General features: G+C 39.0%; 3 protein-coding genes, 1 non-coding gene and 1 pseudogene across 4 annotated transcripts; all 5 read right to left on the bottom strand.

The window, feature by feature from the left end:
* Positions 1 to 4051: 4051 nt before the first annotated feature.
* Positions 4052 to 4141, bottom strand: LOC148369076 (U2 spliceosomal RNA; annotated as a pseudogene).
* A 21570-nt stretch (positions 4142 to 25711) lies between these two features.
* On the bottom strand, positions 25712 to 40177 carry LOC148369075 (glutamate receptor U1-like). The gene is made up of 10 exons (XM_088329884.1): positions 40089 to 40177; positions 39912 to 39988; positions 36619 to 36650; positions 34974 to 35159; positions 32489 to 32712; positions 30428 to 30525; positions 28694 to 28911; positions 28398 to 28617; positions 28081 to 28331; positions 25712 to 26121 (listed from the first exon to the last, which is right to left on the bottom strand). Exons 2-10 carry the CDS (start codon positions 39973 to 39975, stop codon positions 26020 to 26022), a joined length of 1395 nt encoding a protein of 464 aa, XP_088186010.1. The 5' UTR covers positions 39976 to 39988; positions 40089 to 40177; the 3' UTR covers positions 25712 to 26019.
* Positions 40178 to 46627: 6450 nt separating this feature from the next.
* Positions 46628 to 93074, bottom strand: plch2a (phospholipase C, eta 2a). The gene is made up of 23 exons (XM_088330994.1): positions 92430 to 93074; positions 87169 to 87315; positions 83002 to 83245; positions 82733 to 82862; positions 76922 to 77092; positions 70550 to 70643; positions 68604 to 68807; positions 68397 to 68517; positions 64692 to 64863; positions 62364 to 62471; positions 61553 to 61705; positions 61383 to 61481; positions 61002 to 61099; positions 58323 to 58411; positions 57979 to 58161; positions 57664 to 57771; positions 57274 to 57398; positions 57090 to 57174; positions 56536 to 56682; positions 56366 to 56445; positions 54286 to 54363; positions 51598 to 51970; positions 46628 to 49072 (listed from the first exon to the last, which is right to left on the bottom strand). The coding sequence occupies exons 1-23, from the start codon at positions 92656 to 92658 to the stop codon at positions 47535 to 47537; spliced, it is 4776 nt and encodes a 1591-aa protein (XP_088187120.1). The 5' UTR covers positions 92659 to 93074; the 3' UTR covers positions 46628 to 47534.
* On the bottom strand, positions 50160 to 51591 carry LOC148369074 (uncharacterized). Its single transcript, XM_088330993.1, has 2 exons — positions 50452 to 51591; positions 50160 to 50175 (listed from the first exon to the last, which is right to left on the bottom strand). Exon 1 carries the CDS (start codon positions 51512 to 51514, stop codon positions 50684 to 50686), a length of 831 nt encoding a protein of 276 aa, XP_088187119.1. The 5' UTR covers positions 51515 to 51591; the 3' UTR covers positions 50160 to 50175; positions 50452 to 50683.
* On the bottom strand, positions 59263 to 59317 carry LOC148369073 (U7 small nuclear RNA). Its single transcript, XR_015850169.1, has one exon. It is a non-coding gene; the product is annotated as a U7 small nuclear RNA (small nuclear RNA).
* Positions 93075 to 144179: the final 51105 nt, after the last annotated feature.

Here is a 144179-nt window from a genome sequence, read left to right as displayed (position 1 = left end):
GGAAAATGATCATCCCCAAATATTTTTTCAATTGAAAGAATAAGAAAACTGTCCAAATAACAATGTAAACTTGTTCATTCATTGCAGATTTGACCACAGCCATCTCCCTAGTGCCTTTGCCCGACATGCATAATTTGTATTCTTTTGTTGGGCAGTCCTCTTTTAGTTGTTTGTCTTGACGCCTACATGTCTTCCTTGGCCTATCATTACGCTTGACATTAACAACCTTTCCATGCTGTTTGTACTTAGTCCAAATCTTCTATACAGCTGACTGTGAACAGCCCACATCTTTGATGGGGTTACCTTCTTCAAGAAGTTTGACAATCCTGTCTTTTGTCTCAAGAGACATCTTTCTTGTTTGAGCCATTATTTTTGCCAATCCATATAGTTCATGATCCTTCCAAGGTGTGATAATTGCACCGTTTTAAACTGCGGACTCACGAGCAGACTTAATCTAAGCCAGATGCCCAAATAGGGAAAGGCAAATAACTGGGTTTGCCCTTATTTCCTACTCAAAATTCCATATTTGTTTCCTCAGAATTGAGTGATTCCATATATATTTCCCTGCACTTCATACCAGTTAATGATAATTACTACAAGTAATGTAAATTGAACAACATTTTTAATTTCTATTTCAAGACTTCAGATAAAATGGATTCAGTCTAGGCTTCCATGTTTTCCATTTAATGGTCTCACACAAATCATCTATTTCTGTTTGCATTCAGTTTAAATCCCTCTTGCAGACTCTACAAGAGATGCACAGGCAATTCCTTTGAACATCCGGCACTACGAGATGTCTAAGAACAGAATGGGGTCGGTAACAGGATGAAATTTTTGTCAGCTACCATGTCTGAAAAGCCGAAAGAAATCAGGAATACGGACAAATTGGCATGAAAAATGTTTCGTAAAATTATATTGTTTGTGGCTTTTTGTGAAAGGCAGTCACGACAAATGTGTAGGCGATCCCAAAGAGACGGGCAATCAAAACAGGGTGCAATCTCTCCCGGCATAGACATATTCTTAGTACTTTCAAAGATTCTGAAGCATTGATTCAGCGTTTGTGTGTAGAAGCAGGTGTAGCCTTTTTATCTCATTTCTAAAAAAATAGAATAGGGATATCTGAGGGGCAAAACACATTGTAAAGCTCAATGAACAACCAAACTCATAACTTGAAAGGCAGCTACACTTCTAGGTTAATTTTTGGTTCATCGATTTGACAGTGGAAGTATAATTTCGGTCACAACGCGGGAAAGAGGAAGTAATTGAATCTATGCTGTATGTTGTGCATATAGCACATTTGGCAATAAAGTTGAAGTTAAGGCAGTTTCACAGACCATAAATTTGAGATTACCTTATGATTAATTAAGGTGAGAGGGGGGTGTTGGGGGCATAAAACAATTTAGGTTTGAAACAAGATTGTGATCTAAAAGAAAACGGGAAACTCAGACTTTCCTATCCTCAGCCACTCCATCCAACTCATCCGACAGGATCCCAAGGCGTTACCAGGACAGCCTGGAGAAATTTTCTCTCCAGCGTGTCCTGGGTCGTCTTCAGGGCGTCCTGCCGGTGGGACATGCGTGGAACACCTCCCGGGGCAGGTGTCCAGGAGGCATCCTTTTTTTCTAAACGTTTTACAGTAATGTGAAAATGTGGGGGTTGAAAAAAAGAAAAATCAGTCAAGTCATGCTTATTTGTATAGGCCTTGATCACAAAAAGTCTCAAAGGGCTGCACAGACCAAAGACTATTGCAAACTGCAGACTATTATTACACCATCGTCTGATCTATAATCTACATGAGGGCAAGGAAAAACTCAAATACACTAGAATGAGGACAATTAAAAAACCTTGAAACCTTCCAGTATGACCAGGCGACAATGGATGAATATACAGACATCGTCAACATGAAACATGCAATATACATGTTTTAAGGATTCAAACAGTTCCACTGACGTTGCAAATCGAATTTTAGAGGGCAGAACACACACTGCACCGGGGTTTGAAAGGAGAATGCTCTCCAACCTGCTGATTTCTTCTTGGCTCTTGGGATCAGTAGTAGAACATCACTGGCCGAGCAAAGGCTCAGAGCAAAAACATACATGTCAAGTTAATTGGTCTGTCCAAAAAGTCCTTAGGTGTGAATGAGCGAGTGAGTCGTCTGTCTCCGTGTGCCCTGCAACTGGCTGTCAACCAGTTTTTTTTATTGTTTTTTAGCTGTGGCAGATGTTCATCTTGAAGCTCTGCACATCGTCATTACTCCAAAATCCAAAGAACCCGATTCACGCAGTTTACCTAGAGAGGGAAGAAATTGCTCAGATTCCATGCAGCGGGATTTACTACTCCACACCGAAACAAATTCAGTAAACTGTCAGCGTATAAAGAACGCAATAAATGCAAAGTGTGAAATCGATTTAAATATGTGTGCCATTTCCATATGCAAATCCAAAGCTGGAGAGAGATTTTTCTTGTTGCATGACGGCTTCAGGATGGGTTTTTTTTAACTCACATTTGGCTTTGCCTTTGCAACTCAACCTGAAACAGTATCTGATGGTGTTCTTCAAGAGATCCACAGTGGAGAGCATTCTGGCATACAGCACCATGGATGGTATGCTGAGAGCACGACAGGAGACAGAAACACCAGACGGAGTCATCAACATAGTTCAGAAAATCTTCATTTGCCCTCCTCCGTGGTCTGAAGGACGGCTTGCAATTCTGCAGCACCGCCAACAAGATTATAAAGAACTACTTTTAACCAGGCCACCACCTCTTTGACCTGCTGCCATTTGGTAGATGCTAGGTCCCTCAATGAATATCAAGCTGAGCGACGCATTCTTCCTCAGGGCCATCACCACCCTAAACAAGCGCTTAAGTCTGTGAAAAAATATTTATTTTGCCTATATAGTAAAAAATGGGTACTCCTATCTCTTTTTATATAATCTGAGGTTCGTTTTGTGCCACTAGTATAATGTCATTTTAGCCAAGTTTTAGGATCTACAACAGATAGCAATGCTAAAACAAGTGCTTTTTGTTTGAAATAAGAAAATATATTTTTCCCATTAGTGTTAGTGTACGCGTATCAGTAAGTGTCTGCCCCCGCTCCTCTTCCATTATCTTCAGTACAAAATCAGTTCTGGACAATCTCCAAGGCATTGGGTATTCTCTTTCTTTTCCAAATGTTTCACGCGGAAGATATTTCAATGACTAATCAAGAGCATTCACCCTTTCCTGCGCTAAAACTGTCAATTCGACCTCTCTTTTTTTGATACTAAGTATCAAGTAGCATACTCATTAGCAGCCCTTGAGTACAGGCGGGAAAAGAGATTGGTCTGAAGCTTTGTGTGCGAATGTGTGTCTGTAGACTGAATTTTCTCGTTCTCCTTTGCGGGTTTCTGTTCCCTGTGGCCTGGAGGTTAGCAGATTAACATACAACATCAGATGTGGGTATTCACAAGCATCCAGGAGGCTGTTCTGGTCCCACCTCATGCATATGTTGCACAAGAGCTATTAGCATGCATGACAGATGCACCATCTGCCTGATAAAATGGGCCGTGTCATGTCAAATCTTGTTGCTTCGTACTACATCATGAAGGTATCGGGTCTTTTATATGCTGTGTAAGTGATAATGACAATCTGACAGCTGAATGCCACACCTTCTATGGGAACGTTTAGTAAGACTCAATGTCACATTGTTGCGTTACGTTTTCCATACAGTATTCATTCGTATATGACGTGCATGTTTTAACTTGACCAAAAATGGAAATCAAAGTTTGGGTGCACGTTACACATGGTGTTTTACGGTAGTATTTTACCTAAATGGGTCAAAAAATATCGCAAAATATTGGATGAAAAGGGAATCTAATCTAGGTTGCGGCACTGAAAGGGGGGTTTTGGGTTTTTTTAAGGGTTATTGATCTATCTTCGTTATTCATTATCCATTATCCGTTATCGGTCAGTTCATAATACGCTACAAAGCCTAGGAGCCGGGACACTTACTCTCAGCCAAAAGGCCAAGCTAAGGTCCTAGCCCTAAAGCCTTGCTGCGATCATTGCGAATGCACCGTTCCCGGAGGTACTGCAATACCGGGCCGATGCGTGGAGTGGACAGAGCAAGCTCATATTCCATCTCCAAAATGCAAAAATCAAAGGACCAATAGGCCAAGCCCGACTGTCGCTAGGGGCAGTGTAAGTACATAGCAACTGGCTAACGCATGGATAGTACACAGTTCTAGAACCACAGTAGGCAGTAGCTTTATTGTTCTGGAATTGTACTGCAATACCGGGCCGATGCGTGGAGTGGACAGAGCAAGCTCATATTCCATCTCCAAAATGCAAAAATCAAAGGACCAATAGGCCAAGCCCGACTGTCGCTAGGGGCAGTGTAAGTACATAGCAACTGGCTAACGCATGGATAGTACACAGTTCTAGAACCACAGTAGGCAGTAAAGCGCCAAATCCTATCCACTAGAACACCAGTGATATAGAAGACATACAAAAAGGATTACATTTTATTTGATGATCACACAAATTTCAATCACGGCGATGAATGCTATACAAGTGTTAAAGTCAATCATTATTATGACTATTTCGTGGCCATATTTGCACAGATAAAATACATGTATATAGTTTAATTCTACATGATGGTGGGAGCAAAAAACTCACGCTCCTTCTTGGCTGAGGTCCCGAACAGAGAGAGGGGGAGTGGTTTATTAACGACAGAGGAATCAGTACAGACAAGAAAACGATTTCAAAATAAAAGAATACAAGATTGATAAAAGTACAAGAGATATAATTACACTCATTGTTGAAACGTTACATTATGTGTGTGTTTGTATGAGAAACATTGTTTTTATATTTAGTTATATAAAAACAAGCTAATTACCTTGAGACAGAAAATCAAGAGATTTACATTGAAAACCTGACAACAAGGGAAAAAAACAGGAAGTCATCCTGGACGATATACAGTGCTGTGATAAAGTATCTGCCCTCTTCCTGATTTCTGTGGATTTGAATATCTAACTTTCACAAAGGTTTCAGATCTTCAAACTGATTTCAGTATAACACAGAGACAACCCAAGGAGATACGAAATGCAATTTTGACATGTGGATTCAATTTATTTAGGTAGAGACAAATTCAAACCTATCTGGGCCTTGGTAAAAAAAAAGTCATTGCCCTTTTGCAAAAGTGTTTCAAATCTGCCATAGTGGAGTGTTTTCAAATATGAGCTGGCTGTTTAAGGTCACACCACAGCTTTGACTAGGCCACGCCAGAACCTTAATTTGTTTTTTTTAGCCATTCAAGGGTAAACTTCTGGCAAACACTAGAAATCATTATTCCATCGACCTCAGCAAAGTGTCCTGGTCCTGAGGCAGCCTAGTTACGGTCCGTGTTCATGACTCTATAAGAAAGGCACTGGCCAATAATGGCATGCATGGGAGAGTTCACAGTCAAAAACTACTGCTGTCCGGAAAACCACAAAGATTAGTCTAACATTTCCCCAAAAACATCTTGATTATCCTCAAGACTTTTGGAAAAACATTTTGTGGACGGATGAGTAAATACTTGAACTTGAAGCCCGTTACATCTGGCGTAAAAATATCTCATCATTTGACAAAAAGAACATAATACCAACAGTAAAGCATGTTGGTGCAGTGTGATAGTATTTTTTACACAATAAGTCACACCAAATTATAAGACGCACTCCGAAGGAATAATCTTTTGTCGTATATTTTTCATAAGTAAGCTGCACAGGACTATAAGGCCAATGGAATTGGGATTGCTGTAAGAGCTACAGTGTTTACATGTCCATAACCGCTGGGCTCTTCATACTCTTACAGCATATAATAAATATACGGCAATGATAAATAGCCGATTTTTGGTTGAAGATCGTTGCTTTATTCATGTTTTTATCTAAATTTGTGGTTTTACCACAGGAGCAGACCTCTTTACTATACAATTGACACCCGACATTGTCCTTTTCTGTAGTTAGAAGTCAAGTCAAGTCATGTTTATTTCTATAGCCCTTAATCACAAAGAGTCTCAAAGGGCTGCACAGATCAAAGACTATTGCAAACTACAGACTATTATGACACCATCCCCTGATCTATAACCCACATGAGGGCAAATAATACACAGATATTGTCAACATAAAATATAGGTTATTTATATGTGATAGAGTAGAAGTGTGTTTGACTGTAGGCATACACCAGCCTATCACAGTAGCCCACAGAAAACAGTCATGCTCACCCATTACCCAAAGCCCTTCCAAACCTACCATTGTGATAGCATTTGTTGTGCGCTGTCTCCTCAGAACACAATCCATGATACATTGATCTCAATGACAATAAAGACAATGAAATTCAAAATCCGGAAAGCAGTGAACCAGTGATGACCTGAGCGCAGAGTAGCGAGGGGTCTCCGTGTTTAGTATTGATATACTGGATCCCTCTGGTGATGGAGGAAAAGTTAAGATCAATAAACGGTGTCTAAGCTAGGCTGGGTTGTCTCACTGACTGTGATAATTTCAACAAGAGGGGCCATTGCAACAGTCGGAGCCAATTAGGTCCATTTGCACTCTGTCATTGGTTTGGCAGGTTTGGTCCGGTAGCAACACAGCATATCTTCACCTTATTTTATTTATCAATTGCGGCAAGAAAGACATGATGCTTGGAAAATTAATATTTATGTGAGTATTTACAGTTAACATAACCATGATCTCATGTAAGCTCTGGAGGGTTTCCTTTTTTTTTTGCTTGAGAATTTAATATATCCACTCATGCAGAGGTGTTTCTTCCCATTAAGCAAACTAGGCAATGGCTTGGAGCTCCCTGCCCAGCAGGGGGCCGTAGAGGGTGAACATATTTCCCCACAAAGTACATATGTTATTCTTCCACCTTAGAACAGCCTAGGTGATTTGACAACTGAAACTCTAAAACCCCTTTCAAAGGGATAGTATGTAATTCTTGACCACTAGATGTCACTATATCATTGAAAGTGAGTTTTAAATACCACAAAGAAGAATACAAACTACAGAGACCCAAAGTGACCATAATGCATAATTGTTGTGCCCTGATTCAAGCAAGTTTCCTGTTTTTTGGATAGTAGCAAGATTGCAGACAATTTTGTCCCTCAAGGTTAAGCTCATCTGAAGCCAAATATTTTATTTGCAGTTTTTTTAAAATGTACGTTCAGAGGACAGTTAATGTATCTTTTGCTTATTTTTAAATAAATAGAGTTTTTTAAATGAATTATGATTTTCTTTTGACTACTAGAGGCGCTAAAAATACTCATTGTCCCTCAAGTAGATTGAAAAAGTGGGAGAAAAGGAAATCATTGGTCAATAAAGTGCAATAATAATAATATTCAAGACTAGTTAATGACTATATACTTTTTTAAGGTTAGAAATCTAAAAAAAAAATCCCATTTCTTTTGCAAGTAAAAGGTGTTTTTTGTTTTCTTTGAATTTATTACCGATAACCATAATCAGTTGAAGTGGAAATTATTGGTTATATTCCTGTTCATGTATGGCTTATACCTGTATTTGCATTTGATATTTATATTTAAACAGCTCTTCTCATTTATAGATTATTTTTTAAGAACAACAAAAAATATATTTAATTCCAATGACTCAATCTGGCGAGACATTTTGTCTTAGTTATGCTAACCGTGGTGCAATGGTCAGAAATATGAAAATTAGTCTCTTTTTTTTCAAACTCCTATGCTGTATAATTTATATTACCCACCAATACTATGTACCAGTTTATGTCATGAAACTGAGGCGTGTTCAGGAGAGTGAGTGATTGCTATCGCGAGCTATCGCTAGCTTCTGAACGGCCAGTGATTATTGAGCGCTCGCGTGCCCGAGTAATCACGGGAGAAAGACCGCTTACTTTGATTTCCAACATGGCGTCGACAGTGCAGAAGATGGAGGATCTCACCCTGACGAGTGCTGTTGGCGATGTAATATATCGTCTTACATTGCCTGGTAATGTTTGTGAACAATGCAAGACAGGTATGACCCTTCCACTGCGTTTAGGATAACCTTAACTGTGTCAATATGCGAACTGTCGCTCATATCAGCCAACTCGCTCAAAGCAAGCTGTAGAACGAAATCCATTGTACTGTCGTCGGCCATTTTGGATCAGTAAGGCAATCACAGCGAGCGATTACAAAACGTTCAGCAGTGCGCGGCAAGCGATTATCAAGAGACTACATGTCTGATCACTCTCCTGAACACGCCTCAGGACTGAATCTCGAACACAGTTGCGTTCGTTTTAAAATAATCTTTATTGGATTGAGCTGACAGAGCTTGCTTTGTAAGCCGATGGTTGTCGGTCTGTAGCAGCGTTGGACGGAATGGCAGTTCCGTGACAGGTAGGCAGAATCGATACGGCTTAGCAGGCAGGTCGACGGCCAGGGCAGGATAGCAGGTCGTAAACGTGGGACCGAAACATCTCGAAACCGAAGGCAGGCAGGAATTAAACAGGCGAGGTCATAGGTACTGGAATCTGGCAAAACGCACAGAGAGACACAAGTACAGTCAGACACTCCTCTCTGGGCGCTGACAGCTTAAGAGGAGGGTGTCAGCCAATCAGAGAGCGCGCTCCTGCGCGCCAAACGATTGCCCCAGGTGTCTTCATTTTGGCAATCATGACAGTTTATGCTGTAAAAATTGGTACAAATAGGACTATTGCAATGGCCAAAACTAAAGACATGCTTCTTTATTTCAAAAGTTATTTCAATAAAATCCAATTGCTATTGATTCATAGAGATGCTAATGTGCAATTTTAAAATTTAACAAAATGCATTCGATGATTGCGTCATTGTCTGCTCCTCCACATCAACCTCATCTACCAGGGGACCCTTTCCTTTCTTGTTTGGGCCTCCAGGGACTGCACGCACGCACACCAAATGTGAGAAAATAGTTGGATTATCAAAAGAAATTTGAGTTGCAATATTCAAATAATAAGTTATTAAGTTATAAATACGTTCTCTATTACACAGTCAGAAATTGTTACATTTTCAGAGACAATGCTAATAAGATGACGAGTGTTCACTCTTGTTCTTTTGTAGCGTCCCCTTTACTTCATGCAGGTCACTGGTGTGCACTAGCCATTCTGCCCCAACAAGAATGAACCGTGTCAGAAATCGAACCGAGACAGCTCCGTCCCCTTTCCCCGAGCTCCCGATTACATCCGTTTCGGTGACCCGGCTTGTTGACACAAGGATGTCACATCAATGGCTACCACAAAGCAGTCTTCTTCTCCCTGCCGCTCTCCAGAGGCCTAATAACCTGTCTGCATTCCAACTCGCAGGTCTCCGGCCGGAAGCAAACACCAGAGAGTTCCAATATCCTTCGGCGAGCATTCCCACCTGCCACCGCTACTCTTCGTACTTTCAGCCATCTCTAGAGAGTGATCAATAATGCAAGAGAATCTCCATGAGCAGCGCATACGCATCCACTCATAAATCCAGTGCCTTGAATATGCAGGAGGCTCAGTCAGCTCTGTGTCCCCTGTGTGATTTATAGATCGGCTCTGTGAGGGGCTCCTCCTGTGAAGGCCATTATCATGCAGGCAGGCACATCTGTGGACTTCAATGAGGAGAAGCGGGGGGTCAAGGGGGGACCCAAGGTCACCGCCACGGGGCGCCTTTGGTGTCAGCACGATCCCTCTCTCGCCGTCGCTGCCTTTTCAGCGGCGGGGACAACAAATGGCATAGTCTCATTTCTTCACGCTGGCCGGCTGTTGGTGGCTTTGACGGGGCAAAAAAAGAGCAAAGGGCCCCCTAGGATATGTGTAGCAACCGGGGAGAGGCCAATGGAGGAACTCAAACTTTGCAGCAAGACACAAACACATATAAAAGAAACAAAAGAGAAAATTCTTGTAGCTAGGTGTCAACTTGTGTTTTGACGCAACAAACATTCTTCATGGTGGTTTTAAAAGACCATGTCAAGTGTAATCAATTTTATTTGTAGAGCACAAAAGGTCTCAAAGGTTTGCGCAGACCCCCGTTACAATATACCCTGATCGGAAACCTACAGTACATAATGTCAAGTAAAAACTCAAAAAAAACACAGCATTAGGAAATTTAAGAAATTTTAATAGGGATTGCACATGAGGTAACCCACTTCCAAGATGACCAGGCTGCAATGGATGTTGCAATAGACAATACACAGTCAACATCAACTTTAAAGGTACATTGTGTAATATTTAACCACTAGTTGGCACTGTATTGTCTAATGTGAATAAAAAAGTGCCAAATGAACAAGGTGTAGCAGCATGATGCCAGACAAACATGGCGGTAACTACAAGATCTGGATTTCGCTATGTAAACAAAATACACGGCGGCTGCGTAGTTGGAGCGTCAGCGTTACAGTTCTGGGGTCATGGGTTCAAATCCAGCTACCAGCCTTCCTGTGAGGAGTTTGCATGTACTCGCCATGCTGGCATGGTCTTCCTCCGGGCACTCGGGTTTCCTTCCACATTCCCAAAACATGCATTTCAGGTTAATTGGGTGGTCCGAATTGTTCCTAAGTGCGAATGAGCGAGTGAGGTGTCTGTCTCCGTGTGCCCACTGCCCAAAGATGACTGGGATGGGCTCCGGCATCTCTGCGACCCTGGTGAGGACAAGCGGTGTAGAAAATAGATGGATGGAATTAACATTACGGGCAGCACGGCGGCGCAGTGGTTAGCGCATCTGCCACACAGTTCTGAGGTCATGTGATCGAACCCCCTGTGTGGAGTTTGCATGTTCCCTCCGTGCTTGCGTGGGTTTCCCCTGGGCACTCCGGTTTCTTCCCACATTACAAAAACATGCATGTCAGGTTAATCGGCCGGTCCAAATTGTCCCTAGGTGTGACTGAGCGAGCAAATTGTCTGTCCCTGTGTGCCCTGCGACTGGCTGGCAACCAGTTCAGGGTGTCCCCTGCCCACTGCCCGAAGATAGCTGGGATGGGCTCCAGCTCCCCCGCGACCCTACTGAGGATAAGCGGTGCAGATAATTGATGGATGGATGGATGGTTGGATGTATTTTTGCCTGTTACTCAAAACATAGTTTTTTGTTTTTGTTTGTTTTTTTATAGAATGACGTTTTCTTGTACCACCGGGAGGCACTATATATTACACAGTGTCCAATTAAATATAAGAAATAATAGAAATAATCTCAAAAGTCCAGCTTACTGCAATGACAAGCTTCCTGTCTCAAACTCTCGACAAATGCAGAAGGTTTAAGGCGATGGCATGCCTGAGGTCCAAGTTCCGTTCCAAGGGCTCAAAATGCATGTATTCTGCAACATCCTGGCTCATCCTTCTCCCTCAAAGATAAAATAAAATAAAAAATGCACCCCAAATGCAGTTCCCCTTCTTATCATGAGGCATCAGTTGTCACAATCCCAACTGAGTGCGTATTATTTAAGTGAACAGGGCATAACACAAACCTTTTGCCTCTAGTGTACAATTTTTACAAAAAAAACCCAACTATTGGTCTTAATGTGTGCAATGTCTGATGCAACTTAACAAGACAGTCTCACTTCAGCCAGAGTGATGAAGCCATGTTTTTCATCTTGAATTCAGATGCTTAACGTCCACATGTGCTTGGTCCTAATCAATGTTCCCTCTAAGCTGCGCGCGTGCGCAATTGCGCACTACACAGAGCTTTTCCGCGCACAAGAAAATTTAGCCAAGCTCACAAAAATCAGGGCTCGAAATTGCTAATTAAGAAGCGAATTAAGTCAAAGTTACAGTGCATGAAGGTAAAAATACTCAGGTTGAGGAGAACGAAGTTGAGTAAAGTCAGTAGAGTTTTTCGAGAACCAGCTTCTTCGGCTCGGCTCACTAAAAAGAACCGGCTCTTTTGGGTCCCGAGCGGCTTTTCAGGTTGTTTTTGCTTCTTTAATCCCTACACGACCAAATATTATGTAAAATTGTACACAAAATGACTTAAAAGAAGGGGGGGAAATAGAACAAAAAAGAAAAATAACACCAAAATGAAAAACTAGTGAAAAGCTGAGAAAAAAAGAAACAAAAGGAAGAGGAAAAAGAAGGAAAAATTCTGAAAAAAAACAGAAAAGAAAGAAACTAAGGAAAAAAGTAAAAAGAGAACAAAAGAAAAAAGTAACAGCTAGGAAAAATAAACACAATGAGATTTTTTTCAAAGGAATTAAAAAAAAAGGAAAAAAGACAGGGAAAAAGAAGAAAAGGTTTGTGTTGCATTCAAATAATTTCCAATTATACTAAGTCAATCTTGTTGCCAACATTGTACTTCCACTAAAAATGTGATTAAATACAGTTCTGTGTCGTGCAACCGACTAAATAAGCCCCCAAAAAATGTTATATTATGCGACAAAAGATACCAGGAATAAAGAAATGGAAGTCTTGTGAAAGAATTTTAAAAACAAATGACGTTTGTAGGCCCTGCAACCTTTGCAATCCTACATGAGTCAATTCATTCAAAAGTGAAAAATAATTTTGCATTGCCGGAAACTCAGCAAAATGTAACGTGATGTCAAGTTTTGGACATATTTGATAATGATTTAGTTGCTACACTTGGGATTGTTGTTGCTCACTGTTGTTTCAAGCGTTGCTCACCGACTTTGTGTGAACGCTCAGACCCGTGGAAAGTTAGAGAGAACATTGGTCCTAATGTAGAAAATATGTAAGGTTGAAATTTAGACATCTCCTTTGTTTAATACAGTATTTATTCGTATTCACCAAAGCTGCAATTTAAAGGAGTCCTCCCATCGTGGCCACCACATCTCTGACCTGTTGCCTTCTGGTGCTACTGGACTAACAGGCTCAGAGGCGGGTTATTCCCCAGGGCAATCACCCTCCTAAACACATGCACAAGACTGAAAAAAATATGTATTTTGAGAGTTGTCCTGAAAAATTGGTATTCATATTTTATTTGGCACCATTTTTCATTGGACCATTATTGCAACTTGCAACTCTGTAAATAACTTTATCTTTTTATATAAAGACATTCATTTTTGTTATTTTTCCTTTTAAAGTCTATCTTGGAGTGCCATGTCTAGAATTGTTATAAACGATTTGCACTGCCTTTTTTCTTCCAATGCAGTTTTTATCAAATTCTTGATAGTTTTCCATACAAAAATACATTTAAAAAAATATCCCACCCCAACAAACTCAACATAGACAATTTCAACATCATATGGGGGAGAGAAACAGTTTACTTAACTGAGAGTTTGGTGTAATGCACTACAGATGTAGGTGTTCCGGATTCTAGTTGGGATAAAAAAGTAACCTAAGTCATTCCATCGCTCATTTGTCACATTAACCTTTTTAATCTCCCAAGTATTTTTTCCAAAAGCAATAGTGTTAATCATAATTGTTTTCCAGACAATTATGACTGGCACCATCCTATGTCCTAAACGTGTCAGAGCGCAGGTAATGAGTCCAGCAATTAGTATTTTGAAATAAGATGTTTCCAAGTAGGATGTTTGGACGCGTTCTAAGGGATGGGCAGGGCACCTGTATGATACGGCAGGGGTAAACCAGTGAAAGCTGTCGGGCCCTGCTGTTGAACAAAAGAGTGTGTTGTGTCACCCTGACCCGAGTGACATGGCCGCTTTCTTGTGTCCCGTTTCATCTAGAGGGACGAAAACATGACCGACTTAGGTGCGAGGCGCTTAACTTGTTTGGGTGTTTGGGCATTTGGGTTAACCATGGTTAAAAAAAAAAAAATTGTTTGCTACTTTTTCCCTTTTTTATTTTCTTTATTTTTTGTATGTGTTTGTCTTGCTGTCGGTCTCCCCTCTCCAGGGATATGACCAGGGCAGATAGATAGATAGATAGATAGATAGATAGATAGATAGATAGATAGATAGATAGATAGATAGATAGATAGATAGATAGATAGATAGATAGATAGATAGATAGATAGATAGATAGATAGATAGATAGATAGATAGATAGATAGATAGATAGATAGATAGATAGATAGATAGATAGATAGATAGATAGATAGATAGATAGATAGATAGATAGATAGATAGATAGATAGATAGATAGATAGATAGATAGATGTATCAGCGTACCCTCTGTCATTGTTACACTAAGTAAATCATTGTTGAGCAGTCCCATTCTGAAAAGTTTAGATGAAGTAAAAACATATAAATTACTTTCTATTTCATGAATTTAATTATAGTTTCTCCTACATAGTTATTGGAACTCCTCGAAATAGTGAAGTTCACAAAGCCATTCAAGTTGCCAAGTTTCCCAAGCTAGCTTGAGGTTATCACTACGTTGTTATCAATGCCCATAAAGACAAATCGGATTCTAACATGCTAAAAATGGCTGGCTTGAATCTGATCAAAAGAGCTTCCAGATTACTTTACGATAACATTGCTATTCTGTAGAATGCATAGCCAACATTAATAGGTAAAACTCATCGCTAGTGTTTGAAATGCATCTTTGAAAAAACACCAGTCCCTAAACAACTGGATTGAAGAGGACAGAAGTAGAGAAGATCAAGAGAGAATGGACCAGTAGGCCAGAGGGAAGTAAAATAAGTAGAGTGTCAAAGTCAGAGAGATCAATGTGCAGACTTTGCCTGACACATCCAAGGGAGCAGCAGACTCAAAGCATGCCAAACCCTCAAGTTCAAAGTGTAGACGTGCCTTCGGAATTTCTAATTCCGGGCTCATTCATTGACAGTAGAAGCGGGTAGCAGAAGAATCGGGAATACGGTTAGGAGCTTAGCTCTATATGTTGGATTGTGTCATCACTTGTATGTAGTAGATATGTAGTCACAAATGGATGAGGTCATAAACATGCAATCAGTCATTTATTCAGCCAGTAGGAAAACAAAGCTCTTTTGGGTTGTTCGAAGCAGACATTTCTTTACAGTCCACTGAATGCATTTTCTGTTTAGAATGTGAAAAATCTTCCCAAACTTTTCTAGTATGTTGCAAAAAAAAAGGATTAAAAAAAATGTTCCACAGTCATTTAACGCTTCATGTTTGCTTAACCTGCAACCAAAAATGATTTATTTATTTTTAATCGTTAGGCTAATGAATAAAAGTGTGCCTTGTCTCATACAAGTTTGAGAAACACTGGTGAATCGTACATTTTTACAAATTTTTTCTTCTATTGACTGAATAAAAACTGCTTAAAATACGCTTAAAGATCTGCAAAAATACAAGAGATGGTGTTGTACTTTAATGCATCTTGCATCAGAATGTAAGGAGTGGATCTTGATGAAACACACCTGTTAGTGATTAGATAGAGTTACATTAGTCACCATGACAACAGTGTGATTGACAAACATGGCTTAAACCAGTGTTTCCCAACTGGTGGTTGGGACCCAAAAGTGGGTCCAGATCCATTGTCAGTAGGTCATGGACCTTTGCTCTAAAAAAGTATGGGAAAAATAAAGTAACTGAGGGTTGATTAATCAAATCAAATGCATTGGTAAAGCACTTTTCAGGCAAAAAATTGCCACTTAAAGTCCTGGATAAAAACATTTAGCATAGAACAAGACAGTAAAATACCCATTATTTACTGGAATTGTCATGAAACAGACCGGGAATCAGGAAGTTGGAACTTATTTGCGTAGACGATCTGTCACTTTAATTGAGAAAGAAAAGTTGCCCAACACACAAACGGACCAAAAACAAAACAAAGCAGGCTCCAATGCAGGCAAAACTACAGACTAGGCGTTTAATGGAATTAAACAGAACTTGCAGGAATCTCTCAGAATGTTACACCGAAGTGCAACAAAGTCCAACAAGCACAACAAGAATAACCAGGTATCAAACAGGCATGAACAGGTTTTTTACAAGGGTAAACAACGATCTGGCCAAGGGCAGTTTAAGTTCCCATAGGAGTAATCAGGAAATGCAGGTCAGCCGGTGTCAAGCGGCGGGGCCAGCTGGGCGCCATGACAACCGTGCAGGACATGACAGGAATGGCCCAAGAGCATTGAAACATTTATAAACTAGTAAAAACACCTGGAAGTTGATCCAGAAAAGCAAAAGGAGCCAATGCAGCAATTTTAAAACTCGTGTAATGTGATCCCTCCCCCCGGTCCACGTAAGTACCCGTGCTGTTGAGTTTTGCCATAGCGACAAGCTAGCAATACTCTTTTTAGGAAGACCAGAGAGCAGGACATTGCAATAATCCAAACAAGAATATATAAAACCATAAGTCAGTACCTCCGTGTTTGCCTGAGAGAGAAATGGGCGGACTCTGGTAATATTCTTGAGATGATGACAAATAATTGTTGTTATGTTTTTGATATGTCGAAATTTTTTTAATTCAGAGTCTAAAATAACGCCCATGTTTCTAGTGTAATCTAAAGGTTTAAAAACTTGTAGTTTTGGTAAAAGTTAATCTCTCCGACTTTCAGAACCTATGAGTAAAACATCTGTTTCCTGGTTGAGCTGTAGAATTTTCTTTGCCATCCATGACTTGATATCTCACATGCAAATTAAAACGGTATCTATAGGACTTACGTCATCAGGGGACACGACAACGCAGAGCTGGGTGTCATCAGCGTAACTGTGGAATTGACTCTGTCTCCTGATGATATCCCAAGGGGAAGCATATACAGATGAAAAAGTACTGGGCCTAAAATTGAACCATGGGGAACCCTGAATGTATTTAATGAGTTTTCGAGGAACATGCACCCGCACCTACAAAGCAATGTGAGATAAGAACAAAAAACAGTTTAAAACAGTACCAGAGATGCCTACCAGGTTTATAAGACTGTTTGATAAAATGTGGTGATCTACTGTGTTAAAGGACAGCACTGAGATCAAGTAGCACCAGCACTGTGTGTTTATCAAACACCATATTATACCTGGTATTTTTCAATTAATTTAAAAGGGCAGTGTCTGTACTCTGATTGCTCCTAAAACATGACTGAAATTTCCCTAAAATGCTTTTTTCTTCTAAAAAAATTCTGCTAAATAAAAACCAATTCTTCTAAAACTTTGCATAAAAAGGGTAGGTTGGACACTGGCCGTTAATTATTAAAAATGCTTGAGTCTAAATTGCTCTTCTTCAGATGGGGCCTTACCACCGCCGGCAGGGGAAACGCCTGCCTGGAGGTAGCCAGCCAGTCGCAGGGCACACAGAGATAAACATCTCACTTGCTCATTCACACCTACGGACATTACAGATCGTCCAATTTACCTGACATGCATGTTTTTGGAATGTGGGAAGAAACCGGAGTGCCCGGAAGAAACCGGAGTGCCCGGAAGAAACCGGGGCCCCCGGAGGAAACCTACGCAAGCACGAGAAGCACATGCAAACTCCACCCAGTAATGTTCGATCTCATGACCTCAGAACTGTGCCGCGGACGCGCTAACCACTCAGCCGCCATGCTGCAAGGCTAGACCTGATTTAGTAATTTTTACTTCTGAAGTCCTCACAAAGAGCATTCGTCGGCTCCAGTGGGAACTTTTTAAAATCTGCTTTAGTTAAAAGTTTTTTGTTGATAATGCCCCACAAATGTGAGTTAATAGCCGTCAATTCACATCACAGAAAAAGACTGAGAAAGTTTGTCTACACATGTTAAACATAACCAGGGTTGGGTAGGTTTACTTTAACTTGATTACTTTCAATTACTTTTGGATTACACCAATACCAAATATGCTAATAAAAGACAAAAGAAACTAAATATGAATAAAATTATTAAATTTTGTGCAGGCTTGGGGAGTAACGGATTACATGGAACGGCAAAAATGATGTTGGCAAGCTGTTTGGATTTATTTTCATTTTGTTTCTGTCACATTTTATGTTAGTTTTGCCGGAGATCAAAGAGATCAAAGCCAGGAGAGAAAGCTTACCACGTGTTGTGAGTCATAATTTTATTCATATTTAGTTTATTTTGTCTTTTATTAGCATATTTGGTATTGTAGTAATCCAAAAGTAATTGAAAGTAATCAAGTTAAAGTAACCCTACCCAACCGTGAACATAACACAGATACAGTGAAAAGTAGATGAGATATGGATGTTATTATCTTGAAAACAGAAGCATTCTTCTGAATTGAAGCGTTTTGGATTTCCTTAAAACATTCAGCTCCTCAAGCAGATTGAATATTATTACTTAAAGTTGCTTTGGCTGGTCTTTTTTCTTAAGTTTTTTTAAAAGGTGAATATATATACTACTTCCTCTGCAAGTCAAGTCAAGTCATTTTTATTTGTATTGCCCTTAATCGAAAAGAGTCTCAAAGGGCTTCACAGGTTATTACATAGACTATTTTTTCAGACTATTATTACACCATCCCCTGATCTAGAACCAACATGAGGGCAAGGAAAAACTCAAAAACCTTAACATGAGGAAAATGAAGAAACCTTGAGAAGGGACAATCCTTTCATTCAATACATTTGAGATGTGGAAATTGTTATCTTGATTTGGGGCGCGACTTGTAATTAGAGCTGGATGGTGGGTCCTCGAAACAGGCTAGTTGAGAGCCACTGCTTTAAACCGTTATCTTTGTCATAGGAGAAAAATGTATCCTTAGATCATGGATAATGAGAAAGTCACAGACTTTGGACAAAGAGAGACAAACACTTAGGAATTTAGTAAAGCTCAAGACACAAGGACCAAAACCAGGACATTTGTCCTCGCCCCTTTGCACTTTCACCTTTACTACATAGAAAGATCTGCCAATTATTAAACACCACCCACGTGATGCTCCATTCTCATCCATTGACAATTTGTGCAGATGTTTGAAAAAAAATAAATATTTTCATACCTGTTCCATTCCAGACCCAAGGTCATTCCGATCAATGCCATATACTGTAATAAGAAAGCTTACAGTTGTGAGAAAATGGACAGTTTGTTGGACAGCACAGGGACGGGAAGGCACGGGTTTGACACACACAGGGGGCGGCAGGAAATCTGTGGGATTTACAGCTTAATCTTCTTAGCCACTTCCCTGTCAACTGAGCTGCAGACTGTGGCAGCGGGAGTGTGCGCGGTTTTAGCGCAGCTGTCAGTTGCTGCCTGCCACCAAATCAATACGCGTCTACCTCTGGCCTGCATACTCTTTCTCATGGATGCAAACTATCGTGTTCCCTCTCAGCTTTATCCTGTCAACCTCTCCCGCCGGCAGTAAATCAATGAGTCCTGAAGCTGATTAGCAGGTTCACGTGCAGGTCGTTTTGCCCAGCCAGAGGACACTTTACTCCAGGGGTGTGAAATATCCGCCATTGGGCCGGCTCAGACTCACCAATGGATTTAGCCAGGCCGCGAAACAATGCTGAGAGAACAAAGAGAGAAAAATGAGCTGCATCACGTCAAATTATGGCCTGTAGTTTTTAATACAGTGGTAACTCTTCTTAGAAGTTTAATTTGCTCGAAATGCTTGTGTATTTCGAGCAAATTAAACTTTTCCCGATGTAATATAGTTAAAATTGGTTTGATCCCATCCTCCCAAAAGCATCCACGTGAATCCTGAATAGTGATAAAACAGCGTCCTGATCACTAAAAACACAATTAAATAGTAATTACATATAAAACAAATCTAGCAGGGGGCAGCACGGTACCGCAGTGGTTAGCACTTGTGCGACACAGTTCATGTCATGGGAACCTGTCGTGGGTTCAAATCCAGCTCCAGACTTCTCCCCGTGCTTGCGTGGGTTTCCTCCGGGCACTCCGGTTTCCTTCCACGTTCCAAAAACATGCATTTCAGGTGAATTGGCCGGTCCAAATTGTCCCTAGATGTGAATGACCGAATGAGTTGTCTGTCCCTGTGTGCCCTGCGATTGGCTGGCAACCAGTTCGGGGTGTCCCCTGCCCACTGCACGGAGATGGCTGGGATGGGCTCCAGCCCCCCGCGACCCTAATAAGGATAAGCGGTACAGCTAATGAGATGAGATGAGATGAGACAAATCTAGCAATAAGAAAAATAAGTGATAGTCATGAAATAAAGTGCAAGCTTATTATGAGCAAGCAGGAGTCATAGAGAACACATAACTCTCAACTTGTACGTTTTCCCAGTATTTTATGTTTTTTTTAATAATTCCACATTGTGTACAGTGTATAATTTTTCTCATAGGATCTCTTTTAAGGACCGATATCACCTTGCTCATCCGGATTGTCTCAGTCACTGGCTGCAGATGACAACGTCATTGTAAATTGCTAATATTGTCGGAGTATTCTACATAATCTGTCTTGCTGCGGGCAAATAGCTTGATAAGAAGGATTTACAATCATCTGTAAGGGGAGCAATTGGCGAAGGTTAATAGGTACGAGATCGAGCGACTGTTTATAATACGTAAGCACTTACTTACACTTAAAATTAAAGTTACTGTGACATTGAATAAACATACAGACATTTTTTTACAGCACAATTCTTAATTTTTTTGCATGTAGTGGTCTGCATGCAGAAACTAGACAAGCTTATGCTGCTGGTAGTTATGAGCCGGGAACAGTCACTAGTGGATTCTAGTGTTCGCCTCTGGGACTGGTAATGAACTGGATCTTTCTTAAAAAGGAAGGCAGATAAAAATGGTATACTTCTCTTGTTTAGAGGAACAGGTATATGGAGGTACCACTGGAGGTACCTTTTGGCGATACGAAGGAGAAGGACGATTTGAGATGAGTCAGCGGACCAGCGTTTGACCTGAAGCATGTCAACGCCTGCATGGACCAGTTGGCAGAGATGGGAAGCTTTGTCGTGGCCGTCATAGACTTTCTGGACTAGTTTACAGGCTGGGGGTGTCGCTGATGTCATGCACTTTCCGGACATATTTTCAGCATGTTGCCTAGTGTTTCCTGAGTTTGTGTACTGTGGTGCTGGATGTGGTTCGCCCTGGTCATCCTGGAGGGTGGATGCCACTTGTGGGGTCCCTTCTCTGGGTTTCTCTTTTTCCTCACGCTGAGGTTTTGAGTTGTTCCTTGCCCGCATGTTGGTTTGGGATCAGGTGGTTGTGTCGTTGTGGTCCTGTGCAGTCCTTTGGGACATTTTTGTGATTAGGGGTTGTATAAATAAATTTGACTTAACTTTTTTGAGGTCGTCAAAGCCTGGCGCTAATCTTAAAGCAAACCACTCACTGTAGCTGTAATTGCTGACTACCATATAACAACCATAGAACGTTTGAGGAAACACATTTCTCAATGTTATTTTACTACAAAATAAAGTCACGGCTTTACTGTTTAAGGCAAGACATTTCACTCATTCATGGTGTTTGGCTGTCTCTCTTAATTGCAGGACTTGTGACTAAAAATATGCACTTTTCCCCCAGTAAAAACATTAATTAGAACCACGATGAAAAAATATACAAGACTAAAAAAACAACACATGGGTGTCTTCGCAGACGTTTAGAAGTGCTGTACGGAAATTGGAACTTTTCTACTCGCTGAGGCCTATGGCTTGTGTCATCATTGCAGCCTCTCTCAAACTCCTTATATTCCAAAGGCTGTTATTTGCAATTTTTGGATGTGCTCAAATTACCCTCCTTTACATCTTATTTTGTGGCTTGGGTTGGCACTTGGACTGCACTTGAAACAGGCCTTTTCTTACTTTCGCCGTTTTCATGCTACACTATCAAAACACTGTAGATGACGAGCATGGAGTCTAATCCAGTAGCTTCCCCCCTTTCCTCCTGCTGTGCGACCCCTACTGCTTGGCTAAAAGTAAGATAGAAGCAGATGAGAAAAAAAATATATAAGGGCTCTTTGAACTCAGTCAGGCATTGTTAACACATACCTAATAGAGAAAATATTCTATTATCTAAGGACGTTGCAAGGATGCACCCAACTTTGAGCAAAGTTCCCAAATTAAAATAAACATATTCATAATTAAAAACAAAAACTTTAAAATCCTTTGCACTTAAACTAATGGCACAAGATACGATTTTTTTCAAAGCTTTAATCATCACATAGCCTAAGGAGACTGTGAATCACTGTGAATTTTACTAAATTTTTATTATCATTTTTCCTGGTTTATTTTTTATTTTTATCTTGTTTGTGTATTAATTGTTATTCCAACATCTGTTGCAGCCTGGTCATCCTGCAAAGGTGATTACCTCATGTGCAGTCCCTTTTTAAGGTTTCTTCATTTTCCTCATGTTGAGGTTTTTGAGTTTGTCCTTGCCCTCATGTAGGTTTTAGATCAGGGGATGGTGTAATAATAGTCTGTGGTTTGCAAAAATCTGTGGTCTGTGCAGCCCTTTGAGACTCCTTAAATCGGCTTAAATCACAACCTAAAAGACGCACGCCTTGGTTTACTGATGAAACTAGATCGCTTAAACTAGAATGCAGGAAATCTGAAAGAAAATGGCGTGCTACCAAGCTTGAGGTTTTCCATCAAACCTGGTATGACAACTTATAAAAGTATAAAGCAGCCCTTGCATCTGCAAAATCAGCCTTTATTTCGAAGGTGATTGCGGCACAAAAGAATAACCCAAAAATCCTTTTCGACACTGTAGCATAGCTAACGAGGCAACACATTATTCCAGAGAGTTCTACCCATTCAGCCCATGACTTTATGGTCTAAGGGCTATACAAATAAACATGACTTGACTCGAATCCTTGTGATTAAGGGCGTCACAAATAAACAAAACTAGACTTGACTTGTATTTTTGTTTTGTTTGTTTTTCGTAGTAAAATAACAAAAATAATCCGCCATTGGCAAGGGCGTAGGTTTAGTCTTGGCATTAATGGGGACATGGCACAATTTTTTAAGTGATCACATATTTGTGGTGACAAAACAATGGTGGGGAGATGTCCTTTCCGTTCAAACACATACGACGCACTTGGCCAGTGGAACCTAACATTCTTTACACAGTTCAAACCCTTTTTACTAAACTAAATACAATCAGCAAAATCTTGTACAATATATTGACTTATTTGTATTTTTGTGCAATCTTAAACTGCTTCATCAAAAAATGGCTTATTTTATATATTAATTATTATTATTATTGTAATTTGTATATAAGAATAATACAAATAGTAATCTGCTGCTTCATACTTAAATGGGTGCATAATAGAGTTACAATGCTGATCAATGCCATGGCATGCATAGTTGCAAAGATGGGTATCACAATACACACATGTGGGCTCCTGCACAGTGGTTGAAAAACAGTGCTTTAAAAAACTCCACATTGAAATTCACTTCAGTACTGACTTGTTGGACAACTTTTGCTGGAAAATGCAAATGTTGTTAAAAAAATCGTCTTTCTATTGTAGAACATTTAATTCATTTGTTCAAAGAGATGCATTTAGAGTTTAGACACTATGATACCATTTGCTAAAGGAAACAAAGGGATCGCGTGACAGCAAATTGAGTACATATACTAATAACCCTTAAAATATGAAACTTTACCACAGAGAGTTACAGTAAATGCGTTTTCAAGTGGGTGAAGGGGGCTGCTTGTCACTAGAGATTCAACAGCACAACCGTGTGGCGAAAGAGAGGAATGGCATGCTATATATCAGACACGAGGGCGTTGTCTTCAGCCGTTCAAAAGGTGTTGTTTTTTTTCCTAAGATCTCCAAAGTTCAGGAGTGGGCAATTTTCTGAATTGCGGGCTGGATCAGGTGGAAATATTTGGCCGGGGGGTGCGGGGTAAAAGAAAAGAAATGATTGATTGTTTTTTATATATCTGAAACTTCCAACATACGTCTTATCTCATTAGCTGCACCGCTTATCCTCAGTAGGGTCGTGGGGGTGCTGGAGCCCATCCCAGCAATCATCGGGCAGTGGGCAGGGGACACCCTGAACTGGTTGCCAGCCAATCACAGGGCACACAGGGACAGACAACTCGCTCGCTCACACCTAGGGACAATTTGGACCGGCCAATCCACCTGGAATGCATGTTTTCGGAATGTGGGAGGAAACCGGAGTACCGGGAGGAAACCCACGCAAGCATGGGGAGAACATACAAACTCCGCACAGGAAGCGCAGTAGCTGGATTTGAACCCACACAGGAGGTTCCCAAGACCTTAGAACTGTGCCGCACACGCGCTAACTTAGCATTTTTAACTACCCGGTAGTTTTCGAGCTTTTTTTGCACATTCCACTCCGGGAAAAATAAAAATGACCCAAAAACTTAAGATACAATTTTTAGAGCAGCGGCGATGATCCGATTTTATGGAGGGACAAATATTCAGGCATTTATATGTTATATATGTTCTTTTTTTTGTCCAAAATAAACACATTTACCAAATGTTTTTTAACAGCTCAGAATTAAAGGAAAGTAATGAATTATGTCCCCTTTGAGAGCACCCATTTTAGTATTATGCATGAAAAAATTCAAAATGCAAAAGGCTAGCTCATAAGGCTATTCCACATAATTTTAATTAATATCTTGATAAATAAAAAAAAGACTTTATATGAATATAGGGTAAAAAAATGCAACCAGCTAATTGAAGGTTGGAGACACTAGGTGGCACCAGATTAACATATTTTCATTGTTGGATCTTTCTTATTTTTGTTCTATATATATCAAATATTGGCACAGCGGATGAACGATTAACGCACCATCTCCACAGTTCAGAGCCAGCCTTCCTGTGTGGAGTTTGCATGTACTCCCTATGCTTGCGTGAATTTCCTCCAGGTTCTCTGGTTTCATCCCACATTCCAAAGACATGCATAACAGGTTTATTAGTGACTCCAAATTGTTGCTAGCTGTCAGTGGGGGCGGCAGTAGCTCAGGAGGTGGAGCGCTCGTCTTGGGATTAAGAGATCGTATTTCGAATCCCGGCTCCTCCGTGTTACATGTCGAAGTGTCCTTGGGTAAGACACTGAACCCCTAATGCCCCCAATAAGCAGGTTAGCGCCTTACATGGCTGCACGGCCGCTATTGGGAAATGTGAAGCACACTGTAAAGCGCTTTGGGAAGTCTTAACTTGAAAAGCGCTATATAAATGCAGATCATTTCATATCATTTCATAAATGGTTACCTGTCATGATTGCTGATTCAGGGCACCTGCTGCTGCCACGTTGGCGCCAACAGCCCTGAGCGTTGATTGGTTCCCTGACTCCTTTTAAACCCCCGGCTTCCAAGAGGAAGCGGTCAGACCATCCTGCGAACCTACACTTTTGTTAGGCAAGCACCGTACCCTCCGACAATCTCCTGCTCTGTTTTCTCCTGCCTGTTACCTGTTGCCGACCTGTCTCTGGACCCGTTTCTGCCCTGCTCTTCCGTCCCGGCCATTGACCTGTTTTGCCCTGTTTCCTGCTTAGTACTTGTTGCCGACCTTTTTTCTGGACTTGATTACCGCCCTTGCTCCCCTGTCCCGGCTTTCGACCAGCTTTCCTGTCTCCCACGACTATCCTCGCTCGACACGGAAGTGCCACTTCCGCGGTCCTGCCATCAGCTACCCGTGTCGGACGATCATCGGATCATGGAAGCAAGCACTGCTCTCTTTTTCAATAAAACTGAGTTAAACGAATGCTATTGGGTCCTGTCTCCGCTTCTGGCTTGTGACAGTTGCCTGTCTTTGTGTGCCCTGCGACTGGCTGGCAAGCAGTTCAGATAGCTGGGACGGGCTACAGCATCCCTGTGACTCTAGTGAGGATAAATGGAGCAGGAAATGGATGAATGGACGTATTTGTACATATTTAATTTTAACATTTCTGTTTGGCGGGCCGGATAAAAAAAGCCTTACAAGAAACAAATGGCCCGCGGGCAGTAGTTTGCCCACCCCTGCCATTGATGAACACTCTCATTTAACCCGAGAACCCAGTATCTTAAGGAGTATGAGAGTATGGTTCAGATTTATACAAAATACAACTGGACCTTTACCAGTGCATTATTTATTTGAATAGATCAAGCAATATACAAGAACAATACTTGACATCATGCATTATTAGTAACTTTAAGAAATGTCCCCATAAAGACGTTAGTGCCACTTATTTATTTTTACCTTATAGCATGAAGTTGCTTGCTGCTGTGTTTTATTGGTTTCATTCAGATTTCTTGGCAGACACCACCCACCCACCACGAATGTGTTACTAAGGAAACAGGAAAAAAATGAGCTTTTTTTGGACGTGGCGGGAAGAAATCTCCCTTTTCCTCCGTTTGCGGTGCTTTTTCTCTTTTTTTTTTTCAGGCTTTGCTTTTGTCAGTCGCGTCTTGCTGGGCCACCACCTCTCCTCCGCTGCCGAAGCGCTGATTCAGCTCAGAGGTCAACACAGAGCAGCAAGATTTCTAAAACGGATGGAAACCAAGGTGTGAAATTCTACAATCTATTCATCGGAATACAATCATTAAAGGTGGTATCCGTTACTTCGAAATATTGTACCGGGTGATGCCATCTTCTTGCTGGAATAATCATTGCAGCTCCTTTTGTTGCGCTTACAAGTATATGAATTTCTTACAGACACTCAAATAAACTCTTCCTTTTTTCATCATTTTTGGGTTTTGGGTCGGCATTTGAAATGTGTTTGCAACAGTCCTTTTCTTAATTTCATCATTTTCATCATATGATAAAAGAAAACCGCCAGCACGCACGTGAAACAAATCCCCCTAACTCCCGCTTACTTTTCTCCAGGGTTGTGTGCTCCATAGCTGGAACACCAAGGTTAAAAGAAAGATAAAAGCAAATAGGCGCAGTGTAAATATATACATTATATATATATATATATATATATATATATATATATATATATATATATATATATATATATATATATATATATATATATATATATATATATATGTATATATACATATATATAAACCTCTTGTGTGGGTTCAAATCCAGCTATCGGACTTCCTGTGCGGAGTTTGTATGTTCTCCCCCGTGCTTGCGTGGGTTTCCTCCAGGCACTCCGGTTTCCTCCCACATTCCAAAGACATGCATTTCAGGTGGATTGGCCGGTCCAAATTGTCCCTAGTTGTCTGTCCCTGTGTGCCCTGCGATTTGCTGGCAACCAGTTCAGGGTGTCCCCTGCCCACTGCCCTATAATTGCTGGGATGGGCTCCAGCACCCCCGCGACCCTACTGAGGATAAGCAGTGTAGCTAATGAGATGATAGATAGACAGATAGATAGATAGATAGATAGATAGATAGATAGATAGATAGATAGATAGATAGATAGATAGATAGATAGATAGATAGATAGATAGATAGATAGATAGATAGATAGATAGATAGATAGATGGATAGATAGATAGATGGATGGATAGATAGATAGATAGATAGATAGATAGATAGATAGATAGATAGATAGATAGATAGATAGATAGATAGATAGATAGATAGATAGATAGATAGATAGATAGATAGATAGATAGATAGATAGATAGATAGATAGACAGACAGACAGATAGATAGATAGATAGATAGATAGATAGATAGATAGATAGATAGATAGATAGATAGATAGATAGATAGATAGATAGATAGATAGATAGATAGATAGATAGATAGATAGATAGATAGATAGATAGATAGATAGATAGATAGATGAACTCCAATAGTTATTTATTTCTGTTAGTTCACTAATAATATTTTCCTTAACTTATTTTATATTTCGTTACAAATTATTTTAGTAGCTCTGTGGAGAGAGTTGCAATTGACATTCTTGTTCCGGAGTCTCAGGAGAAGGGGGACTTCTCACACTTGTTAACTCATTTACTGCCAGAATGCCAAAACATCCATCCATCCATCCATCATCTGCACCGCTTATCGTCAGTAGGGTTGCGGGGGTGCTGGAGCCCATCCCTGCTATCTTTGGGTAGTGGGCAGGGGACACCCTTAACTGGTTGCCAACCAGTGACAGGGCACACTGAGGCAGACATCTCACTCTCTCATTCACACCTAGGGGCCAATTTGAACCGGCCAATTAACCTGACATGCATGTTTTTGGGAATGTGGGAGGAAACCGGAGTGCCCGGGAGTAACCCAAAGATGTAAGGCACGATAACTTGTTTAAATAATTAATAAAGGACAGTCCAAAGTTATTTGGCGGACAGGTATTTTATAAGCCTTTGGCTTCAACCTGTCATCCACTTTTTTCAGGTAATTTCTTCATTTTGTGATGTGATGTTGGTTGCAATTTGTTTGAAAAGAAAGGAAAACACTAGGAAAAACTACAAAATACATCAGGGACATCAGATTGGCTTAAAAGCTAAATCTCCAAAATATGCTACCTCCATTCCTACCTTCTGTTCCTGGGCACGATTGCGGGCCTTGAAGATGAGCTCAAGAAGCGCAAAAACGAGGCTCAAGCCCAGCCCAACTCCGAGAAAGACAAAGAGACTCTGAAGGTCAGAAGGCTGGAGGGTCCCTGAGTTGCAGGCTCCGTCATCCCCCGAACAGCTGCTGACCCACCACTTGGCCCGTAAGAAGGAAAGCTCGCCAGATTCCATCATATGCCGCAAGGCCTCTGTGATGTTCTTTACCAAAGGTGAACCTGAAGGTGTGCGATTTAAACCTAGTAAGTTAGTGAACCTTGAAAGCCGCTCAGTGTGGCACTTACCCTGACGAGCAGCGATGCTGTAACCTCTGATGGAGACGATGTCCTGGGATCGAGTCAAGGTGCAGTGGCGACCCACAGCCGAGTCTAAGGATGCAGTTTCGCCGATGAAAGCAAAATTTCCCTCCTGAGCACGACGAATGCCCTCCTTAATGCTTGAAACGTAACTCTTTTTCTGTTCCATGTGCTGGTAGATGCGTCTGCACAGTGGGTTTTGGGAGTTCTTTGATAAGAATGAAGAAACCGTGTCAATTCTTTTGCGCTGTCGTCAATTATTGTTGGTAGTAAGGAGTGAACACCTTAAAGAAAAGCATGGTGGAGCCACCCTCAACTGTGCCGTACTCAATCTTGTCTTGGTTAGCGAGGTCTTCAAAGGTCTTAACAGTGGCTTGCTTGTTCTTGGAGTGCAGCACAGAGTTAAAGTTGGCCAGGTAGCAAGCGAGCAGCAATATGGCAAATAACCACCAGATGGCACTGATGAGTTTCCCAGACACAGCTTTAGGATGAGGACCAGCGCCTGGCAGAGGGCAGATAACATACCGGTCAAGCTCCAGGGCTCCATACCCTTACAGACTGTCGTATTTTCCCTTACAAAATACAAAATAATCTTACATCATATTTTTTTTTTCAAACGTGTTTATTTATTTAATTTAACATGTTATATTGTATGTGTTTCGTTATATCATATATATTGTTTATTAACATTTTGTTGTAAGATACTGAGTTGCTCGACATGAATGAGGTTTTTTATAAAATAGTTCAAAAATTAAGTAGCCGGCTCTCTTTAATGAGTTGAGACGAAAAAGCCGGTTCTCTAAAAAGAGACGGACTTCCTTTCACTACATCAAACCGCTCGCTTGGATTGCAACGAAAAAAACGATACCGAAATAGAGGCTACCGCGGCGAACTCGTTTGACTTGATTGATTTGCCGTTTCGTGATAGTCGGTGTATACCGGATGGTACCCATTATGGACAAATTTGCGTTTTTCCGTACAGATTTTCTCATACGTCGTACACGTCTTAAAATGCATAATAAACGTACTTTGTACGGCAAAACCGTACAGGTTGACAGGTATGAGATAAAAAATTCATTTTTACACAGTATGTGTGAGCACGCTTGAACATTATGAGGCTCTTGCAAGTTAAAATGCGGAGGGTGTGTCTAATAAAAGTTAAAAGAAGAATATTATCTCCATCAAGAAAATGTTAACAATGCCCAACTTAACTTAAAGCTCCCCTTATTATCATTCCAGCACACTTATTTGTGTTTATCTTACTTTTAGCAAACCTGTTCGAAGCTCGCAACACATGAGGTAGGATGAATGGGGAACGGGTTATTAAGGGCTGTCGGGGAGGATTTGGAAAGTAACTTAATGCTCGTCCCCATTTTTGGGGGCGGTGGAGGGTTCATTTGTTAGCGTAACATGAAAATGGTGAAAGTAAGAAAAGGCCTGTTTCAAATGCAGTCCAAATTCAAACCCAAACCCCAAGAGAAAGGAAAAACATATTTTGGGGGAACGCGTCTAAAAAGCACATGTACATAGGGAGGCTGCAACGATGACACAAGCCAGAAGATGGTGTCAGCGGCCCCCAAAAAATTCCAAATTCCATACAGCATGTTTATGTGTAGAAGTATGGAACTGTAAGACTGCATCCCTCGATGATAGGAGTTTAACTCCATTGCTGCTCCTAAAGCACCAATGAGATAATTTATAAAACAAGCAAAATGGCTCAGCTTTGCTGGGCAATCTACTTGGGCCAAGTTTATCGATTTAATGGGGTACCTTGACGTGAAACCTAGCTCAAGACACTCATGGAAGCCTAAAGTACAGCTGTGTAAACTTTCACCAAAATCAGTTCAACCGTTCTGAAGCCTATAAGTCACATACAAACCACAACACAGCCTAGCAAGTCAGCAAGTTGCATTGAAACAGTAATGATAGAATGTCTTCTAATAATTCTACGAGTGTGAAAAAAGAGAAAGGGGCTGTTAGATGTTACCAGGATCAAGATAAACTCGTTTTTGGGATACCTTGCAGGGTGAGCGCTCCCGTGATGTACCAGTAGCTGTGCAGAAGAGTAAATTGCTGCTCGTCCGTGGCGGGCTCGGCCCATTCTGTGGGACTGATCCTGAAAAATATAGCGTGTGGTAAGATTCGTGTCACTTGAAGCGAGCATTGTAGAGATGATTCATGAAGTCAGAACTTTCTTCTACATCATGAAGATTTGGAATTTACTGAAACAGGAAATGTAAAAGTCAAATAAAATGTAAGTCTGACAAAACTTATATTTATTGTTCTGGTTAATAGGAATTAAAAATATTCTTGCATAGAGAATAGAACATTTCAAAGCTTTATAGTCAAGATATACTGTGTCCTTTCCCCCTCCAAAATATATCTTGATCCATTGGCAGAAACAAACCTTTTGCACTGGTATTTAGCTATTTTAACACTTGTTTTTTGTGTTAAAATACCAAATTGAGAAACTTGATATTGATTGATTTACTGACTGACTGACTGACCGACTGACGGATTGATTAATTGATTAACTTTTTTATTTCTGCCGCTGGTCAGAAAGGTTAGAAAAAGCTGAAAATTGAGTCCTTTGATTAATGATTAATTGAGCAGAAGGGAAAAGAAAGGCAGACAGGAAAAAGCAAGGGCTTATCATGGTCCGGTCTCCTTGACAACAAAACAGTTTGTCACATCCTTTCTAAAAAAATTAAATGAAGTTTATTTTACATTTCAAAGCTTATTTCCATGTGTGACTAAAGTTAAAACTTTTCTTATTTTCACAAGTAAGCAGAGGTAATATCTGAGATAATCTTGCTTGTTTTAAGCTTTTTATTTTTTTGCACCTCAAAATAATTACATGTTGTTATTTTCCCCTCCTCCCCAAAAACGAATTAAAAAACAGAAACCCTACATTTAGTTTGAGCAGTATCTTTTCCTGTAGGATAAGATTTTCCTTACATTGCTGCTTTGTTTGTGGTTTGAATCCCTTGACTTTTTTTTCTGAATGAGTTAAGATAACAACATTTATAATTACGTTTTAGACTGTTAAAGTTTTCATTGTTGTTAATTCAATAAAAATAGACAATTTTTAGTCAGTTTATATCGTAATTATAAACCAACTCAAAAGGGAGGGGTTTAATTATTCAATGATGGTGTTGGAACTCTATTAGGAAAAGGTGTTTTCTTAGTCTCACCATTTTACTGCTACATTAACAAATATTAACACAAATTTGCAGGGACAAGCATGATGTCCCTTTCCAGCACAAGGGCTCTTTGAACTCAGTTGGGTATTCTTAACACACCGGTGATTTACGAGATATTGGAGGTTTTTAACTCGCTGATGACATCTTCTGGCTTCTATCATAATTGCAGCCTCTGTCAAGCTCTTTTTGTTGCATGTGCGTGTGCATTTCTTAGACGAGCTCAAATGAACTCTTCTTTTTTATCTTTTTGGGTGTTTTGGTTGGCGTTTGAACTGTCCTCTATACAGGCCTTTTCTTACATTCACCATTTTCATGCTACACTACCAGAAAAACTGTATTGCTAAAGTCACTTCCCCCACCCGGTCTTCCCTCTTCCTCTCTTCCCTAATGTGTTACTTTCAACTTTTCTTGGACACCTAAAGGGATGCACCCTACCTTCAAAGGGACAGTGTGTAATATTTAGTGCCTCCTGGTAGTACAAAAACCTTTCATTTATTAAAAAAAAAACAACATTGATTTGAATACAAGGCAAAAATACATGAAATTGGTAATATTTATAAAAATCATAGAGGAGAAATTTCTATTTTTTTTACATAGTGGAATCCATACCTAGTAGTCATCGCCATATTTGTCTGTCATCTAGCTGCTACACAGTGATGATTCGGTACTGGTTTTCCTTTGCATTAGACAATGTGGGACAAATATTACACACTGGGGCTTTAATAAAGAAAATATTCAACTTTCAACGTTTTTTAGGATGCTTCAAATGACGAACTCTACCTTTAAACTAAAATAATACTTAAAATAAGCAATAAACAATGAGCAGAACAAGAGCATTTTACTCTGAAATAGTATTTTTTTACTTTTGGCACATACCTGCCCACAAGAAAGACACAAAGGCCGGTGAGCACGAAGGCGAGTAGGATGCCCACCCACATGTGGGTGGAGAAGGGCGCCAGGAGGCTGAGGCTTCTGTCCCCGCAGGCAACGTCTTTATGCAGCATGAAGCTGATGCCCGTTTGCAAGAAGGGGGCCGACATGTCCACGTGCTGCTCCCTGAGCGCCGTGCGGGTCAGCGGCGCCACCGCCAGGTCCGCTTCCTAACGGATACCAGTCCAAGACCACAAGCTCAATAAGAGGCTCAAGATTCTTACAGGCACATCGCAGGGTTTGAATTGTAGGTATTTATCATCCCTCCATCCATTGTATGCTCCGCTTAACCACAATAGGGTCGCGGGGGTGCTGGAGCCCATTCCAAACATCTTTAGGCAGTGCGTAGGCGTCACCCTGAACTGGTTTCCAGCCGGCCGCCGGGCTCACAGAGACATACAACAACTCATGCGCTCACTCATACCGTCGGACCATTTGGGCCTGCCAATCAACCTGCTATTTTTAGAATGTGGTAGGAAACCCGAATGCCCAGAGGAAACCTGCTTGGGGAGAACATGCAAACTCTGCATAGGGAGGTCGGTAGCTGTAATTGAACCAGGTCCTTTAAACTTTGGGGTATACCGTACTGAACCTTCAGTTACCGTGCTGCCCAGGTTTTCATCATCTTGTTTTAGTTTAGAATTTGTTAATCAAGACATTTGCATTTAGTTTACATAGCATGAGGCTCACTTATAGGGAGTTAGTATATTGTTCTTCAGCTGTTGTAGGTAACCAAAAACCTTGCAAAGGCTTGGCAAAAAAAAAATAATTAAAAGAAAAATTGAACAGTTTTGTCACTTTGAATGTCTGTAGTTTTGTCTTCTTTCTTGTGCTTTGTTGCACTCAGTTAAAGTTGCACTACGCAATACAGCGACATCTAGTGGTCAAATAGTACAAAGTGTCCCTTTAATCTATCTTCATCTAATTATTAATAGGTTTGTTTCTGCATACCAGTACAAGAAAAACTAATTCCATTCTTATGCAAGAAGCAATCAATTAAAAAACTAAATTTGGTTTTATGCTCATTCTAAGTATTGTTTTTCTTAAATTACTAGACAAAAAAACCCAGCAATATCTAGTGGTCAAATATACGGCCATCCAAGAACCACGAGCAGGACAAATGCCGTGAAGTCCAGATCAACTGCAAAAAGGGGCTATCTTCAGCCCTTGTGAGGCCATGTGCCTCTTACACCTCCCCTCTCCTTTGTTCTTAGAGGTACGCAAGAAAACGCAAGTACAGTGGAACCTCGGTTTTCGAACGCCTCTCGGTTCTAACAAATCGGAGTTCGACCAAAAATTTTGAGAAATTCTTGCTTCGCTGTTCGGTCAAAAAAATCAGAGTTCGAACGCCGGTAATGCGTGAGTGCCTACACTAGGGTGCGATGCTGAGTGGCGTACGGGTGTAGATCGCTCTTTTTGTGACCAACTGTTATCGCGTGTGGACGTGCTTCATTTTGCTTTCACTTTTAATATAAGTGTTTTAGCCCCTAATTATGCCTCTGAAGAAAGTCAGTGCAAGCAGCAAAGTTGCTACAGGTGAAAAAAGAAAAGTAGTGCGTACAACTATTGCATTTAAGAAAGAAATAATAGCAAAATATCAAGGAGGTGTGCGAGTGTCTGATCTTGCCTGCGTCTTCTGCTGACCACCACAATAGTAAAAAATCCTATTCATAATTCTTTTATTTTTTTATTTTTACACGTTCATTTTAGCGTAATCTTTCGTACGGAAGATTGCGATAACGCGGACGTACGATTAGCCTGGGTTAGCTTTATGTTTACGTTGAACATTCAAGGTAAACATTCAGGGTGTTGGAACGGATTAAAACGATTTACATTATTTTTAATGGGAAAAATAATTTCGGTGATCAAACAAATCGGTTTTCGAACAGGGTTCTGGAACGAATTATGGTCGAGAACCGAGGTTCCACTGTAAAAAGAACACTACAACCTGTTTTTGGTGCAGGGGCAAATAATATTTCATTTTTGACGCGCTATGAAGAAAGATCATGATCATTCAAATAAGTTGATTACCTTAAAACTGTGTTTATTGATCAGTACTTTCATTATTGCTACCGAATTTCCCCCCCCTCCCCTCTCGCTAACACTGCAAGTGCTTGTGTCAACAATGTGCTTATTCTTTTGTATGAATAAAGTCTCATGTAAATAAAACGTAGTTTGTTAGAATCAGATATTTATCTGAGTGTCCATATGGTTTTCCTTCAGGACTGATCAATTATTATCCATATCAATGAACTAAAAAATAATAATTTTAAGCTAAAAAATAAATGTTTAGAGTATTGCTCCCTTTATGATTGACATACACAATATTTGGCTATGTCAAATTAATATATATTTATGAAATAACACAATATACATAAACTATCGTATATGTGTGCGATTTTAAAAACAATAGAAGACAAAAGAGACATACTCCTCTTATGATTTCCCCAATCATCCCGTTCCAGTTGCCATTGGAGTCCATAGCTCCATATCGGTTGTCCTTTACCAGTTGCACTTTGTACTTGAAGCTGAGCATTTGGCTGAGCTCCGAAATCAGGTCCAAGCAATAACCCTCCAGCTCCCCTTCAGAACCTTTACTCATTACGTACGGTTCTTCCTGAGAAGCACAAACGCATAGACACAAAAACAGCCTCAGATGCATCCATGATTTAACAATAAAAATACTTCAATTGGAGCTGTTGATAGCACAGAAGGAAAGACAGTGTACTAAAATAAACAAACAGGAATAGTTTACCTCATTAGCAGAAAACACTTTCTTTTTCTAATTGGAATTTTTCAAAATCTAATTTGAACTTTTCGTAGTAAAATAAATAATTTAAAAATACATATCTCATCTTGCTTTTGATAGATTGTTTTATTAAAAAAATTAATTAGCTCAATATTTTAGCATCCGGAAGATCATTTTTTATAATAGTATTATAGGTATAATGGTAAGGATAAATAAATGTATATAATCAATAAATACCTAATAATGACAATAAAAGCAATAAATAATACAATAATAGAATATATATAAAACAAAAATAAATCTGCAATATATTAGTGATAAGTGTATTCAGTTTTTAATATTGAACCTTTGCCAAAGGATCTTGCATAGGATGCCAATTCATTATTTCATTATTTAAGCTCATTGCTTTCACTTGCCCGTTGTCAGTCGGTCAGCAAACCTCTATTTACACAGGGCAAGCATTTTTGACTCCGACTCCCGTTTTTTTCCCCCTGACCACGTTCTGATCTCCCGTCCTGGCTAACGACCCCTTTTTTGACCCGACCCCGTTCTGATCTCCCGTCCCAGCTAACGACCTGTTTTTGCCGTCCAACCACGCTACGATCTCCCGCTCTAGAAGATTCACTTCCGCATTCAGAACACCCTCTGATCCCGTGAGCGGCTTGCTTCCCTCGTTCAGCGAGCACCAGATCACTGTTGCTGATTTTCCTCTATATCTCAATAAACCTGTGAATAACATTGCGCATCTGGGTCCTCCTTCTGTTCTGGTCTTGACAATGTTGACAATTATACACTGTTTATATCACTATTGGCCATTCATGTGGCTGTTCTTTGGTACCCACACCTTTTATGACAGACCTGCTTTTGTAACTGTGAAAGTTCATAAAAAGAAGGAACCAATAAATACATAATGATAACAATAAAAGCAATAAATACGACAATAATAGAATAGAATTGTGATAAGTTTATTCTGGTTTTAATATTGAACCTTTGCCAAAGGAGATTGCATAGGATGCGGGTTCATTATTTTGTGGTGCACTGTTTTTTGTTAATTTGACAAATATACATTGTTTCATCACTATCGGCCATTCATGTGGCTGTTCTTTGATATCCGCACCCTTTAGGACAGATGTGCTTTAGTAACCGGAGAGATTTCATAAAAAGAAAGAGCTATGGGAAGGGCTTCAGAATTTCTTGTCTGAATCCTCACTCCCCTGTTCTCCGTGTATATTTAAAATTTAAAGAAGTTTTCTTTCCCTATTTTGACTGTTGAAACGTATTAAATAGAATGCGTTTTATTGTGAAGGAAATTTAAAAAAATGAATACCTTTATAGTGGTGATAATCAACTCCTTTGTGCCTGGAATATGGGTGAAGGAGAAGAAAGACATTTTTGTTATACGTTTTTAAAAATCAAGAACGAGTCAAAGTCAGTAACCCGTATTTGGAGCAGCTTCAGAAGGCCCGACAGATTCTATTGCTGCTTTGTGAGCTACAGGCTTCTCTCAAGATGCAGCGATAAATAAGCTCAGCAGCTACAATTTGACAATTGAGGCCTTGTGTACAATAATGCACAGAAGTGGCCTCATCAGACAAAAGAGTCAGGGGGCCATTTCAAATGTAAGGGGATGTGGGGGGCAGGAGCTGGGGCACAACTATTTTTAACACCCCCAAAATTGTGTTACGGCCTAAAGCACAATAAACATAACCAACAGCACATTCAAACAAGAACTTTCAATAGGATTCATGATTTAAAACAAACAATAGACAGTTATCTCCCTTCCAAACGTTTTTCCATGGATTCTGTGTTGCTGAAAGGTCAAAAAGGGTTTATATTTTATAATGTTTTTAACTTTTTAAATATTTTAAATTACATTTCCAGCATTTTCAGCTTTACAATTAGCTTTTTTAAAAGTGGGACTATTTGATTATTTTATTTTATTTTAAATAATTCCACTTGCTTTACTTAAAGCTACCTGGAGGGTGACTAAATAAATGCTATTTTGATTTTGTAGAATAATAAATTAAAAAAAAAAAACATTTATTGTGTGTATAATATTACATTCGTATTGGTAATATCCATGGAACCACCCAAAACCTACCATTTTCTACTTCTTTTTTTCCTTTTTTTCTTTATCATTTCTTGTTTCTCGCACTTTCTTCCTTCTTCTGTTTTGTTCTTTCCTTGCTTTTTACTTCTTTTTCGCTTTTTTCCTCATTTCTTCTTTTTTTTCTCCTTTTTCTTTTCTTCTTCTATTGTTTTATTTTAAATAGCTTTTTCTTTCTTTTCTTACCTTTTCCTCTTTTTCATTTTTTCTGAGTTTTTGTTTTTTATCGTTTCCCTTTTTTTCTTTGTTCATTGTTTTCTTGTTTTGCATTATTTTCCCCCCCCTTTTGTGCGTAATGTTACATAACAATTGGATTCAAGCAACAAAAACAATCTGTGGAGCCAATTGGGAGCACACATACTCATGCACACTCCCACATGCAGACACTTTGCACTGCACAGTGCGACTTGCGTCCTAGCACACTAGGGATTTATTTGCAACCCGGACGCCAAGGGTTAACTTCTCCCTATGTGCTGTAGGACGCAGGAGAGTCCACGCTAGTGTCCGCTCACACATATATAAATGTGATAGCATATGCGGTGCCCGGACTGCCGTCAGTACTATATCCACTTTTCTTAGGGTGGACAGAGTGTGTCTGTGAGGGGACAATGTCCATTCGGTAACGCCCTTGCACTTGTCTGTCGTAGAATCTGTTTGCTAAATGTACCTCCTTCGCTTACAACTTTGAATCCGCCAACAAAGTTTATCAAGTGTGGGCATGTTTATATTTATATAATAAGTGAAACATACAGTTGTGGCGCGCCATCACAAGCACAGAATACAAGCCTGCTGAATTTCGCTTAATGGAGATATTCTCCTTACTGTATATACTTGCACCCAAGCAAATTTACAAATCTGAAATGAAACACTGAAAACAGGGGTAAGTTTATTTGGTCATATTTGTTAATTGTGGCATGTACAGGAAAAACTATTGCAAATCATGTTTCTTTTATTTGGTTTCCACATCCTTCAGGGCTGATTTTTTTGTAACCTTGAAGATTTATAAAAAAATAGTTAATATCTAGTGGTCAAATATACGACAATCCTAGAACCAAAAATAGTTAATGGGAGGGCTTTACGATGGGTTGGAAATCTCGCAAGTTATATATCCATTGATGTCTTTTCGCCTTATTTTGAGTGTCTACTAAAATTTAAACTTATGAATTTGTAAAGTTATTTTTCCAATACACCATGCCTGGAGAAAAAAACATCGTGGACAGTACCTAGAAATTGAGGAGGAAAGACAAAATGGATATTGAGTGTCTCGTCTAAGTGTTTGTTTGAAAGCTTTTAAGATTGCACAAGCCAATAAATATAAAGGGTTTACTGCTCTCACTGGTAGGTATCCATGTTTTGTTATTTTTCTTTTATTATGTAGATTTAAGAGCAATTTTAGGGGGTTGGCTTCTCTGTGAATATACACGGTAATTTGTAACTAATTACATTCAGAGGAAGGTGCTACATTTTGGTGTCTGTAATCTGGGCAGGGGGAGTGTCTTACCTGAATTACTTTTTAAGTGAAGTAATTTGTAACTGTATTCAAATCCTGTTTTTCTGTAAGGCGCCCTACACTGACTGAGAGAGTATAGTGGTGTCCCCAGCATGTCTGCAGGGCCTTACAACAAACGAGGGCAGAGGGGACCAAAAGGTCGCTGTTGTGACGCTTGCCTCATAATTAAGTGCAATGACAAAATGTGTTCGCGGATGCCTCGGACGAGGTTCCTGACAGCAGGTCAGCCTCCTCCTGGGAGAAGATGCCCATCACTCTGCCACCTGCCTGTAGAGATGTCCCTAGTTGATCTATTACTCTGCTCTATGGACAGCAGAACGACGCAGGGCCCTCAATTGGTGAGAATTGTTAGGCTGCCCAATTGGAACAAACTTTGTTGGAATTCCAATGGTTTGGCACAGTCAGATACCATTGAAAAAACGGTTGGGAGTGTAACTTCTTTTGAAAGGGGTCAGCCAGAGCCCAGTTTTTGCAAGAAGGACTTTCAGACATGCAATTTGTGAAATGTAGGCTCCAACGCTTGTCTGAAATCAAACCCAAACCTGGTTCTTACGACAACAATAGGGAATTAGTTAAGATTTTTGGGTCACCGGTGCATAACTTATATTATTGTAGCTTGGGATGATAAAAAAATACATACATTTAATATTAGTAATAAATCAACTGGATATTGTGTGATTAAATACGCTTTGAAATTTTAAATGGCTGCAAGCAACAATATGTATGTAAAATAGAGTACATTAATAACATTTGTGCATATACGTATCTACGGTCATTATGTATAGTAAGTATTGAGGCATATAAGACTTTAAACTTGAAGAAACTGGGTTTAAATAAGAAAAGAAGCATTGATTATATTCATTGAGAGAAAACTTTTGGCATGGCTTACCCCGTTAGATTGACCTTAACAATTCACGTCCAATTGTTCAAGGATAGAGTATTTTTCGTAAAAGTATCGGTTCTCTTTTCATGCATTCATACAAAACCTTTTAAAGAGTCTTACCTGCCACAGAGGTCCATTGTGTGAGGACTGCCACAGCAAAAACAACAACTATGTGGACTTCCATCCTGCCTAAAAGCCTGAAAGTACACTTGCACATTACATCGAGGCAGTTCACTTGGCTGTCTCAGAAAAACAAAGCAGCACTTCTTTTTATAGTGCATTTCATTTTCTACTCACCCAAGAATTGAAGTCACGAAAACTGTCAACAAATGTCGCAAGTGGTAAGCGATGTGTACAACCGACACTGGTGAGCGAGTATAAATGTGGGAGGACAGAGGGAGGGACGATGTGGGGGGAACCTCAAATTTGTTTGTTGGCACAGAAGCTTAGCAAAGTTTTGAGACATAGTATTGGTGGAGATGTGGAAATGGGAAAAATGCTTTTTGAGTTTAAGGACTGTGGCCTCGCCAATTAAAGTAATAAAATAGAACGAGTATTCAGTATGTCACCATGTGTACCACTGTATACATCAGGGGTGTCAAACTCATTTTAACTCGGGGGCCACACGATAGAACAAACATTCTGTCGGGGGCCGGACAAAAGAAAAAGACAGATAAAGAAATAGGAGAAAGGGGAAGGGAAACAGGGAGAGGGGCGGGACAAAGAAAGAAAAAAAGGGACAGAGGGAGAGAGCGTGAGAAACAAAAGAGATAAAAAGACAAGTCGTGAGAGAGCTGGAAAGAAAGGGGGAGGAAGAAAGAAATCTAAAGAGAAATAGAAAGACAGAAGGAGAGAAAAGAGAACAGAAAGCGCAAAGGGTATGAAGAGAGAAAGAGAAAAGAGGGAAAAGGAAAAAAGGAAGTTAGAGCAAAAGAAGTTAAAAAGACACAGAGAGAGAAAGAGACAGAGCAACAAAGGAAGAGAAAAAGAGACACATAGAGAGTGAAAGTGACAGAGACAGAGAGGGTGGAAAAGAGAGAGAGAGACTGAGAGAGGGAGAAAGAAATACAAGTACAGTGTCTTTGTTCGAGGCACCTGGCTTTGGCAACATCAAGTCGACATATTTCAACCTGCAGCTTGTTTTTCCCTTGCGCTTCTCTTAGTGTTGTCTCGCGGGCCGGATTCAAACCATTAGCGGGCCTGATCTGGCCCGCGGGCCTCCTGTTTGACACCTGTGGTATACATAGTACGATATATGTATGTCGAGTGTTCCGAGCGTGACACGACTTTTTAGGCGGTTACTATGTTGGATTCCCAACGACAATGGGCGACCATGCAAATACAAATCGATTCACATATTTTAGAAGTTTATATTGGGTTTCAAGACTTAGTTGAATAGTTGAGGGTATTTAACCCCTTACCGTTCCTGTATTATTCACCTGAAATCCCAATCCACATACCCAAAATAAATTGAATGCTGTTCTTGAACCGTTTGAGAATATGGACAGTTTTGGTTTCTTTTGAAAGGTAACCATCTAAAGTGTTTTTCCAATTTGAAATATTCACAGGAAGTGCTACAAACATTGAGTCATCTTTTTCTTGCAATTAAATGCCTGCAAAACAGTGTAGCATGGGCATCTTAGCGGGAAAACAGCTTAGACAATAGCTTCAACCCTGTCCTTGTAGCTCTTGAAATTTAATTACAATCTAAAAAAAACGATTCATCTTTCCATCCATTATCTGTGCCGCTTGTCCTCAGTAGGGTCGAGGGGGTGCTGGAGCCCATCCCAGCTGTCTTCAGGCAGTGGGCACGGGACACCCAGTTGCCAGCCAGTTGCAGGGTAGATAGTGTTGGAAATTAATTATCAAAATGTACCGTTTACCAAATTGTTTGAATTAGTTATCTGACTCCATTAACCAAACACAACCTATATTCACCCAACAATTTATGTGCGCTCGTTTCTTGGGGGAAAAATGATCAGGAAGCCAACATTTCCACACGGGGGCAGATTTAATTTTCCTAACAAAAGAGCTAAGTGAACTCCATCGAAGACGGCCGAAGAAGCGACACTGGAGTCCGTGTGAAGCCTTCTTCTGAGGTTCTTTAGCTTTCTCCTCTTGGCCCACGTCTCCCTGCAAGATGGTGTGCCCGCTCCTGCCATAGGCGTGCCAAGGAAGGCCCCTGTGCTTCACCTTCTCATAGACGAGCGTCCCGATGTCTGGGGTCCTCAAAACAACACCGAGCTTTTCTGCGTCATCAGGGCCGTTCTGCGTCATCAGCATCTGGGTGTGCTGATTATCTTATCAGCAGAACGTCCCGTTTCTGCCGTTCCTGTAAAGAACATTTTCCACCAGCCTGCCCTGACCTTGTACTACAGCCCAGTCAGTAAAAATATTTTGCATTCAATGTAATTTGTATTCAATCGTATAAAATCCTTTATAGTCAAATGTAGAAAATCCTTTATAGTGAAATATAGAAACTCCTTCAATAGTGACGGACAATTCACTCGCTCATTCACACCTCGGGACAATTTGGACCAGCCAATGAACTTGAACTGCTTGTTTTTGGAATGTGGGAGGAAACCGGAGTGCCCGGAGGGAACCCACGCAAGCACGGAGAAAACATGCAAACTCCACACAGGACGGTGCGATTGGCCGGCAACCAGTTCAGGGTGTCCCCTGCCCACTGCCTGAAGATAGCTGGTATGGGCTCCAGCACCCCCGCGACCCTACTGAGGATAAACGGTGAAGAAATCTGCAAAAAGCTCCTGAAAATATTTTATTAGACAGTTGTGGCAAGCGCCCTCTTCTATGCGACAGCGTGTTGGGGAGGCAGCGTCAAGAAGAAGGATGCCTCTCGTCTCAATAAACTGGCTAGGAAAGCGAGCTCTGTTGTGGGCAAAGAGATGGACAGCCTAACAACAGTAGCTGAGAGACGGGCACTGGAAAAGCTGCGGTCAATCATGGACAATCCATCGCATCTACTACACAGCATTATCTCCAGACAGAAGAGCAGTTTCAGCGACAGACTGCTGTCACTGTCATGTACTACGGACAGACTGAAGAGATCTTTTCTTCCTCATGCCATGAGGCTCTTTAACTCTACCCGGCAGAGTAAAAGCCCACAGTAAACCACACCACCTACATTGCATATTACCGAATCTTATTGCAATATGTATTCTGTGTAGCACTATTTAGTTATTCTATATAACACGCTACAGTGGGCATTTGCTCGTCACACTGGGTATTTGTATATTGTATTCTTTTGGCTTTATTATTGTATTGTTCTCAGCTCAGGGATGCTGCTGGAAATGTGAATTTCCCTTCGGGGATGAATAAAGTATCTATCTATCTATCTATCTATCTAGATAATGGATGGATGGATGATTTTTCGGTTTACTTTCTACAGCAAATCGGGAAAAATGAGTCATGATGTTGAAGTAGCTTTTTTCAAGTGTTTAATCCTATTTAGTTTTTATTTTAAATACAACATATGTTGCTTTTTCATGTCCAGTGAAATAGATGTTTTTTTCTGTGGGCTTTGGCACTGTTCAACAAGTAGACGGAGATGAAAAAAAGGAGTGACTTCATCAGTGAGGAGGGGTCATTTCTTTTTCTTTGAGACAATACATTCTGTTCCGCCTGAACTGCAATGAAGGAGCATCAATTTAGAGAACAAGTCACACCAAGCGGTCTAGATAAATACGTCCTCAAAAGAGTGTCTGGGATTGTCTTGGAATCTTAATGAAGCAGTCTTTTGTGTTTCTTTGCTGGCTGGAAAGGAGTCCACGGTGCTGAAACGAGCTCTCTCGGAGCTGAAGTGGAGGCCTGGCAGAATGTGACAGTGAGCCAGAGGAGGCCGTCAGCTTCCGAAAGAACAAAGTGATAATGGACGACACCTTTGAAGAATCGGTGTCGTGAGAAAGGATCAAGTGGCTAGGAACTTTTTCGGGATGTAAAATGCGTAGTTTCAAGCTTGCTTTAAATTGTTTTTGCACTAAAACTTTGATTGTGTTCAAAGGAAACTTTAGAAAGAAAGGCTTCTAAAAGAACTGAATCTGCTAACATACTGCAGAGTCTATTCAGCAGTGCAAAAGATATCCAACTGAGTGTTCAGCCAATAGATTTACTTTTGATTGATTAAAAGCCATTATAGGGGGTTGACAGTTATTATTTAGATTGCCTGTCTTAAACTCTTGGCCCGTGGGCCACAAGTAGCCCGCCACGTTCTTATATGTGTTCCGCGAGATAATGTTGAGAGAAGCACAAGATAAATATGAGTTGCACATGGAGAGCAAATGAGCGCAGCACAAAAAAGACTTCAACTTTTTTTGAATCCAATTGCAGAAATATTTACTCGCAAACACACGAATGCCGACAAACTAAAAAAACAATGCCTGAAGGCATACCTGCATCGTTTAAAGACATATTTTGTATTCCATCAAGTCTGCCCATAATTCCGCTTTAAAAATGAACAGACTCGTCAGATGACTTCCGGTATATCCGTTAGCTTCTGACCTTTTGATTGACACCACTCTAGACCAATTACACGCCGTTTTTCAGGGTCCACAGCCAGCATTAGCCCATAAGGGTGTGTATTGAACAAAGCGACATGACCTTCTTCGGCTTCAAAAATAAATCTGCATAATGCAAATCGAGATCAATTTTTACACACAAAAATCACGTGCGCTGGTGTGCACAAACAGTGATTGACTTCTGGAAATAAAAGTAAAATATTTATAACTCTTTCACAATATCTACAAATTGGCCAAAGTTGGAACACACGGTTGCAGAGTAAACTGGTCATCTCCAAATGGGCAGTTTTGGACATATCTTTAGAAAAATGTTTATAATAGAATCTTTCGTTTTACAGATTGGGATCAAATTTGACCTGAGACCAGGTGAGGCTTCAAGATATTGTCTCACCTGTTTTTCAGCTAAAATGCCCATGCTACACTCTTCTGCAGGCTTTTAATTGCAAAAATAAAATGCAGGCGAGAATAAAAACGGTCTACTTCTCTGTGTTCCAACTTAGATTACTCAATGTTAGTAGCAATTGATTATTTTAGTTTAGAACAAAACCTCAGAGTCTTACCTTTCAAATGAGACCAAAACCAACCACTTGCTCAGAACGGTTCAAGAACAGCATTCACTTTACTTTGGGTACGTCTTGGATTAGGATTTTGGGCAAATTTTACAGAATTGTTAGGGGGATTGAGGTGGTGTGCGTAACTTCAAAATGGTCTACTTTCTGATGCCATTTTCTGGTTGAAATATTTATTGCAGCCTCTGTCAAGCTGCTTGTATGGAGCATGCACAAACGTGTCTCTCTTAGACGCGCTCTCTTCTTTTTTCATCTTTTTGAGGGTTTGGGTTGGCATCTGGACTGCATTTGAAACAGTTCTGTTCTTACTTTCACCATTTTCATCCTACAATTGAAGAAAAATTCCAGCACGAGTGATAATTCACTCTCCTCAGAAAGCGCACTTAGTGAAGTCGAAGATCACATTTTTTTTTTCATTCCAGCCTACATAACAAAAATTCCTGCACACTGAAAGTTGAAGATGCCTAGCAGCATAGCTATTCACCTCTTTATTTGTTATTATTATTTTTTTGAAGGCCACCAGGGGGATTACCGTTGTAAGCGATGAGTGAACATCAGTAAGAGTATCTCTCATTGGCACCGTCCTGAGGCATAAAAAGCAAGCATGTCTGAGAAGTTGTTTTCCCAGTCAACTTTATTTAAGGAGCTGTACGGAATTTGGAAATTTGTTATTCTCTTCCAACATCTCCTTGCTTGTGTCATCATTGCAGCCGCAATCAGCTCATCCGTGATGCGCAAAGACGTTTTTTCTTAGACATTCTCAAATAAACTCTTCTCTTTTTATCTTTCTGGGAGTTAGAATTAACGTTTGGACTCTCCTCAAAGCAGGCCTTTTCTTACTTTCACCATTCTAATGGTACACTGACTAATAGAAATAAATTAGAAAAAACCTTTGGTGACGAGAATAACTCTGGCACTCCCTTAACCCCATCCCCAAACTTAATCCGTCCCGCCCAGAGCAGCTCAGTCAAGAGTAAGAGAAAAGCAGATAGGCGCAGTGGAAAATAACGCATAAGGGCTCTTTGAACTCAGTCGGGCATTGTTAACACATACTTAATAGAGAAAATATTTTACTTTCATCTATTTAAGGAAACCTCAAACTACGCACCCCACATTTGATGTTATGCATATGAAAAGGACAGTTTGTATTATTTAGCGTCTCATAGTTGTAAAAAATATACATTAAAAAACAATATTTATGTAAAAAATAAGCAAAAATACATGAACTATTATATAAGTGTACATTATTCATATCACGCAAGAAATTAACAGTTATAAAACATAATATTAATGGCATATTGTATGTTGTACTTCCAACATTACAATTTCCTCCGAAATCTGAAATTCATTGTGAATGATCTAGAAAAATACACCTCTCTTTACATTGATTCAACATATGTTTAATACAAATTTGATGTACCGTAATAAAAATACTAGTATTCTTACTATTGATGTATATGCCCAGGTCTGATGGTGGTATTTCTCTTTTGCCAAGGCAGTATTGAGAACCCTGAGTATTACTATGAATTGTGTTGAAAACTCAACAGATCAGTTGAGTCAATATCAATATAAAGAAGTAATTTACCAATTTGATTCTTCGCACCTTCAACTTGTAGGCCGAATGATTTCCAAAATCCACTAAGTAAGTTCTAACTTTATTTTGGACCTAGTCACTATGGGAATTTCTTTTTTAATTACCGGTAGTTAAATCTTTTCTCTTTAATTACACATGTTTGAAGTAAATATCTCATTTATTTCCACAAATAACTTGCATGCCAGTACAAAGATTACAGCAGGCCAACAAATAAACATGCTTTGTTTTGGTAGCATAGACAATGCTGAAAAAAATTACATTGGTAACACCAACAAACAGTCCTACAAAAAAATTCAAGAATTAAGACTTTTCGCTGACATATATACACAATATCCTAGAAAAAAATAACAATCATAATGAATCATACTAAAATAAAGCATTGAATCAATAATACACTGCATATAAGACATGCAGTCTGGTAAAATGGCTAAAATGAAATAGTATGCTCACTCTCTTGGTGCTGTGACATGCTACAAACCGTAACATTAGCAGCATTTGGTTGCATTACAATGAAGCACAACACAAACTAAAGTTAACTATGAAAATTTTGATCTTGCATTGCAAAGAGATGTTTTAAATAGTTAAAACATGATCTCACGGTTTAGCATAAAACCTTAACTCATGTTCTCTATGATAGTGCTGCAGTAACTCTAACAATATTGCTTGCTGGATGGGTTACAAATATTGATAATTCAATTTAAAAATGACATCCCAAAAGTTCTGATGGAAGGTACATTTCTTGGTTGGAAGATAAGACCCTATCTCAAATATTGCTACTGTATGTTTTCTTCACAAAATAAATAGACATAGTTTTCAAATCAAAGTCATCATCTTTAAGTGTATCAAAAATGCTAATGTTCACTAGATATTTTTTTCATTTGGTGCACATTTACAAGACAAGTTTTGAGGAAATCTTTCAATTTGTCCGATGTACCGATGAGAAAAGCTACCCCTTCAGTGGATTGAATAAATAAAAGAAAGTCTTTAGAGCCTTAAAAAAGTTGATTGGTTGGAGTCTATTATCTGTTTTGTTCAAGGTCTCTAGTTAGGTGAGCTGAAGTTTGAAAAGGACGTCAATATTTTCTGGCTGCGGGGAAGTGTGGAACTGTTTTGGAGAAGTGGCCAGACTGAGCATGTCAGGACTGATGCAGGGGCTCCTTGCTATGCAACATGCCCCTTCAGGGTTCCCCCTCTCCTCGATGGGCCAAGTCGGCCTCCCGGCGATGTCATCGGAACGTCCGAAGATTCCATTGCCTTGACTAAGGCGCTGGAGCCTTTGCCTCTCCTGCGCCTTCTTGGCTCGGTTAGCAATGTAGCGCACCCTGCTTTGGCTTCTGGAAGACGACCTCCGGATCGGTTGCAGTTCTTCAAAAGATTCATCTTGATATTCACTCGGTCTGGTTACAGGGACAAAATCACTGGCGTTGAGGGGCTCCACGTCTGTCAGCTTGCGCAGCTGCTCTGTCAGGTCACTGTTGGGTCGGGCTTTGGCTGGGGAGCCCTTCCTTAGATGGTCTTGAGTAGGTCTGACAATAAAGCTTCGACTAATGCTACGGTATTTGCTGTCGAAGGTACAAGAAATATCATCCGACGTGAGGTCCCCAAGGCTTTTGGACAAAGACGAGGCTGTTGTGGTAGGAGTCTTCGATGGAGACCTGGCTGATGACTGCTTGAGCCCTTCCATGAAGAGCCGGCTCCAAGTATGCCGTCTTTGGGTTAACCTGGAAGTTTGCTGGACGGGAGATCCTGGGTGTTGGTGTGAACTCTGAGGAAGATGGGGGTTGGATTTGCTTCTGTTGTCAAAAGATTTGAGTGTTGAATGGTGGCAGCCGGCACACGAGGGCTCCCAAGGGATGATCGATTTGGTAAGACCGTTCCTGGCTGGGGGGGTGAAGGACGAATCAATGACTGTATCGCTAGAAGAGACACTGGAGGCAGAGGACACACTGTCTCGGTGGCTTCTCGGATCGAGCTTGCTCCAAAGGCGGTCGTCGGACGTAGCGTCTGTGCTTACTTCAGCGACGACAGACTGTACCCTTTCTCGGACGTGGCTTTCGCTTTTTGTTCTCCTCAAGGGTGAGTGGCTAGCGGCGATGCCAGTCTGAGAAGTTTCAGAGTCACTTGCTGTTGTTTCAGTCTGCATTGATGCAGGGGCTAATCTGGGCTGAGACTTCAACTCTGTTGCATTGTTTGTTGTCTGAATATGAACAGCAAAGTTTTTCCTGTGGTGTTGTGTTTTCTCAACCTGTATTTCAGTACTTTTGGCAGTTTGGGAAACTTGGGGGACCTCGATCAAAAGCTCTTGTTCATCATACGCTGCTGGAAGAGACTTTGTCCGAGTGAGGTTTTTGCTTTTCGAAAGCACCGGTTTAGGGCTACTAGCTAATTGATTTGAATTCACTGTTAAATTTGATTCAGCATCGTTTGGAGTGGTCAGTAACTGCTGCTGGACTAAGTAATGCCGTAAGGAAAAGTTGTCCTCGGGAATGGTCCCAGAGCAGATGGAATGTGTCATTGTTGCATCCCTGGAATGTCGAGCCAAAAATGGAAGTGAAGCGGGTGAACTCTGCATTGTGGAACAGTCTGTGGAAGAAGGATAACATTACATTTTGCTCGTGGATGCAATAAAATGATCAAGTGTCTGACCTCTACAGATACTAAATAGGCAAAATATGCCAAACAGCGAAACACATTTGAATTGGATTGACACATTGACAATTCTTTGGGGTGACCAAAACCCACATATGTAAGTAAAATAACACTGGAACATAAATAACATTCACATTCAATCACTCATCTTTTAGGTCTGCATAGTGTTTTATAATGTTTGGAGCAACACAAACATTCTTTCTCCTGTTTAATCACTGGCAGCCCTCTGCAGTTTTTTACACTTAAGGTCAGATTTTTCTAGCATACAAAGCCAGAGTGAACAGAGGTTGTTTCCAACTGTATAAATCACGATAGACGAAAAGTGCATGATTATAAAAAGAGCATGCATAAATCACACTGGATTATAGAAGTATTGTTATGTTTAAAAAACCTTTATTGTCTTACAGCTAGTTGATTGGAAAAGACAAAGCTTCTGTCAAGTGCAGAAGACGATCATTCTTGGAGTACAAGAACCGGCTTTCGGCGCCAAAGAAAACAGATGTGTGGTGTACAAGAATGTAGCAGTTGTTTTTAGTGAAGACGATGCTAGCTTTCGGTGTAGAAACGGTCCGGGTCTTGAACATTAAAGAAAACACTTATTTTGGTGGATTCAAAGCGCAGCTAAGCATGACATGGATATGCATGATTCACTCCGGAGTAATTGTCATACAAAATGCTAAACTATAAAAAAATAAAGTCATGCTGCTTGAATAAAGTGGAATAAAATGCAGTAAAATAAAATAATGATTCTTATGATTGTCTTTGTGGTGCGGCTAGGTCTTATGTTTATGGTGTATTTGTGTTGTGTCACATTGGTAAAAATTGGTTAAACATACGTTTTTACATTACTTATTTCAAAATGACCTTTCAAAAAACATGCACTGTAACCAAATGGTGACAAATGGTGGACAGGCGGAAAGAACTGGGTAAGATGGAGAGCAATATGGGTGAATTTATCAGTGTGTCCATCAGTTTATATTTGAGTTTGTGTGCATTAAGCAGGTTTACCTGGCTCTGGTCATTCCCTCAATTCTGCACTAGGAACAGAGAGAGCGTGCAAAGGGGAAAAACAGGAAAAAGGAGTTCAGCCAAAATTGGAAAGAGAAGGAGATAGGGGGCTAGAGAAGTGCTTCCATAGAAAAGCATCAAAGAAAAAGTCTCCTTAATATGGATATAACTTCTACACATATGAAATAGTTGCACATGAAACTTTCTTTTAACAATCTCTATAAAACACCCAACGGCAAATAGCTGTACATACATTAGACAATTGCACTGAGATGACCCCATCCCCTCCTACATTCAAAACTTACCATTTATGTTATCTGTAAGACATGGCCAGGATCAGATTGAGCATTTTGGGCAAAGACAAAGACAATCTGAATCAAATATTTGCGACGAGAGGATTTAGACAGTTTATTTTGACCAGCAATAGGAAGGGTTGAAATGGGATGGTTTGCACTAAGGGAACTAGCGTTTGTGCATTCTAGGGGAGCAAACAAGATGTTGGCAGTACTGAAAAGATATAGGCTCTACTAGAACAATCTAAAAATGCTCTTGGGGCGACATATGACCCATCAACAGCTTACCGGCAACGAAGAGGGGCGATTTATGACGCAATTCCTCCATTTTCTGTGCAAACAAGGCGTTCATCTCACGCTGAAGCGTGCCCACCGCCCGCTTGCGACTGTCCAGGACAGAACTGCGAGGCAGCACCTGGAGTGAGTCGAAGCTGCTCAGGCTGCCAAAGCTGTCGCAGCTGCTGCTGTCATCACCAAATGAGAGCCTTTCATCGCCATCACAGTTTGCAAACGGGATGAAGGCGGGACCACAGACGGTACCATACTTGGGTACGGTCGCCTGATGCCAACGCAAGTTGGTCCTGCAGTCTGGGGTGAGGCTGTGCACTGGCGCAATTGTATTGGGGAAGCGCCGGCGGGGAACGTTGCAAGATAGAGCGTTCCTCTGCGACGCATCGGGCAGAGGTTGGTTGTGCTGTGCTGCCAGCGTTTGCCTGGCTTTGGATCTGGGGAAAGGTTTGGGTCGAAGGAAAGCCTGCGACGGGAGGACAAACTGGGCCTCCTTAGAGTGAGGGAGTGACTGAGAGTTTTTGGAGGAAGCTCCCAGCTTACGACAAACTGCCCTTTGCGTCTGAGGAGTTTTCTCATTTGAACTGATATTTCTGTCTCGGTTGTCCGACAATTTGGACTTTGAGACTTGCTTTTCTTCAACATGCCCATTTCTCTCTTTGTTGCAGCCCTTTCCGTCTGTGTCTGGACTTTCTCTTTCTCCAATCACACACGTGATACAATTTGAGGACATTCCCAACCCACCCGAGTTGTTAAGCGAAACCCGTGCAAACACCCCTGGCCTCATATCCGGATCGTGAAAGCGCAGTCGGCTGGCCCGTTTCAACGGCTCGCTCAGAGGACGGCGGGGAGAGAAACGGGGGCTCTTACCTTTACCCTCAGCGTGAAAAGTCCCATTGCTGTCAGGGTGTTCCCATTGGGCCTTGGTTTGACTGGATGCCCGTGAATCGCCATTGCGGAGTTGGGGTGGTGTTGGCTGGTGGGAGGAAGAAGCGGAGGCCTTGTCCTCAGACTCTCGGTCCGGGCATGTGCCCACTGACTTGCAGTCTTTGGTGTTGATGCTGATCTGGTCCAGGCCTTTCTTGACCTTGGGCTGGCCTTTGGTTGGCGCGCTGGCTGTGCGCCGCAGGAGGTGGGCACCGAAAGGCTGCTTACGGCTCTGCAGTGCAGCAGCATGGCTGTCGAGGGAGGCCTGCTTTGGGTTTCTGTGAAACAGGCCTTTTATGCCGCTGGCTGCTTTGGCCTAATGAAAGCACAACAAAAATTGCAAGTCAAACTTGTGCTGCATTAACAACTCCAAAACGACACCTCCAAAGATACAGAAAAAAATAAATCAAAAATGATCTTTAAATGCAAATGCAACATGTATTGGTGAAGTGAACATGCATATTTATTGAATAAATAAAACATGATATTTCCAAACACTTTTTTTTACAAAAACGGGTTCATTAGTTATCTCAAAGAACTTTAGTATGACTTGCGGTGAAATTAAAATTTGTGATTTGATTTCTGAATAATATACTGTATTCAGAACAAATAAAAAGAAATAGTCAAAAATACTGTAGACACAATTATGCATTGTATATAAGTACAACTGTTGATTGATATAATTCTGATTTGAGCCTCATTTGATATCTAGTTAATGAATGAATAACAAAAAATATCTGTTTATTGTATCAAACGCAAATTTTACCATGACTATTACACTAAAAGAAAACACGAGCTGCAAGGATGCATTAAAATTACTCAATTATAAATCATCAAGTAGTGGAACAAAATAAAATCTGGATCCTGATAAACATATTAAGTAAATGCATATCTACTTCAATACATTTATTTGGCTCTAAGGAATTTTATTTTGTGCAGGCACTAAGCAAAACATATTCTTACGTGAATCAAACACCCTTTTCCATTGTTCAATTTTAATAATAGGGAAAACTTTTCCACATTAACACTGTCATGCACAATACCCTTAAAGATATAATGTTTCCTCTGCCCTGAACATGTGAAATTGAATAAAAAACAACAACAAACAAACAAATAAACAAACCAATGAACAAATGCTAAATAAAATAACATCAACATGACACTCAATGACATTCAAAAAAATGAAACGACTGTGACTGTGTACAATATCAAACTAAATCATTCCAAAGCAAACACGGACACAGATTCACTTTAAAATGTGAGAAGTACATTAGAGCAGTCAACGTGTTGACATTTAGGTGAAACTCACACTGACGACAACAACAACAGGGGAAAAAAACACATTTTGATCCAAGAAATATGACTGAGGTATATGTGGCCGCAGTGATCTGAATCCAAAAACAAATTGAAACTTAAAAAAAAAAATAAAACTTTTTTTTCATAATTTTGCCTATGACTAATGTACTTTTACAGGAGATCATATGTCTTCTATATAATATACTGTTTCTGCATTTTTTTTTCAATACGCAACAGGCGAACAAGAACTTTAGGACTCGGATTAGGTCCTAAATGTAGAGGGCAGCGGATACTGCAGCGGATACTGGTATCGTCTTGCAGGATTTGCGCTCGTTACTAGCCGCAATTTAACCTAGGATACTCGCCCGTCCTTATTTGAAAAACGAAAAAAAACCCAGTACAAATCAACCCAAAAAAACAACAATTCTGTTATGAGACAGCTCCATTTCTATGTCAAACACACTGTCTTATTTTCCCATTATATACATTTAATAAAGAGGAATGGCCATGAAAACATGGTTGTATCTTGTAGTCATTCAGTTTTTTTGCACAGAAGTAATTCTTCTTAAACTTTTTTAAAAATGTGAAAAGACTATGAAATTTAGTTTTTTTGCAGGTCTCTAATACAAATTTAAAATAATCAGACAGAGAGGTAAAAATAGGACTCAAGTCCATACATTTGACAAATCTTTGGGAGCACCTGTGTCAAACTCAAGGCCTGTGGGCCAAATGTGGCACGCCACATCATTTTTTGTGGCCAGTAAGAGCTTAAAATGTCTGAGCATCTAAAGATAAATGGGTCGAAAGGGTGCTTTGACCATAAACAACCTTTCCCACAATGCATATCAACAAGGATACCTGCAAAGTGACGGTTTAGCGCCAGCTTGTCAGTATTTCCATATCAATACCAAAGAGTGGAATCCGAAGAATGACTGAGAAGATTTGATCATATTGTTGTATATATTAAATAACAGTACCAATCATATTTTTTTTACATTTATAAGTTACATTTGGCACTTTAAGGACAGCCATTACACAGATGTTGCCCTCGGTAAAAATACACTCCTGCTTTCGAGAAAAATACTAAGGTTCCAAAATTTGTATTGATATAATTAAAACATTAAAAAAGAAAGGAATTAATCTATTGCGATACATACATTTTTGGATGCTGGGATTTCCTGAGATTTTTCAACTATATACATAAGATACACTTGATGAATAAAGTGCAGGATAGGCCAAGCCTTCAATAACTCATGCCGGGCATGAGTTGCTTAAGCGGACACGAGGGATGCGTCAATCAGGCTCATGCAAGGTGCCGACTGGGTGTCACTACACCTGAGCTTTGAGTGGCATCTTCAATGTTCCTAAAAATGGCCTGCTTCGAAATGAACCGTTAGCTAAAAGAGGGTTCCACTGAGATCGCAGACAGACAGAGACAGAACGGGGGGAGAGATAAAGAGAATCAGATGGTGACATAAAAGGAAACAAAGAAATAAAAAGCACTGTGGTAGGAAGTAAGATAGAAAGCACAACAACAAGTTCTGCCAAAGTTCAAAACAAGGACAATATGAAAAACAGTTTTGCAAGAGACCGGAAACCGCTGTGTGCACTGAAAGAGGGGAAGCCACAAAAACATTTTATAGTAACAGCATCATTCTTTCTCAGAGTTTGAAATTCCAACAATACCCAATGACCCAGTCCAAATCCTACATGAACAATCAAAAATTAATCTACTTTTTTTCATTTGTAATCTATAAAGTACATTTTTAATCAAAATACCAGCTTTTAAGGTGGCCAATTCATAAATCCGACAGCGCTTGTTCTCAGCCAATCAGAACGTGAGGCAGACAACAGCCCGTGGCTGCTGATTTAGGTCGACCATATTTGTATCACAAATCAATGCACTTGTGATCCACACGCTTGTACAGTGGTTTGTATCAACATGGTTCGACGACGTGTCTGGGGCACCTGCAATGTAGATCAGAGGTATCCTTAGCGATTGTTTGGAATGAGGTCCGTCTCTTTTCCTCATCCAAAAACTAATCTGGAGAAATGTTTGAGATGGATAAAGGCATGCGGGCGCCCTCACAATCAACTCCATGTGCAGGGGGTTGATGGGAACCGGAACACAGTTATTTCTTCTACAGTAAGTTTATCATTTTTAAATTAAATTAAATTGAAGTTTATGCTGCTGTTGGGTCGGTGAGTTGTCAGTGAGAGAATTTGGCACCATGAGCTTCTGGCCATCGACTTTGTCTGATGGGACGTCAGAGATTGCCGTGTGCAGTTGATCCCAGTATTGAATGTTTATTGTGTAAAAATAATAATGTCTAATTTGTTTACAATCACTGGATAACTTAATTCTATGCGTTTTGAAGTAATAAGATTAATATCCATGGTAACCAATGCGGTCTGCATATAATAATTGACTCTTTTCCACTGACTTTTGGGATACGTTTGCATAATCCAGAAGAAATGATACAGATAGGCTATCAGGAATATCAACTAGAGTCCCGCTGTTGTTGTTTCGGTCACCATATTTGCTCCGCTTGTGATACATGGATACCATAACTGCGGTGGGTGTGACTTAGCGCTCTCTGTCGGATCTATGAATTATATCAAATCCACTTCGCTTCATGTCAAGTTAGTTAAAGGGACATTGTGTATTATTTAGCACCTCCTGGTGGCAAAAAAAATATTAACAAACAATTGATTTGAATAACAAGCAAAAATGCATGAACTGTCAATAAAAAAATGCAATTTTTAAAATACTCTTAGGTCATGAAATTTGAATTAATTCCGACATAATATGAGGCTCACCTAGCCGAAGCTTAAAAGTTTGTCCACGATCTAGCTGCTATGGGTAACCTCAACAATAAAAATCCTTGTGAAAGGTGGGGCGAAGAAATTCGAAGACCATTTGTACAGTTTGGTCACTTTCATTTCATGTTGTTTGTATTCTTCCTTGGCTTTGTAGAGCTTATTTTTTGTTGCACTACACGATACAGCAAAGTCGAGTGGTCAAATATTACTCAGTGTCCCTTTAAAGGACTGTGTATTATCACTGTATATTATTTAACGCCTCCTAGAGGTAAATACTTCATTCATTAAAAGAAACAATGTTGATTATTAATAAGCAAAAATACAATAAGTATTTTCGAAACGTGTATTTATTAAAATACTCGTAGGTTGAGACATTTTCATTTGTTCTACATATCATGAGTCTCATTTAGGGCACCCCCCATTTTACCCTCCCATGTTTTTCTGCTGCACTACAAAACTCTGATATCTAGTGGTCAAATATTACTCAATCTCTTTTTGCAGGGGAACTTAAATTACTCAGTCTGTAACTTTAAACAATTTAGTGGGTAGTGGGAGGTACTTAGCAATCCATGACATACATAACAATACCTACCTTACCAGTGATGTCATGTACAGCTACATGAACAAAGATGGAAGCCTCTTCCATACCTTCTAAGTACACATGGCGATAACCTGCACAATAAAGAAAACATTTACAAAATGTTCTTAATGCTAATGTGATTATAAATAAGCATTAGCTGGAACTACCACACAAGGTTTTACCTGGCATCATACTATTAAAAGCAATGGTCCGCTGCCCGATGAAGTCTTGACCAATGGGGTCGTGGTCCCACACCAGGAAACGCACCAGGGTCAACTCCGGCATGTGGATTGTGAACACCAGAGTTTCCTCCCACATTGGGTTGAAACCTGATTGATGATCCCAAATTTGATTTCGGGTTTTAGATTCACAACAGGTGTGTGAGAAATTAAAAGTAAGAAAAAACAGAAAGGAGCAAGTACAAAGAAGGTAAAGGCTGGATAATGTAGACGAGTGCAACGCGACTCGGAGCCATCAATTATTCAGTGTGCGTTTTTATGTGCAGACAGAGGTGTTGCATGTGGATGTCTCTTTGGACTCTACTCATCAATAATACATCTGAATCCATACAAGCATCCTGATGATGTACTCATAACAGGGGCTGCTTGATCCCTTAAAAATGAAAATAAATATTTAAAATTATGAATTTGGTTTGAATTGTATATTTAAGATCTCAGTGATCTATTAATTTAAAAAAAGGGTTCAACTGGATGATTCCTCTTAACCATAAACTAACCGTTGTCGTCCACCACTCGAGTTTGCTCCTTGGCGCAGTCCACCGGAAGACCAATAATCTCCACTTCCACAAATGGGTCGATGATCTGAAACAAGAAGGGACGTTATATTACATAATGATGATGCCATTTGATGGATGTAAGTTTCCTATGAAGAATTGTATGAAGGGAAGTATATATATCTACCTCTCCTCTGTCCCCCAACATAGAGTCTTTAGGCTTAGGAAGCTGTTGCCCACTGATGATTTTCAAAACCAGTTGTTTCTTCAACTGACCTGGCAGTGGCTCATCAGAATTCGGATTAAAGGCACCTAAAAGTACATGCGTATTATAGTATTTGAGTCAACAATTGACATGAATGTTTTCTTAGTTTCATCAACTGTTCCCCGTGGAATCTGTAACAAACTATGTTGCTTAAAAGCCTTCTACTTCAGACATCTATGAGCATACATAGTGGTATGTAACTAGACTGTACCTAACCTCACCCCGGGATTTTGATAGATTTTTCTGTAGTGAAGTCTGTGAAAACCTTAGATATGAGGGAGAATAACTGCAGGAATGTAAATGCATTCTCACCTTCACACATGCATTTGGGTTTGAGGATGTACCCGCAGTTGCCGTTGCTGTAGAACTTGGCCCTATTCAGTTGAAGGACTCGACCTTCTGACTGGTAGTTGAGTGCAACTGTGATACGGATAAATGAATTACTGATCGTAATTATCAGTATACGTAACGAAAGGACATATTTAATGATGCCAATCCTATAATTATGTTGTAACCCGTTTCCAACGGGGTTCTCTCATAAATTGCAACTTAAACACACTGTGATAACAGATGCAACAGAGCTTCAAGCAACACCTCCATCGAAAATTGACCTGTGAAAGATCATACCGAGTTGGCAGCCTGCATTCCAAAAGGGCTGCGGGTTGAAGTTTGATGAGTCCACACGGTAGGACGATGGGTAGATGCGTGACAGCTGTCGCTGGTTGAAGTGGTTGAAGGAGCTGGCTTTTTGCTGCATTACTTGATGGGCTTTCGTTTCACTCAGGGATGAAACCTGCCAGTTGCAGTTGGCTACCATTTGATAATACAGAAAAACACATATTTATATGGATGAGCAATTGAGAAATGGTGTCCGGTTGCTAGCAGCAAATTATCTATCAAGTTATACATTTGTAAAACAATTAGAAGATGTTTGGTCTTTCAGAAACAATGTAATATGAGAGTGTCCAGACCTTGTGCTTCGACATCATAGAGTCCCACGGAGCACGTGTACTTGACCAAGTCAGACAAGGCTCTGGATAATTTCATAGTCTTCTTCTTTCTAGAGAATGAAGACATGTGTAATATTGAAATTACAATTGTTTACCACTAGGAGCCACCAAATAAAACACACTGTCATTTTAAGTGCAATCCTAGAGGATTATAGACCTATTTATTATAAATTGATTGATTTTGATTCTCAATAGGTTTTTTTCAATGGTATTTTGTGTAGGGAATATGAAAAAACTATTTGAGCAATGGAATGTCTTTATCAGAACTTTTTTTGTGGCCCAATTTCACCCAGACCCTAGCTCCAGTTGAGTTTGAGACCCCTATTCTGTTCCCTCCCAAAAATAAGCGCTACAAAGCACAAGGAAGAATAAAAACTAGAGAGACTCAAGGTGACCATACCGCACCATTTGCCCCCCTCTTTTTTTTGCCCAGCCTTTCACAAGGTTTTTTTTTTTTGTGGGTGCCCTTAGCAGCAAGGTGGCAGTCAATCATGACAGCTCCATCTAGGGTGAGAGTCATTTTATGTTAAAATAATAATAAAAAAAAAAGACCTATGAATGTTTTAAAAATGCAGGTTTAAGTGAAAATTCAGTATTTTTGCGTGTTATTCAAATCATGAATGGAAGCCTATTTTTTAATACTATTAAGAGCTAAACAATAAACAATGGCCCCTTAAAATGGTGTACTGTACTGTATTAATATTAGACGGATAGATAGATAGATAGATAGATAGATAGATAGATAGATAGATAGATAGATAGATAGATAGATAGATAGATAGATAGATAGATAGATAGATAGATAGATAGATAGATAGATAGATAGATAGATAGATAGATAGATAGATAGATAGATAGATAGATAGATAGATAGATAGATAGATAGATAGATAGATAGATGGAGGGTTTCTCTTTAAGAGAAACCTGCTGGAGAAATATAAAGAGTTTTGATAATCATTTGTTTTCCTCTTTTGTTGCAATGCTCACATTTTACCTTTAGATGGCATTCCCCAATACACAATAAACATTGTTAGAGTACATTGGAAAACAGTCCTTGAACTGCTCGATTGGTTTCACACGTGCAAACAGAACTACATTGAATACTTTAGTTTAGTGCATGCGTAGAACCCATAGTGGAGCTTAACGGCTAGTTTACCAGCAAGGATTCTCATTTTACTTTTGTTTTAACTGTTTCAATTTGCCATTTGAGGCTCTTACATAAAAATGAGCCTTAAAATGTAACCAGACTGCACACCACCAAGAGTCGCAATGACGATGGTTTAGGTAATTATCAACTGCAATAAGCGGATGCTTGAATAAAAGTGAAACGAGTACTAATTCATCTATTCCAGGTAAGCTTGCTGTCATTTTACAAGGCCGTAAATCAAATTTTCTCATCTATAATGGAAAAAAGGCACATGTGTCCACAACTATGATGCATTCTGGGAAGCACAGGACAATAAACTACCAAATCAATGCATTATTTACCAATGAACTGATAAAATTCCCTAAAACAGAAGATTTTCTCACCTTATATTAAGGGTGGTGTATACAGTTTGAGGTGTCCTAAAACAGTTGAGAGTTAAATTTGTTTTAACAATGCCCAACCGAGTTCAAAGAGCCTTTCTTTCACACTGCGCCTATCTGATTGTATCTCTTTTTTAACCAAAGCTCTTCCAGGACACTATATAAGGGGAAGTAGTGAAGGTTGGAGAGTGACCTAATGCCTATCGGCGCAGTGTTTTGTTAGTGTAGCAAGGAAATAGTAAAAGTAAGAAAAGCCTTGTTTCAAATACAGTCCAAACACAAACCCCCAAAAATCGTGTCTAAGACATGCACAAACTCATGAATAATCCGACTGAGGCTGTGATCACGACTTTAAGCCAGAAGATGGCGGCAGAGAGTAACACAATTTGAAAATGTGGACAGCACCTTTAAAGCCTATGTGTCCAATACCCCAATCGGTACAAATTGTACCTTATAGACCGGGTAAATTAAATTGGAAATGCATAATAACATGATGAAATGCTCCTAAATAGGGGAACGATTTATAAGCAGATCAGATTAATTTAGTTGTTACATAATACAGTATTCATGTTCTATGAATTGTATAAAATTAATTATTTATTGATGTTTTTTCTTAAGCCAACCTTGGCTGCAACTGTATTATCAGTTTCATTCACCTCATGCTCAGTCCAGTGTGTCAAATATATGAAATAAATATCTCACAAAATAATATTTTGAGAGTGTGCCATACAATTGTGTGTGTGTGTGTGTGTGTGTGTGTGTGCGTGTGCATATATTAGTTCATGAGTTTTCTTGGGCTGCAATGAGGCGCAGTGGAGCCTTCTGTGTGGAGTTCGCATGTTCTCCCCGTGCTTGTGTGGGTTTCTTCCAGGCAATCCGGTTTCCTCCCACATTCCAAAAACATGCATGTCAGGTTAATTGGCCGGTCCAAATTGTCTCTAGGTGTTAATGAGCGAGTCAATTGTCCGTCTCTGTGTGCCCTGCAACTGGCTGGCAACCAGTTCAGGGTGTCCCCTGCCCTCTGCCTGAAGATAGCGAGGATGGGCTCCAGCACAACCGCGACCCTACTGAGGATAAGCAGTGCAGATAATGGATGGATGGAGGGAGTCTTACTTGTGATGTAGTGGTACTCGTGATGCACTGCTGGTGCTTTCCTGGTCCGTATCTGTGTCTTCTAAACTTGAGGTCTTCTTCAGCTTGGTGACTTTTTTCTGAGAAGAGGAATTTAGTTATGAATATACTGTGATGATGGTTTTGTATAAATATCTAACATGTTTTTCTAATATGCTAAAGAGTTTCATTCAGGCACACAGGAGACTTGAAGGACTTAATCAGATGCTACCGACTTCTCAATGTATTCTCACACTTCTTCTGAAACAAACCATTAAACAAAAAATCCACCGACAAAAACCGCACAGGTCCCAATATATATCTTTATCTATACCCGTCGCGAGCAAAGAACAAAAACTATTAGAGAAAAGTGCACAAGCAAACCTTTCGTTTTGAGAAACTCCCAATGAAGGAATGGCCGGTACGCTTATTGCTACTGGTATTTGCCTCAGCACATGCTGCTGATCCATCAGGTTCTTTTGCCTGTCAGTAGAAGAAAGTGACACATTTTTACACAAGATTTACATTGATAGGGCACATTTTCCAGAAGAAACCTTCATATCAGTTATCTCTGAATGTCCAGCAGGTGGAAGTCCAGCGATGGTGAAACTGTCAGGGTCTTCTCTGTCTCGAATCTTCGACTCCTTCATGAGGTTGTCCAGCTTTTTCTTGGCCAGGTTCTCTACTTGCTTCCTGTTGGCTGACATCTGCACACAGGTGGGTATACAATTATACAGTTTCAGCATTGTATGTGGTAGCTAAGCTTATACATTTTAAAACTATACATCAAATAAAATAAAATAAACAATTTCATAATTTATCACAGAATAATTTACTGATTCTAAAGATCTATAAATGAAACCTGAATTACTTGTCGATAAAGAAGAGCCTTAATTGTAATTGAGCTTTATTACATCAGTTATCACCCAAACAAGCCGCATGATGGCAGACTTGAGCTATAAATATATATTCAAACATAATCAAGTTTAGAGCCACACTACCCTTTGAGCGCTCAAGGACTGTTTTCCAGAACCATTTTAGAGCCGAGGCCCACTTTTTTCTTCACTAAAAATCTCAAGGCACACTGTTTTTTTGTGGAATGTTCAATAATTGATTTTCAACCCGAGCCTCCTTGTTATTTAAATCCTAAATTAGCATGTGGCCTAAATTGAAAGTAAACAGTTTGTCTTATCGTTTATGGTCACTGTGGCTCATTAGGTAATGTGGGTGAGCTTTGATTTTGCTTTATTTTAGCTTGTTTTTTCTCGTTTTTCTGGATTAACAACAAGAATGATATTTAAAATGAGTGTTAAATGCTCCAGTTCCCACAGAAATGATTGAAAAAAAGGCAAGATGAATACGTACATCTCCATTCATCAACTTGCAGTCATCCTCCATCTCATCTGCACTGTCTTCATCCGACACATCACCCTCTTCAGCATTTTCGTCGATGTTTGGAGGCAACTTTTTACCCTGACCAAGAAAAAAAGTGATATTAGGAAACAAAAAGAGAAAAGAGACAGGGATTGAAAAATGCAGTACATAAACGCTAGCACACAAGTAAAAAAATAAGAATGCAAAAAGTGATATTCTTCATGAGTAAAGTTAAACTGCTAAACTAAAAATATATATGCTGCAGCCTCATCACAAACTGGAGAATTTTCTGAGTGTTCCACAGTGATGACATTACTTCTCAGTAAAAATGCTGACTGGACACTCAGGCACTCGCTCTGTTCTGATGCAGCAGTAGGCTTTCATTCCATGCCACATATTTGGCACTTCGCCTTTTTGCATTTGGTAGCAAAGCAGCCAATCATTAACTCTTGCAAGATACAGTACGACTGTCCTCCATCAGCACTGGGCTGTTATTTATGATCACCATCTTTTAACAGTCTTTGGTGGATCAATGATTTAGGATTCACTTTACTATACACTGCAGTCATTGTGTGCCGATGTAAATTAAATTAAGAGGAGAAAAACGACTCCAACCATCAGAATAAATCTTGCTGTCATTCATGGAGGTTGCAAGAACTGAACAGTGTTCCACAGGCACTATGTTTTCATCTAAATTTAAAAACATGCATGTTTAAAATAAAGAGGAGACTAAATGTGTGTGGTAATCTTTGTCGCAAATGATTGATGACTGACCAGTCTAGTAGATCTACACTGCAATGAATCCAGATTCAGCTAAAGCGGGACGGACCTAACAGTGCCAAAAGCCTTTAAAGTAAAAACAAAAAATAAAAAACGGTATAGCCAAGTACTTTATTTCCAGTAATTAACATTAAAAAAAGACTGAACTGCAGTGATTGAAAGTTCACAAATCCCTTATACGCCTGGGTCGGCGGAGCGCGAGTGAGGACGCAACTCTGAGCTCTCCGAAAATTCTTCAAGATACAAAATCAAAACAAAAACAAAAATGTCCATTTTGTCAAGTCAAGTCACATTTATTTGTACAGTCCGTGATCACAAAAAGTCTCAAAGGTTTCCTTGGATAACAATTACGAAATCTCCTGATCTAAACCCTCCATGAGGGCAGTTTGTTAAGTCAAAGAGGCTTTTTATGGGCTTCAAAATACAAATGTACTTTCCATGCAAAGAGTATACAAAATGGACAGAAACAAAGGTACCTCATACTTCATGGACACCTGATAATTACACTTATTTAGAAATATAATAATTTAATTTATTTAACCCCAATGTTTTGTACCCTACCTATTAACAACGCTTAATTATTATAGTTATTCAAGTTAATAAACTATTAGTTCATGTATTAAGATGTTGACAGGTACTGATAAGTATTATATTATTTTTTTAGGTAGATGTTACAACTAGGGTGGCACGGCGGATAGGTGGTTAGCGCACAGCCCCACAGTGCATAGGTTCAGGGTTGAGTCCAGCTACTGCAACCCCCCGTGCAGAGTTTGCATGTTCTCCACGTGCTTGTGTGGGTTTCCTCCAGGCACTCCGGTTTCCTCCCACATTCCAAAAACATGGATGTCAGGTTAATTGGCCGGTTCAAATTGTCCCTAGGTGTGAATGAACGAGTGAGTCGTCTGTCTATGTGTGCCCTGCGACTGTCTGGCAACCAGTTCAGGGTGTACCCTCCCCACTGGGATGGGCTCCAGCATCCCCGCGACTTTAGTGAGGAATAAGCGGTGCAGATAATTGATGGATAGATGGATAATGGTTGTTACAACTAGCTGGGGGTATGTTTTGTTGTCATTATATTATTATATAATTTCCTTGTATTGTCATTCTGTGTAACAATGTACACAGAACGAAATGTCGATTGCACCTGACCCGTTGTAGCGAGCCGATGCAGCCGCAGCCAACAGAGGGCGCCGCCGACCACTTTTTAAGTCTTAGGAATGACTCGGCCGGGGCGCGAACCACCGACCTCCCAGTCTCAAAGCGGGCGCCTTACCATCTAGGCTACTGAGCTGGTAAATGCATACAATAACTGTCTCTCTTAGATCATCAAATCATAGTCCCATTACTTGTAAATTACTTGTAATTTCCTTTTTTTGTTTGTTTGTTAAAGAAACAAACCAACACATTTGTCATCGACCCCACAAGCTTGACCAAGCCAACCAATCTAGAATCCCCCAACTTGAAGTGGAGGTGGAAATACCAAGTTGTAACACTCTCAGGTTAAAAGTGATTCGCAGTCCCCCAACATTCTCAACTTACTTTAACAAGGATCTTTCCTTTAAGGTTTTCGGGTGAGGGCAAGCGTCCAGGCTCTTCTGCTTTGATGTTGGAAACGTCGAGTTTGTCCCCCAGAATATCAATGAGGTACTGGGCCATCTTTTTCTGTTGTGGGACACTGCAGTGGTTTTCTATGGATAGGATGACTGGAAAACTGAAAGAAAGAGGAGAATGACACACAGGAGATTGGCGTTAGGGGCAGAGTGCTAGAAATGCCACGCATAATATAATGTAATTTGTCTGCACCTGGGTACACAAAGCCGTTGTATTGTATAAAAATGTTTTTGATTTGGATGCATATGCACTGATACCTGATCTGTGATATCAATTGAAAAGTGTCATGTCTCAACCTGGCAAGTGAATTGCAAAGATCCATATATGGAAAGATATTTTGTTGTCTCTGCTGTGACTTCCCTTCACATCAACTGCGACTAACTTATAAAGTTATGAATCTTACATAATGGGGCGGCAGTAGCTCAGGAGGTAGAGCGCTCGTCTTGGGATCAAGGGATCCCATTTCGAATCCCGTCTCGTCCGTGTTACATGTCGAAGTGTCCTGGGGTAAGACACTGAACCCCTAATACCCCCAATAAGCAGGTTAGCGCCTTACATGGCTGCAAGGCCGCTATTGGGAAATGTGGAGCACATTGTAAAGCGCTTTGGGAAGTCATTGACTTGAAAAAGCGCAATATAAATGCAGATCATTTCATTTCATAATACACAATGAATAGTCACTTTTACAGACGTTACTGTGCTTTGTATTTTATGTGGACCAAGCGACTTGTCTTGAGACTAACTCTAATAATTAAATGCTTCTGCACTGATGTACGTAATGAGTCATTGCAGGATGAAAGAACATCAAGTGTTATGTACTATAAAATACAGTATACTAGAAAAATACACTGACTGCATTAGCTAAACCCAACTCACTTTCAACCCCGCCCCTCACCTATGTCATTACCTGGCTAAATGATCCCTTTGCTACATCACACAAAAGATTCTTTGCTGTGAGCTTTTTGACAGGGCAAAACGGCAGCTTTTCATTTCCGTTTCGAACATGTCGCGCAAATGGTCGCCAGAAAATCCGATTTTCATTTGAATCCTTTCAGTTAAGTTCTTTTTGCCAATTCCAGGAGCAATGGGGTCCTCGCAATCGTGCTTTCAAAACACACAAAGGGATGAACGTCTCAGTAAATGGAGTATTTCTCTGCCTTTCACTCTAAAAATAGACCTTTCTTGCACATCCTCCAGACTGCGTGCATGTCAATGGGATTATCACCTTCTGATGCAGCTATCTTGAAAGAGAAAGGGCTGGGACATGTCCTTTATTGCACGACGATGGATGTATCTCAAAGTTGGTTCCATACCATCCATGCATCCAGATGAGATTAAGTGAGGACATTATCTCAGTTATGATCCTCAATATATTTTGTATTTTTTTCTGCCCATAATACCTGACTCTATCTCTTTATGCACACTGGATTCAAGAATTTAGTTTATCATTTGGAGGGCTTAAAGTTGCAATTGTTAGAAAGCGTGAATTTTGGAAACTGTCCTCTCTCCTAGATTCAGGAATATTAAAATCAGTCCTTACTATCCTTCTTGACAATGATTACTTTAAAAGTATTACATATGATTGATTTAAATGCTCTCATTAAAGAAACACAATAATTTAATAGATTTGTCTTCCCATGTAAAAAACGGTGGGCCCTTAAAACACAGTGATATTGATGCTTGAGTTTTTAACCTCTACTCAGAATGATACGAACACAGCTCAGCGATCCCAATTGCCCTTCAATGGCTATCCCTAGGTTTTTAGTAAAGGTTTTAAGAATGTCAGTTGGCGCATTACTTGGTCTATAAATCCCGCCCTAACTTGAAGGATATAGAGCATTTGCTGGTGTAAATTTAGCATCAGTAAAACTCCCTGAATTTAAACTTTAACAGACAGTATAATCTGTTCGTAAAGTGCTTCGAAAAACCCTGTTTAATCATCTGGATTATACTTAGCTGCTAACGATATTGCTTTGTTAAAATATGCATACACAGCAAAATGCAAAATGTCTAAAATTGAGGTAAGATAGTTGTGAAACGAGCAAAACTAACAGTGCTACAAATAAAAATATTATCCTACAGGTAGATTATTATGCTTTGTTTAAATATATGTCTTCATTTTTTCAGAAGTATGAATTCCTTTTTGAGTAAAATAAAGATCGTCGAAATTTTACCATTTTGCTCATTCAGAGTAATATTTTTCGACTAGGGAAAACATTTAAAAAATAGAATATAATTAAAATAAGTAAAATGTTCAGATTTCTAGTAACTGTGTAGTTAATGTTTTGGTTATTTGATGAGAAAAAATGAATACAAAAAATGTATTTTAAGATTTGCAGTGTATGTTATGTTCGAATGTGTCCTTGGAATTTGCACTACTTTTATTGTTATTACATAATTATTTGTGTTTATTACTTCTATCATTACGTGTACCTGGTTTTTGTTATTATTGTGGTTTTATTAGTTATTAGCAGCATTCTTCCCCTAAACAAACTGTACTTAGCCATGACTCAAACAAGACCCTAAAAAGAGGTTATGGGGGAAATATATACTGTATACTTTGTACCTGTCTATTGCATAGAAATATATGTATCAAGCTCATAATAGTACCTAAAGGGAAAGCTCAGGAGTGGATGCTTTCTCTGATTGACAGATGTTTAAAAAAACAACATTTTCTAACCTTTGTGAGTAGTCAGGTAGTCACTGTTACTGATCTTACTGTGCTTTGAATAAAACAACACCAAAAAAACAGTATTTGCAGTAATTTAAACGACTTATATATCATAAAAAAAAGTTTTACTTCACTTGGGAATTTTATTGATTTTTTTGTCAATTTACTATTTCCCTAATTTGTAGTTCCAGTTTGTAAGACAAAGACAAACACTTCAGGAGTATCAATATAGGCCGCTGTTGCTCATCCAGATACCTTAAAGTTGGTGTCTGGAATTTGGAATTTTGCTACTCTGGCGCCATCCCATCGCCTAAACTCATGATTGCAACCTCAGTCAACACTTTCCTGAAGTACTAACGATATATTCTTTTTCATATTTTTGTGTTTTTTTGTCAGAGTTAGGTCTGTATTTGGAACAGGCATTTTCCTATTTTTAAAATTTTCAGGCTACACTAACAAAAAACGCCAGGGATGAGCATGAAATCCTTCTACACGCCTCCCCCTTTCCTGCTTCCCTTTACTGCGAGTCCCGGAAAAGCGGTACCAAAGGCAAGATAAAAACAGGTGGAAACAAAATGATGAAGGCTCTTTGAACTCAATTGGGCACTGTTGACACATACTTAATAGAAAAGCACACCCAAACATCGCATCCCACCTTTCAAATAAGGAATAAAACTGGTATTTTGTATTGGGACTGCTTAGCCACACTGACTTTCTTTTGCCCAGACACTTTTGCACAAACACACTGTATACATTCAGAACAAATTATATAATTTATCACGTAAAAACATTACCTAAGAAACCAGCAAGTAATTTGGCTTCAACAATAACCATTGTTTCAATTTGGTGTAAGTCAAGAGGCTGGAAATGCAATCTATAGCTGTTGTTCATATTTACTGTGGTTGTACAGTAATCTATGATGGAAAAACAGCAAAGGATTTGCTTTATGTGTTATGACATACTCGCTCTTGACGAAGGCGTATTTGTTGATGGTTTCAATAACGTCTTTGAAGAGGATCTTGGAGGTAAGAGTGTAACCATGATGTACGATGGGTTCGCCATCCTGACCATCCCAGCAGTCCACTGTGCACAAAAGACGTGACAATTGTCTTTCATAGGATAAAACAGCCCTGTGCAAAACTACAGCACGAGTATGGAATAACTCGTACCCTCAACACAGCGGCAGCCGGCTTGCAGCACCCACGCGTACATGTCCACTCGGGACTGGGACATGAGCTGGTCTCCCATCAGGTAGGTGTTATGTGAGGAAGCGATGAAGTAGTTGCACAGCGGCTGGCACATGTCCTGGTTAACACTGTAGTGATCTGGGTTGAAAATATCGCCTGCAGGACTGCGCATGTAATTTGTAAAGCCTGAAAGAAGATAACAGTGCTGCTACCACACCAAAACTGGTACACATGTTTGTTTTCATGCAGTCTTGCAGTCAAGTCATTCAACGTTTGCTCTTACCAACATTTATCTGAATTTATTTTTAGTAATATGGGACTTTATTTGAGTTAGTTATCTTTGGTTGTTCAGGTTACTTATGTGTGAAATATTGTATTAAACGATTTATAGACTTTTAATTTTCAGACGCCCTTGATGCGGTATATACAATTTTTGAGAAAGAGATAAAAATGAAGAAAATATTAATATGCAATGGTGGAAATTAAATTTATGGCGCATTTTCCATTGTTTAATGTCATGATTACTGATGTGACTCAGCTGTGCCCGCTCATTTGGCGCCACCGGCCGCGGGATCTGATTGGCTCCCTGTCACTATTTGAACTCAGTTCAGTCAATCCCCTGTTGTCAGTCCGTCTGCGAACCTCAGTGTATACTAGGCCTTTTTCGCCCCGGACTCCCACCTGTCCCGTTTTTCCTCCCGTCTGTGTCCGGCCACGACCCGTTTTGATCCTAACCACATCTGCTCTCCCGTCCCGGCTTACGACCTGTTTCTGACCCCGACCTCGATTTTGCTCTCCTGTCCCGGCGATCGACCCGTTTTCCCGTCCTTGACACCGCCATCGCTCGCTACGGAAGATCCACTTCCGTGTTCGGATCACAAACCGAGTACGAGAGCGACTTGCTTCCCGCGCCTAGCGAACACCGGATCGTGGGCGCAACCCTTCCTCTTCCTTTTAATAAAACTGGTGAGAAACGTAACGCATTTGGGTCCTGATTCCGTTCTGATCCTGACAGTTTTTTGTTCAAAAACAGAGTCAAATACTGATTACGAAGTATCAAGGGGCTACTTGATTCGTATGAACTTTGCCACTTACACAGTATGAAAGATCTTAATGTAAAAGTGGTGTAAACATCAAAACCTCCCACCCTCAAAACACATGAGTGGTTTATTGCATTTCACACAACATTTGTCGTTTTCAGTCGCCCACATGTCAAACTTCCAAATATTTAAAACCGGAAAGTCTGGTGTTCATATTTTAGGGGATTATTAGCAATGGCAAATCTGGCAAGTGACAAATCGCAAGCTGCTCTTTTGCTCTTCTTAAGTAAACATAGCGAGGCTAAAAAAACACTTCAGATGTTGAAGTAGGCAAAATATTTGTGTTAAATAATTGCTGTTTTTGAACATTATTAGCAATGTAGATAAAATGATTTTGATTGTAACCAAAACCAAGTGATGAGAAGAGGGCAAGAGCAAGTGTCTGTCTCTTCTGGCTATTTCCAATGGGCTGTTTTGAATGAGCTTTTTATTTAACGATTGCTTTAAAACGGATAGATTAAATTAAAAATGCAAGCTCATATCCAAGAGAGTTGATGAGTAAAAAATAGAACATCCCAGTTGTAGTGGTCCTTAAAAAATAGGAAATGAAAAATGGAAATCCGATCCGATTGTATGACTCCATTGTTGGAAAAAGCATATGTGATGTGTAATGATTAAAGAACACAAATGAGCAAGCCAATGTGTTGATTTACAGTATTTCTGAGGCATATTTATACCCATGAATTGATAAGTATTTTTTTCCACTAACAAACATCTGAAAGAGATTTAAGAATGTATGCAAGAGAATCCATCCAATCTATAACAACACAAAAATGGACCTCAAAATTGTATAAAATGTTCAAAAATAAGTAGAAATATTTTCCTTACCATCAATTCCTAAAACGGCTTGCTTCTGGTTCTCTGAGCATGGCTCAAATTTGTTGATAATCTCCAGGCAATGGTCCTTGCTGACTTTGGTCATCTAAAAAGCGAAAATTACATTAAAAATGCATCTGCATGAATCTGGTGCCACAACAATGTCTTATTAAAAGGACGGTTATTAGATATTGGTCAGGGAGGACAAGTTTTATGCATGTCAGTTTCTCTGCCAGTTATCCAAATGGCTGTCTGGTTGTCAGTGCTGTGGAATGTGAAATGGCAATGCCCATCGATTGTTTAAAAAGGGGTCAGACAATTTAAGGTCAGCCAAAAGCCATTTCTCGATTTGTGTTTTTGCTCGTTCTTACATGGTTTCACGTGATCTCTTGAAACAGTCACACACAGCTCATGTCTTGTTTGTGATTGAAAGCACACAGAAACATAGTTGTTGCTGTCTGCTAGTTAAAAGCCGGAATTAGAGATCAACCAATTTGATTTTAGCATGCCTGATACTGATACCTACAGTTATATTAGTGGTCGAGGAGGCTGAAAACCTTGCAGTTGCAGTAAATTAGAAAATGCTGCAACAAATTTTCAAAAAAAAACAAAACCAAACACATAACATCATTTGAATTCCAGAAACAATTGTGTTTTTATTAACTGAAAAGCAAAATTGAATTGTATTTTGATAAGCTTTTTGGGGGGCGGCAGTAGCTCAGGAGGTAGAGCGATTGTCTTAGGATTAAGGGATCCCAATTCGAATCCCGGCTTGTCTGTGTTACTTGTCGAAGTGTCCTTGGGTAAGACACTGAACCCCCAATTACCCCCAATAAGCAGGTTAGCGCCTTACATGGCTGCACAGATCACGGCCGCTATTGGGAAATGTGAAGCACAATGTAAAGCGCTTTGGGAAGTCATTGACCTGAAAAGCGCTGTATAAATGCAGATCATTTCAAATGCAGATCATTTCTTTAAACATAGGGAATACTCTAAACGGACATTGTGTATGTAAGTTAGCACCTCCTTAAGAAAACAAAAAAAAAAATCAATACTGATTTGAAAAATACACAGAAACACATGGGGTATAATATGAATATGCATTTTTCTAAATACTTGTTTTTTTTTTTTTTTACATTTTCAAGAGAAGAAAAACTGCGGTTTCGTCCCTGAGTTTTGGTTTGGTCACTGAGATTTCACTATTTGCATTCTTCCTCGGGCTTCTTAGCACTCGTTTTGGGTTGCACTACACAAGACAGCAACATTTCACAGTTTAAGCATCCCTTAACCACCAGAGTTGTGGGGGGCACCACTTCCTGTGCATGTACAGCCTTGGTGGTGCCCATCCCTATCCAGGCCGAGTTTTCCCTACATATAGAAAGTAAATACTGTATTACACAGCGTCACTTTGCAAAAACAAGTAAGGATAGTTAAAGATATGGTGTTTATCAAGCAAGGCGAATGTTTCGACAGCATTTTTTTAAACAAGTAGTGTGTGTAAGAACTTCAGCACAACACTGGCGTAGAGCTGCAGGGACAGCAAGACTACTGTTGTGGAATTCACGGTCTTAAAGGCGTTCTATTTTTTCACCATCTCCTTGAAATGATTCCAAGTAAAACTTCACTGGGACCTGTTTTTATCTCCCCCTCGATAACAACGATCAAAATGAATAAAAGGTAAAATAAACATCTATTTATGCAGAATGCAGCCAATGCGTGCCGTGAGAGTGTAATATTGGCAGATACAGATATTTGGCGTTATGGGGGGTTAAGTACACATAAATTACAATCAGCATCCTTTGGAAGAGGATTCCTGCAAATACTTCACTTGCTGAGCTCAAGAAAGAGACCTACTCCTCATTTTCACATGTTTTGCCAGTGGGGTGGGAAATCAGTCCCACGGCACCATACATATGTAGGGTATATAAGGGAACACAGAGACACAATCAGGTTATGTTGAACCTGTAGTGCACACTGAAGGCATCAACAATATTCTCTGCGGGCATAAACAATGTAAAAAAATCCTGAAAAAAACACCTGCCAACCAGTACTACCTCTAAGCTGCGCGCGTGCGCAATTGCGCACTGCTCGCACATTCTCAGCGCACAAGAACATCTAGCCAGCGCACAAAAATGAGGGCTCAAAATTACTAATTAAGAAGCGACTTAAGTCAAAGTTACAGTGCATGGAGGTAAAAATACACAGGTTCCCCTGACGTTGTGTCCTAAATGCGGTATTTTGAAGTCAAGTAGAAGTAGAACGAAGTTGAGTAAAGTTAGTAGAGTTTGTCGAGAACCGGCTTCTTCGGCTCGGCTCACTAAAAGGAACCGGCTCTTTCGGGTCGTAAACGACTCTTTAGGTTGTTTTTACTTCTTTAATCCCAACATGACCAAATATTATGTAAAATTATGCACAAACTGACTTAAAGGAAGGGGGATAGAACAAAAAAGAAAAAAATACCAAAATGAAAAAGTAGTAAAAAGCTGAGAAAAAAAGAAACAAAAGGAAGAGAAAAAAAGAAGGACAAATTTAGAAAAAAGCCAGAAAAAAAGAAAACAAAGAAATATAGGAAAAAAGTAAATAGAGAATAAAAAGAAAGAAGTAACAGCTCGGAAAAAATAAACACAATGAGATTTTTTTTAAGGAATTTTAAAAAAAGTAGAAAAAAAAACACAGAAAAAAGAAGAAAAAGTTTATGTTGCATTTAAATAATTATTAATAATAATATCAAGTGAATCTTGTTGCCAACATTGTACTTCCACTAAAAAATGTGATTGAGTACAGTTCTGTATCTTACAACCGACTAAATAAGCCCCCAAAAATGTTAGTATTATGCGACAAAATATATCAGGAAATAAAAAGAAATGGATATCTTGTGAAGAATTGTAAGAACAAACGACGTTTGAAGGCCGTACAACCTTTGCAATAGTACATGAGTCAATTCATTCTAAAGAGAAAAATAATTTTGCATCGCCGGAAACTCAGCAAAATGTTAAGTTTTGGACATGTTTGATAATTAATTATCTTGCCACACTTGGGATTATGGTTGCTCACTGTTGTTTCAAGCGTTGCTCACCGACTTTGTGTGAACGCTCAGACCTGTGGAACATTAGAGGGAACATTGCTGCCAACCATGATTACTATTATAGTTCTATTTTTTATATTACTATCAAACCCCCTTTAAATCAAGTTACTTTGCAAAGTGTTTCATTTATTCATAAACACCAACGCCCATCTCCTAATGACATGCTGAGAACAAGGAAATGCTAAAAGTAGAAGACCTGACATCTTGCTAACAGAGCGCTTTGCCTTGAAAAAAGCCCGGACTCTCTGCTAATTAAAGGAAGATGTGTATTCTAGCGAACAACTTGTTATTTCATTTTTTTATTTTTGTTGCAGTAGTATCATTACAGAAGAGAGAAGCTGTACAAATTCACCCCGATTGTGGCAAATGTCTTTACTGTATGTGGGACCACTTGCTGTCTATATTTTTCCTCACCTAGCACTTCTCTAAGACTGAAAAAGTGGGGCTGCTATTCGCTCAAGTAGTGTGAAAAGCAAACAAGTGTGTAATAGCCAAGCATTTAAAAAATCAGCTTTTATCAACTCTCAGTTGTGGTAAGAGCAGTTTTGTTTTCGTTAACATTTGTGCATGATGTTACTGCTGAAACAGCGGTTATATCTACTTTCTAAACTATTTCTACCAAAAAAAGGGATATAAAAGGGGCGAAATAGAACGTTTCAAATGTAAATTAAAGATCCACCAAAACATGCTCCTTTTGTTTTGCTTTTAAATTAAAAATGTCTCAATAATGCACTCTGAGTTCTGCTTCTCTGTCTTCCTCACAGCTGTCTTCACTTGTCTTGATTGTCCTGCATTTTTTCCTCCGATCATAACTTGTCCTCTTCCATTTATTAGTACTCTTACTCCTTGGTTCCTTGCTAGTTCTTTGCCTTTTTTGTCACATTCCAAGCACCCTTGTCAGGGCGCATATGTGTACCCAGTGTGGCAAACCCCTGCCTGATTAAATACCGCCCGATGATCTTTTGGACCGTCAACTTCACGGTTCAGACTCACTAGATTTGGAGCATTTTACCTGTCTGTTTAATGACCCATGTTTGTCTTTGGTGTTCAGGACAATTTTGCTTTGCTGCCTGACTTCCCCTATGACGGACACTGTCATAATAAAAGACAACCGTTTAAAAGCACTAATCTGTGCTTCTGCGTTGTGCTTCCGCAACATGCCAAGATCAATACTAAAACAATCAATCAGGAGCAAATTTCACTCTCTTAAAACGCATAAATATGTTTGCAAAAGCATTGTCCCTTAGTGCCAAAATGTAAGGAAACATTTGGGTTGGTTTATTTTTAAAAATATCTATGTAAAAATAATAATGGGTTTGGCGCTGCTCATCGGTAAGTATCAAGATTCTGGTAATGGTTTAAGTATAAAATCACCATTAGATTGCAGGAGTGGCTTAGATCAGATCTTTCTCCATACATCGAGGAAGCCCACTCCATATAATAAATTCATATATCCAAGGAATAAGTGTTTGTAGATGGCCGTACATGGCAAGTTGGTTTAGTGAAGCAGTGAGGTGAGAGTCACGAGACCTGGTTTCTCTGCTCCAATACAGTTGATTCCAATTACCAGGATCATTAACAAGCTCCTGCCAGCTTGCTAATGAGCAAATAATTTGTATCGCCCGAGTTGGAGAGGAAAAACCTCCAATATCATTCAGGACATGCGACCCTCGCAGTACACTCGTTTGATTTAGATATTCGAAGTTTCACAATAAAAGCACTGAAGTGAACGTTCTGCTTGAAGTGCATTTTTTTCTACAAAAGCTGTTTTTCCCTCATGTTTTCTTGAAAAACAAGTATTTAAAAAAAACTAAAAATGTTCAACTGTTTACCAAACAAGCTAGAAATATACATTTTTTTTTTTAGGAATAAAAGATGAGGGTTCTTTTGATATGTTCTAAATTTACGTGGGCTTTCAAAAATGAGTAGGAATGGCAAAAATTGGCTGACATCGACTCTTCAAATTTGAGAAAGATATCTAGCATTGGATGAGTTAAGCAGTGGTTACCTGGGTGTGATTTACGCCATAATCATGGCGAACATTCCAAAGTTGTGTACTTTATTGAAGTAGGACCTTTGAAATGCTTAGGTCTAAAGTCAGGTTACAAGCAGTGTTCCCTCTAAGCTGCGCGCGTGCGCAATTGCGCACTGCTCGCACATTCTCAGAAAATCTAGCCAGTGCACAAAAATGAGGGCTAAAAATTACTAATTAAGAAGCGACTTAAGTCAAAGTTACAGTGCATGAAAGTAAAAATACACGGGTTCCCCTGACGTTGTGTCCTAAAGGTGGTATTTTGAAGTCAAGTCGAATTAGAACGAAGTTGAATAAAGTTAGTAGAGTTTGTCGAGAACCGGCTTCTTCGGCTCGACTCACTAAAAGGAACCGGCTCTTTCGGGTCCTAAACGGCTCTTCAGGTTGTTTTTGCTTCTTTAATCCCAACATGACCAAATATTATGTAAAATTATGCACAAAATGACTTAAAGGAAGGGGGGAATAAAACAAAAAAGAAAAAAATACCAAAATGAAAAAGTAGTGAAAAGCTGAGAAAAAAAGAAACAAAAGGAAGAGAAAAAAAGAAGGAAACATTTATAAAAAAAAAAGAAATGTAGGAAAAAAGTAAATAGAGAACAAAAAGAAAAAAGTAACAGCTCGGAAAAAATAAACACAATGATATATTTTTTAAATTAATTAAAAAAAAGTAGAAAAAAACACAGAAAAAGAAGAAAAAGTTTGAGATGCATTCAAATAATTTCCAATTATATCAAGTGAATCTTGTTGCCAACATTGTACTTCCACTAAAAAATGTGATTAAGTACAGTTCTGTATCTTACAACCGACTAAATAAGCCCCCAAAAATGTTAATATTATGCGACAAAATATATCAGGAAATAAAAAGAAATGGATATCTTGTGAAAGAATTGTAAGAACAAACGACGTTTGTAGGCCGTACAACCTTTGCAATAGTACATGAGTCAATTCATTCAAAAGAGAAAAATAAATTTGCATTGCCGGAAACTCAGCAAAATGTTAAGTTTTGGACATGTTTGATAATGAATTATTTTGCCACACTTGGGATTATGGTTGCTAACTGTGCTTTCAAGCGTTGCTCACCGACTTTGTGTGAAGGCTCAGACCCGTGGAAAATTACAGGGAACATTGGTTACAAGTTAACATCATATATTAATGTAAAATTTGAAGCCAGTGGTCATAGAAACTACCAAGTCTGAATTCAGCCTTACTTACCTTGAATAGACTGAAATAGTACTTGTGTATTTTTGTAATACAACAGTGTGAGTACCTTCTGCTCTATTTCCAAAAAACGCGTCAAGTCGTCTGCATCAAGGTGGTCTTTGTGGTTACTGTATGTGAGCATAAGGAGATACAGGTCTCGGCGAGTTGACATCATCTTGTAGAAGGAGCAAAACTCTTCAAATCCCAGAGTTCCTTGGTTGTCATCAGTGTCAGCTTCCTATACAACAGAAAAGGGCCGATTTGATTGGTCATGTTGTGAAAGTGCAAACCACTGCCACCATGAATTATTTTTAAGATCCAGTGCTGGAAGAAATGGTAGCAAATGTCGGGTTAGAAAATTATGTGCATGGCATACAAAGCATCAATCTTACCATGCTCTTTCTGATTCATTATGTATGAAGCGGGCACTTAACTTGTTAGCAGGGTTTTGCTCAGCGTTTTAGCTCAACAGCTAATATGGATTATTTCATTAGTAAAAATGCTGTAGCTGCCTCTTCTATTGGAGCTTTTCTTTCTCTGCTACATCTGCAAGACTGTGATAAATCATTTAGCAAAGCATCAGCGGTAAAGCTTGTATTTTTGGTGGGTGGACTCTAGAATACAGAAATGCCACTGGCCAAGGATTCAGCCCACTTTTTTTGTGGGTGTTTGTGTTTTTTTATTTGGGAACAACACTGAAAACAACATAAAAATAATTAAAGAGGCAGTGTGTATTATGTTGGGCCTCCTATTTGTGGAAAAAAACTGATTTAAATAATGGGAAAATGACAAACTATCATATAAATGTGATTTTGAAATACTCGCAGGTTAGAAAATTTGCATTTATTATTACATAACATTTTCAAGGCGGACTCCTTCTAATAACATATCCGTTGTGCAGAACTTTGTTGCATGTAAAAGCACTTCTATTTTTATCTGTATTGTATTTCTTTTTTTTAAATTTTTGGATGACATGTGCATGCTTGTAGTTTATTCGTTATGTACATTATTTTGGATATTACTATGAACGATTTTGCTAATCTTTTCATAATTAATGTTGATGAAATATATCACTGGATACAATCTTGATTTTCATGTGTAGTATTAAATAAAAACAGGGTTCCAGCAGGGCGAATAAGTATTTAGCCAACCACTAATTGTGCAAGTTCTCTCACTTGAAAATATTAGAGAGGGCTGTAATAGTTAACATGGGTAAACCTCAACCACGAGAGACAAAATGTGAAGGAAAAAACAACAGTAAATCCCATTTAAAGTATTAATTTGCAAATAATGGTGGAAAATAAATATTAGGTCAATACCAAAAGTTCATCTTAACACTTGGTTATGTACCCATTGTTGGCAATAATGGAGGCCAAACGTTTTTTGTAACTCTTCAGATAAGTGATGTTTTGGGGCTGTCATTGGGCAACACGGACGTTCCACCCCCCTTACAGATTGTTTATGGGGCTAAGACCTGGAGAGTGGCTAGTCCACTGCAGGATCCTTAAAATGCTTCCTATGAAGTAATGACTCCTTTGTTGTTCTGGCTATGTGTTTGGGATCATTGTCATGGTGAAAGACCCAGACATTACTCATCTTCAATACTCTTGCTGATGGAAGGAGAGATGGAAGGAGATTTTCACAAAAAATCTCTCGAAACATGCTCTCATTCATTTTTTTTTACGCGGATCAGTTTCTTTGCAGAAAAACAGCCCCAAAGCATGATGTGTCCACCTCCAAGCTTCACAGTGTGTATGGTGTTCTTTGGATGCAATTTAGTATTCTTCCTCCTCAAAGCAGGAGAACTTGTAGTTCTACCAAAGAGTTATATTTTGGTTTCATCTGACCATTACAAATTTTCCCATCCAAATGCTCTCTTGCGAAACGCAGAAGGGCCTGAACTTGTACTGGCTTAAGCAGGGAGACATGAACGGCAGTTCACGATTTGAGTCCTTGGCGGTGTTACCGATAGTAGCCTTTGTTACTGTGGTCCCAGCTTTTTCTAAGTCATTCACCACGTCCCCCCATGTGTTTCTGTAATTTATGCTCACTGTTCGTATTATAATTTTGAGCCGCACTACACTATTCAATGAGCCAATGCTAATGTTATTTATGTATCTATCTTTAAAAATATTTTAATTTGGAAAATTGAGTAGCACCACTTGGTCATGATTGACATGTGCGCATGTTGAAAAATATTAACAGTTGCGGACATAGTCAGCAAACTAGAGTCTTCATCGCGACACAGTTTTTTCCTTTTCTGCACTATATATACACCAAGTGTAAATATTTTAATGCTTTGTCCTCCTTTAGCAAGTCATAGCTGTATTAGTGTACATTTGCTTTTCGTATGTTGCTATTAAAAACCTCCACAGTCATATTTGGCTCAACGTTATGTTTACCCAATGTAGTTTCCCCACTTTGCCTCACAATTGGCATATTTATTTTTTATTTATAAGCATAAAAAAAACAAAAAACAAAAAAAAAAAACCAAACTTCTGTATCTAATTGTGAAAATGTTGAATCACTTGAGTTTTGATTATAATACAACAAAATGTCACTATTTTTGTAAATTAGTTCACAAAACAATGTTTTTGTTTAATGTTAACCAAATCCTGAACTACAATCAACATTTCTAAAGGAGAAAATAGAGTAAATAAATGACCGACTCTGATAAAAATTCAGAAAGTACAAGTCTTCTTGACCCATTTTTTGAGTGCACTGTACTGTGCTTTGCAAGAATCTTTAAGGCAGAAACTCATAATTTAATTATGTACGCAGACTCTCCATAGAGGCAGTCCTTTCTTATTTTTTCCCCCAACGTTTCAGAAATTCTAGTCCTAAATCCTTTTTGTCCAAAATACATTTGAGTCCTTGATAGAGATGTCCCGAACATTCTCGGATTCCTTAACCGCCAGGGTTTTAGGGGCACCACTACCTGTGGTGTGTTTTGGTCAAGTACTGTAATGTTTAAACAGTAAACATAATTTCTAGTGTCTGACACATACTGTAAATTTAAACCAAAACATGATTATTTTCAAACAAATCATACAGGAGGTAAGCAAACCAAATATGCTCGGTCTACTTGAGAAGTGTGAACGGATTATCACGGCAACTGACAGTTATCGTCTCCCATGTGGAAACAGGCTCAACTCCACAGGTATTTGGTCGTAAGTAGGTTAAGCCAAGAAATGGGTTGCGATTGTCAACACACAAATCTTTATCAAAACACACAGGGACAGCTTGGTCTCATGTGTTTACTTTGTATTACATTGGAAGCCATCTGTAACACTACAGTACCATATGGATAGCCGTCAACAGAGCCCTGGACTAAGTCCAGTAAGCAGGCTCACTTGCTTGAGAGCGCAAGGTTAGGGCAGAGCTGTTAGCGCTGTGACGTGCTAATCCTCCCAGAAAAAAAGAGCTTCTGACTATTTCATGTCCTGCACATTTAACGGTTTACTCCAATCAATGCCAGAAATGCCTCTTCATAAATTACAACTTCGTTTACCAGCTCGGTGGCCTTGGGGGTATGGCGCCCGCCCCGAGACTGGGAGGTTGTGGTTCAAGCCTTAGCCGAGTCATGCCTAAGACATTGGTACCCGTTGCCTCCCTGCTTGGCGTTTAGGTTGGAATTGGGAGGTTTAGTCACCTAATGACTCCCAACACCTGGGTTGAGCTGGAACCCCCTCCGCTGAATCAATCTACCAAAAAGAGTTTCTATGGGGATATGGCTGTGGTATATATATACAACTTTATTTAGACCTCACAATTGAGGTCTAAATAAAATGGAAGCTAGAGCTCTTGTTGGTGATAGGAAGGAGTGGAGAGGTGTTGTGAAAGGATAGTGGGATTGGGGACTTGTTCTAAAGGAGGGGCTGGGCACCTTTATGATGCGGCAGGGTTAAACCAGTAAAAGCTGCTGTTGAACAGAAGAGTGTGTTGTGTCACCCTGACTCGAGTGACATGGCCGCTTTCTTGTGTCCTGTTTCATCTGGAGGGACAAAATCACGACCAACTTAAATGCCGAGGTGCCTAATTTGTTTGGGTGCTTGGGCATTTGGGTTGGCCATGGTCCAAAAATGTTTGTGTGTGTTTTTTGCTATTTAGCCCTTTATTTTCTTTGCTTTTGTATGTCTTGCTCACTGGATACAATCTTGATTTTCATGTGTAGGATTAAATAATTTACAGCGTTACAGCAAGGCGAATAAGTATTTAGTCAACCACTAATCGTACAAGTTCTCCCACTTGAAAATATTAGAGAGCCCTGTAATAGTCAACATGAGTAAACCTCAACCATTAAAGTATTTATTTGCAAATCATGGTGGAAAATAAATATTAGGTCAATACCAAAAGTTCATCTTAATACTTGGTTATATACCCATTGTTGGCACATCAGCTTCAAACAACATAATTTTTCATGGTATTTGCAAGCGAACAGCAACTCAAGCCATCCATTTTTCTTGTTGCATGGACCTTTTTTAACAAGCAGGATTACCTATAGATCGTTTATTTTATTCAAAAGGAGTAGCGGATAGACTTAATGTATAAGTCAAAGCAAGACAATAAAAAAGTTGTATAATACATTTTTAATTTCATTTTCTTGAACTGCCACATGATAAATACAAATTAGGTTAATTTTTTTGTAAATCCACTGCCTACACAGACACGATACTCACTGCACATCTCTGATTCTAATAATGCTATTAGAGCTTAAACGTTTGTTATGAAAACTCAAGTTGCATAGGTCTAGGGACATTAACCCTTAAAATGTTCTTCAAATTACAATAATGAGCTCTGTGTAGCTCCACCAGCCTACAGACTAAGAATTCTGATTAGCTCTTCATTGGTTTATGTTGAATAAAGGAGCAAAGTTTACATGTGTTTATTTATCTGGAAGTAGCAGACATTAAACATATTGTAAATACAATTTTGGATTTTTTTTTCCCTTTGAAATCCTTCCATCCATCCATTATCTTCGCTTTTCCGGGTCGGGTCGCGGGGGAAGCAGCCTTAACAGGGGAGCCCAGACCTTCCTATTCCCAGCCAATTCTTCCAGCTCATCCGACGGGAACCCGAGGCTTTCCCGGGCCAGCTTAGAGACATAGTCGCTCCAGCGTGTCCTGGGTCGTCCCCGGGGCCTCCTGCCGATAGGACACGCTCAGAACACCTAACGAGGGAGGCGTCCACCTCAACTGGCTCCTCTCAATGCGGAGGAGCAGTGGCTCTACATCAAGCCCCTCCCGGATGAATGAGCTTTTCAACTTATCTCTTGTTTCTGGGATCATGTTCTTTTGGGAATAACCCACCGTTCATGACCACAGGTGAGGGTAGGAACATAGATCGAGAGCTTTGCCTTTCGGCACAGGGTCCCTAGACGGCAGACGCTGCACCGACCTGTCTGTCGATCTCCCGTTCCATACTACATTAGCCAACAGCACCACAGAGATGCAATGCTGAGGCCCCCAAACCGGAATCCTTCCCCACCTAGTCTGTGCCTAGAAATTCTGTTCATAAAAGTTATGAACAGAATCAGGTGCCAAAAGGCAGCCCTGGCAGAGTCCAACTCCCACTGGAAACGAATCCGACTTAATGCCGGAAATGCGGACCAGACTAGGGCACCGGGCATACAGGGAACGCAGAGACCAGATAAGACTGTGCGGTACCCAATACTCCCGGAGCACCCCCCACAATAATTGTAGAAACTAAAGGAATCTATTTCATAAAATTCACCTATCACATGATTATTTTTTTAACCTAACCTCCGCGTTATACAAGTGATATTTGCACCAAGTATAAAAAAAATCTGTGTCTGTTTCATTAAAATGAGCAATCATTAAATCAAATATTATTCATGAAGAAATGTTGCCAACTGTACCTTAAACATTTGTTTGACTTTTTGTCGAGGCAAGTTGACGTTGAGTTTGTGCAGGAGCTGAAGGACTTCACTGATGCTTAAGCTCCCATCGCCATTTTTATCTGCCTCAGTAAAAGTCTGTTTGAGCCACGTGATAGAACAGGAAGTTAGGGAAAATTTGTTGGAATATACATTTTTACTTCAAAAAGCCAGGACAAGAAATCTAGTCTTGGAGTAGATTGTTATTTATATGCAACAACAAGTCAGTATGCACTGGAATGAAAGGATATTGGTCTCGGGTACGCTGCCTTTTTGCCAGGCTGTCCTCGTCACTGATACCAGCCATCAGGTATTTGAGGCCTGTTATCCATGTTCGTGCTTCCTCACCGGCACCAGACACAAGATCAAGAGACTCCATGTGCTCGCCGTAGTACAAAGTGAAGCAACAATTGGGATCAAAGCTGCCTTCAGAGTATCGCTGGAATATCTCCGACTGCTTTCCCTCACACACCTCCCGGATGGAATCTATAGAAACTGATGCAGGAAACAAAAGAATAATTGTATTTAGTGAAACAAAAACCTTGATAGTATGTCAATGTAAACCCTTTAAACCGAAAAGGTCAAAATTTAGTTTTTGTAGGGATGCAAAATAGTTTGTTTCCCATTAATACGAAAAACTGATAAAATCTTGCTGCTACGGAGTGATTTCTTTGAATGGGGTAATGTGGATTATTAGATGTCACTGTATGGAGTATTCCAACAGAAAAATAGGTAAAAAGCACAAATAAGAAAATAAACCAAGGAGACCCAAAGTGATCAAAATGTACCATTTTACTTTTTGTTTTTTTCCCTAGCTTTTTGAGGGCTTGGGCTACCCATAGCAGCAAGAAGGCAAACAATTATGTCAGCTCTCTTTCGCTAAAGCTCATGTTATGTAAAATACATGTTAATGCCTCGACCTACACGTATTTTTTTAAAATGCATCTATATATGATAGTTCATGTATTTTGCTTATCATTTGAATCAATGTTGTATTTTTTTTAAGGAATGATTTTTTATCACTATGAAGCACTTAATGCACACTGTCCCTTTAACAGTAAAAATCACAAATTCAAAATATTTTATGTGTGTCTCTATTTTTGTCATCCCTTAAAACCACTTTTAACCATGTAAACATTTCTGACTTAATCAATTAATCAATCAAGCATTACTTACTTTGTAGAACCACAATGGTGACATATGAATTGTGTAGAAAGTGCATATTTAAATAAATATGGGTTTGTTCATGACATGAATACTATTGTGTTGTTCTGCAAAAATCAAAAAATTCTATACATAGTACAAATGCAAAATTACTGAAGATCATGCATGCCTTGGCTACGAAAAATACATAAATCCTTATCAAGTGTCATGGTACAAAATTCTGGAGCGAGGCTTTTAACTAAGACAAGAAAGTTTGATCACATTACCCCTATTTTAGCTATCCTGCATAGGCTCCCTGTTAGCTTAAGATGTGATTTTAAGGTTCTGTTGGTAGTTTACAAAATCATGCATGGACTTGCACCCTCACATCTTTCGGATTTAATTTCCCCCTATGTTCCGGTCCGGAGCCTTCGCTCTGAAAATGCTGGTCTAATAGTAATCCCAGGAGCCAAGAAGAGATCCGCAGGTTTGAGAGCGTTCTCCATTGGGGGCCTGGTACTGTGAAATGCTCTTCCGCATGAGATTTGATCTGCAACCTCAGTGGAAATGTTTAAATCTAATCTTAAAACACACTTCTATTCTATAGCATATGAATAACCTATGTTTTATGTTGACAATATCTGTTTATTATTTGTTATTGCAACATCCATATGGTACTGTAGTGTTTTTGAGTTTTTCCTTGCCCTCATGTAGGTTTTACATCGGGGGATGGTGTAATAATAGTCTGTGGTTTGCAATAATCTGTGGTCTCTGCAGCCCTTTGAGACTTCCTGTGATTAAGGGCTATACAGAAAAACATGACTTGACTTGACTAGCTGTAAACATTAGTTATCTATAATAAATTATAATAAATGTACAAACGCTGATAGATAAAATAAAACTACAAGGATAAAACAAAACAATGGACAATGTGTCATATAGGGCTCGTCAAAGTGATGTATATTAAGCAAATTTATACTGGTGATGATTTGTCAAAGTAGTACAAACTATCTAAATATGTACACTATTATTTAAGGGCATCTTTATACAGATGACAGTAAAGAAAATAAAGCATTATGTGACAATAAAGACACTTGTGTGCCGACTCGGCCTGTAACTGTCAATCTCAATTAAATCTGTCTTCAAGCACAAACACACATTACGAGTGCGGCAAAAAACATTTTATAATCAATCGACTGACTTATTTTTTACATACCAATTTTCATTGTTTTTAAATACACCAATGAACACCATATGAGGAGGCAAAATGTCCTGGTGCCGAATAGCGCACTGAACACAGTAAAACCAGTTCACCTCGTGACAGTACCACCAATATGCAATACCTTTACATGCTGCATGAGGAGAGCACTGTCCTTTCATAACAGCCCAGGAAGAATAAAACACTGCTGACATATTTGCCTATACATTATTCATTGGTCTTGCAGAACTTTCAATTATGCACTATACTACACAAAAACGTAACCTAACCTTTCCAGTGCATAATATTGTTTCAATGAGATCGTTGAGATGCTGCTGCCGTATACTATATCCCATTCCCCACATTTGATTTTCACTAGAATGTTTCTCCACAGGATTGCTCATACATAAAACAAATACATACCCCAGGTCATTTCGAGGTGAGTTGATTTTACAGTATTGGACATTGCGTAAAGAGACTTGAAGAGTACCTGCAGTGCCTCAACGAATGAACTGGCATCATTCACAAATTTCTTGTTTTTATATCTAGTTTGGCTGAATTTTAGTTAAAGGGACACTGTGTAATATTTGACCAATATGTGTAGTTGTATTGTGTAGTGCAACCGAAAACAAGTCCTACAAAGCACAAGGAAGAATACAAACCATGGAGACTCAAATCGACCAAACTAACATGATTTTTTTTCTCATTTTTTTCCCCAGCCTTTCACAAACTTTTTAGTTTTGACGGTATCGGTAGCAGCGAAAATGCAAAAAAATCATGTCAGCTCCCTTTAGGTGAGTGTCAAGTTAGGTAAAATAAATACACATTTCTTGACCTGTGATTAGTTTAAAGCATGCTTGCGTATATGGTCATTCATGTGTTTTTGCTTGTTATTCAGATTATCATTTTAGTTAAAAAAAATTCTGATAAATTCTTTTTTTTTATTAGAATACAGATGACCCTTTAGATCGGATGTGTCTACAAATCTCACGCAAAAATTAAAAAAATACTTTGGCTTGGGTAACTGCAGCGTAAGCGCAAAAGTAAAGGTGCGCCATTGACTTTAAAAAGAACTAATAATATTTAATGGATGAGTCTGTGATACTTCAATAGATTTTTCTTTTTCAATTTCTATTTTTAATGAGTTTTTTTTTCAAACTGTAAAACATCTGCTGATTCAATTGAGTGAATAATTAATTTCATTACATACTTTTTTAAAGAAGAGAGAGAGGAAGGAATGTGAACCGAACTTCTGAAAAGAGATAATCCAAGTTTGGATTTACAAATCTTTAAATTTCCAATTGCACAACCTGCTTGATAGAAACTGAGTTCTTTATGACATTTTAAAACGAACCTTGAGACTGGGCAAAACTAGTAGATTTTATTTTTAAAGAAAATAATAATAAAAAATCTTGGATGTTCCACTACATGACTGAATGCAATAGGGGACACTTAATTAAGGATCTTGGTAAATCAGGCTTAAAGGCATATTTGACTCAAGCGATTCCAAGTTAATCTGCTTTTGAACTTTTATATTCACCTTTGTTAAAAATAGGCTTTTATTAGTTTTTTGTATGTTACGATGAGTTGTGGCTATCAGACATTAAAAGACCAGTGAATAAAAATTGAACTAGTGAGCTGTCCCAATTACATTTGTTAAATAATGTTTTTACGGGGTTAAAAGGTTTTAAGCCAAAAAATTGTCCTTGTGGTATTTAAACTAATAAAGTAATTACTCCTGTACAGAATTTGTAAAATGTTTAACCCACTATCAGAGAATTGAGGGTCGTGCATTTTGGTTACTCATGATTTGTCATTCTGGAAGTCAAAACGATAAATGATTGCTCCCAAATGAGAAATTTTACTTTAAGTATTACAATAAATGTACTTGAGTTTTTATATGTATGACTCAAACAGTCGATATTATGCCCAATGAAGTGTCAAAGGTTCTTTGTTGTGTGTTCAAACATAAATACAATCAGAAACAGCCAAGGCAGAAATGGCCGGTTGCACCATACATTTATACCACAAATACAGATGTGTACCGTATTATGATTACGAGAAATGCGGCACTAACTTTTAGCCTTTTCATTTTTGCGCGAAGGCCTCCAGCGGATGCAGGATTTGTGTTCGTCCAAATAGAAGAACCGCACCAGTCCCTTGGAGCTGCCACGGAGCTTCACCATCTGGGTCCCCATCTGCATGGAGCTCATACATTTTTCCACTGGAGGGAAAAACGAGCAAACAAGAAAGACTGCTGAGGGTGGAATACTGACGATAAGCAAATCAATCTGCCAAAAGTACACATGCCATGTTTTCTTTTCTTTTTTTTCCTGAAATAACATTATTGTGCATGATACAAAAAACCTGTAGCGCGGAACACATGCATTCGTTTCAATGAAGGGCATTGTATACAGTGAAGAGCTTGGTTATGCCATATACGCCAAGCAAAAAGCATTACCTCCCGTCTCGATTACTGTAATGCACTACTCTCCGGTCCTAAATCCAGAGTTTTGAGCTGGTACAAAATGCTGCAGCGAGGCTTTTGACTAAGACAAGAAAGTTAGATCACGTTACCCCAATTTTAGCTAATTTAGCATTGGCTCCCTGTTAGCTTAAGATGTGATTTTAAGGTTCTGTTGGTAGTATACAAAAGCATGCATGGACTTGCTCCCTCATATCTTTCAGATTTAATTTCCCCCTATATTCCGATCCGAAGCCTTCGCTCTGAAAATCCTGGTCTACTAGTGATCCCAAGAGCCAAGAAAAGATCCGCAGGTTCGAGAACGTTCTCCATTTGGGCCCCGGTGCTGTGGAATGCTCTTCCCCCTGAGATTCGATCTGCAACCTTAGTGGAACTGTTTAAATCTAATCTTAAAACACACTTCTATTCTATAGCATATGAGTAACCTATATTCTATGTTGACAATATCTGTTCATTCTTTGCTATTGCAACATCAATTGCAGCCTGGTCATCCTGGAAGGGGGATTACATCATGTGCGGTCCCTTCTCAAGGTTTCTTCATTTTTCTCATGTTGAGGTTTTTGAGTTTTTCCTTGCCCTCATATAGGTTTTAGATCAGGAGATGGTGTGATAATAGTCACTGGTTTGCAATAAACTGTGGTCTGTGCATCCCTTTGAGACTTCCTGTGATTAAGGGCTGTACAAATAAACATGACTTGACTTGACTTTTGTTTTGCATTATTTTTAGATTATTTTTGTGCAAATCCATCAACATAAAAAAAATATTATTTGCCACGCAGAAAACACGTCGAAAGGTCATTACCTTATTTTTGTGTGTAATGTAGTTTTAGTCAATTGGATAGTGATAAGCACCAAAGGCTACAGCTATGTTTAACTGGCCTGTGTTAGTCACATTTTATCCTACACCAAAAGTGCCACAAGTTAGACAAATTGACCGAGGACAATCGACTTTGGCCTGGACGGATCTATGGACACTAACAAAGATGTTATATAATGAAATTGTGAATATGTTTGATTTTCGAGAAGGTTTGTTCAAACCTCACTTTGTGTTTGCTGTTAAAAACGTAATATTGGAATATAATATTGTGAATGTGCTTAATTGCTGTTGAGATTGTCATGATTGTTTTCTGTTTTTTAGTGTCAATAAATTTGTTCAAACCATCAAAAAAAAAAAAAAAGTTAGACAAATTGTCAACTACTCATCTACACAGGTCCCAATTCACATTGTGAATATGACATGTCACAGAACCAAAATTGTAGCTTCACAGGCCCGTGCTGCAATTTTAGACCAAACAAAACTGAGGCCGGATTCTCTTCACCTGTCTTTTGCCAAATGAAAGGTAAATCCTGAATTTGTTGCTGTTGCAATGTTTACTCAAATGATTTGCTGTTCTATAAAAGGACAAACAAGACTATGCAAGGCTGTTGTTGTCAACAGTTTGAAAGAAAAAACGTTGGGGTGCCCAGTGTTGCCCCTGCTCCTCCCAGCAGCAGGAGCAAGGCTAATGTGTCTTCAAGCGATAATTTGATCAAAAATCCATTATGTATTACATCTAAGAAGAAAGTATATTCCAATAACAAGTCTAATAACATCCTTAGATATAATCAAGAGCCACCTAAAGTACAACATATCTGCTGCACAAACTCAGGTTCTTCACAATAAATATAACACAAGGTCCCTATATCATGTTTAGAGTTCAGGATGCACAGGAATCTCATTGACAATTAACAACAAACCATGTAAATGAAGGTTTTGCATTCCACCTGACATTAATCTGACAATGAGGAGCATTATAATAAATCAATTTGAGGATTCATCTGTTGTCGAGGATAGTTTGGTATGGTGACACCGTTGTGACCTCGGATAGCCCTGCTTGTAGCATTCCTGGCTCAACCGCAGCCTGTTGAGGGAATTAATACTGAATCCATCTCAGCGCCCAGGGCTAGTTCATTACAGGGTGCCAAGCAAGCCCACATACAGGCTTCACCACTCACACATCCCAAAAATAGGTCAGAGTGAACCGGAAACTGCGACCAAGACAAAACAGCATCCAGGGGGCTATCCAGTGACCAATGTTTGCCTATTTTGACCATGCTCTATAACTGAAATCAAAATATAAACATATTTGAGTAACCTTCACATTAATTTTGCTTCGGTGTGTAACATTTGCACCCTTTACTATACTTCTGTTCATCATAATGGTAGAAACTCATTCATTATATTCCCCTAAAATTTTCCTGGCCAAAACATGCAAATAACAGAAAATGTTACCGGCCAAAATTAAAAGCAGAAAACAGTGCTCGATAATTTGCACCCACAACCAAGAAAGTAAAACTCCCTAACCCAGAATCAGTTTTATACTAGAAAAGTAAAAAAAAAAAACAATTGTAAAATGTTGAACATCAGAAGATATTTTTTTTGCGTATCAAGTGGAATGTTTCATTGTGAAATAAAGAGAAAGATGTGTGTAGTTTTGTCTGTGCATGGCATTTTTCATGCACACAAAATCGACCACAGACTCCCGGAGGTGGAGTGATGATGTGGAATAGGTCCATGGGTCCAGTTATTTGACTTAAGCCATCAAATAGAAGCTCTTGCTCAGTCTTGAGGCGCTAACAAAAAACGCTAGCACTTGAATTAAATGTTTCAGTTGAAGTAGAGCTATTCAAATGCATGGGCATTGGCATTGCCAATTCATAGCATTATGAACAAAAATTACATTACATTTATTTTATGAGGAACTTCATAATAAAAAGGGAAATATATTTTTTTAAAAACATGCTTATTATTTGAAGTAAAAAACAATGCATGATAGTATGTGAGTGAGATGCAATCTGAATTTGAAAGTAAAAAAATAATTAGTGCACTTTAATGTAATTAGAACACTTGGTTTACTGGCCTATATATAACCATGTCAGTTTCATTCAGAAAAGGCACAAAAAGAACATGCAAACTCTACTCAAGGAGGCTGGTAGCTGGACCTAAAAACTCTGAGGCTCATCCACTAACCACCCACCTTGCCGCCTTTTCATACAAAATTTTCTGATAAAAAGATTGATTGTGACTAAATAGGTATTAGCAAATTATTTTGTCCTAACAATAATGTCTCTGCAACCTTAAGTGGCTAAGAAAAAAATGTTTATATAAATTCTAACATTTGCACACAAGTAAAACTTATTTGTAGAGGGAGGCATGCATACGCAAGATGACGGAAAAACAGGGATTTTTTTAAACTTTTGAGCCAAGTTTTTAACACACAAAGGCAACAACATCACAAAAAGTGTCATGCACTCTGCACCCATGACCCTTTAAGCTTTAATCCAAAAGTGGTGACAATTTCTTTCTCCTTTCTTTATCTCTTGTCTTTGATATCTTACCCATAAAGATATTACACCAATGTTGCTTTGTAAGCGGTGTGGGACAAAAGATCATATGCTTTAATGTGAGTCCAACACCTGTACAAGGTAAACCTATTGTAAAACCACCATAAGCTATCAAGATTAACATTAAAGGATTCATCTTCTCTTCTGCTTCTCGAGAGAACCGTTTCCAAATAAAGCAATGACCTACATCTACGTTTGAGTATTTGAATGGCATTAAAAGCAGAGCTGCTTGAGTCCACATTTAGCATAGCTACTTTAAGGAATTAGAAATAGGGGTCAGACTAAAGTAAGGTTAGAAACCTGCCTCTGTGATGGAAAGAATACTGTGAGTTAGCGTCTCCTGGTATACTCCCAGGATGAAGACCTTGTTAAATTACCCTACATCATCTAGGCACCAGGTTAAGCTCCAGGGATTGTTGCAGACCATATGGCGCTGACCCAATGCACATGCAGGTGAAATAGGTAATATACAGTTCTATCAAGCATATAATACCAGCGTAATAACCTACATCAAAGCCCACACAACTCTACATTCTACATATAAAAACAGTATTAATTGGCATACTTGGTTGATAGCTGACCTCGTTTGACTAATCTTGTCAACAGACAGACCAGCTTGTGACCTGGATTGTTGACACCTTGAGTTACAGTCTTAATGGTTTGCTAAACATAGAACATTAGGTGGTAACGAATACAATCCAAATGATTTACATCTTTCCCTCACTTATTTCAGAAAATTGTCAGCCACTTCTTCGGTAAAGGGTATCCTAAATTTAAAAGCAATTCCATTAGCAATAAAAAGTGTTCAGTGCCCAGACATAACTCCCTATAAGGAGAGCAGTTATTCGATCATTAATATTTCTAAATTGCGCATACGTCCTGAATCGTGTGGGCCAATCTAATGTTACAGGCACGAGACATGCTCACTTACAAAGGTAATATTATATTAAAAGTTTTCTTTGCACAGGAAATTACAGTTACTCTTAGTTTCTGATCATAAACTGAAGGTACTGTGCAATCCGGGAACAATGCAATGCAATTTCAAAGGCACCATTAGTCATTTAACAATTAAATTCACAAAATGACGACATAGCAACCAAATGTTCACCCATTAGTGGGCATATTTACATCCCAGCTCTTTAAATGATTTAGTCTATAAAAGCTCATTAAAAAGCTAATTTCATTAACAGAACAACTGACTTGTAAATATGTTCTATACATTAGGTATTAACTGTCCCTTTCAAGAATTTTAATGTGTTTTGTGGAAAACATAATCTAATTATGGGTAAATTGCTCGTGTTAATTATACAGTAAGAAGTCCTTGAAATTGCTCAATTTGGGTATTAAAATCTCCTGATTGATAAACGCGGATGGAAAAATAAATTACAGAAAACAATCTCAACTTTGCACAGAAAGCAAGTAAATCTGCTGACTGGGTGTTATCAAACCATCAATCATACGCTGCTCACCCATGTAGCCAAGCCTCCACTTTGAGAAGGCAAGAATGCTGCTGCCTATCCAAAAGAACTCATCCACCACATATGTTGATTTTGATTTAGCCACATCCTTGTCTTTAACTGAGAAGGCCCCTTTGGCCGGAGGTCCAGGGATGTCGATAGTGGCCACAGCGGCTGAGCACATCAGGACCGATGACATCGGGCCAATGGACAAGATGTTGCTTTTCCTGTGGCTACTCATTCCGAATAACAGCCGATTTTAAATCAAGTGAATGCTATTCCCTCGATCATCAGTCTTCCAAAAGGACAGGTTTATTGAGACTCAAGATCAAAATCTTGATTTTTCATCCGTAGCGCTGCTTTAGTCCAGTTTTTAATGTACGATCCAAAGAGGAGAAAAGCCAAGAAGAAGAATCAGTCAGACTGACAGTTTGGAATCAACAGTTGGTCAATAATCCTGAAATATTATTGCTTCAGCAATCCTGCTTATTGTACCGCCATCTCCCTAATATTTCTCCATTGCACTGTCCCACAAGATGAGAAAAATCTTCTGCAGCTGTTTGTTTTCAAATCCATTCTTTATCTCTGTTCTCTGCGATTATTTCTATCATATGCTCTGAAACTGCTGAGGCTTCCTGAAAGTAGCAGCAGAGTCAGGCAAGTGGATGAGATCTGGAAGCACAACACACAAATTGCCACTGCAAAATGTGTACGGTGGGTGGAAATCCTAAATCCCTTTGCAGCCCTAATCCTAGTCGCAGAGATTTACTAGTGGTGTGGATTGAAAGAGAATGACCCATTGACACAGTGAAAAGGCAAACTGTGAAATGAATGACTGTTGATATTAAAAATATAAATACACAAAAGCTTACTTAAAGGGAGACGAGGTATTTGCTATCATGGTCAGGCTGGTTTGTGTTTAGACCACTCTAACACCAACTCTGCATTACTGACAGATGTGGACGATTTCTCAGTCTAAGGGTTTGTACTAAGCATATATTCAAGTGGTGGGGGGCTGAATTCATGGTAGGGTTTAAACATTCAGTATATGTGCTTTTCCAGCTCAAATTTCCATAGCGCATATTCCTTCACAGGCATCAATTGTTGACTGAAACAGGTCAAGGTCCGATACGGTAGTCTGCACACAGTTGATGGTGTCAAAATATATTAGCTCTCTGGGGGAACGACTACCACGGTTACACTATATGAATTGGAAATGGGGGGATTTTGAACTAATTATGCATAAGGGTGCTGACAGAATCAACCTCAAAACTATTATGGAAAATATATAAGGCCTCATGGCAGCACGGCGGCGCAGTGGTTGGCACGTGTGCGGCACAGTTCTGAGGTCATGAGATCGAACCTTCTTTTGTGGAGTTTGCATGTTATCCCCGTGCTTGCGTGGGTTTCCTCCGGGCACTCGGGTTTCCTCCCACATTCCAAAAACATGCATGTCAGGTGAATTGGCTGGTCCAAATTGTCCCTAGGTGTGAATGAGCGGGCGAGTTGTCCGTCTCTGTGTGCCCTGCGACTGGTTGGCAACCAGTTCAGGGTGTCCCCTGCCCACTGCCCGAAGATAGCTGGGATGGGCTCCAAGTTAATTTTCATTAAAAAAAAAAAATCATAGGAGAAGAAATGTGTTTTTTTTTCTTACTTTGTGGAATTCCTGTCTAGAACTTGCCGCCATGTTTGTCCTAGTCTTGTTGCTACTGGCACTCAAAACAACTGATACTTGTTATGTGATTGGCGAAGCTTCCGATTTGTCTGCAACTTGGAAATAGTACCACGAGGAAATATTTTGGCTCCTTGCTCAAAGCATTGAGTCACCGTACTGTTAAGAGTATTGTGTGCTTGTGTGAAGAAACGATTATGTCATGTTGATTCTTTTCAAGTTGTGTTCTTAGCATTGTTTTCCGACTGCTACTGCTAGCCACGGTATTAGCACTTACTGGGTTTCTGGGCCTGTGCTTCTCCATTCTACAAAGTTTTGTAAAAATTGGACAACTTTCTGGGCACAGAAACAACAGTGTGCTCACACACACAAACATGCAAATACACAAATATGACCTCCTTTCAGAATGTAAATGGGCTGAGTTTGGAATACATGATGCAAGTGACCCAATTTCCATGTTGCAGGTTTTATCCATCATGTAAAACTAAATTTATTATTTAAGTAAAAAAGACAACAGTTATTTTTAAAAAGGAATCACAAACATAATGGCATTGCATTGTCGCCGGGCATTCTACCCGAGCGAAGTTGTTGGGACTGTGGTTTGTTGAAAAAAATGCGCCAGGAAGCCTTCGGGGAGTGCCAAAGAGCAATATGCAGCTCCAGAGCTCTATAAATCGCAAATGTTGCCTATAGCCAGTACTTGATATCAGAGGGACTGTAACACATAGAAAATACTGACACATTTTCAAAATAATTCCAAACCTAAAAAATGCCATCTGCCCTTGTTAGTATGACATGATTTAGGCATTTGCCAATTCATTATGACAGCAGCGCAATGGGCCCCTGCTGTAGGATATGGCTGGAAAACGCACGTGTATATATGCAGAGAGAATTGCATCAAGAATTGTTTTCCCAATGTGTTCCAAACCTCTAGAACAGGGGTCTCAAACTCATTTAAGTTGGGAGCCGCTGAAGCTAGGATCCGGGTAGCGTTGGGCCAAATGGGTTTTCCCACAAAAACAACTCTGATAAAAACCTGCTGTTCTCAAAGAGACAGTGTTTTATTTTTGTCTTCTAGACATTGATGTAATGTGTAGTGCAACCCAAAATAAGTCCAGGGAAGACTACAAACTACAGAGACTGAAAGTGAGCAAAAAGAAAGACAAAAAGAAGGGAAAGAAATGTTTTTAAAGGAATAAAATATAGGGAAAATGAAACAAGAAAAAAAGTTAGATGTGGAAAACGTGAATAAAAAGAAAAGTATGGGAAAAGAAAAGCAAAAAAGGAAAATGGAGTAAAAGAAAAAAAAAGGAAAGAAAAACAGAAATGATTTAAAGAGAAAAAAGACAAAAACAAAAAATGCAATTTTCTCTCATTTTCCTTTTTTTTGCTTTTTTCTTTTTATTTTCCTTCATTTTTCCTTTCCTTTTTTCTTAAATTATACTTTTTGTGTTATTTTTTTTTAATTAATTTTTCTATTTTCTCATTTGTCCTTTTTTCTTTTATATTTTATTTATTTCATATTTCCTCTTTTGTTTTCTCATTTATCTTCTTTGCAAAAGGAATAAGGTGCGTTTTGGTCACTTTGAGTTTTTGTATTTCTTCCGTTATGCTTTTAGCACTCGTTTTCGGTGGCACGACATAACACAGCGACGGGTAATAGGAAAATAATACACACTGTCCCCTTAACTCTCATATTAAGGCGGTGGTCTCAAACTATCATCCTGGGGGCCGCATATTTGAGAACCCCGCTCCAGAAGGAGTTTTCCACAAGCCAATGGAATTTACTAGTCAGCTTGGCCAAACAAAAGAACCGAAAGAACCGCAAAAAAAAGTTTTGGGGAGGGAAAAAAAAACTGTGAATGGGTGTGTCAAAACTCAAGTATGCAGTGGGCTTATAAAATCAAATTTAACACGTGGTCAGTTCTAAGTTTTACTAAACATGAGATAAGTGATAAGCACTATACCAGAAGTGGGCATGAGCTTTAACATACGTTTGGCTACGAGAAAAACATTTGATCCGTTAAATCCAAAGTGAAGAACAAACATTAAATTGTACACTACCAATTAAATCCACACAATAATCTGCATCCTCTGAAGTATTTTTAAATGGTTCAAATTAGTAACTGGGGAGATTTTCCACATTTGTATTGCCAGCTGATGCTAAGCTTTCACATGAGTGGAGTCCTGAGGGATTGTTTGGGGAAAACTCAAAAAGCAAAAAGGAAACCTTGAGAAAGGGACTAAACAGTGGTATTATTTCTTCCAGGATGACCAGGGTGCAATAGATTTAGCATTGGGTAAAAATACACAAAACAAAGTGAACATTCATAAAAGAACAAGTGAAAAATAAACAACTTCTAGTCTGCAGTGTTTAAGTTTTAATTTGCCATCTAACTAAGGTTTTGCCATGTGACTCTTTTATTTAAATTTATAATATAAATTTCACAGTTACTTAATTACAAAATTGTAGATAATTATTTTTAACACATAGCAATACTTTCATGAACATGCAATGAAATGGGAAATGGGGTTTTTAAGGGTTATTGTTCTATCTTCGTTATTCATTATCCATTATCCGTTATCGGTCAGTTCATTATACGCTGATGCAATTTCAAGGAAAAATATTATGTTGTCATTTAAAGGTCCATCCATCATATGCACTGCTTATCCTCATCAGGGTCACGGGGGTTCTGGAGCCCATCCCAGCTATCTTCGGGTAGTGGGCAGGTGACACCCTGAACTGGTTGCCGGGGCACACAGAGACACACAACTCACACCTTATTTCACACCTAGAGACAATTTGGACCGGCCAATTAACCTGAAATGAATATTTTTGGAATGTGGGAGGAAACCAGAGTGCTTGGAGGAAACCCACGCAAGCACGGGGAGAAAATGCAAACTCCACACGGAAAGGCTGGTACTTGGATTTGAACCCATGACCTTAGAGCTTTGCCATTGCCCCGCTAACCATTCAGCTGCTGTTCCGCCCTAATTCAAAGGTAATTCTTTAAAATAATTCAGATTTTATTATGCAGAGAAAGAACATTTTATGTACAAATGGTATTTGGTGTGTACTATTGGCATTGATGACTCGTCAAGATTTGAGTATTGGTATTTGTCGAAATCTTTTTAAAAATGTTCATTGGACACCATGAAGAATTCACATGAGACTTGCACACTTTTTTCCCAAGAGCATCAAATCATACTGGCATCTCCTCTCCAAACACCTTTGATAAATTTGAATCAAGCCACAATGCACTTATGTAATTTTTATTTTCATTTTGATGAGTTAATACGTGCTTTGAGTTCATCTAGACACACCAAATGGGTGTTTCTGGCACTTAGATAACATTGACAGTAGCAGCAGCAGGAGTCTGAGAATGTCAAATATCAATACAATTCTTACCAAATGGTTCAAAATCATGGAACGATTAGGCACAAACATCTTTTGCACAAAGGCCAATCAATGGGACGAAAATGTAAGATGTTTTTAACATTCTGCAATTAAAAATGAGAGGGCACTGTGTTAAGTGCATGGGCCCACATAGGCAAATTGCAGTTACTAGAACAATGAAGTGGAAGACTAGGAACAAACCCCCCGTTTTTGTTGCAGTTTAGAATAGAAGAATAGAATAGAATGTACTTTTATTGTCATTTGACATTTTTATCGTTTAATATCTCGTGCATCCATTCAATATGGTGTAAAATTAAAGGAGAGGCGAACCGTTTCTTTTGAGATGAAAGTGAAAAAGGAAAGCTTGATGCGGTTGAGAAAATAGTTGGATCGTTTTTTTTCGTCCACTTTTTACGAAGTCGCCTAACTCTTCCAAAAGAAAGTTAAACTTAACTTTATTTATCTTTATACTCATGTCAAGTCATGTTTATTTGTATAGCCCTTGATCATAAGGAGTCTCAAAGGGATTCACAGACCACAAAATGTCATCGCCTAATGCGTAGCTTTGTTTTTCAGTACTATGCTTTATCATTCAGCCTGCTTTGAAATGTTATAGAGCATATTATCTTGAGAAACGTTTATTTTTCAGTTTCAAAACAATACAGGTTACTTATACAAGCCCTACACATACTAATATAAACCATAAACATACATTCCATACAAAATATAGCACTGAAGCAACCTACAAACAAATTCAACTTACGAACGGATCGTTCGTAAGTAAGGCAGCGTCTTTATAAACGTTTCAGCAGCCCGGTAACCTAACAGGCAGACGTATTATTCAAATGAAATCTGCAGACACGTTGACGTCTCATTGAACGGTCACACTCAAATCCAGGCTTAACGCGTCATGTGGTTCAAAATGATGGCAGGTCTCATCAATCCAACTTGTTTGATTCATTAACCCTTAAAAAGTGGGACACCATGAGCATTAAATTACCTTTGTTCAATTAAGGATCCTGTCACCAACGAGTGCTAAAGAGGGGTTTACCTTCCCGCTGCGTTATCTATAATTAAAGATGTCCGGACTGACCTGAAAAAGTGGAGAATGATTCGGATCAGCTATGCCTTTCCTGGACTGTAGAGCAGGCTGCTATCCATTCAGAGGTCATTACAGTCTCTTTTTGAAATCAACTTAGTCATCAATCTCTACAATGCCCCTTGTAAGAGGAATTATAGTTTGATTGTAGTTTGAATGTGCCTTTGTATGATTTTATCCTCAAAAGTACCTTAACAAAGCCAAAGATTGTATCCAGGTGCTGTTTTTATTCTTGCAACAACTGTATTCTGTCGGGGCACGCTAGCTTTTAATCAAGATGGCCTTGGTTTTGGTGCCGAAAAGTCTGGGAAAGAGCTTGCCTCCCTTTTCTACTCCCTTAACTTCGCAGTGACGCATTGTGCATTTTGTGTTACAAAGTTTCTTTCCTTCTAACTCATTTATTATGCTCGTACGCCATATAGTGACCAGCATTATTTGCTTCATTTAAACATGTGACTTCGGTCAAAACCGATCAGATTTGTTTCATGTGGTCATGTGATCTTGCTTAAGGTAATTGGATGTGTTGTTTAATGCCTGTGTTTTCAAAAAATGAGTCCCTAGCAATGTTCCCTCTAATTTTCCACGGGTCTGAGCGTTCACACAAAGTCGGTGAGCAACGCTTGAAACAACAGTGAGCAACCATAATCCCAAGTGTGGCAAGATAATTCATTATCAAACATGTCCAAAACTTGACATCAAGTTACATTTTGCTAAGTTTCCGGCAATGCAAAATTATTTCTCTCCTTTGAATGAATTGACTCATGTACTATTGCAAAGGTTGTACAGCCTACAAACATCGTTTGTTCTTACAATTCTTTCCTAAGAACCTTTTCCTTTTTATTTCCTGACATACTTTGTCGCATAATATTAACCTTTTTGGGGGATTATTTAGTCGGTTGTAAGATACAGAACTGTACTAAATCACATTTTTTAGTGGAAGTACAATGTTGGCAACAAGATTCACTTGATATAATTGGAAATTATTGTTTTGTTTTTTTTCTACTTTTTTTTTTTTTAATTTAAAAAAAATGTCATTGTGTTTATTTTTTCCGAGCTGTTACTTTTTTCTTTTTGTTCTCTATTTACTTTTTTCCCTAAATTTCTTTGTTTTCTTTTTTCTGGCTTTTTTCTAAATTTCTCCTTTTTTTCTCTTCCTTTTGTTTCCTTTTTTCTCAGCTTTTCACTACTTTTTCATTTTGGGATTTTTTTTCTTTTTTGTTCTATTCCCCCTTTCCTTTAAGTCATTTTGTGCATAATTTTCCATAATATTTGGTCATGTTGGGATTAAAGAAGCAAAAACAACCTGAAGAGCCGTTTAGGACCCGAAAGAGCCGGTTCATTTTAGTGAGCCGAGCCGAAGAAGCCGGTTCTCTACTAACTTTACTCAAATTCGTTCTACTTCGACTCGACTTCAAAATACCGCATTAAGGACACAACGTCAGGGGAACCCGTGTATTTTTACCTTCATGCACTGTAACTTTGACTTAAGTCGCTTCTTAATTAGTAATTTTGAGCCCTCATTATTGTGCGCTTGCTAGATTTTCTTGTGCGCTGAGAATGTGCGAGCAGTGCGCAATTGCGCACACGCGCAGCTTAGAGGGAACACTGGTCCCTAGCCATTGCGGGTGCGCGATTCCTTCCTGAGCCTATCTTGGAAGCAGATCTAGGAGAAAGCTCAGGTGAGCCACGCCTCTGATGGAAGGGCTATCAAAAACCTAATCTCCGATTTAAAGTGTGTCCTTAACACAATCTCAAGTTTTAACCTTGACACCCTCGTATTGATTCATTTACAGTAACCGATTAGACAACTTTTAAACACAGGGGTAAATGGAAATTATTTGTAAGGATTAAAGAAAAACAAAATGGGGGAGCAAACGTGGACAAATAAATTGTAAATAATTTGCAAGGGATTTTGCTTTTCCCATTTCAACAATTGAAATGTTACTTTCAAAAGTTAGGGCAAAATGTAATTTACAACACACTTTTCTGACTTTTGGCCAAATGATGTAAGTTTGAATTTTAAACGACTTGAACGAAACACATTTTAAATAAATAGTACAAAAAGGTGGAACTCTGTTCATTAGCGCCAGAGCCAGCAATTCCCAGCATCTGCAATGAGTAAGCGTCAGTTTCTGTGCATACGGAAAATTGGAATAAAGAGACACAAGGCGATTATCGCTGGTTCTCTGCTTCGCGTATTTTCATTCTTCGTTGTGTTCTGCGTTATGATTTCCTCAACAGGGGAATATGCTTTCTATCACCAACAAACATGGACCTCCACCTTAACATCTAACTGCAGTTAATAAACCACAGAAATTAGTTATTCTTAAAGAAATTTAGGTTTTCAGGAGACATATGCTATCATGTGAGACAAATTTTTCTACTTTTTATGTTTGACATGTATTTATTTCTAAGTAATGTATGGAATTTGATGGAAAAAAACATCTGTGTTAGCTGTATTGAATTTGGAGTTATTCAATGTATAATATAAAATTCAGTGTTTAAAAAGAGAACATATTTTTTACTTTGTAATATTTCTAAGCTGTCCAAACATTTAAATAAATAGTTTATTTATGGACCAAAACTAAATAAATATAAAATCTACTTATGAGTTTTTGCACTTTTGTTTATGCTTGTTTCTTGTCATATGCATAGTAAAGAACCACGTTTCAGTGCACAATATAATTCTTACTTTGCTGTCCACACAATTGCCAGTGTAATAAAACTAAGAAACTATAAACAGCACATATATACACAAAAGAATATTATGAATATTACAAAGATAAAAATACAATATTAACTCAAGATGAGTTAAGGCAATTAGATAAAAATAAGATGAAACACAGTTGAAAGTGACTGTAGTGCAAGCATAGTCCAAGTATGGTTCAGTTTAAAGTGTCTAAGCAGGCATACAGTGCATAAAACAGTGCAGGACATTACATCGATCTAGGCAAAATGTCAGGATATCCAGTTTCAGGGGTACTAACCCAATATTATCATACAATTACAATAGATTACAGATAGACAGACTAATGCTTAACAACAATCATCATGTGTAAACACAGCGATAACTCTGTTTGATGTTAGCTTAACAACGAAATGGACGACTTGTTTCAATTGTACGAGGGGATAAATGCGCCTAACCGAGTTTGCAGTCACCAAAGCATGTAAGAGTGCCAGATGGCATTGTGACACGGTGAAGGCCGAGACTTGCCGGTTAGCTCAGCAGGGGGAGTGATCCCACTATGGTGTGCCAATGAATGCGCTGCTTTCTATGCAGAAGATTAGCTTTTGCAGGATCCCGTAAAACCTTCTGATGTTTTAGGAGCCGGGATTTAGCCGGCCAATTGGAAGCAGGGCCAGAAGGTTCCGCTGTGTAAATCCAGCCTCAAACTGCTGTTGACACCTTGTGTGAAAACACAGCATCACGGCAACAGGTGTTTTTCTAGGATTTCTTGGATTTACTCTCATCTTCCTAAAAGTAAAAATGGACACGAAACAGATCGTCTCAAAAAGTTATGCTCAAGTTAGATTGTGCATTTACTGTTTACTTGTTGACATCAATACGACCCTGATGGTCCTCATATCCTAATACGTTACTTAAGTTAATACATGTTTTTAAAAAGACAGTGTTTAATATTTAGTGACTCTTAAAGGTACAATACAACCTTCATTCAGTAAAAAAACATTCATTTGAATAATAGGCATAACTAGATGAACTGGCTCAGGAGGTAGAGCGCTCGTCTTGGGATCAAGAGATCGCAGTTCGAATCCCGGCTCCTCCGTGTTACATGTCGAAGTGTCCTTGGGTAAGACACTGAACCTAGTGGAATCTATACATTATAGTCCCCACACCTTGCTTCTACACTGTGCTCCTTTGGCACTGTTTTTGTTCACATTTGACAATACAGTGCCATCTAGTGGTCAAATATTACACAATGCACCTTTAAAGGACTTTTTTATATGGTATGATCCTTTGTATTGAGCCTCATTTTGTCAAATCACACAATAATAGTTTTCATGGCAGTAAAGTTACAATTGTTTTCTATATTGTATTATTTGTCTTCATTAGTGTTGCCTGTGAGCTGCTCCTGCATGATGCTGGCCCAATGTACAATGAGTCCAAAAAGGAGGTTGAAACCAAGCTTTATTATATATAGATCAGATTATTCCCAAGGGATTTTGAAATAGAAGGAATACGTTTAAGCAAGGGACAACTTGAACTGGTTGCCAGCCAGTCGCAAGGCAAAGAGAGACGGGCAACCATTCACACGCTCATATACACATCTCGCAGCAATTTGTACAATATACTGTATATATATATATATATATATATATATATATATATATATATATATATATATATATATATATATATATATACTGTTATACTGTGGTCTGGCTCATCTCTGAAGCGCAAGATGACGTTTACAACCACGGCTACCAGATAATTAAGGTGCTGTATCTGAGTCGGATCAGGAGGCTTCTCCTGCTATAAGTAACCATGGAAATCAGTGCTATCTACTTCATGTACAGGAGACATCCCCACCCACCCGTGATGACCTAAGCGGTTAAGGAGTTATGAGAAGGTTAATTCTTAACAGCATGTCGTGTCTTCACTTAAATACACAATGCCACATATTATTGGAAAGCTTAAACTCATGGAATTTAAGATATGATGAACACTTCAAAATGAAGTCACCACAGAAATATCACGATCAGTCTTAGACAAGATACCCGGAAAACTATACAGCTCACAAATAATATACTTTCGAAGTCAGCTGATTACAGGAATACCCGCAAATATGGACTGGTTACATCCAGGACCGTCTAGTGAATCCAACCGTGTAAAAGTTTGACTCCAAAATGTAGTTTCACTTTATAATTCCCGTTTGAAAATAAACAGAGTCATCAGATGATTTCCAATATGGCTGTTAGCCTCTGACCTTTTTACTGATACCAGTCTCGGCCAATTGCAAGTTGTTGTTTTTTCATGGTTCTTAACCTGTGACAACCAATAAAGGCCTACATTGAAAAAGTATGACATGACCTACTTTGGTTTTGAAAATGTTTGGCCAATAGTGACCGATTCAAATGTTGATTGACACACTGGTTAGTGCCAATGGTATCTGAAAAGAACCATTTGCAGATATACCAACTAAAACCCCAAAATAAAAGGTGTGTTCATTTTTAAGTTTGTACAATCATTGATTGACTTCTGTAAATAGAAGTCAAACATTTGCAACGCTTTCAAAATTTCTAAAAAAATTAACCCAAGTTAAATACACAGTTGTAAAGGTTCTAGTGCTGTAAACTGGTCCCCTCCAAACACCCACTTTTGGAAAAGCCTACCATTAGAAAAATGTGCAAAATAAATTGTATGGTTCTTTGGATTGTGATCAAGTTTGACATGGTGGTAGGTAAGGCTTCAAAATATTTTCTCACCTGTTTTCCAGATAAGATCCCCATGCTATACTCATCTGCAGGCATTTGATTGCAGAAAAAAAAATAGCCAAGAATAAAAACCTTCCATTTCTGTGTGTTCCAACTTAGATTACTCAATGTTAGTAGCACTTGCAGAGATTACTTCAATTTGGGATAAAACTTCAGTGTGTTACCTTTCAGTTGAGACGCAAACCGTCCATATTTTCAAATCGCTTCATGAACAGCATTCAATTCAATTTGGGTACATCTTGGATCGGGATTTTAGGCGAATTTTACAGGAACGTTAAGTAAACATAAGAAAAATCAGCAGAGAAAATAATTAAACATCTCAAAAAGTCATAACAGAAAATGTCCCTCTTTGAGAAGCCAGCATTCAAAACAAACATCATTGCAAAGTCATCACGATGTTGTTGGAGACCAGAAATCCAGGAACCGGCAGGTTACGAGTGAGGAACCGGAACAGTTGCCCATGTGTGCACACCGGCCTATCCTCTTAGAGTTTTCCTTCGCACATACGACTAATTGCGTGCCATGGCGAATTCTATTGACCCATGCATCAATCATTTTACAACTCTTTGCAAGCGAGCGCCGCTTCATTCTGCCGGGCCTGCAGGCACATCTCCCAAGACAAAAATAAGGTTCTGACACTAGCTTCCGTATAGAGGCTTTGTAATGTCTGCACATCAAAGCAAGGGAAGTGAAAATGTTTCCTCTAATCAAAATCAAATTGTGTAAAAGAACCATTTGGCATTTCTTTGGTCCTTTGACATTTAGAGTGCCATCTCATTTGTACAGCAGCTACATGCTCTCATGTGTGTTCTTGGCCCTCAGACATAAACCATGTATTACAATATAGAATTTACACTTTTTTTTCTGCTTCTGTTTCTCTGCCTGCCTTTGTTCTTGGAATTCACTAGTGGAAAGAGTCTGCTTTGTTACATGCTGAGAGTCATCCTAAGGTATAGCAATATTTTATTGTTTACCTTTATTGCTTCGATCATTATTTCCTGGGGTGGGTATTGCATGTAAGTGGAATAAAGAAATCCAGGCGAACTGAATAAGCACAGTTTGCCGAGCGAGGACGAAAAGCTCGGCAATGATATTTTGCTGATATTTCGGATAAATGTGCGTTTATGGCATCTTTGAATACTCTTTGTGATTAAGGGCTATACAAATAAACATGACTTGACTTGACTTGACCCTCACGATTGATCTCAGAATCACGGATCAGAAAACTGAAAAGTGTCGGCCATTGTCTTTTGAAAGTACATGCTATTTTTAGATCACACTCAGGGTTGGGTAGGTTTACTTTAACTGGATTACTTTCAATTACTTTTGGATTACTCCAATACCAAATATGCTAATAAAAGACAAAAGAAAATAAATATGAATAAAATGACTCAATTTTGTGCAGGCTTGGGGAGTAACGGAATACATGGAACGGCAAAAATCATGTTGGCAAGCTGTTTGGATTTATTTTAATTTTGTTTCTGTCGCATTTGATGTTAGTTTTGCCGGAGATCAAAGAGATCAAAGCCAGGAGAGAAAGCTTACCACGTGTTGTGAGTCATCATTTTATTTATATTTAGTTTATTTTGTCTTTTATTAGCATATTTGGTATTGGAGTAATACAAAAGTAATTGAAAGTAATCCAGTTAAAGTAACCCTACCCAACCCTGATCACACTGAAGTGCATTCAGTGGTTCAGTGGTATGGTTTTTGCTTGCTATGTGAGTGGCCAAGACAAATTGGTGCGCGTTTATCCTAAAATTATTTTTTTGTCTTAATTTTCTCTTTTAAGTCTTTGATTATACATTCATCCTTGAGTGGCACGTTAAATCTCATTGCAAAGAACGTTCGCCACGTTGTCAACGGTGACAATAGACAAGTTCAATTCCTATCTATTTAAAGTTTTTGAGGGTTATCTGATTCATTGTTTATAAAAAACCAAAATGAAAACAAACAAAAACAATAACTTTGACGAGGGAACAGATGAATGGGAGATAGATAGATAGATAGATAGATTTTTACTCCCCCGGGTGGAGTTATAGAGCCTCATGGCATGAAGGAGAAATAAATGATCTCCTCAGTCTGTCCTCAGATGGATCCATAACAAAATTACACCCTTGTCCAAAACTTCATTGATACCTTCTTTGCAAGTTTTTGCGTCACTTTTTAGAATGCCAAAAAACAGTAATATACATATTCATCAAAGCTCTGATGCCAATTTAAGAAGTGTTCTTATTCAGCAAAGCAATAAAACACATGGCCTGACAACAATACATTTACTGCATGAATTACCATTAAATGGTTATTATCCAGAGTTTAATGGTATGACAATATAGACTAGATGTAAAATTTATAAATAAATTAAAATAATGCAATATATCAAGGAAGTCCATGAAAATGCTATAAAACCCATTATTATTAATCTTAGCCTGCTTATTAGCCTCGTCTCAGGCAGGCTAGCTAAGAGAATTAATAAACACAGCAAATTAACTGACCTGAATTTAACCACCTTTTATGCAACCTCCTTGAGGCTAAATTTAGCCAATGTAATAAATGCATTGCTGCTTAATCCTTTATCTTGGTTCCATTTATGTGTTTTTTTCTTCATGTCTTGTTTTGAAAATGTTAATAGTTGTTTGTATCAATGTGTTATCTGTCAAAATAAAAAAATCTGAAAGACTGGCGATTGTAATTCGATTGTGTGTGTGTTTTCTCTGAGTTGCGCATCCACCTTTCACTCTGGCTCAGTGGTTTTGTATTCAATAGTTATTTCCCTTGACCTTTAGCTTATTGCTTGCTCTTTTCACTAACACGTCCCAAGCTTCCCGTGTTTAATCAATTCTGTTTGATTGCTCACTTTTTAGGAGGGGGACAAGTCTGGTTTAAGGTCCAAGACTAGGCAATTATTGACAAGAAATTCATAGCTACTCATCCTTCACAACTTCTGTCAACAAAACAAAACCCGTTTGTGGGAATAAAGTGAATTATGGATTCATCTCAAAAGACATAGCTTCCCTGACCAATTACCCCAAAATAAAGTGCACCCACAAGCAAAAATCCGCAAAAATGGATTTTCCAATAGTTACAACACAAATGAAACAACACTGCATTAAAATATTTTCTTGGCAAACAATGTTGCTCATCTTTGGTTTTATGTCAATGAATTATTTTCTCTTTATTACGTATGTTTTCTCAGTTTTTAATTGGACTTTCTGCAGTATTGAGCAGCAAGCATTGGAGGGAAAAAAATATAGTGGATTAGAAAAAAATATGAGAAAAACGATCTTGCATTTTAGATCACTCTAAGGTTTCACTTTACCTGTTGCACTTTGTTGTCCGACGATTTATAAATCTTTTAATTGCCTTGTTTTTGCCTTAGGGTCATTAACTACGATGAATAACTAAAATCAGCAGATAGTTATATGCCAGTGAGTTATTTAACATAATTATTATTTTCTTAGCAAGACTGTAAAAAATTAATATTTTACATGTGTTTTAATGGATTTTTATCATTATTCAATTTTGTTTTTGTTTTGTTTATTCACTTTTTTTGTGATTTTTTATAGTTTTGTCATTTGGACCAGGTTGTCATGACCAGAACAGAAGTAGGACCGAGATGCGTAACGTTACTCACAAATTTATTGAAAGATTGTAGCGTAGTTAGACGGGAAAACAGAACGTGGTCGAGTTCGAAAACCTTTTGTTAGCCGGGACGGGAGACAAAAGGGGAAATCAGGAACGGATGAGTGGGAAATGGGTGACAAAACGGGACCAACAGGAGTCGGAGTCAAAAATGCTTGCCTTGTGAAAACAATGGTTAGCTGACGGACAGACAACAGGTGAGTGAAAGAACAGAGTTTAAGTAGGACAGGAAATCAATCAGGTAACCAGCAGCAGCTGGCACCGAACGAGCGATCACAGGTGAATATAATGAGTCATCATGACCAGGGTTGGGTAGGGTTACGCTAACTTGATTACTTTCAATTACGTTTGGATTACTCCAATACCAAATATGCTAATAAAAGACAAAATAAACTAAATACGAATAAAATGATGACTCACAACACGTGGTAAGCTTTCTCTCCTGGCTTTGATCTCTTTGATCTCCGGCAAAACTAACATCAAATGCGACAGAAACAAAATGAAAATAAATCCAAACAGCTTGCCAACATAATTTTTGCCGTTCCGTGTATTCCGTTACTCCCCAAGCCTGCACAAAATTTAGTAATTTTATTAATATCTAGTTTCTTTTGTCTTGTATTAGCATATTTGGTATTGGAGTAATCCAAAAGTAATTGAAAGTAATCAAGTTAAAGTAACCCTACCCAACCCTGATCATGACACAGGTTGGTCTTACTATCATTTTGCTGCATCTTTAGTATTGGTGAGCACTAACATTACACTTACTTTTTAAAAATGATTGTAATATAAAGAACACATAATAATCATATAAAACAAATTGTAAGATCTTTATTGAGTTACTTAAATATGTATTTGGCCAGGATTATAATTAAGTGGTATTTGTTTAGTCTTTAATATACATTTTTCGGGGAAAAAACCATCACATTGTATCCCAGCCAAAGTAGGGCATGTATAAATAGATGAAAAACAAACAAAGTAATTTTAGTCTGTACCTGATTGTGAGGTGTTTGTCATCATAGCCTTCGACAATTTTTTATAACATTTAAAAAATAATAACTCCAGTCTTGGCTTGTTCAACAGCAAAACTCAAAAGTCACAGACGAGGCATTTCGTATTGCACTCGATGCCACCATGCTGACAGGAGTACTGACCAAAAGCTGTCGTCAGTATTGCGTCGAGCGTCGCCGCATTTGAAGTCTCAAAACACGTTTCATAGTCGGCTGGTGGATTCCTGTCGCAGAGTTCCTAATGAAACACCAACATGTCTGTAGGCTTTTACAATTGCAGCTTCTTGGTATCACGGGCGTACACGTCGAGGTGCCCAAGCCAGGATTCCCTTTACCATGCACAACTCTTGTATATTAAGGCGCACGTTAACTGAAATTTTCACGTTTAATAAAAAAACAACATTTTTAGTACAAATGTGCTACATAGGGCAGTACAACCAGTGACAAGCAGCCATTGGAGGCACGGTTGTCCAAATCCTAAGAACGAGCGGCCACCGAGAATCATTCTTACTATTGCCCCCAGAGGGGGACTACTGCGTGCCACGTGTCAGGGTGCGATAATGAGACCACGGCCGTTGATTCTTATTTGGCGCACTTCTTCTGGGTCAATCAATAAAAGAAGTAGTATCGGCAAGCTCATATCAATTCAAGAGCAGCCATCCAGAAATTGTCATCACATTTCTCCGTCCTCATTCCCAAAAATGGAGGATTATATCTCGAATTTGAAGTTTTCCAAACTGGACTTTAAATCAAATCAGGAGACATGCCTTGATTTATAAGGGGCAAGCATGGACTCCTTTTGTAGGTAAAAGTAAGATGATAACACTTTAAAAGTTGGGTTTTTATGCTCCAGTTTGTATATTGTTATAGAAAAATGCTGGTTTCCAAATAACTCACATTAACAGTTGCCCAACGAATTATGAAAAATATGTTATATTGGTTGATTTATTTGGAGATCTGATTGTGCCTCACCAGACGTCTGATTGACCAATTGTGCCACATGTATAAATAAATACCTCTAAATGTATGCCATTTCCTGCAAAAAAAATAACATGTAAATAGATCACATAATATATGAACATAGGATATAGAATGTAATCATTTATTTGTCTTTTTTTTTTACATTTATTTATGTCAGTATTTACATTGTCATGCAGATTTTCAAGAAAATGCTATTCAATCGTCTACTTTCCCGTCCTGGCTTACGACTCGTTTCCGACCCCAACCGCGCTTTGCTCTCCGGTCCCGGCTTCCTACCAGTATCCCGTCCCTGACACCGCCATCGCTCGCTACGGAAGATCCACTTCCGTGTTCGGATCACAATGCAGGAATGACTTGCTTCCCGTGTCCAGTGAGCATCGGATTGCGGGCCCTTCCTCTTTCTTTCAATAAAATTGTGAGAAAACGTTACGCGATTGGGTCTACCCTGTGTTCTGGTCGTGACATGGATAATATTTTGTCCTGACATAATACACTACAAAAAACACGACAATACATGTAACGTCACACACGACAAATACACAAGAAGATATATGACAAATCAAAAGAGCAAAAACATATCACTATAAATAGATGACAAAATAAATGGAAAAATGCAAAAATGTATGAATACATTGCATTTCATGTGTTTAAGTATTACATGATTTGCTAATATGGCATATATTTGTGTAAGTATTGAATTATTTATTTATACATGCATTTCTTCATACAACAGGATTGGTTCTCCAAAGCAACCCATTCTTAAGTAAAAACTACAAAAATGTATCAAATTAACTGGAAATATCCAGAGAAAAGAATAATAAAATCTAGAGACGTCCCAATCCTGATTTAAGATGGGAAAACCGGGTCGATCATGCGACTCACAACTGATCTTTAACGGCCCAAGATGATTGGACAAAACACATTTTGAAAGTATAACTATTGTTATATAAAATAAAATAAATAAATATAATGTTTAGATAAATAAAACAGTTTAAAATTGATGACTTGATTTCATACTGATTATTGTTACTTTCTGTCTTCTTACATTTAGTAGAGGCGCTGATATACACACTTGCACTTGGAAGCATCCCCTCGATCCACTCTGAGGTATTCTGCAGCAAGCAGAGCAGGCTTAAATTATATTTTTAGGGACACGCATCGTCAAAAGCTAGTCCTGAAAGTCGTTTTCGCCTGTTTTTTTTTCTCCAAATCTCAACGGACCAACTAAAATAAGTGCCTGTCTGCCTTGTCCTGAACTCTGCATAAAACAACTATAACAAGTAGATATGTAACTGGAAATTGCTGTTTAACAAAAGCAAATCATTTGATAAAAAGCAAGCTGGGCATTATTTACAGCAGTTAACAACTGTGTTATGTGTAAAGTCACTCAAGCACTACTGCAACAACCATCTACATGGGATTTTTTCACAAATAGCAAATATATATATATATATATATATATATATATATATATATATATACCGGCATATATATTTTTTTTGCTGTTTCTAAATATATTTGTTGAAATCATCTATCAATACAAAGGTATAAATCAATTTACTTTCGTCATAATCGCCCTATTTGGAACACCTGTGGCAGCTTGATTGGCGCCAACTGCCCGGACAAGCTGATAGGTGGCCACTTGTCAGATCGTTGCGAGCTGTTGTGTTTCACTCAGTGAGCGTTCTTGTCCTACTCTGTCCCTGTTTAGAACCTCTTTCCTGCCTGATTCCCGTTTTTCGACCCGTTTCTGATCCTGACTACGCTTGTTTGCCTGCCGCCCGCCTACGACCACTATTACGAACTTAACATCGCCTCTGATCTCCAGCCTTGGTCAAACGACTTGCCATTCCCGCCTGTCTTCTTCCAACACGGAATTGTCACTCCCGCCTTGCTCGTTCCCGCTCTCCGCCAGTCTTCGGATCAAGCAAGCCTTACTCTCACTCTCTTTCATTAAAATCTGAGAAACGCATGCAATTGAGTCCTGTGTCCGTTCTGGTCTGTGACAACTTTACATTGTATATACATACATGTCTGGATGTATATTTCTATATGCATTTGAGAAAAATTGTGAAGCTACTGTATATTTCGTTTCCTCATGCATTTTTCCACTAGAGAAGTATTGGATTGGGACTTGGTATTAAAGATTTGGACCCACGAGCCAAATAAGTGTGATTGGGTCATCCATGGTAAAAGAAATGTGAACATGTATTAATTTTATGAGAAAAAATAGGAGGATTATACTATATTATAATTTTATCGGACCATAGAATTTGATCAGTGAAATAGTTAGCCGGTCAATGGGGAACAAAATAAATGAAAATCCAGAATAGTTGTGGTTATCGAGAAAAGAAAATGTGGAGGTTTTCATTTTAGAATAATACACACTGCAAAGTACACAATAACAAAAATATTCTTATTTTAGGAAAGCTAAAAGCTGACTCGAGAATACAGACCAGCGACTTGGTACAGCCAATTAGCCATTGGCAAATCTCCAGTTAGACAAGCAACCTCTCACGATCACGTTCACACCTCACAAAAATGTCGACTTCTTGTTGGAATTGTTGGCAGGAAGCCCAAGCGAGCATGCATCGAACCATCAAGACCCACGTGAGCCCAGCCTGGGATTCCAACCCCAAATCTAAGCTCCTCAGACATTGTCTCTAAACTGATTTTTATCAAACTAAATTCTCGATATATGGTGGTTAAACTGATGATTATTCCTCTGGGGAGAAGAGTTTGAAACACATCGTGTTACTGATCCTATTGGGTAACAAGACTTGGCAATTTCGGCAGAAATCGCCTGGGAACGCTTTCTGCACAATGAAATGAAATAAAATGATCTGCATTTATATAGCGCTTTTCAAGTCAATGACTTCCCAAAGCGCTTTACAATGTGCTCCACATTTTCCAAAAGCGGCCTTGCAGCCATGTAAGGCACTAACCTGCCTATTGGGGGTATTAGGGGTTCAGTGTGTTACCCAAGGACACTTCGACATGTAACACGGACGGGCCGGGATTCAAACTGGGATCCTTTGATCCCAAGATGAGCGCTCTACCTCCTGAGCTACTGCCCCAAAAGAAGAAACAATGAAGATGAAACTAATGTTGAGGACAGCTCACCCATCTGGAACTGTTTTAGTCTTAGGAATCACATATTTTACCCTCAACATTCACAAGAAGTGTTAAATATATTCAACAATTAACATTTAGGTAATTTTGTACTAAAAATCTTTTTGACATGAATTAATAACACAAGGCAGATTAACTGCAAAAACGGTTTAGATGCAGAATGCAATCCAAGTCATTTGCAAAATTTAAAGGGACAGTGTGAATAATTTAGTGCCTCCTGGTAGTAAAAAACATAACTGATTAAAAGAAAGAAGATATTTATATATAAAATACGCAAACATACATGGATTATCGTTTTTTTTTGTCGGTCCTAGGTAATTTTGTACTAAAAATCTTTTTGACATGAATTAATAACACAAGGTAGATTAACTGGCAAAAAAGGTTTAGATGCAAAATGCAATCCAAGTCATTTGCAAAATTTAAAGGGACAGTGTGAATAATTTAGTGCCTCCTGTTGGTAAAAAAACGTAACTGATTAAAAGAAAGAAGATATTTATTTATAAAATAGGCAAACCTACATGGATTATCAATTTTGTTGTCGGTCCTTGAAATAAGCAAAACGATCTCTCATCTTTTATAATTGTGGTTATTTGAGTGTTTTTGAGTTGTTTATTTTTTTTTTAATAAAAAATATTGTAAATAAATCCTGAAATGAGAAAAACTATGAAGATATTCAAATTTCCCGTTTTTGAACCAGAGAATTTGATTCGATGTGATCAATTGCATTTTTTTTTCAAATTTGTTTTAATTTTTGCAGTATAATGTTGAAATTAGAAAAGAATGTAGAGTGGTACCTCTACTTTCGAATGTCTCTACGTTCGAAAATTTCAGGTCACGAAGTACCTGAACGAGAGAATCTTGCCTCTAGTTATGAAGATTACCTCTAGTTACGGAGTCAAAAATACAGTACAGTACGCGATGCTACTCGCCGTGCACAGAGCTTCCCAAATGTAAAAAATGGCTATCGCTCCAAATCTGCCTGGCAGCCAGTTTGCGTGCGTGCTCTTAGCATGCTCTTCGTGTCACTGTCAAAGTTCAGAGTTCACAGACCAGAAGGAGAAGGGCTTCCGGGAAGACACAGTCATCATTTAATCAAAGATATTTTAGCAAAATTCCATGAAGTGTCAGAATTTGTGGAAAAGAATCACCCAGAAAAGGTGTTGCCAGGTCGGGCTATCGCTGTCTGCCTAAAAAGCCTGCAAAAGCAGACGTCGTTGGATCAGTTTTTTAACAAACGTGAGGTTTCTTGTCTTTTTACATTATGTGACTCTCATTTGATGTTTATTGTTTATCTTAACATATATTTGCTTCATACTGTACTTTTGCGGGGCTTGGAAGGGACTAGCACATTTACATACAAAATGAGTCTCTACTGACAAAGTTTTCAGGTTACGAAGCTACTCCCAGAACGAATTAAATTCGTAAGTAGAGGTACCATAGTACCTACAGTTTTTACCTCGTCTGGTGACCAGGACAGATTCTAGGTTTTTTCATTCCTCTCATTAAAAGTCATCTTGGCTAGTCCCCAAATTGCCCTGAAGCCGAATGAGCACACGAGGTACAGAAAAAAGAGAGATGGAATAATAACTTGAATTTATACAGTGCCTGGCTAGGACGCCTAAATGCAATGGAACCGAGCGAATGAATTTGCAATGCTGCAAATGTGCCAGGTACACCGCATGAATATCCTCAGATGAAAAAGTAGGCCAGACCGCAAAGGGTAAGAGCGCATTCCGACATTTCAATGCGGGATCTAGAATGTCGGTGTCAGTGATTTGAGTCAGGCCTTGAAAAAAAGGTAATCAGATAACATAAATCCACGGATAGATTGACCCGATGTTATTTAAGAGCTTGACAAAAAAGACAAATAATGGGTATGATTTAATTTCAATCAGTACGTTTTCATAAAAAGAAGCTTTGTGTTCTGGGGAGAAAAAAGTCAGCTCAGACCTTTCTCTGATGAGTCTCTGCTATAATGCTTTCTCGAGATATGCTAGCTTGCACCCTTTCCAAAGATGAATTCGCTTAACACGATATTAATGTGAATTTTTAATGTGGCTTTTTGGCTGATGATGAACGGGGATGCATGGGAATTACAATTACTAAACCTTCATCATCCATGCATTGAACTTGAATGACTGATAGCATTATAAATCAGGGGTGGGCAAACCTTTAGAATCACAGGCCACATTGTGTTAAATAATTGCCATATTTACAGATACAGTCTTGAATCTGATACTTCGGCAATACTTGAGGGAAAAACCTAATGTAAGCCTATGCGGTTTTTCTTGTACGTTCTGTTGGTATTATACAAAATCATTCATGGAATTTCTCATTCATATCTTTTAGATATTATTTCCCCCTAGGAGCCTTCACTCTGAAAATGCTGGTCTACTAGTGATCCCAAGAGCCAAAAAGACAACAGCACATTCGAGAACGTTCTCCATTCGGGCCCTCGTGTTGTGAAATGTTCTATACCCAAAGATTTCATCTGCAACCTCAGTGGAACTAGGCTTAAAACACACTAATATACTATAGTTTATAAATTTCACGGTGACAATATCTGTGTATTATTTGTTATTGCAACATGCGTTGCAACCTGGTAATCCTGGAAGAGGGATCACCTCATGTGGGGTCCCTTCTCGAGGTTTCTTCATTTTCCTCATGATGAGGTTTTTGAGTTTTTCCTTGCCCTGGTGTACGTTTTAGATCAGGGGATGGCGTTATAATAGTCCGTGGTTTGCAATAATCTGTGATCTTTGCAGCCCTTTGAGATTCCTTGTGATTAAGGGGCTATACAAATAAGCATGACTTGACTTGATATATTGTAGATTTTTTTTTTGCACATTCCATTCTGGCACGGATAAAAAATTAGAATTAACTAGGTCTTTTTGGAAAAGCAGTGATGAGATGCATTTATGGATAAACAATAATGCAGATCTTTTACAAGGAGGCCCTACATGTAATCTATATAATTTATATCTATAAATAAACAACTTAATCAAAGTGGTTTTGAAGTGCTAAACAATAAACCAAAGTAACAAATTGTGTCCATTTGATCATGTACATTGAAAGACATTAAATGCAATATGACTAGCTTGGATTTTTTTTTTATTTAACTTGATACATATCTTAATAATTACAATCTATGCAAAAATATGAAAAAAATAGGAAGTAAGAATTAGAAACATGTAGGCAGCTATTTGTATGTTTTGTTACAAGGGTGGCACCAAAATACAATTTTTATGGTCAATTTAGGACGGATGGAAAATTATTAAAATTGGATGATTTAATAAAATTTTCACTTCACAACTGTTATTTAAGGTCAACAAAAACATAGTGCCAGAAAACATACAAAAATTATTCACTCGGAAAGAGGGAAATTATAACTTGAGGGGCTGTAGTGAATTCAAAATCCCAAAGGTGAGAACAACCAGGAAAAGTATGTTTGTGTCTGTGTGTGGAGTCAAACTTTGGAATAATTTACAAGATGAGATCAAACAATGTACAACTATCCATGCATTCAAATTTAAATACAAAAAAGCATTACTGGCAAAATACAGGGATGAAGAAAATGGGATATGAGGGAGATTGGAAATACTGCGTTTAAAACTATGGTTAACTCGTTGTTATTGTTGCTATTATTATATCAGAACTGTTATTATAAATATTATGTTATATTAATATTATTGTCATTGGTGCCGCAGTGACATTTGGTAATTAGGCGCATTATGACGTGGAGGGATGGGTATTACGAAGATTAGTGGATGAATTATGTGATTATTGTAATTATTATAATTATTGATATCTGACCTATGTAATAAGTATATCCATGAGATTTTGTTGTATAAAATGTATTTCATAGGGAAGATAAAGGGGTAGGGAAAATAAGCATCTGCTTCCGACTACCCCTTTTCGAACATGTTATGTGACATTATTTTGTTGTTGACTCATTGTTTTTGTCCTGTTTTATTTTAATGTTCCAAATAAGGTTTTCATTCATTCATTCATTCATTCATGGAGGCTTATTGTAAAAATTGTGTCTTTGTAAAGCGTGTCTTCCCCCTGAGATTTGTACTGCAACCTCAGTGGAAATGTTTAAATATAATCTTAAAACACACTACTATTCTATAGCATATGAATAACCTATATTTTATGTTGACAATATCTGTGTATTATTTTGCCCTCATGTAGGTTTTAGTTCAGGGGTGGTCTCATAATAGTCTGTGGTTTGCAATAATCTTTCGTCTGTGCAGCCCTTTGAGACCCTTTGTGATTAAGGGCAATACAAATAAACATGACTTGACTTGACTTGAATCATAAACAAGACAACACTATCGCCATATGCTGTGCCCGGTTTTTATATGCAGAATTGTGTTATGTTTTAATGTTCCCATCTTTAAATGGTAAGCCTGCTGATTTTATAACATGGCAGGTGAGACGTGATCAGCCGCAGGGACGAACCATTCCCAACATCTATTATAAGTCACGGTCATTTATTGACGGATTCATCCGCTATTAACTCAGCAGTATACACCTTCACAACAAACAATAATCCAGTGCAACAAAAACAAATTTAATTTATGCCCTGTGGGAAATCATTCCCTGTCTGCACCATTTTTCAATTTTCTTGATATTTCAAGGGCTCTTGTAACAGTCAGATGACAGGACTTTTATTTGGGCAGCATTTCATGGTAAGATGATAACAAAAGTGACAGAGGAGGGCAAATAAAGCAAAATTTAAAGGGAGATTGTGTATTATTTAGTACTTTCTAGAAGTAAAAATGTCATTCATTCAAAAAAATACCAATTTGAAAAATAAGCAAACATATAAGTAGTATCATAAACTTAAAACACTAGTAGGTGAAGGTGCATTTGGTTGGTTGGTTGGTTGGTTGGTTGGTTGGTTGGTTGGTTGGTTGGTTGGTTGGTTGGTTGGTTGGTTGGTTGGTTGGTTGGTTGGTTGGTTGGTTGGTTGGTTGGTTGGTTGGTTGGTTGGGTGGTTGGGTGGTTGGGTGGTTTGGTGGATCCCTTAACCAGAAGGGTCATAGGGGCACCATTTCCTGTGGTGTGTCTTGGGCAAGAACAGCCTGGAGGCGACATCCTTCTCAAGGTGAACAATAAATTATTTAGCACTTGTTTTCTCTTTCTGAAACAGTGGAGCGACACATAGTGGTCAAATAACACACAGTGTCCCTTTAAAGAAAAATAAAAAGAAAAATGTAATTTCAATTGCACTAACATTTTTTGTTACAGTTTTCTTCCAAGTGCTCAAAATACCAGTTTAAGCCATTCCAAATATTGCATCTTGTTTCTTAAATTGAATCTTTATAACAAACACCATTAACAACCACTTTAAACTAAGTTAACCTATTTGGCACATGGTACATATTTTTGCTATTTTACTAAAGTAAGTAAAAAAAATTGTACATTGTGCAAAACATTTCGACAAAAGCAAGATACGGAAATTGCTCATATTAAGCTTGTCAGACTTCAAACAAAATGTTCAATCTTGATTCCTAACCCGGTCGGTAGTCGAGTCATTTTTCGGTTCCGTTCGAGCTTCCGAGTGGTTTTTGGTGTGTTCATCATTCCACGGAATTCGTGACAAATTGTTCTACAGTAACACGGAACCACAGCTTGGAGCGTGGCATGTACAAACCAACGCAGAACTCGACAGGAAGCCCTCCGAGGCTCAATAGATTCGTTTCATATCCACAATGCATCCGAAAGTGTTTTGCAAAAGCTGTTATGTTTTGGCTGCTTCTACAGGCAAGGAAGGTAAGCTCTGGAGAAGGGAAGCCGGCTCGCATCTTGGCAGCAAGCATGTGTATTAAAATATTAGATAATGAAATATCCGTGTTTTCTGGCATATAAGTCGCACCTAAAAACCCTAAATAGGCCAGAAGTTTGAAATTGTCCCTTTTAACCTGGTGCATGTTATATACCTCTGAATACAGTGGGTAAGATTGGAAATGCATCCAGTAATTATTGGTGTGTGTTACTAGACCTGGTTTCACAGTATACTTCTGTATTTGAACAGTGACTGATCATCATCATTTTGGCCGAAATTGCAATTTGTTATATGTAACTGGATTTGAGCTTGGGTCCAACAGAAAAAAATCAAGAACAAAGAAGAAAAAAGCTAGGATTAAAGTAAAAAAATAAAAAACGAAGAAAAGAAAGAATGAAGAAAGATACAGAGTATAAAAAGAAAACATGAAGGGAAATAGGGGAGGAAGGAAATGTTTTGGGGGTCTCTTTGATATTACCAATAATAATGTAATATTATGTACAAAATGAATTCGTATTTAAAATATATCTATCCATCCATTATCTGCACCGCTTATCCTCAGTAGGGTTGCGGGGGTGCTGGAGCCCATCCCAGCTATCTTCCGGCTGTAGGCAGGGGACACCCTGAACTGGTTGCCAGCCAGTCGCAGGGTGCACGGAGACAGACAACTCACTCGCTCATTCACACCTAGGGACAATTTGAACCGCCCAATTAACCTGACATGCATGTTTTTGGAATGTGGGAGGAAACCAGAGTGCCGGAGGAAACCCACGCAACCCACGGGGAGAACATGCAAACTCCACACAGGAAGGTTCGATCTCATGACCTCAAAACTGTGCCGCACACGCGCTAACCACTGCGCTGCCAAGCTGCCATTTAAAATGTATTTATATATTATTCTACTGAATTATGATAGCATTTTTTTCACTCTCTAGTAAACTTTTAACTCATTGAAACTTTATAGTCAAGCAACTGGAATCCCTATCTGACACAACAATAGGTCAAAGAATAACATTGACTTTTAAGTGTAATGTCAAATTAAATAACAGCACATATCCTTGAAATAAGAAAAAAAATATTCTTTGTTTATTTCAAGACATATTTTATTCATTTTAAAAGATATCTTCTTCAAAAGTACTTAACCCTTCCACAAAGTGTTTTAACAAACGTTTTAACTGTGATTGAAGACTTTTAAACTTCTTCACGTAAACTACGAAATGCGAGAAAAAGAAAAAGCTCATCGTGAAAAACATTATCCCTAAAAACACTGGAATAGTGAAATAAAAATATTTACAAATATGAAAAAAATACATGGAATACTGAGCAAAATGTTTTGGTGACGCTACAGTTGAAGCACTAGAGTTCGGGGCCGTTGACATAATTTTCCTTGTTTAAATCTGTTGCCATGAGGTTTGGCAGGCAGGCACAAGTTGCCGCATCATCCAATCAATTTGAAGATTTTACAGAACATTCTGCTATTTGGATGTAATTGCAGTGGAGAAGTCCCAAATTGATATTATGGAGAAATCCCAAGGGTAAAACGCAACAATCAATATGGCTATTATCCCGTAAAAATACTTGATATAGAAATCGCAAAACCATATCTATATTTAATTTACGTGAACATCAATTTGGGTTCAGTAGAATTATAATAATTAATATGAGAAACCTTATTGAATTGATGTTAACGAGTGTGTTGTTTGTCTTGATTATTTGGGAATTTGTGTTGCTAGTGAAGGTTTTTGCCCACATTAACTGTACTATTGTGACAATGCACATTATTTTCATTGCACTGTCATTACAATTTATGCCAGTCTACATGCACTACCTTGTAAATAGTTTTGCATTTTTATCAAGATAATTTTTTTATCTTATTTTCCTCTCAAAAGTCTTCACTGCGTGCTTATCCATGAAAGACAATTCTCACTCTAGATAGAATCTTAGTGTTTGACCACTTTTTGAGATATGATTGTCATTTAAAAATACATTAAATTTCTGACATTTAAATAAATGTCAACCGTAGCTTTTCCTCGTATTTCAAACGTTTTTTTGATCATTTCAGATTGTGTCAGACCGATCTCATCTTGTCCATTTCATCTCTAATTCGGGTTGTCTCATTCACTGGAGGCAAACGTCAACGTCATCGTAGATTGCTAATATTGTAACTGTATTCTACATAGTCTGTCTAGCTGGGAGTAAATGGGTGCTGCGTTGTGTTTCTAAGGTCTATTATAAGGAGAATTGCAACCATTCATATGGGGATATTGGCTGAGTTTTTAAATGAAATTCAAGTGCATGGGTATTAGAGGAGGAAATTGTAAAGTTAAGGCAGTTTTATATTAAGTAAAGTATCAACTTAAAAAGTACAGCTGAAATATTGCTCTATGGGTCTATTAACTCATAGGACTTTCCAATCAGGACAAAAATACATAGAGCTTTAGTTTTGCGGCACTGGAATCATTTTAAAGTGCATTTTCGAATATGTGCAATGTCAACCATGGCCAGGATGTTAGGTATGTAGGGAGCGTTCCATCTAGCTGCAGGGATAACTGACACAGATGTAAACCAGCACACCTCAGAGGAACAGCAGAGTAGGCATTAGACTTTCATTGTATGGATTTGCCAGAGTCTTATTATGAAGCTGCACTCTATCTCTGAGCGACTAAGCTCCTGAGAGCCACGGTGATCCAGCACTAATGACTCTCACTCTATGGTTACTGGGGCTTGTGGGAATGCTGGAAAGCAAAGAGGGAAGAGGTGAAGGAGGCGGCAGCTGCATTAAATCCTGTTGGGGGTGTTGTCAAAGATGGCTGACTTGATTTTAACTCCCTTTTCTCATGTTCTACTTTCCGGATGTGTCTCCTGCTACAAATGACTGAGACAAAATGAGAGTGAGGCTTTCTTAGGAGCAGGTCAGCACTCGCTCTTTGCCCAAGTGGTCACTAAAGTGCAGACTTGAGTAGCAACTTGAGTAAACTGACTAAAATGAATAGCAGACAAAAGAGCTGTAAAGAAACCAAGTACTTTCATTGGTAACGAGTACTGGAAAAATTGTCAGATTGAAACAACGTATTTAAAACATCACCGATTTCAACACCATTAGATCGGTACCTGTTCTCCCCTCGCTATGGACCCATAGTCTACCAGCATCATACCAATCACGTCCTTCTAGTAGAGTTTGCATGTTCACATGGCAGCACAAAGAACAACTCAATACAGTTGCAGGGGCACCGTCTCAAGTTTAGACTACAAGAATTTTCCCTACCAAGTATACTCACATAGAAGCCATATTTTCAACCATAAAGTAAAAAAAAAAAACTAAAATCAAGGGGTCAGCTTAAATGCACAAGTTTGGTTTCGCGTCACCGGTAGCGAATGGTACGCTAGTGGGGAAGGGGCACGACTTTTACAGGATAAACAAACCAATAGGAAAGCATACCTACATACATACAACCATAAGAGAGAGGCCATTTAAGATGTAAATTACACTTGCTGTCACATATAACATCATACTCTCACAAATGCACAACCATCCTCTCATACAGATAGTCATACCCGGGCAGGAACACATACTCTTTCATAAATATTACTTTACTCTTATAACACAGTACTATAATCTCTCACACATACGACTATACTCTCAAACACACACTACTATATGCCCTGATACATGCTTCTATACTACCCCGGACATACCACTACACTCTCACACTCACACTAAAATACTCTCTTACACAAACTACTATATTCCCATACACACAATACGATACTCTCACACAGACCATTAAACTTTATCAGACACATTACTATGCTCTCTCACACATACAACTATGCTCTCACATCCACACTCCTATACTCCCTCAGAAATATCATTATACTCTCTTATATATAGTATTATAATCCATCACACGTACTACTACACATGGTGCAACTCCAGTTTGACATCGAACTGTAGAAGATATACACACAGATCTACTGGACTGTCTCAGAAAATTAGAATATTGTGATAAAGTTCTTTATTTTCTGTAATGCAATTAAAAAAACAAAAATGTCATACATTCTGGATTCATTACACATCAACTGAACTATTTCAAGCCTTTTATTATTTGAATATTGCTGATTTTGGCTTACAGCTGAAAAAAACTCAAAAATCCTATCTCAAAATTTTAGAATACTTCCTCATACCAAGTAAAAAAATAATTTTATAACAGCAAAACTAAATCAAACATTTGAAAATGTCCATTGATGCACTCAGTACTTGGTTGGGAATCCTTTTGCACGGATTACTGCATCAATCCGGCGTGGCATGGAGGCAATCAGCCTGTGGCATTGCTGAGGTGTTATTGATGCCCAGGATGCTTCGATAGCGGCCTTCAGCTCATTTGCATTTGTAGGTCTGGTGTCTTTCATCTTCTTCTTAACTATACCCCACAAATTCTCAATGGGGTTCAGGTCAGGGGAATTAGCAGGCCAATCAAGGACAGTGATGCCATGGTCAGTGCACCAGTTACTGGTGGTTTTGGCACTGTGGGCAGGTGCCAGATCATGCTGGAAAATGAAATCCTCATCTCCATAGAGCTTTTCAGCAGATGGAAGCATGTAGTGCTCTAAAATCTCTTGGTACACAGTTGCATTTACTCTGGACTTGATGAAACACAGTGGACCAACACCAGCAGCTGACATGGCTCCCCAAACCATTGCTGACTGTGGGAACTTCACACTGGATTTCAAGCAACTTGGATTTTGCTCTTCTCCAGCCTTTCTCCAGACTCTGGCGCCTTGACTTCCAAATGAAATGCAAAACTTGCTTTTGTCTGAAAAGAGGACTTTGGACCACTCTGCAACTGTCCAGTGCTTCTTCTCCATAGCCCAAGTCAGACGCTTCTTCCGTTGTCTTGAGTTCAGAAGTGGCTTGACCATGGGAATACGGCTATTGTAGCCCATTTCCCGGACACGTCTGTGAACTGTGGCTTTTGATACCTGGACTCCCGCTTCAGCCCACTGTCTTTGAAGCTCCCCCAAATTCTGGAAGCGGCTCTTCGTCACAATTTTGTTAAGGCTGCGGTCATCTCTCTTGGTTGTGCAGTGTTCCCGGCCACATTTTTCCCTTCCAACAGACTTTTTGTGGATATGCTTTGAAACTGCACTCTGTGAACAGCCTGCTCTTTGAGAAATTTCTTTTTGTGTCTTACCCTCCTGATGGAGGGTATCAATGATGGTCCTCTGGACAGCAGTCAGATCAGCAGTGATTTAGTTTACTGAACCAAGCTGAGTGTTTTTAAGGCTCAGGAAACCCTCGCAAGGTGTTTCGAGTTAATTAGATGATTCAGGTGATTAGTTGAATAGCCTACTTGTATACTTTTTCATGATATTCTAATATTTTGAGATAGGATTTTTGAGTTTTCTTAAGCTGTAAGCCAAATTCAGCAATATTAAAATAATAAAAGGCTTGAAATAGTTCAGTTGATGTGTAATGAATCCAGAATGTATGACATTTTTGTTTTTTTAATTGCATTACGGAAAATAAAGAACTTTATCACAATATTCTAATTTTCTGAGACAGTCCAGTATATGTGAGAGTCTATGGTAATGCGTGTTTGCGAGTAAAGTGCTATGTGTGTGAAAGCATAGTAGCATGTGTATGAGTGTATAAAAGTATATGTGAGAGACTATATTAGTGTGTGTAAGTGAGTATACTTTGTGTGAGAGTGCATGGTGGTGTGTATAAAGAATATAGTAATGATTGTGGATAGGTATGACTGTCCGTATAAAACTATAGTTGTGCATGTGTGAGAGTTTTGTGTTACATGTGACAGCGAGTATCATTTACCTCTCAAACAGTCTCTCATAATTTACAGTAAACATGTTCTGAAATTTGGTCTTTTCATCCGTAAAGGTTTTTTTTTTTTTGCAATGACCCATGCCTGAAAAAAAAGTCTTGGTCAGTTATCAGCAACAGAAGAGGAAATCTTCGAGTGGGTTGACGGCAAGAGACAAAATGGATATGGAGTATCTTGACTAATTGTTTGATTGCAAGCTCTAAAGGTTACACAAACCAAGAAATATTAAGGCTTCACTGCTTCCAAAGGTTTCGTGTACACACTTTATTTTTATATCTTTCATTATTTTGATATTTTAAAGCAGTTTTAGGTGGTCGGCTTCAGAGTGAGTATCTACGGCAGGTGTGGGCAAACTTTTTGAGTCGCGGGCCGCATTGGCTTAAACATTTTTTGAAAGGGCCAGGAGGAGAAAAAAATGTTGATTACATTTTTGTATACAACGATACAGTCTCGAATACAAACCTCAGCAATACCTGAGTGTAGCTCTTATGCTGTTAGACAGAGGAAAGAAAATCTACTGGACTTGTTCTAGGTTTGAGGAGTGGTAATATTTATTTTGTTAAATATGTTTAATTTCGGGCAGCATGGCGGGGCAGTGGTTAGGAGGGGGGGGCACAGTTCTGAGGTCATGAGATCGAACCTTCCTGTGTGGAGTTTGCATGTTCTCCTCGTGGGTTGTGTGGGTTTCTTCCGGGCACTTCGGCTTCCTCCCACATTCCAAAAACATGCATGTCAGGTCAATTGGCCGGTCTGAATTTTCCCTAGGTGTGAATGAGCGAGTGACCTGTCTGTCCCTGTGTGCCCTGCGACTGGCTGGCAAGCACTTGAGGGTGTCGCCTGCCTACTGCCCGAGGATAGCTGGGATGGGCTCCAGCACCCCCGCGACCTTACTGGTGCAGATAATGGATGGATGTTTTATTTATTTTCCAGTTTGATAGCCGGTCATTTACTCTAATTTCATTGTTAAACTATTTTTAGTAGCAAAATGTATCTGCACTGATAGGGTTTAGAATTAACAATCAATCTATTTTGTGTCAGAATAAGTTACACAGTAATACACTTTGAATTTCAATGACAGTTCAAATGAATGACAGGAAGGTTCATTAAATAAGCAAAGAAAACACAATTCCAATGTTTTCCAGTTCAGGGGATCTCAAATGCATGGGTGGAGAAGCACCTTTTCTGTTACTGGCTCTATCTAGTGTTCAAACTGAGAAGTGCAACAGAGTTGAGCTCAAGCGCCATGTGCAGGCCATATTCAACTATATTTTCAGAATTTGCTGCGGGCCAGTAAAAAGAGATCAATGGGCCGCAGTTGGCCCACGGGCCATAGTTTGGACACCCCTGATCTACGGAAATGTGTAACTAGATTGATACTTTCAGGTTAACGTGTTACTTTTGGGTGTCAGTAATGCGGAAAACGGAATTACTTTTTAAATGGAATAACTAGAAACTGCAACTGTTTCTTTTTTTTCAGTAAAATGCATTACACTGAATGTAGCTGTCTCAACAGGACCTTATGATTACAAGCAGAGTATGGTGCCTTAACGAAAAAACGAAAACCAGAATCAAAATTGAAAGGTTAAAGTCACGAGTGGACCTTTCCAAGCTGAGCATCATGAGTTGGCCTACTTCCTGAAAGCCGCATGCAAGAAAAGTGCCGACTACGGGAAGCTTTTTTGTCTTACCTTGTTCGCGGCTCAGGCTGCGAATATTGCTGGGACCGTCCATTGTATCATTCCTCCGGTAAAGGCAAATCTCCACGTGATGCGAATGGGGGCTGACTTCACCTTAGCTACCATGTGGAGGGCTGCTGTCACAGCTCCCGTCTTGCCTCATGGGTTGCATTATCCAGGGTGTGAGTGGAGATGTTTTAGGCACTACCCACTTCTTTTCACATCCTTCTACAATACCTCACGCTGCAAGCCCATCCTCTGTCTTTCTATGAGCTCCTCCAGCAGCAAAGACAACAGTGTTCTCTCGCACTTCTTCTTCCTCTACAGTACAGACTATATGAAATGTGTGTGAGTGTGTAAGCATGTGGGGAGGGTTTGCCTGGAGAGCTTTGGGCGCGCTCACACCGTCAACCACTCACAGCTCTTGTAGCAAAGGGGAAGCGCTCGATTCAACAGAGATCACCTGGGAGACCAAGCGCTTAGATGGACAAGGGACGAGGAGGACAGAAAGTGAGGAAAGACTCCAGGCGAAGGAGGAGGAGCGGGAAATGGACCGAAATGCATCTGCTGAGATAAAAGGGATGAGAGAGGGATGCGGAAGGCGCAAAGGAGCCAAGGTGGCTGCGATTTACAAGTAGGGAAGAGGAGCAATGTGTGGCACACATGTTTTATTCAGCACAAAGAGATGCGGAGAGATTGGAGCATCTGAGCATGGTTGGGTTGGTCCCAGCAGTTGGCCAAAGGGAGACAAAATAAAGGGCCCCGAGTTAGTTGGAAGACACATCAACTGGACTCGAAGAAAAGACATATGTCTGCTACAAAGTTTTAAGTGGCAAGAAAGACTGTTAACAATGTGAGAAAATATGTGAGAAAATATAATTGAAACATATCCCCTAGCATCATAACACATTGTAGGCTGTCACCCAAGCAAATCCATCCATTCATCCATTAATCTGCAGCGCTTAATCTCACTAGGGTCGCGGGTGTTCTAGAGCCCAGACCAGCTATCTTCGGGAAGTGGGCAGGGGACACCCTGAACTGGTTACCAGGGCACACAGAGACAGACAACTCACTTGCTCATCCACACCTAGGGACAATTTGGACCCACCAATCAACCTGCCATGCATGATTTTGGAACGTAAGAGGGACCCGGAGTGCCCAGAGGAAACACATGGAAGCATAGGGATAAAATGCAAACCCCAAGCAAATCTGAAGCCTAAAATAATATTTATAAAGTACTGATACAATGGTACTCAGTTTAGTAAAAGTCTATGGAGGACTAATTCATAGATTTATGCCTTTTGTCATTTATTTTTTCATGTATTTTGTCAATACAAAAGTTATTAAAATGAGAAGGCCACCCGGTTGCCCGGACTTTTCACCCATTGGTTGATCAGTGATGTATACATCAGCTGTTGTTTTAGTTTTTTTGTGCACTCGTCGATCAACCGATATGTGAAAAGCTTCGCTAGTTTGACCAGCCCACTCATTTGAATAACATTTTGTCGGAAAAAAATATAGTACAACAAAATAAAAGACAAAATATAACTGAAATAAATAAAGGGCTATGCATGAAAATATAAATAAATTGCAGACTCCCGTCTCTGCTCGCTACACGAGCGGCTGCCTTTTCCAGCAGCTGCCCTATTGTTTTATTGTCTGCTCCTATCTTCGGTGTTTTTCTTCCCGTTTTGACAACTACACTGTGGATTACTTCTATCTTATGGGACATGGGTTTTAGCGCACAAAAAATGTGTGTATTCAAGGAATTTCAACTCCTTGCCCTGAAGAATTCTCGTGCTGGCGTGATGAAGGGGCCTATCGTGGAAGAAGACCCGGAGCTAGCGAAGCGGCTAGCGGCGTTATAAGTCTTCGGTACCATCCGTAATCATGGTAAATGCGAACTCACGACCAAATAAGATCATCGAGTGCTGGTGGAAAACATCAAAGCGCACAGGGAGCGCAGTTGCTGTGTTTTGCGGAAACGTGGCTCACGTTTAGCATTCCGGACGCTAACGTGTAGCCACCCGGAGCTACCCGGAGCAATCCGGCTTCAACGCCGCTAAACAGAGACACGAAAGCCAGGGGGAATCGGAGAGGAGGCGGACTTGCTAACACGAGGTGGTGTATCCCTGGATTTTCACAAAGAAAAGTTTTCCATCTGGCGCAGGGATGTCGAACTTTTGGACTGGCGTGACGTCATCCACTCCGCTACAAGCACCCCTAGGGCATCATGTTCATCTGTTAATAAACAACGGGGTAGACTGCTGGAAGTGTGAATTTCCCTACGGGGATGAATAAAGTATCTATCTATCTATCTATCTATCTATCTATCTATCTATATTTAGGTATTCTGTAATATGTTTATGTGTCCATTTATTTATATGGCATATATCTATGGGGATTTTTCTCCATTTATTTCTGGATATTGCAGTATTGGTCCTCTATATAAGTCGCAAATCAACACAAGTTCCAGGCAAAGGGTATAAAACCGTACTGCTGTGTAGAGAGCAGTGTGAGATAATGATGTCATCTTATTTTCTTTATTGCCCAACATACATACAGTAAACTAGTTGTTATAACTCACATGCAGGACAGACTTTAAGTCTCTCACCAGCTAGTCAACCCAGTTTCTCCTGCTGGCTGGAAGAAAAAGAGAGGAGGACAACCAAAAACATGGCTAGCGACGGTGAAAGCAGATATGGAGCGGGCCTCCGGACCCCAAGTCTACGGCATCCGAATGGCTGGAGCTCGCAAATGGCTGGAGCTTGCCGAGGTCGCAGATTCCAATCGGCCAGGCTGGGTCGTGCTCATTCTGGCGAACGAGTTGGAGTCGCCTCAACCCACCCCGGGTTAATGCTCAAACAAGTACAAGTACTATAGGTGGCATGCACAGAGAGACACTAGGTGGTGCTTAAGTTCTGGCACCTCTGACCTAAGTCAAACAAAGGGCCCTTAACAAACCTTAGTAATGAATCGTTATTGATGATGGGCAACTGTGTGTGTGATACAATAGTCATTAGTCATACTAGATCCTAAATCACTGGGGGAAACGATTTTGTTTCAAAATTTTGAGTATCACATATGGTTTCAATTAGTACTTCAAAAACATCTTCAATGAATACAGTTTTTATATTATTAAAAATAGTCATTGTAATTTCTTTAGTAGTTTTACATCCAGAAGCTTCCCTACAGTCTCAATTATAACTGGTGTAGTCCTGGAAATAAAATAATTCAATTGATTTCCCTAAAGTCAGCATACGAGCAATGAAACCCGCTCGATTCCCCAAAATGTGCCTGAAATATTCACCAACACAATCCTGTCACAAATATGATATGTCTTTTCAAGAGAACTTACGAAAGGTGGGCAATATTCATACATCAGTGAACTGAAGCATGCATTAGTGGTCAGTGATGCCTCTAACTATGAAACCATTATCATTGTTAAACTTGTGACCTATGGTTCCGTTAATTAAATGCAGTGCAACTGAGCATTGAAAGCTCATTCACGAAGTCCGTCAATTATCTGAGGATTTGAGGGTGGAAAGAAAGCCACTTAAAATCCTGCTTCATCACCAGCAAACTCAATCTGCAAAACATTCTGCAACTTTCAACTAATGTATGAATAATACACCATGTGAATTGTCCCCCCTCATGTTTGTTTCATGAGGCAGAAACACAGATTTTCAAATGCCTTATCACCTCAGGAGATGCAGCAAAACCTGCCCTTGCACCAAAAAGTCACACTTCATTTATTTGACGGTGTCTTCTCTTCTACGTTGGCATGCAACACCTCCTGCTGCTTGAATGAGCTTTGGGGACATTACATGTTCACTGAGTCACAATACCAGCAGGACCTGTTTCACACATGGGGCCCTTTGACATTTGTGACGCAGTAAGAGGTTACCTCAGTAAGTGTGCGTCGGGTTCCATGGTCCTCGGAAATGATCCCTTATCTGGAGAATGTCCCGTATGACACACAAAGGAAAGCACAGACCTAGGAATGAATCTCTCACCGACAAACCAAGGGATAACGTAATACACACACAAAATGTGCAAGTATGACAAAGTGAGGCACAAGAAGTGTAGTGTTTCTCAACCTTTTTTGTTAATGTGCCCCATGTAAAATCTTATTTTAGCCAAGTATGCCCCTAACCCGGGGAGAACAAGTTATGGCTCGCGGGGGACATACAGCCTGAAGGTTTTTGGAATTCAGCCCGCCAACCGAAAATGTAAAAAAATCGAATATAAGTATATCAAAACTTGTTTAAAAAACGACTACTATATTGATTTGTTTTGTCCCGAGTGTTCCAAAATTTGGAGTGTATCCTCACTGCTATTTTTAATAGAGCTATCGCCAGTTTTTCAATTTTTTAATTTTGTGACAAATTTAATGTTTACAATGAAAAAATACAAAACTGAAAGATAAAAAAACAAAAATCAAAGACATATGTTTTTAAAAGGAAAAATAAGGAACAACAATGTGAGAGAAATTGGATAAGCCTATATTTGTTTGTATATTGTCAAAGTATCAATAAAAACTGGAAAAAAAACAATCAATCAATTATTTATTTTTTGTCCAGCCACATTTTTCAATGCGGCCCTTGAGTCTATCTATCTATCTATCTATCTATCTATCTATCTATCTATCTATCTATCTATCTATCTATCTATCTATCTATCTATCTATCTATCTATCTATCTATCTATCTATCTATCTATCTATCTATCTATCTATCTATCTATCTATCTATCTATCTATCTATCTATCTATCTATCTATCTATCTATCTATCTATCTATCTATCTATCTATCTATCTATCTATCTATCTATCTATCTATCTATCTATCTATCTATCTATCTATCTATCTATCTATCTATCTATCTATCTATCTATCTATCTATCTATCTATCTATCTACCTTGGTCATATCCCTCAAGAGGGTCGACCAACAGCAAGACAAACACATACAATAACAAAGAAAATAAAGGGAAAAAAATAATGAAAACAAATTTAAAAAACACACACAAACAATTTTGGACCATGACCAACCCAATTGCCCAAACAGCCAAACAAGTTAAGCACCTCGGCACCCAAGTTGATCATGCTTTCGTCCCTCCAGATGATATGGGACACCAGAAAGCGGCCATGTCACTCGGGTCAGGGTAACACAACACACTCTTTTGTTCAACAGCAGGGCCCGACAGCTTTCACTGGTTTACCCCTGCCGCATCATACGGGTGCCCAGCCCATCCTTAAGAATGCGTCCACAATTCCACTATCCTTTCACAACACCTCTCCACTCCTTCCTATCACCAACAAGAGCTCTAGCTTCCACTAGATTTAGACCCTATTCCTGCAGAGAACTCATAACACTATCCATCCACGTCAATCGCGGCCTTCCTCTTGATCTCCTTCCATTGACTTCTGCTCTGTAGATCCTCTTCAACATTCGCTCCTCTTCCATCCTCTCCATGTGTCCAAACAAACCAAGTACTCTCTTATCAACACACTTGCTCAGTTCCAAGACTCCTCCTGTCTCTCACAATTTCATTTCTCAATCTAGCCAATCTGGTCACTCCTAACATACTCCTCAAAAACTTCATCTCAAAAACATTCAATTTCCTTCTTAAATCTGCGTTCAGGCTCCAAGTCTCTGCACCATACAATACAGTCGGCACAAAGAATAAAACATGAAATTTAAAAGGAAGAAAATTAACCGTAATGAGCTCGGCTACTTTTTATCAAGATTTTTCTGGAAAACAATGTTCTAAAAATTTGCAGAATCTGGCCTCTGCCATTTAAGACCACTTTACTTGCTCTAAGAGTTCCATCCATCCATTTTCTGCACCACTTATCCTCAGTAGAGTCGCGGGAGTGCTGGCGCCCATCCCAGCTATCCTCGGGCAGTGGGCAGGGGATCACCCTGAACTGGTTGCCAGCCAGTCGCAGGGCACACCGAGACAGACAACTCACTCGCTCATTCACACCCAGGGACAATTTGGACTGGCCAATTAACCTGACATGCATGGTTTTGGGATGTGGGAGGAAATTGGAGTGCCCGGCGTTATCCACGCAAGCACGGGGAGAAATGCAATATCCACACAGGAAGGTTTGATCTCATGACCTCAGAACTAGCTCACCAGCTATATTTTTGCATTGGTGTAAATCTTAAGTGCCCTTGGAAGTGTCTTTAAGTGCAGCTAATATACTCATATGAAAACTAATGAATTAATATGAAAATGTTTTATAGTTCAGCACCATCTGATGATAAATTTATTATTTAATCATTCTAAGACTCACTTTAATTTTAAATTCCTAAAAACTACACAAGCAAAGATGTTTTCAAAACATATGTCTTGGTTAAAAATGGGCTTATTTTCTTAGCACGGCCGGAGAGTATCTTACAAGTAGCCAACCTTGTTTTTCCGCCGTGTTTGTTGGAAGACATGAAGGAAAATCACTTGAATAACTTTGCAAATTAGCCGACCAAGTGAGATCTTGCTAGTCACTTCTGTTAGGCACACGTAGCATGGTGCGTTACATCATTTACCACTGGATATAGCTAAATATTAGGCATCACGGACTCAATTGTTTTATGAACTAATTGGAATAAACATAATTGATGTGTTCAAGACAGAACTAGAAAAAAAATATGCTCACAATTACGTTCAAGCATTTTCATTTTTTCTGTGTAAAAAGAGCTTAGTCAAGCATTTAGATATCCGGTATCCTTTCATTATCTGAACCACTTATTCTTAATAGGGCCCATTTCCTCTGACTCAGTAAACCAAAGTATCTGGAGAAAACTCACACAAGCATGAAAATAATGTGCCAACTTCACACAGAAAGAGTGCAGCCCAATTCGGAGTCTTAAAATGTGAGAAAGACATGCTAAACACTCTTACACAATGTTACTCCGCTAATATTGGTTTTGTGCAACAGAAAAGACAATGTTTTAAAAGACAAATTGTTTTTGCTGGCACTGTTGACATGGACAAGTGAAAAACCTCTACCAATTCCAAGCACAAATAAAACTGTGTTTTGCTGTTAGTCACACATTATTTTTCACCATGTTTTAAGCTACTGCCAGTAAAAGAATGCAACGTATTGACTGACTCAGACAGGAAAGGTTATGCCCTGGTAACAAGAACAAAACATCCTACATAAAGGAACAATGCAGGCATGTGACGCATAGACCAAAAATTGAATTTTTACAGAGACATGTTTGCCAAAAATGCCAATCAGAACAAGAAACGAAAGTTTTTTTTTCAAATATGTTTGATACTTTGCCTGAGCTTAAACTTTAAAATGAGATTTAGTATATCACAGTTTTCAAGCTTTTTAATTAAATATGTGTCTTTTTTCAAGGTTATGTCAGTTCGCAAAGTTGCTTACTAAGTAATTCCAGCCTTAAATTAAACAAAAGAGAAAATGTGTTATTAAACACCATGTTATCTGGAATTAGGACCATAGCATATTATTGATGACCTCATGTAAAGTCGAGCTGTTAGACCTTGGCACCATCACGGTTCACAGTTCATGGATTATAGACCCCTTAACCACCAGGGTGTCATTATTTGCCCATTGCCTTCACCTGTGCCCGCTAGTTTCCTGATTGGTTCCCCTCCTATTTAAACTCAACACTCTCGTTCACTCCTTGTCAGTAAGTCAGCGAACCTCCGCACATGCAAGGCAAGCACTTATTAACTTTGGCTCCCGTCTGTCCTGTCCTTTCCTGTATCCTACTCGTCTGTCCCTGGCTTCCTGATCATCTCCGGCTACCTGATTTGATTCTTTCTCCGATTAGCTCCAAGTTCCTGTCCCGGCTGCCCGACATGTTTCTGCCCACCGACCACGGCTCGATCTCCCGTCACCTGCCCGACTTGTTTCTGCCCACCGACCACGCACTGATCTCCCGTCCCGGCTGCTCGACTAGTTTACACGCTTCAACCACGCTCTGATCTCGTTTGCTTCCTGCTTCTCCTGCCCAGCAATCGCCGAATCGCTGGCGTTTGTTTTCCCGTGCCTGACTTCTCAGCTTCCGCAATAAAGCGCGGTGTGAAACGTTACCCGTTTGGGTCTACCGTTGGTTCTGGTTCTGACACAGGGTTGTAAGGGCACCACTTCCTGTAGTGTGTCTATGGAAGTACAGCTTGGCGGTGCCCATCCAGGACCTTTTTTGGGTCGTGGTTTGCTCCCCCACACGAAACATTGTATTGTTTACCATGGTTACCAGTGGCAGGAGAGGATTTCTGATCCGACTCAGATACAGCACCTCCATTATCTAGTCACTATTGTTTTTCGATTCAAAGTGTCATCCTGCTTTTCAGATCTCAGCATTAACAGGCAAGCATATACTGTCTTAAATGCCCAATGGTTGACGGGCGTTTTCCCTGTCGCCTTTAAAACGGCTTGTTGAGGCCCCATCTGAAGAAGAGCAATTTAGACTTAAGAGTTTTTAATAACCATCGTCCAGTGTCCAACCTACCGTTTTCAAGCAAGGTTTGAGAAAAACTTTTTTTTTTATTGAGCTGAATTATTTTTTAGAGGAAAACACTATTTTAGGGAAAAAAAACAGTCTGGTTTTAGGAGCAACCACTGGACAGAGACTGCACTTAGACTTAGAAACCTGGTGGGCATCTCTGGTACTGTTTTAAACAGTCTTTTGTTCCTGTTTCCAGTTTCGTCCCTGTATAGTTTGCCCTGTTTATTTTTGATATCCTGTTTTGATATCAATCCTGTCTGTTCCGTCATGTCCGGTATCGACCCCATCTGTCTGATATCTGCTCGGGCAATTTGTATAGATGTCGTTGGCCTCTGGCTTCCTATCATTCCACGCCAGACTGCTGCCTAACATGCATGACTCCCCATTTCCCGTAAAATAAAAGGCTTGTGTGAGAAACGTCCAGCATTTGGGTCCGGATCCTGTTCCGGTTCTTGACAAGATATTTGCATTCACTCTACATAACATAAGGGTATTTTAGAGCAGACCTGGGACCTTGAGAGCCGCACATTTCCTTTCAAGTCTTTTGAGTAAGACAAGAAAGTTTGACCATAACATGCACTGGCTCCCGGTCTGAATAAGATGTGACTTTAAGGTTCTCTTACTAACTTAAAGATGTCTGCATAGAATTGCCCCCTCTTTTCTCTCTGATTTGTTGTCCTGTTATGTTCCTGCACGGAGCTTCTGCTCAAAATATGCTGATATACTTGTGACTCCAAGAGCCCAGAAGAAATCTGAAGGACCGACAACGTTTTCTGCTCTGCCTTCGGAGATTATATTTGCAACCTCAGTAGAATTTTTTAAATCTAGATGTAAGACACAGTTCTATTCCCAAGGTTATGTTTGATGCCCACCTCATACTTTTCTTTTCCTGTTCTATCCAGCTGCCTGGATGGTGGTGAAGTGAGGGAGAAGGTCATATTAAGATGAGTGTGCGGACCAGCGCCTGGACATGAAGCAGATCAGTGTCTGCATTGGGATGGGGAGCTGCATCATTGCTGTCATGGACTTTTCTGTCAATTCTTTCATATTCACTATGTTTTGTGTGTTGTTACCTAATGCAAAATGTATTTCAGCCTGGTCATCGTGGAAGGAGGATTACCACTTGCAAGGCCCCTTCTCAAGGTTTCTTATTTTCCTCATGTTGAGGTTTTGAGTTTTTCCTTGCCCGCATGTTAGTTTCAGATCAGGAAATGTAATGTAAAGCCCAGTGTAATTGTGGCTTGTGCAGTCCACTGAGACATATTGTGATTACGGGCTATACAAATAAACGTGACTTGACCTGACATCCCACACAACTCCAGAGGCCTCTCATTGTCAAGTCAGGAGACACAAGTCATCAGCCTGTTGGCAAGCTGGCAGGAGCTTTTCACTGATCCTAGTGATTGGAATCATTTGCATTGAAGAAGAGGTCCGGCCTAGAGGGTGCCAACATGACTGAATGGCATATTGCAGCCATGGGGATCCCCAAAAACTAAAAATCTTGTCAAAGGCTGGCCAAAAAGATGAGAAGAAAAATGGTGCTGCATGCGAGCACCGAAAAAAGAAACATGTACAACATTGTGTGGTCCAGTTTAGTAGGCATGCAAATACAACATCCAACGATTTGTCCTGGATCCAGTTGATACGCTGCTTATACAGAACACACTGTATGTGTCATGATGGTTCCAAAATTAGCTGACTTTAAAGGCTTAGAGAGGTGGTCACAGAGCTCAGTGAATCCCCCCTGGAATTAGCTGAAAGATCATTCCACCTTCTTAGGATTAATAGAGTATATGACAGTGATTAAACTGGATCAGGAAAAACGGAGCTTAACTTGAAGCGTAAGTCAACTTAAAGGATTTCCTAGTAAATGTTGTGTTGTATTGGCCCCTACTGGTCAAAATACAGCGTGTGTAGAATAAGTAAAAGAAACAATAAAGACTTGATTTCATCCCTCTTTGAAAGGTGTTGGCTTTTTTGGTCTTGTCAAGTTAAAATGACACCAAAAATAACACTATAACTCATTTGCTAAAGTCTGATGTTTGTGATGTCATCTTCATTAAAAATGCAATCACAAAATACCCTACCTCAAAGATTGATAAAAACAGGTGGATTTTTCTTTTGTTTTACCAATAATGTATTTGGGAAAATATATATTTTTTGCACATATGGCAACCGCAAAATATTAAATGCTACAATAGACTTTTTGCTTTAAGTTTAGATATAGCACAATTTTATCCTCTTTAAAATATTATGTCAGTTGTTTGTTGGATTTTTTAACGGGACATTGTGTATTGTATTTTTTTTAAACTTCAGTCATTTAAAAAAAAACATTATTTATTTGAATAATGTGGCACGGTGGGTGAGTGGTTAGCACGTCCGCTGCACCGTTCTGAGGTCATGGGATCAAATCCAGCGACCAGCCTGCCTGTGACTTTTGGATCCACTAATAAATTGCTGCTCATGCAACATGCCCCACCACAATTGCTTGCCTGAATAACATGTGCAGCGCCACCAACATAATGGTATAATTTTCCAAAGAATGCATGTTATTCTTCCCACCTAAAACACTGATAGGCATCCGGTCGGAGTTTACGAGAGAATCATTGTCAGCTCACGGTGACTTAATATTGCAACGGGAACAGTCAAAACAAACAATATTGACTCTTAAAATGATTGATGTTGTTTACATCTCGGATTTGAGCTGAAGCTTTAATCAACAACAAATGCATCACGTTAGCACCATGGACAGCGGCATATATCTCAAGTCAAAGTCAGAGAGAGAATGAATCACTTTAGCTGATGCTTTTCCACATTCACAATACTGCGGTGAATTTGTGGTCCAAGTCCTGTGAAGAGAAGCATTGCAGCAGGCAGGTCTTATATTACAGCAGTTGTAAATTACATGCGTACATTTTTAGTACTATGTTGTGTTCTATTTTGCTTTGCCATGTGTGGATTTGATTTTTACTTGGTTACCTAAAAGTTGTTTACTCTTATTAGCACATTTTGTTCTTCAGTATTTTCTTGACCATTTCTAGTTTTTCATAAATAAATACATTTCATATCCAAATTGTTTATTTTTAATTTTTATTTTTTTTATTTTACACTTCGAAAAACATTGGGGCAAAACAGAAACACTTAAAATATCTTTCGGGTCAAGGTTGGATTGAATTGACTACGTGGGTTGAGAAATTGGGTTGTTTGGTTGATAAGAAACTACAAAATGTTGACACCTTGTGAAGAACAGAACCAAGAAGGGGGTAATTTTAGTAAAGAGCAGCTGGGAATCAGGGCATTTTTTCAAGTTGGGGTTAGGAGTTGGAATTTTAGCGTTAGGTTTGGAAGGTAGGGTTTGAGTTAGGCTGTTAGGTTTAGGGCTAGGAATTAGGGTTAAGGGTTGGAAGGTTATGTTTTGGAGCTGGGTTAGGTTTATGGGGTAATAAGTTCATGGTTAGGGGTTAGCGTCAGTATTAGAGGGTTAGGGTAAGAGCTTTAAAGGTAAGGTAAGAGGTAAGGGGAAGGGTTTATAGGTTAGGCTAAGTATTGAGGGTTTAACATACACACACATAAAAAATAATTCAGCAGATTGAGCTCCATTACTCACATATACAACAATACCCCCAATCAATTGCGTCACAAAGCGTTCCCCCCACCACCTTGCTCTCAAGCAGGTTAGTTACGAAGACAATGTTGCCATGGTAACTGTTCGGGATCTCAAGTTTGGCAAACAATGTATGAGTTACCTGTCATATGTCGTGTCCTAAATGGGTAACTCTTTGTTTGCAGCAACATTTTGGTGTCGTAATTTTTGGAAAAGAAATCATATCTTTCATGTTTTTATGATTTTATTACAAAAGTGTCTCTAAATATTTTCCACCCTGCCATCTCCTGACAAACATTTGACCAACAAAGCATTTTTTTAATGTTTTTTTTTCCATTAAAAACATACATCTATACTTTTTTTTTTGTAACCCTTTACTACTACGGTCGTAGGGGCACCATATCATGGTGTGTCTTGGGCAGCTAAGTCGCGCCCATGGCTCTCCAGGCCAACAAATGTTTGCACCCAGTCTCGAATATCATCATTATAATACTAATAATATAAGATATTGTTAATATAATTATCATTCACGGACCTTATTAGCCCCCACTCCAACCAGGTTCAGAGATCTAACAGGGTGGATTTTTTGTAGCTGCCTAGAGCTCCTTAGATGATCATCTTTCAGCTCGCTATTTTTCAACAGAATAACAAAAAACTGTATCTCACATGTTTATTTTTAAATTGTACACAATAAATATTTTCCATAATTTGCCATAACAATGAAATGTCGCTACAAACAGAGGATTACACATTTTTTTGTATACCCCTCAATCACAAAGCGTCTCAAAAGACTGCACACCAGTCAATTTTTTGACCAAATTGTTTGGTTTTTGACATATTTCTTAATATGAGTATAATGTGAGCCTACATACTAGACATTAGTTAGAAATCAGTTTTACATAACACCAGTGCTGGGAACATTACTTTAAACGGTAATTAGTTACAGTTACTCACTACTTCTTCCAAAAAATAACTGAGTTAGTAACTGGATTATTCTGAAGTAAAAGTAACTTGTTACCAGGGAGAGTAACTCTTTTTGTTACTTTATTGAGGGGTTGTGTGACAATTTTTTAAAATTTTCTGAGCAGTAACCGAGTCAGTTGATTAGAGAAGAAAGGGTAGTTTTGCTCTAGAACCCTGTAATACTTAATTTAACCTCACCAGAAACAGATTTGTCCTACACGTAAGGTGAAACAAAAATAACAATTAAACAATATAATACAATAAACTTCAGCAGTAACCAATATAAAGTTAGTTTAATAAACTAAATCTAACTCTCACCACCTGAGACAACTGGTCAAGTAGACATAGCCTACTGTACTTCAAGTGTTTTGTTCACAAAAAAGTCTGTAAAACATTATCATGTGGGGTATTTAATATAATTTAATACCATGTGAGTTATTTAACACTGCAGTGTAAAATTAATAAATCAAACTCTCACAACCTGCAAAACTGGTCAGGTAGAAATAGGCAACTGCACTTCATTTTGTTCACAAGAAAAGTCGACAGTAAAACAATATGTGACTAGCCAATCCCTTTCTCTATGTGATGTTAAGTGCTTAATAACATAGGGACTGCATTACCCATAATACCACATTGTTACTAAACATGCGCGCTGTGTCGTCTAATGTTTACTGTTGTCTGTTGTGGTCTACTTTACGCCTTGTATAAATTTATTGTTGTTGTTGTTGTATTTATTCATTCAGCTAGTATAAACCATAAACATGACATACACAAGAAATCTTTTGACACGCAAACTCTCAAAAATGATAATATGATAGATTTAAAAGAATAAAAAGAATAGAGTAAAAAAGATATTGTAGAGTATAATACAAGGTAATTATAAAGAATTGTTTAAAAAGAAAGAATATGTAAATAACAACAAATCTATATAAAGTAACGCACCGCTTTAACTGTCAGTAACGATAGTGGTGTCGTAACAGCGGAAAAAATACTTACAATACCCTGTTACTTAAAGAATAATGCAGTTATGTAACTGCATAACACACATAAAAAATGGTGCTGCATTTACTTCACTTTTATTGCAAAAGCACGCAATAAATAGGTGGAGATGGATTTCAAAAAGCTGTAGAGCAGGAGTCACCAACCCTTTAGAAACTGAGAGCAACTCAGCATTTTAGGCTTAATTGACTCAGGGTGAAATAAATACCTGATTATTTTCAAATAAAAGCAATCAATACTGATCCAGACATTGTGGCCTGGGACTAAATGCCAATACTGTAATTTGGATTCGACCATCCTTATTTTGCACCAATCCATGTATATAATTTTACAAAACAACTCATAAAATTGGATGAAATTGATCAAAGTTAGAATTTCACACCATTCCATTCTTTTAACCCAGTTTGGTTTACAGTCCACCCAGACATACAAGAATCAATTTGTATGTTTGTATTGTAATGTATATAAAGAATATTGTGGACTAGCGCCACAATTGACATTCCTTCAACCTCACGATCATGTTGAGCAATACAACAGGGACATTATTCACATACTCGCGATAAGTGTGGTGATAAATCTTGGTCATGCATGTGATTTAATCTAAAAGATGATTGTGGAGGAAGTAATGCGGATGTCCTCTTTTTCAAACGACTTTATTGAGATGCCTGGAAAGGCCTCAGATCACATCTATCTATCTATCTATCTATCTATCTATCTATCTATCTATCTATCTATCTATCTATCTATCTATCTATCTATCTATCTATCTATCTATCTATCTATCTATCTGTCTGTCTGTCTGTCTGTCTGTCTGTCTGTCTGTCTGTCTGTCTGTCTGTCTGTCTGTCTGTCTGTCTGTCTGTCTGTCTGTCTGTCTGTCTGTCTATCTATCTATCTATCTATCTATCTATCTATCTATCTATCTATCTATCTATCTATCTATCTATCTATCTATCTATCTACCGAAGCCATATACCCCTAGTGGGTGGTGGCTAGAGTCAAGCACACAATCACCAAACATTCATTCCCCTTCATTCTTTCCAACCTGACACTGAACTTTAAGTCCACAGAACAACAAGGGGTGAGTTTCTGTGCCATGCAACCTTTTCATCCTCAAAGAGTTTACCCCCTCCACATCATACGTGTCGATATTATTTATTCTAAAGTATAATTTGCCATTAACAACTATCACAGGGACATACTCTTGCATCCATCAACATCCACTGACATTTTGATACTGAACACAAAGTCACAAGTTTGTCTCTTCTTTTGAGGTAAGCGGACTTAATAGTCCTTATGGACTTCAAATTCTGATGCATCGTGTTTTAAATATGTGTGTATATCTTCTGATAAATGATTGGAATACTGCAAACTCTCCTTGATGTTTGAAAGCATGCAGCCAAAAATATCCTTATACCTTTGAAATATGCTACAAATGATTGTGATATGTCTTTCTGGTTGACGCGTTCCTATTTCAGTTGGAAAGTTTGTCTTTTAAAGGGACATTGTGTGTTCTTGACATCCTCATAGTGGTAAAAAAAACTCATTTATTTAAAAAGATCATTTTGATTTGCATAGTAGGAAAAAATATGTTAAATTTCTTATAAAAACACTCTTGGGACATAAGCCTCAACAAGAGGGAGCTGACATAATTGTCCTCCATCTTGCTGGTACAGGTAGCCCAAAGAAAAAAACTTGAAAAAGTCTGGGTTGGAAAAAAAACATGGAAGAAAAATGGTGCAGTTTAGTATCTTTGAGTCTCTGTATTTTGTATTCTTCCTTGTGCTTTTTAGCACTTTTTTTTCGGTTGCACTAGTCAAACAGCCCACAGACCAGACAATGGCTTGCTGGACGAGTAAACCCAGTCCCCCAACCCAGTCGATACGAATAAGTAAGTCTCTAGGTCATTTCCATTAAAAGTTTTTTTGGGTTGTTAAAAAATTGCAAACCAAATGTCCTCTCTGGCCACTAGAAAGCACTAAAGTCTTTACTCTCAGCTTTAGTAGGCCCAGCCTCATGGTTTGATATGATGTAGTCTAATCTCATTGCCCACTGCTAAAATTTTATTTTGTATTTTTTTTTAATTCATTTCAACCAGTACGACAATTAAGGGAAAAAACATTTCCATAATTCCCACTTGAGTTTGTATAGTGTGGTGAGTTGGTCCAGGTGTAATACTGCAATTACCCTACTGTTAAAACCTGTAAACACATTCAATGCCAAACATATTAAATTGGCATATTTTTTACCGATCCATCCCGCCTGATAATAGAAAGTAAATGTAAATGGTCTGTATTTATATAGCGCTTTTCAAGTCACTGAAAACCTCCCAAAACACGTTACAATTTTGCTTACCCATTCACACACACTCACACACCGAGCCATGCACAGCAACTACCTACTTGTCTGGGGCTTTAGGGATTCAGTGTCTTGCCCAAGGACACGGAGAAGCAATCTCGCTCTACCTGCTGAGCTACTGTTGCCCGAAAGTCTGGATTTGGTCCCAGAGCCAAACTACGTTTGACATCCATGCACTGTAGAATATGACATCTTGTGATCAAGTAACACGATGTCCATTTAAAATAAATTAACACAAAATATCCATGTTATTTCAAACTATTCTGTTAATTAAGGCAGAGAGAACTCAAATTCCAATGTTGTCTGCACCTTCGTCGCCTTAGTTTTCAGAACCAAAATACTAAGTTAATGCTCGAATTGCATTGATTGTCTTCCTGCTGCCTGGCAATTTTGTAGCGAGTGGATACACATGTTTCCATATATTTGTGTTTGCGTGTGTGTGTATTTGTCATGTGGCTACCAATTTTTATATTTTTTCCTTTACAGATGGATTTGTAAACCTACCATCTGCTGTGCAAGATTGGGGTTGCAGTGAAAATAGTGGGAAACTGTGGAATCACCTCCCACTTTAGACGTCAGTTCCATTCCACACCACCCACCCATCATGATAGAGCTGTCGTTTAGAGTCAGAAGGGTTTATAGTAATGCCACACAAAGTCACTTTTTTATCATCGCTCCCCTGTTTTTTAAAGCCACTCAGGTGTTGTGGATTTTTTTTTAAGCTTTTAGATCTCGAACGTGAACCACAGGGAGGTGCCCAGTAAAAGTCGAACATGAATCATTTGCATGACGGGGTAAGGCAGTAGTGTTTTTTGTCATTTTTTTGCACTCACCTTAGTGTAGTTCAGTGATTCTCAAATAGTGGGGTGTGGGTCTCCGTCAAGTGAGGAATTCTTTCCTTTTTTTTAGAATAAAGTGCAGTTGCACCTTCACTATGCTAGGGGGCAAAAGTCTAGGCATTGTTTTTGTCTGCATTGAGCATGCCTGCTTTGCACTCAACAAGTGTGGCTACAAACTGAAGTGGATACTCAGGTGATCCCATGGAAAACTATTTAAAAGGGATGAAAAGACAGGATGTGACAGATGAAGACAAAAAAAAAGTTTCCCTACGTTTCAGCTCCGATCTGGATCATCTTGGTCACTGGTAGCAGCCAATAACGTCATTGCTGATTGCTAACATTGTTTCTATACACTAGCAAATGCTATCTATCCTTGATCAGGCGTTTATTTTTGTGCATATTGTGGAACTGCTACTTATAATAAGCGTCCCGGAATTTACTACAGAGTGACACCGCAGCTAAGTGGGTGGCACGTCTACGGCACAGTTCTGAGGTCCTGGATACAAATCGAGCTACCAGCCTTCCTGTTCGGCATTTGCATGTTCTCCCCATGCTCGCGTGGGTTTTCTCTGGGTACTCCGGTTTCCTTCCAAAACATGCATGTCAGGTTAATTGGCCGGTCCAAATCATCCCTAGGTGTGCATGAGCGAGTGAGTTGTTCGTCTCCGTGTGCCCTGCGACTGGGTGACAACCAGTTCAGAGTGTCCCCTGCTCACTGCCCAAAGATAGCTGGAATAGGTTCTAGCACCCCCGCAACCCTACTAAGGATAAGCGGTGCAGATAATGGATGGATGGATGAATTTACTGCAAGTGGGA

This window comes from Urocampus carinirostris, chromosome 3 (genome assembly GCF_059441175.1).
Source record: "Urocampus carinirostris isolate Australia breed hairy pipefish chromosome 3, RoL_Ucar_1.0, whole genome shotgun sequence".
NCBI lineage: Eukaryota > Metazoa > Chordata > Actinopteri > Syngnathiformes > Syngnathidae > Urocampus > Urocampus carinirostris.
The sequence above is the reverse complement of the archived record's forward strand: the minus strand, read 5'-3'. Positions and strand labels throughout refer to the sequence as shown.

Excerpts from the sequence above, each read along its gene's own strand:
- plch2a (XM_088330994.1), bottom strand. The coding sequence starts at position 92,658 with ATGAGTAGCCACAGGAAAAGCAACATCTTGTCCATTGGCCCGATGTCA. Across the intron at positions 87,316-92,429 it reads GTGGAGGCTTGGCTACATGG|TGGAAAAATGTATGAGCTCC; the intron begins GTGAGCAGCGTA and ends TTTTCCCTCCAG. Across the intron at positions 58,412-61,001 it reads CGAGTACCACTACATCACAA|AAAGAAGAAGACTATGAAAT; the intron begins GTAAGACTCCCT and ends TTCATTCTCTAG.
- LOC148369075 (XM_088329884.1), bottom strand. The coding sequence starts at position 39,975 with ATGGAAGTCCACATAGTTGTTGTTTTTGCTGTGGCAGTCCTCACACAA. Across the intron at positions 35,160-36,618 it reads TGATTATCACCACTATAAAG|GAAGAACCGTACGTAATGAG; the intron begins GTATTCATTTTT and ends TGTGCTTCTCAG. Across the intron at positions 28,332-28,397 it reads CAGCATCGCTGCTCGTCAGG|GTTCACCTTTGGTAAAGAAC; the intron begins GTAAGTGCCACA and ends GCACACCTTCAG.
- LOC148369074 (XM_088330993.1), bottom strand. The coding sequence starts at position 51,514 with ATGAGGCCAGGGGTGTTTGCACGGGTTTCGCTTAACAACTCGGGTGGG.